Source organism: Ixodes scapularis, unplaced genomic scaffold (genome assembly GCF_016920785.2).
Source record: "Ixodes scapularis isolate PalLabHiFi unplaced genomic scaffold, ASM1692078v2 ptg000064l_1__unscaffolded, whole genome shotgun sequence".
Taxonomy (NCBI): Eukaryota; Metazoa; Arthropoda; class Arachnida; order Ixodida; family Ixodidae; genus Ixodes; species Ixodes scapularis.
In genome coordinates, this window is record NW_024609903.1 from 12061 (window position 1) to 156239 (window position 144179).

Below are 144179 nucleotides of genomic sequence, written 5' to 3' on the forward strand. Positions count from 1 at the left end.
CCGACTATAGCAATAAATGATGACCTCGTTTTCAGCTACAGCGATATAAATAAAATCAATCGTGTTTATTTTCTTTTTTTCAAGGTCACACGATTCTCCTCCACTTTGGCTCTTAGAAAATCTTAACACGCGTATGTTTCCTCTTGGAACACTGCAGGCAGTGGCAGCTTAAAAGCCGAAGACCAGACTCGAGATTCTGCAAGGCAGAAGATCCTCCTCACCATGGGGGAGAAGGAAACAGGCAACAGTGGACAGGGTAGAAGGGGGGAGAGAAAAAAGCGGGGGAAAAGTGGAAAGCGCGAACTGGTCGTCGGTCTTCGAGAAACGCAGGTTGCGGTGAAGTCCTGAGCATCTCCTTATCGCTGTACAGCCAATGAGGGTGCGGCATTCGCCAGTGAGGACGCCGTTGAGTCAATCACGAGTCGAGGGGAGTGAACGCAATAAACCACGCCCTGCGTTTGTCGAGGTGTCAGTCACTATCAGTATTTTTTTTTCCTTTTTTGGGTTACAATATGCAGCACTTCGATCTAAAGTCAAAGTAAATAAAATTATTCGTATTCTCAATCATCGTAAAAAAATTAACGTTTTAAAACACGCACCATATTCCAAAGAAGTATGAGCTGTAACAAACTAGGATTCTTCGTTAGCATCGATGTCAATTATGAAAATCAATGAAGCAGCAATTCTAATTACTTGTCGTGGCTAAAATACAAAAATAACGAAACGACAGAGATAGGATAAAGAGAATGTTAAAGCGCGTAGTGATACCATTCTGTGGATGTGCTTGCTCTGCCGTCTGGCTAAAGAGTAAACAGCTTCCATTGCGCTGCGTGTAACATCTGAGATAGAGTATTGTTATGTTCGTAACTTCATCTACGAGCACCAAACACTCTATAATTGCCAAGATTGGATTGATGAGCGTCCGATTTTCTTATTAAAGAGGGAACCGAAAATGGCGAGACGCCCGTTTATCTGCGATTCGGCGTAGAAACCAGAGGGCGCCATCGGACGTGGAACAACCGACGGCGAGTGATCGATTCTCGCTGCGTGCGGAAAGTGATCGCTCGCAATATGCGAAATGCACGGCGCGTCATCTATAGTTGGGCGCCGAGGAACATACTCCGTCTTACCAGTTGGCTTCGGCGCTGGCAAAGGCCAAGACGCGAATCCATAGTCCTGAAGAATCCTTCGCCCGCACGAGCACTCGCGCAGAAAAAGTGCTCTCAAAAACCAGCCGCCCGCGCCCGTGCCTTTGACGGCACTCAAAGCCAAATTTCGAGCTGAAGTGTACGTCCGCCATGTTGGTTGCGGCGAGAAACCAGAGAACGGCGGGGCGACAAGCACGTGCATGCGCAAAACGAGCATAAAACAATACTAATCCTTAGCTTGCAGGCGTGGGTGAGGATCCATGACGGTGAACAGTATGCCTATGCATTGTTACCGACAACACTACGAAATTGACAAAGAGCAGATGAATCCCGCCGCAATGGCCGACGGAATCGCTTCTCAGTTAAAAACTTTTTACACGTCTCAACGGAACTACCTGTCTGTCACGATGTTATTTTTAGCACCTAGAAACAGATACTTCGCAACATTTTGAAATGCCTAGCTGTGAGTTACACCTTTATTAGAAAAATATATACAAGGCCCTCTCTTCAGTTAATTAATAATAACGGCATTATAAAGTGCCTAGACTTGAGTCTTCATGGAGATAAGTAAAACCTTTCTTTAGAGTTATATAACCCAGTTTGTAAGGTACGTGCATGCTGAGGCACCACCTCAGCTCCGAAGGTATGCTTGAGACTGTTAAGAATGAGTGACGAAAAAAACCATATTAGCTACTAGCTTTAGAACCTTTATTTAAGTTTAAGCACGGAATGTGTTTTGTCGGCCGAATTGTACGAGGAAACCGTCGAAGAACAGTCACTTAAGACTGCGGCATTATGACGTCTATAACACCATGATGCTACGTGACGTCCTGATGTTACGGGATATCACGATGTCTCGTGATTCCGCAACGCCACGGTATCGCGTTTTGCTCGCGACACCGTGGCAAGCAAAACTGTATGCTCACGTAAAACCGAGACATAAAGGCGACATCATGACGGCGTGTAACGTCACACACACATAGCATTTGCCTCGCCTATTCACGACACGGCTCCGGCCTTCGTCACCATAATCAAGCTAGTGTTTATGGTTTGTTTGTTTTTTCTGTTCAGCGGCCGCTCATGATGCACCATGGTGATGATGCACTTGTTTGTTTTTTGCAGCATGGCGCTGACCTGCGGTGCCAAATGTGCCAAGGCCCTTCTGATCACCTTCAACTTCATCTTTTGGGTACGTCAATTTGGTCTACACACGAGCCTCCCCACCATGTGACAAACATTATCAATGCCAGTCACCTCAAAATATATATGGAAAATGGTCCAGTGATAAACGTTGTGCTACATTTGGCTAATGGTATGTGCACTATGTTTTGCCCTCACTGAAATTTTCATCAGCGATATTATTCATAAAGAGTGATTTTCATTCAAGGTTTGAGAATGTGCGGAGCGAAACACTTGCTCTAATAGGCAATAAGCCTGTCCAAAGACTGCCTAATTGAAGGACGGTTTCACTTGACGTTCTGCCGGCTCGAAATCTTGCCGGGCGCCATGTTGATGAACTTTCGCCCTATCTCCTTCTACCTGCGCATGCAGTGTCTTCCAGATCGCTGGAACTCTTTTGCGTCGGGATGGACAGCGCCAGTTAGAGTAGCCGCAAACATAAAGCCAGTCGTACCGATCAAACCATTATACAAAAAACAGTCTGCAAACACGGGTCACAGCAATATCCGTGGTTCGAATGCCGCGTGCCAAGTATTTTTTTTAACTCATTGTTATCCGGCATTCGAAGCACGATCTCACGGTGACTCCCGTTCGAATCTGTATGCAGACTGCCTTGTGTATGATGTATAAGCAGTGTGACCCCGGCTTGAAGGAGAAGCGGCTTGTACTCAGTTGTATGTATGCCGGCCTTTGTTCAGACTTGATGCAAGTCGGCGATCGGCAAGTCGACCCGTCAGCAGCCCAAATGGCCCCAAAAATGCCGCCAAAGCGACTCTGAAAAAAATAAATAAATAAGCGCAGAGTAGGCATGTGTTTAGGAGGCTCAAATGCGTTCACGGTCGTAAGTTACTGAGTTATGTCATCAAAAGGCAATAGCCAATCTTGTGCCTTTTACCAACACCAACAACGACGCCGATAACTAAGCGTCTGCATGCGAACTAATAGGGAGGACGCTGTTTAGGAATATGCGGCATACCGAAAGTGAAAAGGCGTTTTGTGAAACCGCTTTACAGGGCGGACAAAATTATTATACTTTGCGCAGGCGTCTAATTCTTTGCTTGCAAAGACCGTCAAGTGCAAACTGCAACATGTAAACTAACACTTCTAAGGCACTTTAGACGGTTCTCAATAAATCGGTTTCTCAATGTATCGCGCTGCTATTAATCACAGAGGTGCAAGCAGGTGGTGGAAGTTAACAGAGAAGAAATGAAGGAACGAACTTACCTCGTTCAAAAGAAAAAAAAAACACAAAAAAGCTCGAGGTAAACTTAAGCACGTCTTATGAGTTTTAAATGCGAAAGAATGCACGCCGCTCTTCCGCTTCTTTCTTTCGTCTGCGACGTACTTGCGTTGATGGTCATACATAAATATACATACATTTAGTATTTAAGCAAAACACGCACAAGACAAAAACAAAAGCACGGAATCAATAGAAAGACTAAGGACTACTTAGCATAAAACAGATAATTCGAGAATAAAATGTCCACAATAGAGCGTTTTAAAAGATGGTGGTTATATTTCAAATGCAACAGAAAAAAACGGATGTATAGATTTGAAGAAAAAAAAATATATATGAAGCATATGTAATCTACTCTAGGGGGCAAATGAGGTAACTCTTAAAAATAACCTGAGATTCTCGGAGAAAACAAGTTCACTTATACAATCGCACATTGATGCACAACGCAAGGTCTCACCACAAAATGTAGTTTAATGTTACTCATTGGTGTAATAGGGATAGGGTCGGAAAAAGAACCACAGTGTAGATTGACAGTAATCATCCCCCCCCCCCCCCCCCCGAAGTAAGGTATTCGTATCATAAACAAAACTCTGAGATGATAAAGATTGTTACCAGCAAAAATAGGTGAGATACAACAAACTATGACAAAATCAAGATATGTACATCACACAAGTACAAAAAAGTGAAAAAGAAAAAAGGCGCACAACGCAAAGCCCGTAACAAGCAAGACGAACATCATGGTTAACTGCGGTTTTTGTATGTTCAGACCACAGGCAGCTAGTGATCCCCAATTGGTGTTCGGACTCTAAGTGAAAATTGTAACAAGTATCACCGCTAGCCTGGTGTCTGCATCCCGCCGTATATATGATACACGACCGCGGGCCGGTACGACGCTTATAGAGATCGAAAGGGGCAGAGGTTAGAACTGAACCCAATATCGCCCGGGGCTCTGCAGTGCGAGCTTCAGCCCTTTCGAACTGTGCTGCGTTAGCACACTCAGCTATACCGATGTCCCGAACCAATTAATGTTCCAATTGATGATTTTCAGGAGACGCTCGTATGCGGACATTTACGCACTGCGCCATTCTTCAACGACCGCGTTAGCATACGAGTTGTCCGCTAACAATGCATTAGAGAGTTTTACTTGTGCCATAGCCTGGCAGATCGCCACGAGAAGCGGCCGCCGATATGGAAAAGATGGGGCGGCAGACGACGGATGAAAGGAGAGCTACGTGGCTGGCGCCCCGCTGCGGCGAGACGCTGAAACACACCTCTCCCGAGCAAACAAGTGTGATTCGGGTCCTCGCGGCTTCAAAAGCTATGCGCTGACGTCCAGATTCCCCGAGAAATGGCTCTTTGATGCTCTCTGTGCTACCAGATCTTCGCCCTCTAAATCTGCGACCGGGCATTATATATGGCTCCGTCGTCGAACTGCCAAGCTTTGTGAGTATAGAGGAGGCTATGTATAAACACTGCGCCATTCTTCGTCCGCTTTAGCAGACGGGTTGTCTGCTAGTGACGCATTAGAGAGTTTTAGTTGCGCGTAGAGTAGGAGCGAACGCCATAGCTGTTTAGTCTGCGTCAACGTTGCGTTCTCCACACTGCGCATGCGCGTCGTTGCCATGCACCAGTCCAAGACCGCAGTTTGGAGTTCCGCGCACGCGCAGTGTGAGACACGCAACGCTAACGCAAACGCGCAGTGCTTGCGTTCGCTCGTATTACGCAGTACTGAAACCCACTATTGGCTCGCTCCGTGGCGGACAAATTAGATCCCCCCTCTCCCCCCTTGCTGGCGCGGTGTCCACAATCGCACAAAATAAGCCTTGGATGTCTGAAGTCCGGATGCAGCCGAGAATCGGATAGTGTCAATCAAGCAATGCCAAAAGTGCATCTTGACGGCACTCGTCGTCTTCGCACATTCGCTATTTATTTATTATTATTTATTTTGAGTGACCCGCAAACAGCATGACGCCTCCTTAGTGGTGCACGTATTAGTGCCAGATAGTTGTCAAATTGTTCGGACACGATAAAAATATGGAACATTAGGACAAAACATTGGTAGCAACGCACTTTCAAAATTTACGCTCTTCATGAAAAAATATCGAGCCCAAAATTTCCAGAACTCTGTTCTAGATGATTATGCGTGAATTGAAGGCGTGTCGTGGGTGCTGAGTGATATAAATCAGAAGGATGAAACAAGTAATAAAGTTTACTAGACCCCCAAGGAACGCGCAAGTAGACGTGATTTAGTAGCGCTGGTGAATCAGTTGTGTACCCTCCACGATCTTATACAGAAATATCATTCCACGGATCGTGCTCCTGTTGTCCAGCGTGTCCGATTTCGCGAGGTCACACATTTTTTTCATAGATGTAGAAATAATTATGTTGAAAATAACGATCAAACAATACACAAATGAATTTATGTTGAACACGCTCAATTACAGTCGAATTAGTCACTCCAATATAGTTCCTTCCATACAGTTGAGGCATATTCAACACAAGCAAACGTAAACAAAATCGTTCAGCCTTTCCACTCTCGTGAAGAAGGAAGACCAGCGGAGCTGTACTCGATACACTGTGTGCTTCTTCTTTGTCGTCGTCTGTTTTTCGCGTTGTTTCCTACGATGAATTCCCACCAACGCTCCCAACATTCTTCCATTATAGCTGGAAAGGTTGCCGCCATCTACGAGCGACGGCGGAAACCATACTGGTTGTGTGCTTGCCACCGTCGCTTATAGATGGCGGTAGCTGTCCAGGCAGGTTTATGTCGACATACATGGACGCGATCCTGGGGAACCTGGTCATTAACAGCTCCGCTGTAAAAACAAAATAATTTAGAGAAACTGCGTGTTATTCGCCTAATGGCTCTCAGAACTTTGAAATAAGCATTCCTAATTGTAGTTACGTGATGATTGAAATTAATCGCAGTGCCCATAAAGATACCCAGATCACGGATGACCTCGATACGAATAATATCGGTGGAATCTAATGTACAGGGTGTCACAAAAGAAAACTTACACGGTCTTTTCTACCGCAAAAATAAACTAGGTATCGCCGAACGCTCATTCTCCGCCAAAAGGTAGAGATAGAGGTCACAACTAGATGCCAAAGTTTCAGCCCGATCCGATAACTTAATCAAAAGTTATAAGTGATTTTCTGAAAATTTCAATGGGAAAATGGAGCCCATTTTTGCTCGTTTTCGGTTTCTGGTGCCATAGAGCCCCATGTGTTTGAGAACTCCGTCGGCCGCCATTTTTCCATTGAAATTTTCAGAAAATAACTTATAACTTTTGATTAAGTTATCAGATCGGGCTGAAACTTTGGCATCTGGTTGTGACCTCTAGCGCTACCTTTGGGCGGAGAATGAGCGTTCGGCGATGCCTAGTTTATTTTTGCGGGAAAAAAGACCGTGTAAATTTTCTTTTGTGACACCCTGTATATGGAAAATTCAGACTTCCACGCTTTTTCGAAAAATGCATAACTTTCGTCTCTGACTCGTCTAATAATAGGCCATTGAGAGACACCACACCGAAATATAATTAATATCACGCGGAAGATATTCACAAATTTTAAACCACTTTGACCACCATAAAAACTTAATATTATCAGCAAATAACAACTGCGTGTGCTTAAAGGGAAGCTGAAACACTTCTTAAAAAAAGAAAAGCGAGTTAGAGGTGAATTCTGAAGTATTTTTATCCCGTGAATCTAAATATCACGTTCGTTTTTGCCGGAAATGTAACTAGACGCGACAAAGCACCAAAAACATCCGACCACCGTGACGTCATACAAGGTACTTTGGGTCGCCAAGCACGTGTCGCTCGCGTGGGCAACGCGTGTAACTGCACGCTTGCTATACTTCGTTTCACCTTATGTTGTACCGCAGCGAAGGCTAGAACCGCGAGCTCGTGGCGTTGGCAGCCGCCCTTAAGTCACGAGGGCTTGTGCCGCCGAGATGTGCCCTAGAGCAAGGAGCTCGCGCTTGTAGCCTTTCCTGCGGTACATCATAAGGTGAAACAGAGTATAGGTTGCGGGCATCTTCCAGCTCCGATTCCCACAGACCCTGTCTCCGGATGAATATGACACTGCAATACTTCGCTCTCGGCAAAAGGGTTTATTCACTCACTTATTGCCTTGGGGGGTTTCGGGATCGGGGGACGGTCATCAGCGAGGCCGGGGGAGAGTCCGCTGCCATAGCAGCTTCTCCGAGTCCCAGCGGTGGTCGTCCACACCGCGTCATGGGGACGTTGTCGTCCAGGGTCGCCGTCCGGTCCGTTCGTCGAGTCCGACACTCAACGCCTTGCCCGCACTTTCCCCGCGCCTGCGTCCGTCTCCCGCCAAATCCCGCGCCAGCGTCCAGCGTCATCCGAGCTCGCCTCCATGACCGGTCCCTTGTGAAGTCGGCAGCCCAAGCCCTCTTCCTTTGTCTCCGTTCCCCTCTTAAGACCTTCCCAAGTCCTTGACCCGCCGACCGTCCAATCGGGAACCTTGCTGCGAGCCGACCCTCCGACGTCAGCGCTGGGTGAGGGGGCGCTTGCCCCGTTCCTCCCGGAGAGCTCGGACGTTCCGCGACAGGGCGGCGACAGGAAACGGGAAGGTCACGGGGAACGAAGGAGCGCCCGACAGTACGGCGGCAGGGAGCGGCAAGGTCACGGAGGGCGGAGGAGCCACGGAGAGGGTCCCCACAAGGTATATTCCTCGCGGCACTGACGCTAGTCCTGAAGTTCGACCTTTTTGAAAATAGCGAGAGTGCGCTGAAGGTGCGTGAGAGCGCAGATTCCGAAAACTCCCAGTATGACGTCACGCCCCGGGAAGGAGGCGCTTCTGCGCTGCTTTCAGAATTAATTTCTGCAGCCACCGTGCACCAAATTAAATAAATAATCTCGATATTCGCGATCCTGGAGGCCAGATGTAGACCATTTAGGTGTGTTTTCTTAAACTCAGAACCGCTTCAGTTTCACAAAATTTAAAAAGAGTAAAGGACCGAGGCCATGGGGAACAACAGAGCTTGATAAAAAAAAAAATAAAGAGCAGATAATTCGACCTGATATTTGGACAAAGTTCATTCGATAAGATAGGTAGCTTTCAGACAGACGATAGTACTTAGTGGGCAGACCGCAACTAGAAATTTTACTCAACGGTAGTCAAAGCTTTGGTCATATCAATTAGGGCTGTGGCACGATCGTCCCGCGTGCAGAATCCCCCCGCGTCATTAACCCCACGTTTCAAAAACCCCGAGTTCAATTGTCCCGTCCTCACTGTCCCCGTCCCACAATTTTCGCACTTCACCGATCATCGTTCCATGTCTTAACCTAGTCTGTTGAGGGTCTACAAAGGCTCTTTTAAGTGAAAGGAACAACAAAATGCATAACTTTCATGGGACGTCATTCGCCGCCATGTCAGTATTTTATGCGCCGCGAGCGTTCGGTTCACCGTGATCGTTGCACACCGCAGAATTTGTAGTTCGAAGAAACCAGTAAGTTGAAATAACCGCCAGTGCTCTTGGAAGCTATGCATAAGGGAAACTTGAACCGCCGAAAAACTTAGAAGCGCGTTCTCGGGTTTTGGTTTTGTTATGGGCATGACACCACTGTTGTAAATAAAATTTTCTAAACACAGAATGACGTACAAGTGGCCAATTGCATATATCTGCATCACCAGCAATGCACTCCGCTGTCATGTATAGGAATTCACACGCAAAATTTGACATTATCTACCTATATGGACACAAATATATATATTTAAGAACGACGTAAGAAGAATGGAACTTGTGTGTGGTGCTGTGATAAGTATGGTGCCACGAGCTGCATGTTAGTAGATTTGAGTTTTGACAGAACCCAATTCGTCTTGTGAATCAGCGCGTGATTCGGAGTCGATGAAAGCTTTGGTTCAATGCTTATTCAATAAAAGCCGTCACTTCGAATGTTTTGCCATGTGACCGACATTTTCTACTTGTTTTCACTTCATTCACGTCGCAAGATGGGAATGTGTTTAGCCACAGCCTTCTCTATGCTCACAAAAGCTTGGCAGTTCGACGACGGCCATAGAGTGCCAGGTCGCAGATTTGGAGCGCGAGGATGTGGTAGCAGAGAGCATTTCTAGGGGAACCTGGTATTCAGCGCACAGCTTTTGCAGCGACGAGGACCTGAAATATGGTTTTCAAACCCGACGAGAAAAGATCGGTAGCGCGCGGAACGCCAGGAGTACGAGCGGACATTCCATGGCTCGAGAGAAGTTTGTTTCGCCGTCTCGCCGCAGTGGAGCGCCCGTCACATGACTCTCCTCTCATCCGTTGTCTGCCTTTTCACTTTCGGCGGCCGCGTCTTGCGGCGATCTACCAGGCTTTGTCAGAGATGCGGCTATGGTTTAGCGCACGCCTGAAGAACGGAAATTTCTATCCAGTTACTTCTTACTTGAATTCCGGACGCGGCATGATTACGTTACACAAGGTCGCGTGTATACTTACTTTCCCTTATTTAAGGGAAGGTCCGGGTAAAAAAAAAGGCAATATTTTGCAGAAAAAAAAAGTTGATTTTGAGTTTTATGATATTTTATTATTCTTGAATCGTTATATTTCATGTATAAAAATAAGTAGTGCCGGTTATCATCGCGAAATTGGTCAAATACGTAGTTGAAGACCTCCGGACAACCCAAAACGTCATGAATTTGAGCCATTTTTATCGGCGTGGTTCTTCAAATTGCGACTTTCCCCCGCCATCCCATTTACGCTGACAAGTATAGTCCTAGCCGTCTCTTCTCTATCGTAGTCTTTCTTCTGTAGCTTCAATTTCTTACAGAAATTAATTAACAATGTATTATTTTCCGCACCGCCAAAGAGTATAGCTACACATCTACGGGATAAGATTCAAAGGGGTTTTTCTTTGTGCAATTTTGGGACATCTTCACAGCTCGTGTACAATACTTTCCTTTAAATATTGTTTTATCGCAACCAAATTCGGCATGCATATACATTAGAATAGGTAGAATGCAACTGTCTAGGTTTCGTTAAAATACATTTTGTTTTATATTTGTAAAAAACTTTAGGAAACGTTTGTTATTAACTTGAAATTACGTTTTTTTTAATATTTTTCAAATATTTTAAACTGAAAGAAGCGTCGCACACATTATTTTTGCTGTTCATGGCGCTCAGTGGTTTAAAAGGAGCGAATTAGTTTATTTTACTAAGCTTTCTCAAGTGTGTCCACGCCATGCCTACCGTGTGCACATAGAACATGGCTTTTTCTGCATGTGCAGTGCATTGAGAACCTTAAACAACAGTCTATATAAAATATAACACCGGAGATATAAAGAGAAGATTATCCATCATAAACAGTACAATTATTATTTCAATATCGTAAATAACAAAAAAATTAAAAAAAAACTATTTAAAGCAGATTTTAGGTCTCGGTTACCTGACACGGGCATTCGTGTCATGGGCCTAAAGGCGCTTTTGAAAGCCGGACAAAAACTAAGGCTTTAGAAACTGATGCTTTTGAAAACTAGGCAAAAATGACGGGGCATTGGCCGCGGGACATTTGACACGGGGCTTTTGACATCCGGAGCTTTCGTGCACCACCCATATCAAAGTACATTACATCCGCTTGTTTCTGCAGAGCGGCCTTTCATGGAACCGCGTGTTGTTCAGGAATAATCTTCCGGAAAAAAATATGCATAGAGGGGGTGTGCAGAACAATTTCACATACTTTCGACAAACTACGGAGGTCGATACTTGTTAACCAAGGATCGATCGCCAGAATTATCTGATGGAACGACAACAGAGCACTTCCAAGCGGCAGGAAATGTTACAGATTCGAGTGATAACTTACATATATAGACCAAAGCTGGACAAAGTATTTCAGCACAACCTTTTACTATAAAACTTGGAATGCCATCCGCTCCCGTAGATAACTTTGGTTTAAATTTTTTATTTGCTTTGGAAACTTCAGATGCACTAATTAGAGTAAGAAAATTTATGCAGTTTATAATCCAGCTTGGCGATGGGCCATCATTCGTACTAAACCAGGCACTAAAATGGCTCGCAAAAATATTAGCTACGGTACCTCTACTGAGTCACTGACGTAGTCCTCGTTATCTCGCAATGTGATCTATAGGTGACATTCTCTTTGTTGCTTTCTTTGATAGGTTGCCACATACATTGCGGCTGCGTGCTCAATGAGCTTTTCGCAATGTCAACGTGATGTTGCTATCTTGCCGATACAATCGTTTCGCCAGAACACGAAATTGACTATATCTTGTGTATCAATCGGAATGTCAAGTTTTTTTGTAGAGACGATGATAACGTAGTTTGCGCCTTAAGCAATGTCTTAGTTCCTTCGAAAACCATGGGGGATAGTCACTTTTACGAGATAAATTTTTCGGTGGAACACTTCCATCCTTTACTGAAAAATAGTAGAAAGTTGATGATTGAATGCTCTGATCATCCAAGACACTGCTCCAGTCATAGTCCCGAAGATACTGGTATAAGGAATAGTAATCACCGTTTGAGTAAGAAAACCATAATTGTGAATGAAAAATGCGCTTGTCAAGTGGGAACAAAAAGAAAAATCGAGAGCCATGCATTCCACTCTGTGAATGTAAGTGACCAGAGAATCTCTTTTAGCAGACGACACAGACCCGCCCCAAGGAGCCGAAGAAAACTAGACACGAGCGACGGGACCGCCACCCGGCGGAAAGTAGACACGCGTGACGGGAGAGCGGAAGGAAAGGAAACTAGGCACGTAAGCGCTTGGAACGACGACAAATTGGGGGTGGTTCGAGCGTAGACATGGCCGACGCAGGTCGCACAGCGGCAAATGTTTGAGAAATCTTCATTATCTGCCTGAGAGAGTCTACTGATCTTGAAAATGGTGCCTATTGATAGCTAATCTACTCAATAAACCTATTGCTATACTCTGTTTCATACTTAGTGTGCAACGCTGTCAAAGCTACTGGCGCGAGCGTGTGGCTTGATCTCGTTGATCATTCGCACGCGGTCTCGCGCAAACAATATCATAAATGAAGCCACGCGCTCGCGCCAGTAGCTTTGACAGCGTTGCACGCTAAGTATGAAACAGAGTATAGATTACCCAAGCAACAAGGAGAATGCAGGGGATGGTGTTCCAAGCGCCGCACGTGCCGGCGCCTGCAGCAGTGACTGTTCCAAAGCAAAAGCCTAAAACAAATGGCATCTTCCACGCGCGTTCGTCAACACTTTATTTTGGTTATTTACTTCAAATCTTTTATACGGGGAAGGCGTGCGCTTGCGGCGCGTGTGGCGGTGCGAGCGTAGAGTTTCTAGTAACTGCACAATAAAAATGCACGGAACCCGATACTTCGTCTCACTTTAGTATGGACTATTGTTAGCCAGCTAAAAGCGCGAGCTAGTCGCTTTGAATGAAGCTGGGGCGGCTGCACGAGCGCTCGTCAGCAAGAGCTCTGGTCAAGCCAGTGAAGGCTGGCCGCTCGCGCTAGCCCAGCCTTCGCGGTTAGTCTATGCTAGGGTGAGACGAAGTATAGCAATAAACAGCATCGCTGTAATCGATAGCGGCACTTCTGCGAGACCAACCGAGGTGACCAGAGCGAGGTCGAGTATGTTGCCACAGCGATTGCGAAAATTATTACGTTCTTAAAGAAAAATTGAAATGAACGAAGTCCAACGAACAAAGTAACTTTATTATTTTGTTCCTCTTACTAACAAAGAAACTGCCCGACTCCCAATCGTATGCCCAAGGAGTTTAAAATCGCCATACGTATGCACTCGAAATTTTCAGAAGTGACGAGTCAATTCTTTTTTCCAGAAAGTTAATATTTTCATACGAAGCAATGTAATCAAACATCGGTAGAAAGTAGTAATTACCGATAAAAAGTCGCTACCGTTGGTAGGCATTACTTCAATATACAAACTCTCAGGATAATACTCAAGATCAGTCCTCCTATTAACTTTCAGACTCCCATCTGCAGAAATCAATACGCCTAGCCCCAAGCCCTTTCCGGCTTTTTCATAATCTCGATCACGTTTAAAATCATCATATTTGGGCGGAATGTAATTAGAACTAAAAATTCCCTCGGTGAGCCAAGTTTCGGTTAGGCATATTATCGTATACGTGTTTTATATTGCCTTAGAAAAAAATTCGTCTTCTCTAGTCCTTAAACTACGCACGTTTTGATAATGAAGTGCGTACACTCGTCATGATTACTGTCTTAAAAATACCTGCGCGTCTACTTACCCGCAAAACACTCGAAGAGCCAATCTCGGCGGTCTCCGAATCAGCTCAGCAAATCATGAGGCGGGACATCTGTTCAAACCTCAAAATTAAATCTGAACTGTGGCATTACGCAATGTAATCATGACCCTTTGCATTGCGCAGTGCCACAGCGCAGACTTCATTTTTAGGTCTAAACGGATGTACCGCCTCATCATTCGCTGAGCTGATTTCATAGATCGGAGAGATTGGCCCTTTTTTCAGCGTTAGAGTGTAGTTTAGTCGATGAAAACCACTGCCGGCTAAACTAAACACGCACCGAAAAAAAGTGCTCTCTTCCCTGGAAGCTGTTCCAGGGAAGTCTGGAATGATGATGCACGTTTTAGGTGGCTTAATTGCCTTCATCAGATCCTAGTGTCGGCCGCGCTCTGTCAAGGAGGATCCGGGCGTTTGGACGCAACGTGCACGGCAGAGAGAAGGCTGGACGGCGCTCTCAACACGCGAACCCCAACCAAATAAACATCGCTCGATTTCGACAGCACGCCACCCACCAACAGAGCGGCGCGAGTCAGTCGCGGCAAAGCCAACTTGCGGAAGACGCTGTTTACCGGCGCCGACCGCACGTGAGCGCTCGGCACACGCGAGCGAAAGTCGTTTCCGTCGTTTTCAGAGCGCACCGTGCATGCAGACGCCGGTGGCGGAAACGGGGTCAGCAAACCGGCGGGGGGGATTGAGAACGGTCTCCGCGATCGCCGTTTCAGAGAGCAAACCAGTTCCTTTCCGGAATGAGACCGCGCAAGTGGCTTACCTGTCTGCCTCCACGTGAGCTTTGGGGCATCTCGGCCCCAAAGCGTTCGTTCAACCTCGTTGCTTCGTTGATAGCGTCGTCCGCGCCGTGCGAACCCCTCTCGCGCAGGTTTCGTTCTTTCCGCCGATTCGACGCTCGATTCGTGCGGTGTGGACGCCACGTGGATCGCCATCCCCATGGATGAACTTCACCGCATGCTCTCTCTCGGCAGGTTAAATTGTGCCGCATCCGTTTATATATACTTGAAAAGAGGTAAACGAACGAAAATAAGTACCTCAGTCTGCTCCCGCGCAGCCTGGCCGACTGAATCGAAAATAAATGAAAAGGCTAAAAAGCGATCAAAAGATTGCTTACGAAAAACAACTTGAAAAGAAATAAGACGAAAAAAAAAATCCGGAGCGCAAGTTCGTCTGCTCCTTTTGCAGGGCTTGTGATGAAGTCAGAACGCCGAGCTCTGATTGCGTCTGATTGAAGGATAGTGGGTAGAGCTCGAAGCAAGCTGCCTCGAGGAATAGACCACTATCCTTAAAACGGAGCCAATCAGTGCTGGGCGTTTTGACGTCGAACTTGCGCTCCGCATAGGCAAAAAAGCGAGCCCGGAAATCAGCGGCTGTCGTTTAAATTAACTCGCGGTTAGTGGGGTTCTCTCCTTCCTATAGTTTTTTGTTCTTTATTGTTCTTTCTTGTTTTCTTTCTTTTTTAAATTGATGACCGTGATATATTCTTCGGTAGTTCGGAAGCTGTTCCCGGGAAGTCTGAAAAAGTAATAAGAAAGTAGTCCCTCCCCTGGTTGATCCCATAGTCAGAGACAGGTCAAGATTACACTTCTTGCTTACTTACTTCTACTTCTTACACTACGATTACACTTCTTACTTTGAGATTCGCTATTCAGCGTTCGCGTCGGTTCATGCTGCGACCTAAATGGCTGCCGAGTGATGCTCCCGTCTCGCCGCGCCCATGCGCTTCCTAAACTCAATAGATGGATGGATGGATGCTAACGGCTGTACCCTTCATAACGGGTGGTAACTTGCGCCACCTAGCCTAGAAACAAAATGTATGATTTCTTTCTACGCGCCACTTTCCTTCCCCTCTTCCTTTCTGTAACTATGACCAGGCGGTGTGGGATAGTGCCGGGTCTATTGGTCTACTGTAGGCTTTCTTTCGATTTTACCTGCACCTCCCGCACCGGTGCAGAAAAGTGGAGGGCAGTGTCGTTCCGGTATTTAGATACTGACGGAAGTACATCGCCCTACACTTTGCGGCACCGATGCAGGATGTAGACTAATCGTGGCAACTCAGTGGTTTTCCTGGTAAATGTAACTCTTTTTTTTTATTTTGGGATTTTTCTTTATTGCGGTTAGCGGGATTTATTGCGGTTTGCAAGTCACGCTAGCTTGTTTTCTGACGGTCTAAGATGTTCTCCAGTGTACATTTGTCGTTCGAAAAAGTCGTCGGGTCGTTATTTTTGCTTATTCTAGACGGCATTCTTGTCAGTGAGAATAACCTTTGCGACGAAACTGGTGTATTTTGGGACGAACCAAGTTCGTATGGGCAAATATCAAAACATAATCTTAAAATTGGTCATTCTTTGCCTCCGCCCTAAATTTAGCAGTTTCTAGTAATTTTTCCGGATTAATATAGCGTTTTCTTTTTTTCGCAACGTTGTTGCGGAAAGGGGAATGGTCGTCTATCTCAGGGGGTGTCTCATGCCCTGCTCTCGTGTCTTCGCCATAGACGAACAATTTAAAGGCAGTGAAACTTGCCTGATAACCGAAGGTCGAAAGCCAGATTGGGAGATTTGAAGTGCCCGGCCAACGAAGGGCATCTGGCACGCTCCGGCGGAGGACTGAGCTTTAGTTTCGAGCTCCTCGTTCGACGTGCAATCGAAAGCTCGATTACACGGCGCCTTCTCCGCAGTAAGCCTCCGTCAGCTCGCCGGCACCTCGACCGAGAATCGATCCCGCCGGCTACGTATAAGCCGGCGCTTTGCCCGGGAGTCACCGAGGCGGCTAACACGGTAAACACGATCGCACGCCGGCTCACGCTCATCCAGATCGAAGCGGGCGGGGATGGAACCCGGCATCCCTAGGTTCTGCAGCGTCTCTCGGTAATCTATATCGCGGGATATCAGGCGCTTCTACTTTTCCACGAGCGTCTTTCCAGTTCCAATCCCCACGCACGAGGACGCTGAAAATATGCTTAGACCTAAGAAAAACTGTTTGGGATGTGACACCGAGCATGATGTAAGCACGTGAAACGTCAGGCTGAGTGACACAGCGCAGACAGAGTTCGTCTGTCTGTTTGTTTTTCAGGCCTAAACTATGTTTAGTCTTATCGTCAGCCCAACTCGCTCCCACGGCGTCTCTGAGCTGCCCATCATCGCCCAGAACACCAAACCATGGTCTCGCTTTAATAATTTCGACCAATGAAATATCCTCTAACGCGGATGCAACCTGAGTGGCGAAAATGGGCGGGCGTCTTTTTCCCTACTAAAGCATCGGCGGTAGCTTACATGTTAAGAAACGCAAGCCGTGGCTATTCTTGTTTTCGCGAATTCTTTCCTCGGGATTTGTTCTTTGGCGTTCTTATATAGTACCGCAGTCTCCATTGTTTGCTGAGGTTTCATAAGATCCTCACCGGGCCCCGCGTCAGTGAGTACACACTTTACGAGGACTCCTGAGAGATGACGTTACGGCCGAAACATTGCCCAGATCTATTTTATTGACCCAATATTTGCTATGTCACCAATAACTAAAGCTTTGGCCTGGTGTCAATCGATTTCTTTCATTAAAAAAAGCTGACCTTGAGAGGCTTAAGAAGGGGGGGGGGGGGGGGGAGAATCGTGCCATGATTGGGACAAAACTGCATGTATTTACCCTGTTTGTCCCCAATATTGTTTTTCTACATAGAATCCGTAATAAAGGGGTCCACATTAACCAGACATGACTGTATTCGGCAAATACACCGTTGCTTTGTGAACGCTTTCACTTCTAGTGTGCACAGAAAAGCGTGAGACGAAAGTCTCGAATATGGGTAAAGTGGCAACTGCCTTTCCAGCCACAGCTCTTTCACAACTGCTTCCTCTTTAATCCTTTTTCTTTTCTCCGCTGACTCACCCATAAATAATGACAACAAAAAGAAAACATTTCACTTTACAAAATATGACACGAGATAAAACTCGGCGAAGCTCGAATACTTTTTTACTGCTGCCCGCAAATTACCCAGGCCGTTCGTCCCTAGCGTTTCGCTCGAAAGAACTCTCCGCCGTCACGATTCAGAACAGCGTCTAGCGTATACCGCGTTCACCCCTAAGCCAACAGTGCGGTGGGAGCTACGCGCTCGTTGGAGCATTCGCGCGTCTACCTTTCCCCACGTGACCGCACTCCCGCCCAATACCCACGCGCAGAGAGCGGGGCCAGCTGATCGAAAAGGTGGCTGGTGATTGTTCGGGCAAGCGCGTAGCTCTCACCGCACTGTCAGCTTAGGGGCGAACGGGCCGTAACCAAAAAACCGTGCCGACAAAAGAAACCTTGGACACTGGTTAGACGGCCACCTTTCTTTTCTCTTTTCTCCCACTCAAAACGCGACACGAGTTTGCTGCGGTCATTGAATACGTCGGGCGGCGAATATGGGTCACACTTCTTTGTCGTAATGAGATTAGCCGAGCGTATCGATAAAGGTTGGGGCGGTGTATGTGTATGCCTCCTCACCATAATCAACTTAACGCCGTTAAGATTTGCATATTATTCCCGTTAAATGAGAGGAAGATTAAGATTATTGACCGCAAGCGCTCGGTATATACGTTGTGTTCGAGCACAAATATAGTTTGGATTAAAGTTTTTCTTACTTCAGATATGAGGTCCAAAGATTAGAACGAGCAGCCAATGTTGCGGTATGAGCACCCTTCTTCCATTCCAACTCTATTCCAGGGAACTAGGTTTTTCCGATAATTCCATTCCTTTGAGCTCCCAGAAACGAAAACACTCATCCCCACTCGCGGAATGGCTGAACCGTTCCATTTCATTCCTCTAATCCCCAACCGTGAAACATGGCGCTTGAAAGCCAGATTAAATTGCCGGAAACACTGTCAGCATAAAGCTGACGTTATCAAACACATAGACAACTGCAAAAATATGCAAAACGGGTCCCGCAAGTGTTGATTCTACTAAGCCAAACGGTGGTCGCACGTTGCGCTAGTGGCAGTCGATATGGTGGTACTTCAGATATCGATCGCGCGGCGAAGCGTAACCTCGTAATAGACGGCAGAACTTCAAACCACCCATTGTACTCGCAATGCACCGTACATATCCTCCACTTCAAGGAGGTACAAGTGAGGAGTCACGCATCAAAGAAACACGGGCGGCGTGGCATTGTCCCTGCCTGGTGGTTATACGGTTGGTGCTGTAACTGCAAATGGTCTCAATAGCCGCATTGACGCGTCTCGCGTCGCCATGAACGAGACCTTGTCCGCCTACAACTCTACAGCTTCGGTCGTTTCACTTGGGGTACCGCTACCATCCTCGAAGGAACATGAGCCGGTCAGATACGTCCAAGAAGTCAGCTACCCAAAGTGCAATGATCCTGTTTCAAAAGCCCCTTTTGACCACATCGACCAGAGCTAACATATTCATTCCCATTCAATTCCTCCCAGTGCTGCCGCCATTCCATTCCCATTCCATTTCGGTTTCGCGGAAGGGCGAAATGATTCCGAAATCATCTCAACTCCGGAGTGGCAACTCTGCAACACGGATGAGTACGCTCTAAGAAACGTCTGTGAGTTACTTTTTTCCGCGGAACAGCGAAAAGGCAAAACATCTCCTTATTTCCACAACTGCACATGCCGTTTTTCTTCTCTGTCTAATTGCATACTAATTTTACCGTTTGGCTAATATACTTCTATTTTCCGATGGTATTGACTGCCTCCGTGTTCTTCTTAGTGTGTGTGTTCTCATAGCAGTGATTAATCCATCGCGTGTTCTGCGAGAAAGCAGGCACTCAGGCATGTTTTAGAGTGTACATCATCGTCCGTTGTTTAGCCTGTCTTCTCGGAACCAACGACGGATATCCACGAATTGAACTTTGGAGCTACAGAGCGCGCAGTTAACCCGGACCCTTTTTTTTTAATTTGGCCACCATCAAAAGTCAGTAAGGAAGCATAAATGTTTCCTTCCTCTTTCAAAACTTGCGCATGCCACGTGCCTCCATGACACCATTCATACATATCTGTTACGCAAGGTGTTACGATGTATACGTTAACCCGCCCAAAAGATAACTTATTCTGATTGGGACAGATATCGCGGGCATTCCGATGCCTCGCCAAGCAACGGGGATACGAAAATTTTACGCTGAAATGCGATGTAGCATTGCCCGAGTGTATAGCGATGTCCCAGCACCACTATGCGGAGGGCTGGGCAGAAATACTTCAAAAAGTATTCGGGAATATAAATACTGAGATACATGTTTTAAGGCCCAAAATACATATACTGTGATACATTTGTCTTTTATGCAACGGGATATCCCTGAGATACTTCTGAAAAAACGGCGGAAAAGTATTCCGGATTACAGATGCAGATACTTAAAGAAATACGTGTTTTCCCGAACGGTGATACGCTGGGAAGGTGATTCGTGGCGAATGCAAATGATATTTAATGCTTGAGCTCCTCGTTTTGTGCCATTCTATGCACTACCCCTTACCTCGAACTTTCTATTTATCATTAATTCCGTTAAAAAGAAAAAAAAAGCACGTCATCCCTGTTGAACTACATAGTTACAGAACGGTAAAGACTGCCTACCATGCTTGACAAAAGGCGTCTGCCCGAAATGAACCCTGTTTTGCCGTGAGGGTGCATCTCATACTGTCGTCTTATATGCGTCTGAGTCACCCATAGCGTGAGGAGATTGGACAACATACCTGTACTTTTTTTCACTCAACTACATTACAGTTGCTCTGCTAAATTGGAAAGAGCTGACTTTGTGAGAGGATCTGATTTTGTTATTCTTCAAACTAACCTTCCTTAAACCACGATTTTTTTTTTTATGTTGGTGACTGAGATGAAGCATGCTAAAAGGCAGGTTCATATTATAAATTCCGAATCAAGTTGCACCAAACAGGTGCTTATATATTTGAAGTTTATCTTAAAAAGGGCAACAGATGTAATTAAATATCTAAGTCTGGCAAAGTATCGCGATACAAGCGATACATTGTAAGTGTATTTCACTGCTGAGATACAAACATATTTTTTTCAAATGTATCGCGATACAGAGATACAGATACTCGAAAGTATCTCTAGGGTACTATAGCGATACATTTGTATCGCGATGCTGCCCAGCCCTGTTTTACTAAACAAAGTCTCCGAGTTCATTTTCCCGCAGAACACCGAGACATTAAATCACGGCGAGAAATTGAAGCATCCCGGCGAATCACCAAGCGAATACAATTAGAGGTTAAATGTGTCACCTGCGCAATGAGAATGCGCGTGTGAAAAGTCATGCACATTATTCCTGCCCACATATCTTCTTTTTTATTTTTTTTGTCTAATCATTATCTGAGCTTCGTTATTCGCTATGATCCTTCTATTGCTCGCCGTGATTGGTCGTTTGGTGGTCTGCAGGAAAGTTAACTCGCATATTTGACATAAAACTACGTTTGGAAGAGGGTACAAAGGTGGTAGGCCGATGTCACGAAAACTTGGTCACTGAAGTGACGTGAATCAGAGCGCAAGAACAATGAAGCGCCGACCGATTTGCATCGCTGCGCTCCCTGACGGCGCGCTGTGCCTGCTGCCGAGAACCCTGCAGTGCGCACGTGCGTCCTTTTAATCCGATAGCATTCTTGAGCTACCCTGGATTTCTCAAACTTTCTGGATTCTCACACTCCTTCACATTCGCACCATCTTCGAAAGACCCGACGACCTCGGCGTCGTCATAGAGGTCGTCCTTCAGGCCGTCCTAGACGTCCTCCTTGACGTCGTCCTCTAGGACTTCGTTTTCGAGGACGGCGTTCTCTGGGATGTCGTACTCGGCGGCATCTTATACTCCGTGTCACTAGTGTGCAGTGCATTAGAAGGCAACGACAGGCGAAGAGAGAAAGGGCGAGCACTACGAAGGCGGGAGGGGAGAGGAGGGCAAGGGAAAGCGAACGGATAAAGAGGGAGCACTAGGAACCTTAGAAAGGAGACGAGATTTTTCTCCACCCCCCAACCTTTCTAGTGCTTGCCCTTTCTCCCTTCGCTTGGCGTTGCCCTCGCCTGTACTGCAGGCAACTAGTGACACGGAGTATAGACGTCGTCCTTGAGGTCGTCCTAGAGGCCTTGAGGTCGTATTTGACATTGCCCTCTAGGATGTAGTCATCGACGTTATCCTAGAAGTCACCTTTAAAGGTCGTTCTTGAGGACGTCCTAAAAGTCGTCCCAGAGGTTGTCTTAGACGTGGTCTCAAACGTCGTCTTTTACGTCGTCCTCTAGGATACCATCCTCGACGTCTTTCACGACGTCCTTAAGATCGCCCTACAGGTCGTTGTAGACGTTGTCTTTGAGGTTGTCATAGAAGTCGTACTTGAGATCGCGCTTGAAGTTGTCCTAGACGTCGTATTTGATGTCGTCTTAGACGAATGCTATCGCAATTCGGAGGCCACCAACAATGGTGGTTTCTGCAGCAATTTCTTATCCCCTGGCTTGCTCGTTAGCTCGCAAGACGCCGCTCCGGTAGCCGTGAGTCCACAATCTTCGCCGGTCACTCTGCACAGCGGCCAAGCTCGCGTCCTCTGTGGTACGAGCAGTTCACGCGACTCTCAAGCGTGACTCGGCGAAGCGTTAACCCCCCCCCCCCCCCTTTCTCATTTCTTGTGCCGCTCACATGTAGTTCTACTGAAATTTATGCAGCATAGACCTATATATATGCACCGGCCAATTTTTTTGAGTGTACACTCTAAAAAAACCTGGAGCGTCTACTTTTTTGCAGGGCATTTGGGGAACCAATCGCTGCGATTTGTGAAGAGGGCTCGGCGAACGATGATGCAAAAAATGTGTCGACATAAAAATTAAAAAAAAAAAATACGAACTGTGTTGTCACATTGAGCCGGGCGTTTGACGTGTTTACTTCTTGCTCTCTGTCACAGCGCAGACCGCTTTCTGTTGGGAACGACTTTTCAACTGTGTCATTCTTCAAGCTCCCTCCGCAGAATGCAGCGATTGGCTCTTCCAGCTGCTTTGCAGGGGTGTAGATGCACTGGATTTTCTGGAGTGTAGATCACAGTGATTCGTTCTGTGCATGTTTTGCGAGGAAGTAGACGAGCCAAACTTTTTTGAGTGCACGCTGTAAAAAAAGGAAAAAAAAAAACGTTTGAGAATTCACTTTTGTGGAGTTCAAGGAGACAGGTAGTCAATCACGACGAACAGTAGAAGGGCTTCAGCGAATGCCGAAGCTCTGAATATAATTGGACCATAAAAAATGCGATGCTCGCAGGGACAATCACAGTGGCGTTTCATTCGCTCAGTGTCACTGCGCTCACATCGCATTTTGTGGACCTAATCGTATTTCGTGCATCGTCAATCGCTAAAGTCTTTCTAATGTTCGCCCTGATTGGCTTCCACCGTGTTCTGCAGAAAAGAGAACTTACAGACTTTATTTTTTTAATGTGCAGAGCAACGCAGTCACTCTGCAAGACAATAAACCCCCTGTTTTTTGTTGTTGTTGTTTTGTTTTTTTTGCGGGTAACACTATTTGTGTTTTGTTTCAGAGCGTAGCTCTTAAGGCCCGTTGACATTCTTGCGACCGAGTAAGACCGAGAGAGACCAGACCGGTTTTTAAGCCTTTGGCGACTTCATAGGACCGGATGCGCTTCAGCGGAGCTGGTCCTAAGAGATCGCAAGAGGCTTAAAAACCGGTCTGGTATCTCTCGGTCTTACTCGGTCGCAAGAATGTCAACGGGCCTTTAGGCTCCCGTTTCCGCGTTTCGCAACGTCACCGTCGGCGTAACCGCCCCGCCAAATTTAGCAGGAAATTGAATTGGTGTTGAGGTCACGTGACGTCAGTTTTCCCGCTAAATCTAGCGGAGAAATTGAATTTGTTCATAGGTTACGTGACACGAAGTCATTTGACGTCATTTTCCCCGCTAAATTCAGCGGGGAAACTGAATTGGTGTTGAGGTCACGTGACGTCAATTTTCCCGCTAAATCTAGCGGGGAATTTCCCTCGCTAAGTTTACCGGGTTAAGGAGGGGGAGGGAAGGGTACGGAACGGAGGGGCATACCCTCCCTTCCGCACCCTCCCTTCCTCCTCCTCCTCAAGAGCTGCGCTCTAATTTCGCATTAAAAGAGTTCAGTAAACGTCTTTCATTTTCTTTATGCCTGTAATGCTACTATTTCTCTCTTTTTTTTGTGTGTGTGTAACGTTTTTTTTTTTTTTTCACACCTTTTTTCTTGTGGCGAACTGACCAGGAGCTCGAGTTGCCAAGCGCGTCCCAAAAGAGCTTCCTCTCGCCGGTGCGAGAAAGCGCGGGAACTCTCGATGGATCGATAAATTGATTCCGCCGTTAGAAAGAATGCATCTCGGTGGTAGCATTCTTTCAGCCAGGTCCTCCGGGATACGCTCATGTAAGGTTGTGTTGACGCAAGTCGATGGTAACATTATGCGTTCGTAGCTCGCGCTAGCGCCGCGTGCTGACGAAATTCCAGTTCTCATCATTCTAAAAAGTAAAGAAGTACTTTAATTAAAAAAATAAAAGTTCAAAAGCTTTCTTTTGCACCTCTGTCAAGTTAGTCTACAATTTTGTGCCTTAGAAGAAATTTTAGAGTTCTGGCTACCCGCACACTTCAGAAGAGGTCCTAACTTTAAGAAGAAAAAAAAAAAAAAAAAAAGAGAAAGAAAGAAAGGTATCGAGCTGTAAACCTCGAAGCTTTCCTCTCTAAACACTTGATAAGCTATCTGCTATCTGTGGAATCTATTATGGTCACTTACATCTTAAGAAGCGCGGCAGGGTGTGGCTGTTCACATTCCTTTCCTCGTGATTGGTTATTGGGTGTTCTTCTATCGGCTAAAGCCTCACTCCCATTGGCTACGAACCGATGCCTGGGGCTTACCATACTCTTCGTTTCTCAAAGTAGCAGTGACTATGAAATCCATAAAAAAAAATAAGAAAAGACGAACTAAATCTTTCGCGCCACATTAACTGCGCTTGATTGATTTAGTCAATGAGAGGACATGCTGGGAAGAATGAGAGAAACGCCGTGACATTGCACTTTTAGCGATTGCACGTTCTGGAAATTCAACGTAGGAGATCGACTTCATATCATACAAAATCACCAGTAGGATTGTAACTTTAGGCGCGAAAGAGAAATTTTAGACCTGCAAAACTTTATTACGATGTTACTGTACTCGGCGCGTATGTTGAAGAGGCCGTTTTACGTGGGGTGGAATTTTTTACGCGGATGATTGAGTTTAAGGGTGACTTCCAAGCACGCTTCTCCGAATGTCGTCGGCTCAACCTGGCTACGTATCCCAATTTCCCATCCGACAGGATTTTATATGGAAATCTGCACCGTTTTCTGTTCTAATTTGTTCACTCTAAGTGCCCAATTTTGCACTATCTTGCTCAATGTGTTTTATTCATCTATCAAAATGGTAATTTTTTTTTCAGTAGGTACACGAGACAAGTTATGAGTGCTCAATTTGGGTGATGCACTGAAATACACACACCGTAGGTGAAATGATGAAATAATTCCGAACGAAATTAGGTTCTTGGACCCGATATGCAAACCCGACCTTGAACCCACGTGGTCTACCCGAGTGTGACCCTTTCAGAGCCCGCTTTGTGTTACTTTGGAAGGAGACATTAGACTTGCCAATGTGTTCAGTCAAACAGCCAAGCCCATCCAGATGTAATGGGAGGGGTCATCGCTCTGTGGGCGGGGTTCAGAGTGGGTGGTGAACGCCACCTAACTTGCGCCTTGCGTCGTAAATATTGCGCAAAAAAAAATTAAAGAAAAATTAAGAAAAAAACATTAATGAAGGGGATAAGACCCTTCAAAAACTATCATTCCTGACGAGTATAAGGCCCTTCAATAACATTTTTTTTTATTTGAGTGTTTCTTTAAGCCCACCTTACACAGCACCGTTGTCGGACGTTACGGAGCTTGCGTACGCTTACGTCGAGGTACGACGGCAAGTCACCGGCACATCTGTTCTTCGTAATGACGTCTTGTTGTCTTATCTCGACGCAAAAAGTACGTTACTGCTTCGCAACTTGACAAAACGGTGCCGTGTGAACCAGCCTTTAAGCTGGTTCCGCGTGCGTGTTCTGCAGAAACGTGTGCATGGAAACCGTATTTTGGAGCAATGACTAGACGCCGAAATGAGTTGCAAACAGTTCTTTCCTCATAGAACAATGAGCGAACAAAAACGTCGTGCGCATTACCCCTGCGCAGACGCGTGTTTGCCAGTTCATCTGTCAGGACGCATTCACTGGATGCGCTGCGCAGACTGCAGCGATTGACCCACGACGTGCTCCTTCGAAAAGTAAACGCGCAGAAATTTTGTTTTGCAGCCTTTAAGTAAAGTGTCTCGGTGCTTTCCTCGACAAGTAACGACAACCTACATGCATGGCGAAGCGCATTCCACGGGAACGAAATTGCGCCCCTCAGTTCATTCTGCCGCTGCGCACAATCATGCGCAACGCACTGTCGAGCAGCAGAAATTGCAGCGAGAAATGTCGGTACACTTGTAAGAAGCGCCAAGTACGCTTTTTTTTAAATTTTACTTCATCGCAGTTACAGCTTAAGAAATATACAAACGCCGAAATGGCTTATTATTTCTTGAGCATTACTTGATGATTCCTTTTTCTGTGTTACTTTCGACTAATTGTACTTAATGATTGGCTGAGGGGCGATGATAAAGACTTTTCGTGGAACGTTTGCAAACGCTTTACGTTGCTAGCGGGACCTATATCAGCCTATACAGGGTGCCTCAAATAACGGCCAGTCTCTTTAAATCGAACGCCGAAAATGGATTTAACCCATCGCTCTACGATTTTGTGAAGCGTTGCCCACGGGTGGTGCTTTTTGTTTTCTACTGCAGAAGTGTAGATGCACTGGACTTTCTGGAGTGTAGATCACAGTGGCGGGTCCAGCGCATGTTTTGCGAGAAAGTAGACGAGCCAGAATTTTTTGAGTGCACGCTCTAAAAACAAGCAGAAATTCCGGGACACGTAAGCACTTCATTTTGAGTTGTGAATGCAAAAGCATGAATGTGGTTCTTCCGCTCCCTTAGTTCGTCTGCGGCGTACTGACGTAGAAGGCCAGGTTTCGCTACTGCCGAGGAGGTATCGGCCAAAGGCCTATCGCGTGCTCTCGTGAAGTGAGCGCGCCGCGCTGAGCTCGGCCGTGCAGCCCCTCCGGAGTTTGCCGGAGGGGCTGTCTTCAAACGATAGGCTGCCCTAAGACCGGTGGTTCCGCTGCGTTTCCATGCGAGTCGAGACTTTTTCTTTTTTATTTTTTCCTCAGGTAAGCGCGCTCTTTGCAAATTTTATAAAAAAAGAATGCACCACCTGTGGGCAACGCTGCACAAAATCGTAGCACGATAGGTTAAGAAACCGAATTTTGCGGTCGATTTAAGGAACCTGGCCGCATTTTAAGTTCGACAATAGCCAGCGCTGCCATCCGATGGAGCCAATCATCGAACGGCGTCAAAAGTGCATCGTCACGACGCTTTCTGGGTATGCTATTACTGGCTAAACCAACCACGCTCCGAAAAAAGCTCAGGATAGCGGCGCAGTCATTGTCCACGACTGGTCAAGTCGCTATAATACCAAGCGCACAAATGCGGCTAGCGCCGATGCACTTTTGACATGCCACTTGATTGGGTCCGTCGGGTCGTCCGGCTGCGGTCCGACTTGGAGTGAAACGGAGTCGAGAGCTCGGTGCCGTCACGTTGAGCGCGGATTGAGCGCGGGCGCAGTCCGCAGCTTACGATATGTGCTCTTGGGCCCCGCAGCTGTCCGGGCTGGCCCTGATCGGCCTGGGCGCGTACCTGCTGATCGACGAGCACCGGTCCACGTTGTTCCGACTGTTCCGCGTGGACGACAACTACGCGCTGCCGCAGTACCTGGCCTTCGCCCTGGTGGGCACGGGCCTGCTCGTCCTGCTCATCGGCTTCTTCGGCTGCTGCGGGGCCATCAAGGAGAGCCGCTGCCTGCTGGGCACCTACTTTGCCTTCCTCTTCGTCATCCTCGCCTGCGAGCTGGCCATCGGGGTCTTCGCTGTCATCTTCCAGGACAAGGTATACACCATTTCATTCCTTTATTTTATTTCAACGCGCTATCCATCCCTTATGCGGGACTAAGACAGGAGACATTAGACAGTTTTGGTGGACCGTACGCTATAGCTTTGCGTACGCAAGGAAATTGCGGGTCGTGAGTGCGCATGCGCAGAACGCAATAGAAGGGCAAGCGTATTGCGTACGCACGCAACGCTGGGGATTTTGCGTTGCTGGCTAGCGGGCCTTGCGGGACGCTCTCGGGAGATCTCGGACCCAACGAGAGCGCCAGTTTCAAGATGGCGGTTACCTCGACTGGCGCAGCAAGGGCGACGTGGTGTTTTCGAAGTTCTGTGTTACGTGAAATTGCGTGGTGTTCAGCTCGGCGATTCTTTCTGGGACTTACCGCGGTCGAATCAGATCGCCCTGCAGCTGAAGGAGTGCACAGTGGAAATGTTCGCCGCTCGCAGTGTGCGTCGACGCTGCGATCTGCTCAACGCTAAGCCTATTCCCACAGTTCATCGCCGACGGACGAACGACTCTAAAAGAAATCGCCGAAGTTCTCGCTATGCACTGGACATCAGGGTCATGAATTTCATTCTGCGATAGCATTGATAAAAGGTGCCGTTTCCACGGGACGACTGACGGAGGCTCCGTGTTCGAATTTGGCTACGCACTCGTACTGGTAGCCTCTGTACCCCGCAGAAAAGCGCGCTTGACGAGGCAGGTGTGGCTTGGTTTAATCTGAAATAAAATGATTGGACACTTTTTCTTTTTCAATATTTCTTTCCAGGAGCATGGTTGCGCTATAAGCACGCGGAATTCTACGGCTCTAGCAAATGTAACCAAGATCACGCGCGGTGTTCACTCGAAAACGTAACGCACAACTAAATTCGGTCCGAGCAGGTCATTTTAGCGTACGCTATACTATTGCGTACTGCGTACGCAAGAGCCAGCAACGCTATACTAAAACTGTCTATTGTTAGGGTCGACACGGTATGTGGAACAGCCCAACAATCACGTCCGTGCAGCTGCCCTGCACCGAAACATGCAAAATACATAAATCAAACGGGTGCAATGCCCGCAATATTAACGCGGAAAGCACCGTCCTTGCCGGTATCAAACGTTAAGAAATAATAAATGCGAATTCCTCCCGGCTACGTGCACTTGCAACTTTTTCTGGTAATTGGTTCCAACTCCTCGCTGTCTGCAGAAAGGAGTATCTAAAGGAATCCGTACTAGACCTTCTTTCTTTCGCGTACCTTCCGTGTTTATATTCCTCGTTATTCGCGACATGTCTTCACTTATATATTGATGCTTGTCAACAAAAACCAAATTGTTAATAATGCTGTAAAAACAAATTTAACTTTTTTTTGTTTTCTGCCGAGTTGGAGCATCGGTAAATTGGCTCTGCTGTACATAGTGAAACCGATTCCCGTCTCCGATACCGAAAGTATATGAAACGCAATGCCCGTCGTTGCACGTTTCCCAATTTTAACTGAAGTTCTTTTTTTACGTACGGCCCGCGTATTTCAGTATTGGGCGCACTAACATCTTGTATGCGATCAGCTTGGTTTCCGGTGAAGCAAGCTGAAAAGTTCGTCCGATAATTCCTTTTTTTTTTTTAGCTTTGCCACTAACGTTTTCAACGTTCTTTGCCCATTTGAGATCTGAAGTTAGAGTAAGACCAATATACTTTTATTTAGTAACATTGGTTAAGGTCACTCCTTCAAGTGTGTAGCTAAACGCCAAAGGTTGATGATTGTGAGGTATGGTTATGCATACGGTTTTTGGCGTTTTTAGCAACATTCGCCATTTTGTACACCAATCGTTTATGTTAGACAAATACTCATCTCATCGTCGACACTTTGACTCCGGTATAAATAATACAATCATCTGTAAGCAATATCGCTTGAATATACGGAACAACTATAAGGTCGTTAATATATAACAAAAAAAACAATGGCCCAACTACCGTTTCGCTGGCCAACCGCAAGAGGGAGACATGGTAGCCAGTGATACAGGGGGCGCGGCTGGTGCGGCAGCAGGGGGGAACGGTGCGAACGTTATTAAGGCGACAAAGCGACGACTGGAGAATTAGAGAAAGAAATCCTGCGGGGGAGCGGGAGTTCCTCATTCCTAATGGCAATTAATGGCTAGGACACACACGAAGATAATCCGTACTGTTTCCGCCCGTTAAGAAGGGAATAGCCAGCAGATCTAGATCCAGACCGAGCCTTGTGGCACACCCGGCTCAACATGACGTATTTTAGACCAATTTTCGTCACTACTTACAAATCGCTTACGATTATTAAGAAATTCATCGATCAAACTAAAAACGTTACAATGTTCTACTAAAACAAATTTCAATTTATTAGTAGTTTTCTATGACTGAACTTATCAGGCGCGTTCTTAAAGCCCCAATATATTACATCTAATTGTTTCCTACCATCAGCCACTTCAAAGAGATAATGCGCAGCTTTTACGAGCTGGGTCACTGTCCATAGTCCCTCGTGAAACCCACGATGATAATTGCTCAGAAACTTGTTACAAGAAAGAATCTGACATGTTTGGAAACTATATTCTCTAAAACTTTGCACGTCGTTGAAGTTAAGGCAATGGGCCTATAGTTGCAGACAGATGTTGCTTCGCTGCCTTTCGGTATAGGAATTATTTTACTCATTGCCCAGTCCTCTAGAAAAGTTTTCGTTGCCAGCGATTTTTTTAACAATTACAAAGAGGTATTTGGCCATCCATTCCGTGTATCTTTTTAGCGAGGCATTGGGAATTTCGTCTGGACCTATCGACTTAGAAGTTGATAGATTCAATATAGTCAGTATTCCTTCCACTGAAAGTGCCAAGTCATCTGCGTCCGGGAAGTTTTTAGGCAACTGAAATTCTATTGATTCATTATCGTCTATTGTGAAAACACTTGAGAAGAATGTATTAAACAGGTTTGCAAGGTCTTGCTTATCATTAGTAATGCCCTCCTTTGTATTACTCAAGTAGCACAGAAACATTTAAAGAATATTCCAAGAACATTAGCATGAACATTTGCAACGTTCTCGGAAAGTTTGCGAATGTATCTGTCAACGGTCTCTAAATGTTTATAGAGCGTAGAATAGAGACTTATCCGTCACATCTGGGGAACATTCTCCACGAAATGTTTGCAGAACGTTGAAAGGACATTGAATAAACATTCACAACATTCTAAGAATGTTTCGAAAAGCAGACTAATGTTTGCAGAACATTCTCAGAACAGTAAATCAACATTCATGGAATAATGCTTACGGTGTTCCAGTTATCTATTCTGAAGAAAAGAAAAACCACAATTGGCTGAATGCAGACTATGACGTCAGCAAAGGGTGTATCATCGACAGAAGTAAGAGGAATGTCAGAACTTCAGTTTTGAGGGAAAGCGCTATGATTTCAGGCTTCCACGAAGACCATCGAACTTGTTGTTCACAAGGTAATGACGTCACAAAAAGTAACCAAACGAGGGCGCCACCGAAACATCTCGCCGCAGCACCAATGAACCATACTGTAAAGCTCCTCACAGGGCGATCAATATTTTTTAATCGAAAGATACTTTACAACATAATGTAGAAAACGCGAGACCGTGGTAAAAGCAAGGAAACGGAGAACGTCAGTTGAGACGTTCTTTTCCCCTGTTTTTCGTCTTCGACTCCGTTTCCTTGCTTTTACCACAGTCTCGGGTTTTATACATTATGATCAACATCCACCAGCTCGCCTGCGCACTCACAGTTTTTTTCATATTTTACAAGGCGCAGGAACAAGATTCCCGCTTTCCTAGCGCACTAGCCTGAGCATGTACTAACGACAATTTACTCCTATCTGACACTTGTCAACTTTTTTCATTCAGAATGTGCTGCATACATAACCGACTACTCACTCCGAGCTTAAGAACAGATACACATGGCATCCCACATTTAACTGCACGATGTAGCCGTTTTCAAAGTTTTAAACCCCTCATGATAAAAATCGGGTCTATTCAAAACTGCACCTCTACATACGCAGTGAGTGCCAAGTTCATTATCAAGTTTTGAAAACCATTGCTTTTCTCCTACACCTTATATCGCATTCCTCGGTAGACTCATATAAAACTGATCCCTTATGCTAAGTTTCCAGAAACTCCACTTAATTTGCATGTTTTTGGGACAAAGTGGCATATAGTGAATGGTGTTTCGAACCACAGGCTGCGTGAGAGCTCCGTAAAGTTGACTTCACCTGCGAAAATTCTATAAATTTTCGCGAGCGAACATTCAAAGAATGTTGCGCATATGAATGTTCGAATGCGAATGTTCCGAAAACATTGTACATACGAATGTTCGCCAACGAACGTTCCTAGAATGTTGAGCAGCTTACCTTGTAGGGAATGTTCGCATACGAACGTTTCTAGAACGTTCCGAATGGTGTTTTAACGTTCCTTCAACGTTCAGAACACCCAGGGAATGTTCGCACGACATTGGGTGCTGCGTGGGTAAACTCGGAAACGCATTTCTTTTTTTTTTTCTTTTTTTTTTTTGTTAAATACCTTTAAAACGTTTGTGTTGATTGTCTGAGAAACTAACTACTAAGGCATTAAAGTACTTATTTTTTTTTACTCTTCTATTCGACTTTTCATTGTCTTGGTCAATGCCGTAATTTCATTTCCTAAAGCTTTACGTCGTTCCCGGCAGATCCTTCCTCTACGTCGTTTCATTTTTTTTTTTTTTTAAGATGAATAACTTGCCTTGTAATACAGGAATGGCGTATTCTTTTTTTTATTGCCCACATGCGCTGTGCAGCTATCATAATTAACTCTTTCATGACTAATTTAATAAAGAGGGATAGCATTTTTAAAGCTACACATGCCTCAAAATAGCTTTTGTGATGTATAAAAAAAAGGAAGTAAAAATATATGTTAAATTATAGGCCGATTTTTCTTTTGCCGATAATATCCATAATCATTAAAAAAAGGTTAGCTTTTTAGTCAATGTCCTCATTTTGGACGAAGCATATTTGCTGTGTCATTCCCAGTACGATTTTCGTAAGGGTGGAGAAACAATCACATTGCTAGAGGATCAGACCATATTTATAAAAATATTGCTAAAAACAACTTTGTGCTATCACTATTTCTGGGTGTTTGTTTCAATTGATCACGGGTTACTTCTATATGAATTAGAGCATTTTTTGGCTTCAGATGTCCATTTTTAGAATATTTCACGAACTATTTATCCAAACAGAATCAACTTGTAAAAAATTGGTGACGTTAACTACGGCGGATATATACTAGTTGCGCTACTGTTTAATATTTATGTAAATGAAATTGGTAATTTGAACTTCTCTTCACGTCTAGGCCGAGGATACGTCTATGTTATTGACTGAAAATGACGAAATCGAAACGGTCTTTTCACTTCAGACAGATATGTACAAGCTGATATAATGATATGAAAGCCATAATATATTTGTTAACATAGACAAAACTTAATTATTGTGCTTCCACAATTTTCACGAAAGATTAAAACTTACTACTCCTCTGGTTCTCCATTGTCTGATTGTCAAAATTGTAAATGTACTCCAGTGGTGTATGCTTTATCGGTAAAATGTCCGGCTCTCTTTTTTAATCTACATCTCCCCTGGAGCACTCGTGTAGATTATTTTGCAGAACGCATACGAACTGCATCTGCTTTTTTATAGCTCTTACACAGAATAACAAATATGTATTTGAGAATGAGGGTTTTCCAAGCGTGGGGGAGTGCGTGCTTCGGTACGGTTTAGCGGTTTCCGCTAAACCGTACCGAATTACGGTACGGTTTAGCGGAAACCGTACCGCAACTCTAATTATAAAATAATTAAATTTGACAATATTTCGCATAACGAATCGAGAAGAGCTAAGATTTGAGGTAAAAGAAATTATTAATTTCTTTTATCTCAATTTTTAACAAATTTTAACGCGTTTTGTGGGGAAAGTGAGGTATTGGTGGTTTTCATAAAAAAAGGCCGACCGATAAGATGCGGGAAAAAAAGCGCGCCGAAGACATTTAAGATTGCTTACGTGTAGGAGTGCGCAAGCATTCCTACACGCAGCGCATTCCTACAAGCAGCGTGCCACATCTTACTTTTGCGCATGGCGCTCCGGCGGTGACATCAGGCTCCCCCACGTGCGCAGACGCGGTTCCCCGCCGGCCTCGCGGCTTCCGTGACGGTGCATCTGCGTTACTGTGCTTTCCCTTGTGCTTCATAGATAAGGCGAGTCCGCTTTGACCTTGAGCGGCGCGGGCTTGATGAGGTATCTTTATGGCCATCTTTCGGGCACAACGCCGACGCCGCCTTTTCGCGTAATGGGACTTATAAGGCTTTCGCCTTAATAACCGATGTTTGAGGCTCCGGGCGTTTTGCGAAAGCGTTTGGAACCCGCTTGGACAGCATAGCTAGAATTTTACGACAATTTTACCGTTAATCGTTTCGCGCTGAACGTTTAGCGTGATTCCATTTGTTACAACAGGATCCAACAGCCTGCACTGTAATAAATCTGGAGTGTATACTTTCCCGCAAAGCACTTTATCGCCACTGACTGCCTAAGAAACGCCGGGCGTGGCGAGTTACAATCATCTCATTATCCCTCCGCAGTCAATGAGAATGTGGCATCAGCAGATAAGATCGCCCGAGAACGAATCACAAAGTAAGAAACGCAAAAAGGATAAGCCCCACCCTGCTTCTTTAAGCTGCCATGAACTGCAGTGAAACACGATGTGCGCTGGCCAATGACCATCGCATCGTCAGCGTGCCTGCTGACGCGCGTCATGATGACGTCGTCTTTGACCACCGACTCCATCGCATGAATACGGGCTTTCTGTCCAGGTAGCGGGTGACTATACAAAGTACGGCACGGCTACAAAATGATGGCCCAACGAGTGAATAGGCTGAACGGTCGGTATACGCTCCACCCGAGATAACGCTTTCAGAAAGCGTTCGCGGAGTCGTTCCGGAAAAGGGCGAAACGATGCATATCAGCCACCACGGCCGCGTCGTTTCGGTCAGAGAAAGCACGAAGGATGGCAGCGCGACAGCATTATCTGCCGCGTAACGCGCCGCGTATGAACGCGCCACAAAGACGCCGAGGTTAATTGACTCGTCGAATACCAGATTGAGTAGGGCGGGCCGCCGGAGTTGCATACGACGACGTGTTCTCTCGCAGATCATGTCCGAGATGAGAGACAACCTGACCAACGCCCTGAAGAGGGACTATGGAAAGAAGACGCACGTGACCACGGCTTTCGATTGGGCGCAGGCCAAGGTAAGTGCAGCGACGTCTTATTTCTCGCATGGCTGTACAACCCTAGTGCATAAAAGAATCCCCAGCGACCTTCATCAGTACATCCTAGAAACCCAAAGCCGGCATTCCCCCCCAAAGAAAGAAAAAAACAGAACACAGAACAAAAAAACCGTTATCTCTAGTGAATCCACGCGACGCCGCATACCACGTCAGCATTGCCGCCAGAGCGTCTTGCAGCATATCACAACAAGCGCGACGTTGGCATGTATAGCGTCACCAATGCGGACGCCTCTTTAGCCGTGAGGCGGCTCTCGTCGAGCTCGTGTGTTGGCCAGCTCGTGTGTTGGCCGCTTGGCGCGGGTCAGTGATCTATTGAAGAACAAAAACACTGGCTAGATGGCGTAAGCCGCCGCCCGATTGAAAGGCATCCATCCATTCAACAATGACATCATACGAGGGCCTTGCCCTTTAACTTGGTATTTGGTGCTTCAGGACGAACTATACTATTTATTTTAAATGTGAGTGTAGTCAAAGGAAAGGAGACGCAGAGACAGACACAAAAACATAAAGTAAAAAATCACAAAACATTCACTGCGTTTTTTTTTTTTTTTTTTCAGTGTTATATCATACATAGGGTTCCGTGTTTTTGGGTAAACCCGATAAAATCCGAACAACACTCGCCGGTAAAATTTTCTTCAATTCGGATATATCCGGAAAAACTCCGAATTAGGAGGTCACGATCGCCAAAAAGAAGCAAACAAAGGGCGTTTTCTACAAATAGGTTTCCTCAGAACGCAGGTTCAAGGGTCATCTGGAAAGGCCTCCCCAGATTCCTTAAAAATCTCGTGGTATATTGACCAGAGAAGATTCACCAACTATCCCGCAGGGTTCGTTCGGGAGAACCGCATATATTATAATTCTGCGTCACGACTCGAAGCACTGCTTTGGTTCCCAGATAGAACTTCTTAGGAAAAGGTAGGGTTGCGATTTCATAGCCGTGAAAGCCTTGAGCTCTTAAATTTCATGGGAGGAACAGCTGAGGCTTCTGTCTCACCGGTCCACCCGCGCAGCCGCACAGGGAAGAGCGGAAGAATAGCATGAAAGGGGAAATTGCTTTCCATTGACTACGCCTAGGAGTTGAATTATTTAATGAGTTTTTCCAAGTTTTGTCGTGGCACAGTTAGTATTATACTAATGGCAAAGGCGCCAATGTCATGTGGTGCGTTCTTATAAAGCTAGGGCAGGGTTATACCCGCCGGTTCATATATGTTTTTTTATATTCAATCTTGACAATTTGGAAACATAGCAGAAATAAACTCCCTACTTCGGAGAATCGGGAATATAACAAAAATAAACTCCGAATACTCGGCAAATAATAAACTCCGAAAAACACCCTTTGATTCTCGCGAGAAATTCTCGCGAAATTCGGAGAAATTCGAAAACACAGGTCGAATAACGGTTAAGAGTTGAGCTTGTACATACTTGTAAATGTCCTTTCTTTCTTTGTGTTCTAGTTATTTCTATGGTTCAAGCTGATATATTTACAAACGCGGAGTCCTATTTCATACAAAACATATAACACAGAAGCACGATTATCGCCGTGACACTGTGACACTGCGCTCTTAGTGTTGCTTGATTGGAGCCATGAGCTCGTAGCGTTGGCTATGCTCTGACCTATGGTTTCATTTCATTTCATTTTACTTTAGTTATCTCACCCTTAAATGCCCGCACGGAGAGTTTATGCTTTCGTCCTCTAAGAAAAGTAAATCAGTTCTTTTGTGACCTGGTAACCGCCTGTTCAACTTCATTCATGGAGTAAGGGAGGGGGGGGGGGGGAAAGGGAGAGAGAATTGGTGAAAGCATTGAAGCACACCCAAACTGGATTTGTATTCTCAAATGCCTTAAGGTGGAATCCGATGGAAAAACAAATGTGTGGAGGTTCTTTTTTCTGCTCGGCCGGCATGCAATTTGGAGGTCTCGAACGCATCATCACAAAATGGTTGCTGAAAAGGGAAAATCCGCATGGATCCGCTTCGTTGATAGCTTTGCATACACTAAACTCCGTTCACCCTCAAGTTGAGGCTACGGTGGGAGCTACGTGCCCGCCGGACCAATCAGCCGCCTCCCTCTTACCACCTGATCCGGCTCTCCCCGCGTGCGTCTGACTTGGAGCGTGAGGACGTGCGAAAGAGAGGCATGTGACTGATCCAACAAGGACGTAGCTTCTACCGCAGTCTCGGCTTGAACACATTGAAATGTCGGGCTCCGAGCAATGGACCGCGATGCAGTCCTGTTTAAATCGCTGCGTGGTGAAAAGAAATAAGTATATCAATATGTACTGTGTGTAATTCGTAAATGAGATACAATACCAAGGTCATGATACGGTTTTGAAACGCATTGTGAAAATGTGTTTGCCTTCTGTCGCGGCCAAGACGGCGGCGTTCTAACCAAATAATTGTTCTAATCTTGTAATAATAAGTGCATTATCAAAAATGAAAAGGGGAAAGGGGGGGGGGGGCAGGGGAGTCGGTGGCCGACTGGGCTTGCGCACACTAGCTCGGAGCACGTGGAGGGAAAGGTCGCGCTGCAGAACCCAGGGATCCTTTGTTAACTCTCTTCCCTCTCTCTTCCCTCTGCCCGTTCCTCCGATCTGCATGTGTATCGTACTAGTGTGCGGTCGTGTATCACTACTGTGTGGTGCACGTTAAAACCCCAGGCCAGCGGTTGTGCTGTTCTGGCTAAGTTTATAATCTACAGCTGGAAGACAAGTCGCCCATTGAGTCTGACTAACTTGCCGCTGTTCAAACATACATGTAAATCTTTTTTTTTTTACCAACATGTTATTTTGTGGTTATGCAGTTGGTGAAAACCCATGCCGTGCATTCTACCATAGCCCCCTATATGGGAGACTATATGGTTCGATATGTTCATGGAGCAATGTTTGGTATTCGCTGTTTTAGTGTGACAAGCACAGACATACATTATTTGTAAGAAAACGAAACTGCAATGAGAAGTTGTGGCATTTTCATGTAGCAGACGCCACTCATCTTTAAATAGTCGCGAGCTTCGTTGGCCGCAATTTTCTCATTGAAGATGCCCGAAATGTAGCAGACGCCACTCATCTTTAAATAGTCGCGAGCTTCGTTGGCCGCAATTTTCTCATTGAAGACGCCCGAAATGTAGCAGACGCCACTCATCTTTAAATAGTCGCGAGCTTCGTTGGCCGCAATTTTCTCATTGAAGATGCCCGAAATGTAGCAGACACCACTCATCTTTAAATAGTCGCGAACTTCGTTGGCCCCAATTTTCTCATTGAAGATGTCCGAAATGTAGCAGACGCCACTCATCTTTAAATAGTCGCGAGCTTCGTTGGCCGCAATTTTCTCATTGAAGATGTCCGAAATGTAGCAGACGCCACTCATCTTTAAATGGTCGCGAGCTTCGTTGGCCGCAATTTTCTCATTGAAGATGTCCGAAATGTAGCAGACGCCACTCATCTTTAAATGGTCGCGAGCTTCATTGGCCGCAATTTTCTCATTGAAGACGCCCGAAATGTAGCAGACGCCACTCATCTTTAAATAGTCGCGAGCTTCGTTGGCCGCAATTTTCTCATTGAAGATGTCCGAAATGTAGCAGACGCCACTCATCTTTAAATAGTCGCGAGCTTCATTGGCCGCAATTTTCTCATTGAAGATGTCCGAAATGTAGCAGACGCCACTCATCTTTAAATAGTCGCGAGCTTCGTTGGCCGCAATTTTCTCATTGAAGATGCCCGAAATGTAGCAGACGCCACTCATCTTTAAATAGTCGCGAGCTTCGTTGGCCGCAATTTTCTCATTGAAGATGTCCGAAATGTAGCAGACGCCACTCATCTTTAAATAGTCGCGAGCTTCGTTGGCCGCAATTTTCTCATTGAAGATGTCCGAAATGTAGCAGACGCCACTCATCTTTAAATAGTCGCGAGCTTCGTTGGCCGCAATTTTCTCATTGAAGATGCCCGAAATGTAGCAGACGCCACTCATCTTTAAATAGTCGCGAGCTTCGTTGGCCGCAATTTTCTCATTGAAGATGTCCGAAATGTAGCAGACGCCACTCATCTTTAAATAGTCGCGAGCTTCGTTGGCCGCAATTTTCTCATTGAAGATGTCCGAAATGTAGCAGACGCCACTCATCTTTAAATAGTCGCGAGCTTCATTGGCCGCAATTTTCTCATTGAAGATGTCCGAAATGTAGCAGACGCCACTCATCTTTAAATAGTCGCGAGCTTCGTTGGCCGCAATTTTCTCATTGAAGATGCCCGAAATGTAGCAGACGCCACTCATCTTTAAATAGTCGCGAGCTTCGTTGGCCGCAATTTTCTCATTGAAGATGTCCGAAATGTAGCAGACGCCACTCATCTTTAAATGGTCGCGAGCTTCGTTGGCCGCAATTTTCTCATTGAAGATGTCCGAAATGTAGCAGACGCCACTCATCTTTAAATGGTCGCGAGCTTCATTGGCCGCAATTTTCTCATTGAAGACGCCCGAAATGTAGCAGACGCCACTCATCTTTAAATAGTCGCGAGCTTCGTTGGCCGCAATTTTCTCATTGAAGATGTCCGAAATGTAGCAGACGCCACTCATCTTTAAATAGTCGCGAGCTTCATTGGCCGCAATTTTCTCATTGAAGATGTCCGAAATGTAGCAGACGCCACTCATCTTTAAATAGTCGCGAGCTTCGTTGGCCGCAATTTTCTCATTGAAGATGCCCGAAATGTAGCAGACGCCACTCATCTTTAAATAGTCGCGAGCTTCGTTGGCCGCAATTTTCTCATTGAAGATGTCCGAAATGTAGCAGACGCCACTCATCTTTAAATAGTCGCGAGCTTCGTTGGCCGCAATTTTCTCATTGAAGATGTCCGAAATGTAGCAGACGCCACTCATCTTTAAATAGTCGCGAGCTTCGTTGGCCGCAATTTTCTCATTGAAGATGCCCGAAATGTAGCAGACGCCACTCATCTTTAAATAGTCGCGAGCTTCGTTGGCCGCAATTTTCTCATTGAAGATGTCCGAAATGTAGCAGACGCCACTCATCTTTAAATAGTCGCGAGCTTCGTTGGCCGCAATTTTCTCATTGAAGATGTCCGAAATGTAGCAGACGCCACTCATCTTTAAATAGTCGCGAGCTTCATTGGCCGCAATTTTCTCATTGAAGATGTCCGAAATGTAGCAGACGCCACTCATCTTTAAATAGTCGCGAGCTTCGTTGGCCGCAATTTTCTCATTGAAGATGCCCGAAATGTAGCAGACGCCACTCATCTTTAAATAGTCGCGAGCTTCGTTGGCCGCAATTTTCTCATTGAAGATGTCCGAAATGTAGCAGACGCCACTCATCTTTAAATAGTCGCGAGCTTCGTTGGCCGCCATTTTCTCATTGAAGATGCCCGAAATGTAGCAGACGCCACTCATCTTTAAATAGTCGCGAGCTTCGTTGGCCGCAATTTTCTCATTGAAGATGTCCGAAATGTAGCAGACGCCACTCATCTTTAAATAGTCGCGAGCTTCGTTGGCCGCAATTTTCTCATTGAAGATGTCCGAAATGTAGCAGACGCCACTCATCTTTAAATAGTCGCGAGCTTCGTTGGCCGCAATTTTCTCATTGAAGATGCCCGAAGATCGTTTATAACATTAAAATCGGATAGCGATAAGTTCTGTCACTTGGCATATGTGTCACCCTACTATGCTCTACGTTTGGCCGAAGACTGAGCGCTCGGCGATGCGTGGTTTATTTTTGTGCATAAAGAAGCACGTCTTACCTTTCTCCCGAAAACCGCATATGTATAATCACGCTACAACAAGAATACAGATACGTGTAAATGATTATATGGAATGGCGAACTTTGATATTTTATTACTACTTCAATCTTAAAAAGACAATTGCTCGAGGGACTTAAAATTTTAGTTATTGAGCACTTGCCTTTTGTATGTTTTTGTAGCATTTTTACTAGTACATACAAGCGTGCATTATTATGTTTTTTTTTATTCCTCAATATGTGCCACATCCTGGAGCCATTTACGGACATGAAAATAAAAATATTATGAGGATGATAGTATAGTCGTCGCTACAGCCTAAAAAAGTCAAATTTGGGCGTTTTACGTACCAAACCAACGATGGGCATCTGGCACGCCTCAGCAGAGGACTGAGGATTAATTTTAACCACCTGGGGATCTTTTGGCGTGTAACCGAAAGCTCGGTTACACGGCGCCTCCTCCGCAATAAGCCTCCGTCAGATTGCGGACACCTCGGCCGGGATTCGAACCCGCCACATGGGGATCCGTAGGCCAGCGCTCTCGCCCCGGAGCCATCGAGGCTTTTTTTTTTTTTTTTTTCTTTATTTCCTGAATTTTACAACAGAGAAAATGACATCAATGAATGGCTAAAAGAGCCACCCTGGCCGATAATAGAAAAGAAAATTAAAAATCCTTAATGGTCGCCAGCTCTTCAAGAACGGGCAACCACTCAGGTAACGGTTGTTGCATTTTCATCACTTCCTGCAGGTGACACACCGTTTCAACAAAGTACTTGTGCACTGGGCGGACGTTGATATCGGCATGACGCACCGCAAGACGACACTGCCAAATACTGTGCAGGCCTAAAAGCATTATAAGATCATAAGGCACCGTGCCCTTTCCATCTACAGACAGGTATCGGATGCCGTGAGGCGATAGGGGTAAGTCCTTTTTTAGCGTTCTCTGCAGAACATCCCAAAAGAACACCGCGTCCCAGCAGTCGATAAACACGTGTTCTATTGTCTCGGGCTGCTTACAGAGGACGCAGTGCTCTGACCATGCTGTTGGTACGCCTTTAGCGATAAGCCATGTTTTGACGGGCAGGGTTTCACTGTGCAACTTAAAGAAGAAAGTTTTCACGTTCGCGGGAACTACCATCTTTTTAACTCTTTTTAAAACGTCTAGTCCCGGGCCTGCACTGTATCTGGACCGGTACAACGGGACAGGAAATAACAAATCAATCAAATCTCTTGACAAACGTTTACGCGAAACCTCAGCGAGATACTCCAAAGAGAAACGCGTCGCTAAAAAGCGGTACGCACCGATGACTTCCTTAAAATAGCCGTATGCACCAGAAAAACAATCATCACACGACGCAACTACAAACTCTGGTAAAACATTGTATAGCCTTAACTGAATAACAGTCCTAAGAAAAGGGTCTTTCTGGTCACGAAGAAAAAGAAATCTGTTGACCAGTTGTCTTATGAACATGTGTGTGAGGCCTAGCCCTCCGTCTTTCACCCGACGAAAAATATTGGTTCGACACATTCTTTCCCAGGAGGAACTCCAGACAAAAACAGCAAAAACCCGATGCATACGCTGTATGTTAATTCGCGAACAATGTATCACCTGTAGTACGTACCACAGCTTTGCTGCTAAAAAGGTGTTACAGATAGTTGCGCGAGCAAAAATAGACATGGCACTTCCTCTCCACTTCTCAGTCCTTGCACGCAAAGTTTCCGTTTCCTCGCGCCAAAACTGATCGCTGGAGCGGTAGTACTCTAACGGTACGCCGAGATAGCGCACCGGCGTGACAGACCATTCAATGCGCTCAAAAACCGGAGGCGTGGAGGGCCAGTCGCCGTGCCAGAAACCCAGACACTTCTGCCAGTTGACAGAGCTACACGTGTTTTCACAAAACGTCACAGTTAACTCTACGGCTTTTTTAACACTCTCTTTATCCGAACAAAAAACGGCCACGTCGTCCGCGTAAGACAAGATCCGAACTTCACTGGCCTGTAATTTGAAGCCACATATTTGGTTACTACGTATGACGCTTAAACAAAAGGGTTCTAGATAAATACAAAAAAGCTGTGGTGAAAGTGGACAGCCTTGCCGCACTGAAGAAAAAAGGGGAACGCGGTCACTGACCCGCTTGTTAACAATAAGTCTGGTGGCGCAGTTCTGGTACGCCATACGCAGACCTTCAATCAAAATAGAGCCTACGTTTACATGCTCTAAAATAGAAAAAAGTATTTCATGGGACACTCTATCAAATGCTTTTTCGAAATCAATTTGCAGTACCGCCACTCTGCGCTCCATAGCATCGCAACACTCTAAAATGCTGCGTGCCACATGGACGTTGGTTACAATGCTTCTCCCCTTAATGCCGCATGTTTGATGCGGGCCAACAATCTTAGCTATTACAGACTGTAAACGTTCCGCCAAGACTTTCATTAAAATTTTATAGTCAACATTAGTCAACGTTATAGGTCGATAAGAACTGACTTGACGAAGTTTCGCGGGGTCATCACTTTTCGGAATGAACACGGCATGTGTGCTTAAAAAAGATGGTGGCAAAAAGCCGAGGTGATAAGCCTCGCGGATGACACCGAGCAAAAAAGGAGCAACGTCTTCTTTAAACGCTTTATAAAAGTCCCCTCCCAAACCATCCGGGCCGGGCGATTTACCTTGTTGCAAATTATCAATAGCTCTTTCGATTTCACTTAACTCTATCTGTCGTTCTAATCGTTCCTTAAGTTCATTCTCAAGTGTTGGCATAAGTGGCAAAAAAATACTATTAAACTCCGTTTTCTGCGGGGTGCGATACTTGAAAAGTTGGGTATAATAATCGACAAAAGCGCTTTCTATTACGTCTCTATCACCAGACACTCTTCCTTGATAAAAGATTTCACTTATTTCATTTTGCTTGCATATTTCTTTTCTATGGCCAAGGCCTTTTTTGTTGGCAACTCTCCAAGCGATAACCGCTTTAAACGCGCCCGCACCATGGCTCCCAGAAACCGTTCGGTATCGAGAGCTTCCAGCCGCTTTTTAAGATTGCTGATGTCATCCGAAAAAATACCCGGCGATAAGCACTCTTCGCGGACTAGCTGGTCTAACAGGCCTTTTAACTCTTTTATTTCTTTCCTTTCGACGTGCTTTATCAAACTAGAACGCTCGATTGCACTCATCTTAATCTCTTGTTTGAACAATTCCCATCGTGTGCCGAAACCTTCGTCGAGGCCGCCCAGTTCACTGAGCTTTTTTCGAACTCCCTTTACGAAAAAATCGTCCCCTAACAGCTGCGAATTTAGTTTCCAAAGGTGCCATGTAAACTTATTGGGAGCTTCCTTAGCGGCACACAACATAAACGAAACGAGGCAGTGGTCGCTAAACGACACGGGCTCTACTGTGTACTTCTTACACGCCCTGACGAGATCAAGTGAAACGTAGGCCCTATCCAAGCGGGCATGACTGGCCCCTTGGAAGTGGGTAAAACGCACACCTGACGCTCCTGACACGGAGTGACCAACGTCTTCCATCCCGTACTGCTCGATCATGTCGCTTAAAAACATTGTGCTCGCGTCTCTATACCGGATATTGTTAGAACGGTCCTGCGGTGCACACACGCAGTTAAAGTCGCCGAGAAAAATAACTAGTCTGTCGGTTTGTACATACTGTTCCAGATGCTCAAAAAATATTAAGCGCTCATTCATTCTGGTGGGTGCATAAACGCACAGGACTCGAAACTTATAGCTAGAACTAAGAAAATCACACATTACAAATCGGCCAGACTCACATTTAACTACTTGTTCAACGGTCCCTAAAGACTTCCTTAATAACAAAAGACACCCGCCCGAATTCCCAACGGCGTAGCTTACGCAAACGTTGTATCGCGCCTCAAAAATTCGCACCATGCTTTCCGTCTGGGCCTCACTTTCCATCTTCGTCTCTTGCACCGCAACAATATCCATATCTTTCTCGATAAGCAAGCGGTTTACTTGATATTGGCGGCGTCGGGCACATAAGCCCCGCACGTTTAACGTGCCCACACGCAGGGACCTTGCGAGTTGCATTAGAGGGCGAGAGGAGGCAAGACGGAAAACACGGTGCTTACAAGAACCGGCATGTGTTGCCTCGACGAGACAGCGTTCGATTGTAATTTAACTGCGTAGTGACGACACATACCCGGAGCACTTGTGGTAATGTCTATCTTCTCCGACACCGTTCCATCCCTCCCACGAGCAGCCGCGCCCGCAGTCCCCGTCCACCAAGCCATTTGATCCTGCCCCCCATCCTTCGTCGTCCTGACTTCGATTCCCTCCGTCTTTGGTCGTCGGAAAGAACTAGTGATTTCGCTACACGACTCTTTTTGCTGTCAGGGGTGTTCCAAGACCTTGTACTGGTGTCTTGCTCTGTGACAACTTCTTGCGAGGTGACAGTGAGTCTCGGAGTCGCTTGGGGGGCTGTCCATCGGTCGTGTCTTCATCCAAGTCTTTGGTCGCCGTGCCGTCAGAACCGCTGTCACCTGCGCCTTTCGGTTCGCGTGCTGCGGGGTGGGTGACATCTGTTTTTGGGGTAGTTGGGTTCATGCTGTCCGCGGCCATCGCTCCTGGTTCACTTGGCGTACCTTCCGTCGCGTATCGTGGATCCGCGGTAGCAGGAGGGCTGGTGCTCGCAGGGGCAGGGGACCCACAGTTGTCAGGAGGTGAAGGCAAGTGCGGCGAAGAGCCTCCTACCGCTTCCTCTGCCTCCGCGACGTCCATGAGGAAGTCGGAGTAGTCGTCCTCGCTTCGGTCACGCGCCATGGTTGCGTACGTCTTGACGCAGTCCTCTGCGTCGTGGCCGTAGCGGTGGCAGTCGGAGCAGCGAGGGATGCGGCAATCTCGGCGAATATGACCCTTACGCCGGCAGCGGAGACAGAGCGGAGCTCGTCCTGGCACCACGACCAACACCTTACATCCTTCCAGACGGAGCTCATGGGGGAGGCTGTCGACAGTGTTGCCTTCCTGGAGGGTCAGGCGCACGATCCGGGTGTTCGACACGACCGCCTCAAACCCCTTCTCCCGGAATCGCTCTCTGGCGACGTCGGCGACTTTGCCGTAGCGCTCCAGCTCTTTCTTCACAAGGACGTTGGGAACGTCGTATGGGACCCAGTGCAGCTTAAGTGTCACCGCCAAGCTCGCTGGGTCAATGACGAGGCAGCGGCCCCCCTTCACAGTCAGTTCTTTCGCATCAACCAGCCTTTGCTTTGCTGCCAGCGAGTGCAGCCTCAGCAACCACACGTGGTTCATTTGATGGGGCCCGGCAGCCGCCAGGTCTTTCATCACATCCAGCCGTTGCAACTCTTGACGGAAATCTTGTATCTTGTACGGACGTCCTTTCACATCACAGTGCAGGAAGACTGCGTTGGTCACAACGTATCCGTTTGGCAGCGGAGGCAAGATAACCTGGTAATCGTCGGGGGATCCAGAAACAGAAATACCGCGGCCTGACGCGGCCGTTTTCACCGCTCCTACGGAGCACATGATAACACGTCCGTCGCGCTCGGCAGCCGGAAGTGTAATGGCCGGAGCCATCGAGGCGGCTGTCGCTAAAGCCTAACTAGATAAGTCAGTAAATGTATCCTACGGTGAAGCATTCACTCATGGGACTAAAAGGTCATCCAAAAGCCGCGCGCACCAACCTTAAGAAAAGAATTAAAACGTAGCACGTATTCTACATAGTCTTCTCTCCAGTTCCTTATATAAAACTATATTTAAACAATGGAAGACGTATGAAACATTGTACGTTGTACCGTCTTTGAAATGGCGGCACTAGGGAGTTTTAGAGAACCGTTTTTGCAGATCCGATACGGTACAATGGTTCTTCCGGTACGAACTGCGCATGTGCGAGTCTTCTGTGGAAGCGCATGCGCAGTGCGTACCGGAGGACCCATCGTGTCGTATCGGGTGTGCAAAAACGGTTCTCTAAAACTCCTTACTATACTAGACTTGTATACGGTACGGTACTTGCTACAAGTAATGCAATTACATGTAATCGGTTACTTTTTAGAGTAATTTTGTAATCATTTGAACACATTTATTAGGAAGTAATCACAAGAGCAATATGGTTACTTTTGGCAGGACTAGAATGACTTCAACAGTTGCTACTTGCCCTCCCCCCTTTTTTAATGGCACCCTTTGTTTCTACGAGTTTTTTTTTTTATTATTATTATTAAAGAATTTTTGAATCAATAAGTCTCCGACCGGAGGGGCATTTACCAAAATTGGTGGACTAAAAAGATAAGTGGCTCATGATTCGGTGATTCTAATCCAATAATAGACGGTACGAAAGGCCGGCCGTTTTCAAACCGGCGAGGGAATCTGTTGTTTTGAAAATTTGAAGTAATTGGAAAAGTAAAGGTTACTTTCTTCTAATAACGGCCACTTATTTTTCTTCTCGAGTTATCGAGTAATAGAATTAAATAAGATTCGGTTAAGAGTAATTGTAAACGTTCACTTTTTTCCGAGTACCGTGTACAAGACACTATACCCATCAGTGACTCTGTGGGGCATTGTAAATAGCTTTTCCTGTAGAATATATTACGTCCACATCAGTCCCTTTTTTTGTGAAACAGTATGGAAACTCATTTGAATAAGCCTTTTGCAGTGTATAAAACGAAATTAATCGTATCGCATAAAAAAAATTCACCAGAGACACTTAATACTGCTAATATATAGGAATACAAAAGCATTCCTACACCCAGTGCATTTCTTTTCCGCGCGTTTAATGCGCAGGCGCTCCCTCAATGGGCAGACGCTGCAAACCCCGTCGGCCTCACTACCGCTTCCGTGACGAAGCATCCATCTTCCTGCGCTTTTCATTTTTGCGTTTTATTTGATAGGCGCGTCCGCTTTGACCCTCAGCCCCCAATACGCAGGCTTCCGTGACGAAGCACCCGCGTTGCTGCGCTTTTCTTTGCGTTTTATTTATGAGGCGCGTGCTTTATGACGTATTAATCTGACCATCCTTCAGGCACAATTCAACCGCTTTTTCACGTAATGGCACGAGTAAGGCTTTTCCCTTAAAAAACACATGCAAAGGAATTTTTTTAGACAGCTTAGATGGAAAAAGGATGTCATAAAACAATTTTACAACGAAGAAACAAAATTTTTAGAGCTATATTTACGGCGCTATACGAATTTGTAGTTGGCGCTCGCGGGAGCCGCCGCTGGTCACGTGGTAGGCCCGCGTGCCGCCGCGCTGCGTCGCCGCCGCACGCTGAGCGTTGTGCGAACGCCGCTTCAACGCGTTTCTCCACGCCGCCGTCGCCGCCGCCGCACAAGTTCGTCTGCTTCGGGGCGCCGCCGCCGTCGTCTGACCGGCGCACAGGTCTATCACGTCTGCTTGCGCTTTTTCAGGAGTTTCCTTTGGGCTCTAAAAGTTACTTATTCGTCTTGTTTTTCTGTTATACTTCAAACAAAGATGAATAAGTTACTTTTAGAGGCCATAGGAAGCTTCCAAAAGAGCGCAAGCACCACGTGATAAATAAAGACCAGTCACGTGATAAATACAGACCACTTTTCCGCGGTGCCCGCGGGCGCCAACTACAATTTCGTTTTGCGCCGTAAATATAGCTCTAAACATTTTTTTTCTTCGTTGTAAAATCGTTTTATGGCGTCCCTTTTCCATCTAAGCCGTTTAAAAAAAAATGTTTGTTTCCTTTGCATGTGTCCTTTAAAAAGAAAAACCATAATGAGAACACGCCGTCTGGGCATCCCCAGAACCAAGGCTCGTAAAATTCGAGAATGAAAAGTGTCGTCAATGGATGTGTCCGAGCTGCCTTTAACTTGGCTCGATATCGCACGTCCGCGCAGATGCAGTGCTGCGGCGTGTTCGGACCGGGGGACTACTTGGAGAGCGCCTGGAAGGCCGAGAGCCTGGCCAGAGGCGACAACGTAAGCAAGACCTGCTGCCGCCTGCGGGACGAGACCGAAGCCGACGCCCACAAGAACCCCCGGCCCGTCAACGAGACCCTCTGCCAGAACATGGACTCCAAGCAGAGCATCTACAGGCACAGCCAGGTACACGCATACAGCCTTTTCGTGTTCATACACCTAGTCTACCCCCTCTACACACTGCGCGGTCGCAGACGCGTCATCTCACGCAGTGCGCACACCTCGTGTGTGTAGACATCAGCGCGTATAAACACATGTAATCTCTTGCCTCCTGAGGGACTTCCGCTGGCTCCATTTCGGTAGATCTTCCAGTCATGTTTATCCTACTATAGACCCATCTCACTGAGCGAACTGCGCACGCGCGCGCATTCCGGAGATGGTGCCGCTGCCGTGCCACTTGTAGTCACTGCTTTCCGGCTTGCCGGTTGGACAGGGCTGCTCTGCGCGTACATCATCGTTTGGGACGCCCCGGTATCGGCGGAAAGTATCCTGATGTGTATTTCGTAAGATTATGTGGTTTGTGATGCCTTGGCTTGGCTTGCTCTGTCTTGGGTTGTCTGCGCGCGCAGAGAAGCGCTTTCAATTGTCTTATTGCTTTAGGATTCCTTCGTCGTCTGCTGCCACGTTCAGGTCGTTCACGCGATGGTCCCATTACGGCCGCGGGAAAAACGACGGCGCCACTACTCGAGCACTCCGGCTGCTCGAACGACTCAATGAACTTGAAAACAAGTCAACATCTAGTTCAGTGGCAAAGAACACAACAATTCGAGGGACCATCGGCTCGGTGTAGCACCGCGGAACAGCATCGAGTGTGTCGGTGGGAAACAGAGCTCGGTTGTGCACAGGCGTGGGCATAACGTTTAAGCGGCAATAAAGTAAAAAAAGCTAAATAAAATTTCTGGGGCAGCGATAGTTTTCTAAAAGTCGTTTCATTCTGGCTGACAGCCTGTGTGACGGGGAGAAGCCTGCATACAATCAAGGAACGATCCACAGAAAGACCATGCTTGACGCGCCCTAACAACCTTGGGTAGAGATGAGTTTTTGCGTAAAATTTTTAATCAATTTTTATTTGTTTGAGTAAGCTCGGAACACTAGCTAACTGTCGCCCGACGGTGGAAGCTCTTCATTTTTGTTTCTGTGGTCTTGATTGTTGTTAGTGCAAAACGGTTCAGTAACGCCAGCCAAGATCAAGTTATTGAATAATAGGCCACCACAAGGTGGGTGAGGCCTTTTGCTGCCTTTCTGGAAGTAAGTGTTGCACTTGTTAATTACCATATGCGTTGCTTTTAAGTTTCGTCTTTGAAAAAAAAAAAATGATTTGAAAAAGTTTAATATAAATAATGAAAAGAACATAAAACACGCGGACGAACTTTCCAGCCGTTTCGTTTAAAGCGATGCTTACCGAGAATCACTGCATATTTAGTGATTGCCATGATCTCTTGAAGCACAGTTGCGATTGTAACATGTCGTCGCGATGACAGTTATAAGTTATAACCACCAAAATACATCGAGCAGAAAGTGTTATTAAAACGACCGCCGCAAAGCAGCGCGGAGGTCCCGAATGAGATAGGCCGCTACGGAGCGAGTACTCAGGGAGATTCCAACGTACGGAACACTTCGGCACGCCCGAATATTTCGTGCCCTGTAAGCTTGCACTCTTTAGCTCACCTGTACAGGCGTTATAAAGCAAATCGCGAAGCAAATCTAATATATTCTGGTTGGCGCTCTGTCCGGCTCTGTTTACCTTCCTTCGCCTTTCTGTCGGAGGCTGCTTTCTCCCTCGGAAAGACATTCAATTCGATGCCTTTATGCCTGGTGCTGGTATCGTAGCACCCTGGCACAGGACGGGTGAAGCCACCCATTGAAGACCGTGAGGAAAGCACCCAATTAGAAGCCTCGTGCTAAACCGAAAATTTCCGAAGGACGGGCATACAACGCGCAGTTGCGCGGCCGGAAAACTGGGGAGAACGTATGCATGCAGCCGAACGTGCCGCGGCAGCGATGGCGTCGCGGAACTCCTGGTGAGATCGGTCTATTGCTATAGAATGCTCAAGCGCTAGATACACGAACCAGTTGGAAATTTTTGAAGGTCCTTATGCTGCGCTATTTAACATATAAAATGGGTCCGGCCATCCAATTAGTATTCAAAGTTTTCCAGCAAATATCTCGCTAACCGATTTTTTAGCTAAGCACAGCTGATGATTAATTATTTTATGTAGATTTCGTGGAGCGGGACTCTGGTGGGAGTTGTTTGTCCCCTCATTTGGCCGAAGGTCCGCGGGGACGCGAACTGCAAGTGTCTCCTTGCGGCACTTCTTTGTGACAAGGGACCATAGCAACGCCCGGAATGTGCCATAACAACCCGGAATGTGCCATCTACACGGGATTGATGGAATAGGATAAGGTTTATTTCACAATAGAAATACAAACAAACTCGCTAGCCCGATTAACCGTAGGACGCCTGCATGCGGGACCTGACAGTAGTCTCAGGATTTTAACATACATAAAGTGTAACAATCGATATAATAGACAACTGACAACATCAATACAAGTATGTGTAAGCCAGAAGAAAATGCGATAATATACACTACGCAAAACCTCGGCCACTCGACAACACATAAAAAGTTTTAAAAATGAAACGCAATTAAGTATTAAAAATATAAAACCGCAGACATGCATTCACGAGCGAGAACACCCCAAAATATAATTGGTGCGTTCAACCTAACAAACAGACAATTAGATTTCTTTTTGTCTCGTTCGACACGAGGGAAAGGGAAACTGTTTCATATTTTTCGTGATTTATATTTTAGACGACAGGTTAAGAAGGTTTTCGGGTAGATTGTTGAACGTGGCAGAAACGTAATGCCGTCTGTGAACAGCTTTCTTATACCTCCACGTATACGGCACCACGCTAATATGACGCCAACCCAGCAATTGCGACTGATCCCAACACCCAGCGTCCCAGGAGCATTAGGGAGTTTTCGTAGATCGTTTTCGCCGTCCCGCAAGGCCCTCCGCAACCCGCTACGATAGCAAGAACTCCACAGTCAAGGCTATCGGCGCGCAGGCGCAGTAGCAACTTCTTCGTTGCGGAACGCTTAGCGGAGGGGGCAACGCGGTCTACGAAAACTCTCTATTGTCCAATCTTGCCCAATCTGTGCCTGCGCTGGATTTTACTGTGATAACGTCGAAACGCTGGTGCACGGGCTTCGATGATTCTAGGTGGTGTTGTGGAAATACCAAGCCGGCCTTTTTTTTTTTTTTTTCCCCCTTGAACAATAGTTTATATGCTAACTCCTCCTCTTCCGCTTTTATTGCGTCGGTCGCTGTCCAAAAGCGCGGCCTTTGAGACCGTATTCGCTATATGTATCAGGTGGTGCTGACGTAATATTTTGAAGTGTCGCAGGGCAGTGGCTACGTTTAGGCTTACCATTGTCCGTCTCTTGGTGTGTCTGTGTCTCTCCAGGGATGTCTGGATGCCTTGGAGGATTTCATCAGGCAGGAGAGCACTTTGTTAATTGCCGTTGGCTGCGGAGTTGCCGGGCTTGAGGCAAGTTTCTTTTCGTCCCTATCAATGGTAGCGGAATGAATTTTGGTCGGCTCTGGAATTGAGGGTCAGAAGACGCGCGCATGTAATGCGATAGGTGGCGACACTGGGTTTTTTTCTCCTATATCTCTCAATTTAATAATAATAATAAATATTTATTTTCTTTCATCACTGAAACGGGGGACCAATACACAAAGATGCTGCACATCTTAACGGAGGTCCTGGCCCTCTTTACATCAGGCGATTCCCAAACAATTTCAGAAAACGAGCAAAATACGTACATTGACAGAAAGGACACTATTTTAAATGTGAAAGAAAAAGAAAAATTAATCAATTCATTGTAATATACAATGTTACGGTGATCCGTATGCCTTAGCCGTCGTACGTAAGAGAACAACCCTAAAACAATGCTCGTACCTCTGCCAGCGTCATTGCACGAATATCAACCACACCGTTTAAAAATAAATCATCTAATAAAGTAGTTAATTGGTAATTTAGCGTGTGGTTATAATATGATGTATGTGATTGTGAAACAAGCCACTTTTCTTTACGGCGAAATTGATACCAGGAAGTGAAAAGGACAAGGTTACATAATTCTTCAAAAACTTTATTTTTAAAACAATATATTTGTACGCCACAGGAAGTGGGGACTTCTAACTTTTTTTTAAAATTGGTTTTATATTAAACAATGAGAATAAGTGTTCAGTATGGTAATGGCATGAAACATTGGCAATAACGCGCACAGCTTTTGTATAATACGTAGTTTGCTCGTATTTGTTTTTGTTGTTTATCCCCAAACTAGATGACAATAATTAAGTTGCAAATACCCCGAAGCAATCTACTTCGTAACGTATGAAAGACGCTGGTTTCCAATACTGAATATATGTCAGATGACTTAGCCGAGCTGCGATGATTGGCTGAAATGAAAGTAACAGCTGGATGTAACTTGTTACGCAAGATCAGCGAACGAAGCTCTGCCTCCAGAACATGCTCGTTGTCTTCTGTCATCGTTTAGCTTCGCCGAAATGTTGTCGGAGGTAGAAAGCTCGCACTGGAGGCAAAGCTTCTATACTGCAGATATTATGGTGCAACAGACTACAGCTACGTTGTAACTAAGGTGCCGGGTTTTGGGGTTCATTTTTCTTAGAATTCGGGGTGCTTTCTCGGGGTCTATTTTTTTGCACATAGATTCGGTGTTTTTCGGCGTAAATTTTCGGTGCCAGTCGAAAAGGTCTGCGTTCATTGTGGCACGCGTTGAAGAAAACGAGACCCGAAAATGGAATTACACAGCCTCCAGGGAATATGTGTACGACCCGAATATACTCGACAAACGTTCCGGTGCCGAAAAAATAAAGAATCGGGACGGTGGGCGTGGTACCCGAAGAAAAAAGCAGCCACACCGGGGTGCGGACCAACGCACAATAAAGGTACAGATAATGAATTCCTTCCATGAAGCTTGGGTTTATTTTTATTCAAGGACAGCTCCAATGGAAATTTTCCCAGTGAACATTTCTGCATGCGGTCACCCTCCCCCTGGCCTTTCTTTCCGCTCTCGCCATTGTCAGCCGGCACCAACATTGTCAGCACCTATCGTTTTGGCGTCTTTCGTCTTTTTTCACAATCCTTTTTTTTTAATCGATAGTATGGGGCATAAAAAGCAATGAAACCGATAAAACGGAACGATCCAAGAGTACTTCTTTTTTTTTAATTTAACTTTCCCTCAACCAGACACATTTCTGCCGAAAATGTTCTCGTCCAAGATTTCAGTGTGTTCCACCGAAACAGGCGGAAATATGTTGGATTGCCCTTCGCTTGTAGTTTGCAGAAAACTCCCAGATGGCGCTCGTTACTCAGAAAATGTCTATTCGGGGGTTTTCAGTTTTCCTCGATTTTGATTAAACGGGCTCGGAGGTTACTCTTCGGGGTTTATCGGTATTTACCGAAAACACGGAACCTTAGTTATGATAGGGTTTCGTGTTTTCGGTACTTATTTTTCTTTACATTCGAGGGTTATTTTTCGATGTTAATTTTTTGCCCGAATTCGGTGTTTTTTGGTGTCTATTTGTGATATCACAAATATACACCACAAATCGGGGGTTTTGATCATATGAGGCCCGATAAACCCATAAATCGGGGTTTATCGGGGCTCGCATAATAAAAGCAAAGGTATATCTTGCGCGTTCTGGAAAACACGACGTTATAACCGTTATCTATTACTAAATAAAGCACATACAAACAATTTCTGAAGAAACAAGCAGCGTCGCGGACAGTTCAGTGCGGTCGGTGCTTGGGTTGAACACAAAGAAAGTTATTTATAAAAGTTTCCTGCCGTGAAACTGCGGTTTTTCTTCTTCAAAGCAAGCTTCAATTCGGTTTTTTCGGTTTCAGCGATTTTGGGAAAAAACCTTTGGGAGTTATTTTTCGGTGATTATCGGTACATACCGAAAACACGGAACAATAGTTATAACATCATTCTGTCTGGTACGTTTTGTTCCAGATCATCGGTATGATCTTCTCCATCTGCCTCTGCAAGGAGGTCTAAAGTCCAGGAGGCCTTCCCCACCGTTCCCTCCCGCCATCGTGGACGCCATGCTGGCGAGGGCCCAGCGTTGACCGCCGCTGCTGGCCAGCTTCCGCGTCTCTTGCCCCCAAACTTTCCACAAGCCTCGCGCCCGACGTCATCAGGAGAGCCACGTGACACGAAAGATCCAAGAACGACGTCGTCTTCGTCGTAGCTGCGGTCGTGCTAGTCGAAACCCCTGGAATGAAAGAATCTTCGTGAGGCATCCGAGCCCCGCACACTGAATGCGTTCGATTGAGAGAAGATGAAAGTGTGGCGCTAGTTTGAGTTTGGGCACTTGGTGAAGTGTTTCTGAGCAGCCAGTGCGACCGCACCGATCGTGACCAATACAGTCAAGTCCGCTCATAACGAACTAGAGAATAGCGAAATATTGGATATAGCGTATCGTTTCATGCTTCCTAAAACTTGCGCGCGCACGTCGGGTACTGTGTAAAGGCGAATACGGCGTTATTGTAGCTATTTTAACCAGCATATGCTATACGTTAAGTGACTTTGCCGGGCCATAAGCATCAAAATCATAAAGATTTCCCGTAAAATTTAGATATAACGAATTCCGTATATAACGAACATAACCGGGTTCGACTGTGCATGGCCTGCATGTGGCGCCATCGTATCATGCTGGTACTCATTCCCACCTTCCGAATTCGGTGGTGCAAAATGTATGCTGGGGAAGTTACTCGCTCAGCAGCAAGGCCTCCGCAATGGCCGCTGACATGACGTCAATGCAAGGCACAGCCGAAGCCTTCGCGTCAACGGAGACTTGCGTGGCTTATTATAACTGAAAGTGATTGGGGATTTCATGACCTCTATGCCGCATCATGTTTTGTTACATTTCTTACCTGGTGCATTGCACAATTTATTGGGATTCACACAGTAGAAAAAAAGAAGACGCGGTGCTGGGGTGTAGCTGCCAGAAGGCATAAGTGGGACCTACTGATCGCGAATGCTGAAGGGAGACGAACTCACTCACTACGGGATCCTGAGCATTCCTACCGTCATTGTAGCCTTTTTCATGTAAAGTATCTATAGGAGGAAAGGAATTACTTGTTTTAAATGCTGCACAAAAACAATCCACCAGCGCTTTGAAGTGCTGACCATGGTTTGTTGCCTATATAATATAAAAGTTTTACAGCAGCTTTGCATGCGCGCCACCATCTTCGTGTCAGGTGACCCAGCCGCCATAGCTGGCATCCAGTTTATCGTCAGTGGAGTGCGTTTTCTGCTGTGCCAGCAACAACCAAAGCCTTATTTTCGTGTTTTTTTTTTCCCTGTCTGCGTTGAAATTACCCATGGTTGCTATATTTTGTGCCACCAAATAATTATTTTAATTCAACTTTAAACCATTCTAGTGTTTGTTTGTTTTTGTTTTCCTTATTTATCGAATAGCATGAGACCGCGAGTGCGCAGACTACACAAAATTATGGCCCGAATATTACGTCATTCTAAGCAATAATCGAAGCTTGTTAAAGTTTCCATCAGCTTACCATTACGATCCGGCCGTGTAACAATGCCTGAGACGCTATTCATTTCTATATTGGTAAAGTGGAACTAAATGAGCTTAACGATGCCGCAAATTCTTCACATTTTCTTGAAATTCAGTAGGATGAATCAGAATTAAGAAAGTTTGCGCGAATTCCGCAACGATCACGTCACTGTAATCTTTGCAAATCATACATGAAAGCGAGCGGTCCTCGAGCGTTCTTGCTATAAGGCAGACAAGCAGTCTGTTATGCGCTGCGACAGTGTTTACAAACCTGCAAAATCTTCGGTTTGTCGCCATTGCTCGCACAGCCTAACCTTATATACGTGAAAACTATTCGAGTGACTGACAGGATTGGAACGGCGGGGAGATATTTTCTGGGTTCCGCCTCCAGTTCCCTACCTTCACTTGGCTGTCTCCTGAGATTCGAGCGTGCAGGCGCAGCCTGTCCTTCTCACCCTGCCGGGGACTAGAGGTCATTAAATGAATCGCATGTAACCCTAAAACCTTGCGTTACATTTTCCTGCGTCGAAGACTTATTGCGTTTGTAAAGAGACACCCAGCGTAAAGTGCGTAAATTTAACGTACTATCCGACGATTAACTGACGGCGTTGTACCATAGACGTAGCGGTACTTCGATGGTCACTGAAGTGCCGAAGCAACCATTGTCAACACCGTTCTTCGACCTTCTTTAATAGGGGAATCGGTGCATTGAAGCTGGCCCTAAACGTGGACAGTGCGTGGGCGCTTCGCGCTACTAAGTCATGTTTAGTGCACACAGCGTGGTTCCTGCTGTCAGCTTTCTCTGAAAGCTTCCACCGAGCAGGTTTTGCCCGATCGACGCGGTTTACGCGTCCCATTGCGGTCGCAATCGATGACTCCTAGACCCGGAGGCTGCAAGAGCAAGCGCGATTGAATTTGGAGGTCAGCAATGGCGGTTCGGAGGGCCCGCCGACTGCTGGCGGCTCGGGTAACCGAAGCGCGAAATGCGTCTACAGTGGGCAGAAAGAAAGGTACAATGCAACGGGGGTCATCAAAGGCGCCACCTTTTCAAAACGTGAATGACTCAGTGTAATATACTTTTTCGCGAGAACCACTCTCTCAGTGCTACTGCGTAGAACGAACAATCGAATGCACTCGTGTGCGTTCGTGTGCCTAGTAGTGTTGTTTTCAGTGTCACGTGTGCTTTGTGATGTCAGGATTCCTACATTGTTATAACATGATATATCTATATGCCAGCAACCATCTGTTCGCGATGATGATCAAGAGTAGCCAGTCAACAACAAAAGGAAGTCAAGCTCTGATAAAGATTCTTAATAGAAATATATTGTGGCATGCGTCAACATAAACGATGAAGGGGGTGCTTTTTAGTGTCCGTTTACGAGAGGTTCGACTGCCTCCAGTGACAGGTTTTGTCTGGTAAATATTACAGGTTACTCTTTAGCAGCCGGATACAAATGATACACAATTAACAAATAGCATTCTCTCTTTGCCAGCAGATCAACTTAATGATTTGGTTAAATATGATTCCAAGTTCGCACAATTCAACAATGGCTTTGACTTTGCAGCGAGACAGATGATAGCAGCACGTGGGCAGGTATTAATTATACTCCATCTACAACTAAGCTCAGAAACGACAGGTGATACATACTCACACTCACACACACATTGTTATCGTTTCTATTTGACACTATCAGTTCATTTCATTTCGATTCATTTTCGGTCAAAGCTAAGCTGCAAACTGAAATCCAAGCACATTTGAAATAGTCATAATAAATAACGTTACCAAACTAAATACGTTTGAAATATCAAAATTTTAGGTAGACATTCCTTGCGTAAAAGTGTTATTTCGGCAGGTATAGTAAATCCACCTGTTGGCTTTCAACGAACCTGCACAAATATGATAAAGTGCTACAGTTCTTAAACAAACAAACAAAAACACGCACACACGCATGCACGCGCTCACAAATAAAATGGGGTTTTAATGTTTGAAATTGGCATTACCTTTTTTGCATCAACTGCAGAAACGCTTTGGCGGATCTCTTGCTTTACAGTAAATTTAGAGCTCATTTTGTATCGGATAGACTCTCCGAGCACTGCCATACATGTTATACTTTTTACATCACCCTTCTTTGACACAAAAAGCTTACTTATATCTCTATTCGAAAGATAATTTTGAAGAACTGTCGCTGAAGTTGAAACTAAGCTGTTTTGATAGCGCAATTTAATTAAGCACGTCACGCGAAAAAAAAAACGCATGAGTGACAGTAGAAGTATGAAGTTTCCAGAAAACTCGCCAATAATCATGCTGCAGTTTCTAAGGGTAATAAGGAACGTCAGTTGGAAGGAAACAAAACAAGAAAGTGTACAAAGGACTGGGCAAAATAGAAGGATCAGAAATAGTCCGTTTATAGCCCCATGTTTGTTGTTTGGAAGGATTTCACCATTTTAGCTCTGCATTCGCCTGTCACTGTATTGTAGTAATTGAGACCGTTATTAAAAGGTACCAGTTGAACTCCACAATATGCTACAGTAGTCTTTTCCCACCACATTACAAGCTATTCATGTGCTACGCAAGACATTCACTGCCTCATACAAGCTTCCTGTGGTAGTATAGTACGAAATCTTAAAGGATTGAGTTACCGAGTGTCGCCGAAATCACATAAAACCATTGCGTCCCACTCCACCGCCATCATTCAATATGGCGTCCTCATCTAAGCGTAAAAGGTGCAGGCACCTGATGAAGTCCCATTCCGCCATCAAACCATGCCCACACTCATAAACCATGTAAAGACTCGTCTCAAACAGACACGCAAGCAACAAATACAACTCATTTCTCTACCCGACTGCTGTGCTTGCAGCAGTCAGAAATAGAGATAAAGAGAGACTGGAGACTGGGCATATAGAGATATAGAGAGATAGAGACTGGGCAGTTAAATCTCAATGTTTCGGGGCTATAATCCCTCCTGTTATCAGCCCATAGCTTGGTATCGTCACCGTTAGAGCACCTTGGGACGCCCAAGTGTAGTGCTATCTTTGCCAGCCAATGTACATAAGGTATAACGACCAACCTGTCCCTTTATAGTATACGTTTAAGCTGTTGAATCTCTACAAGTTGTGTGTATTACGCTCGAACGAAACTGCCGAATTGTAAAGTGTTTCGTACCGACATATCCCCAGCAAGCGGCCACGCACAAAATGCTGCAAGGCTTATTATGGCTTCAACATACAACGTAGGACTGAACCAAGTATTGGCGAATTGAAACACCTATAACATTTACTTAATACAAGATGGGATTATGATCTTCGTATTAAAAAGAACAAATTATAGGTTTAAATGTATGTATCTTTAGGATGCTCTTTCTTAAGCTTAAGGTTAAGTCCTAGTTTCACGTTACATTGACGTGCGTTCCAACATATCAGTCCCTTACTTTTGTTAAAGCCACGTTCTAAAATAAAATTCACAAAAAAGTTTAGCTGTCTGCACTGTCGAGAATCCCAACTTTCTGGTGCGCAGCGGAAAAAAATAATAAAACAACTAAGAACGAAGTATCGTTCGAACTGCAGTAAAGCAGTGTCCCTTCCGTATTTAATTCAGATATAGACGCATGGTTAAGTTTTAAAAAAATACTAACGTGCGGCACGACAGACAGCAGAATACGGTAGACAACTCTATATATTTTAAGATGGCACTCCGTGTACCACCACGCGATAGTGTGATACAGCAAAAAACTGCAAGAAGTGGCTCAGTATGAACTCACTACTTTTCTGCGTGTCAAGGAAAGGAAAATGCCGACTCATTGGACACTCAGCGGAGCGCTATTCTTCTATGGGTATTCTGCAGCTCTTGTTTTACAACGATCTCTAGACTGTCCTGTTGACACTCACTGCCACCACTGACTTGTAGTCCGTAGTGGTACCTTGCTGGGGATTCCAAACGGAAGCGCAACGTAGCCGTTATGTTGTACGCCGTTATTTATTGCTTCAAAGATTATTACGTGTTGAGCGACTTCTATTATAGTGTTTAGAGATGTTACATCCCCAAATGAAGTATCCTCGTTCGGCTCGGCAAGGCTTTGGTGGGTTCTTTATCAATGCCGAAAGTCTTTCGATATGCACCGTCAAATATATGGCCCAGCGTAGAAAACGAAGTCCGGGTGTTTCTGTCGAAGGTGACTATCAAATGTGTATCATAGTGTAAAATAAAGGATACTGCACTGTCGCCGTTTCCTGAGGCCTCTTTTCATAAATACACCCCGAACTCATTTGTACACATTGCAGCGGCATCGGCTGCACAGTTTCCTCACTACATAAGCTACAACACAAATCTAGTTAAAAAAAAAAAAAAACTAAATCTTCAATTCCAAAGCATGCAATTCCAAAACACACTTTTACTTTCAGAAGTCGACACCGAAAGAGGAGCATATCTCTCGAAATCGTTACAGTGAGTCTCGTGACGCAAATATTGCGCTAATTTTTAATTTTCAGGAAAAGTGCTTTTTCTTCGGTATACGCACGTCCCATCTAGACACTTAAAAAAAAAAAAAAGTGTTTTGTAGCGGTTTAGTGTCCCTCTCGCAGAGCTGGCAGTAATGTAATTACTGTAATGAAATTACAGTAATTTAATTACTTGTTCCAGTAATTAGTAATGTAATTCATTACTTTTTGTAGCAGGTAATTTAGTAATGTAATGAATTACTCCAGCGACGGTAATTGTAATTAAATTACCTAATTACTTTTTCGCACCAGGCATATTTCTTGTGTCCACAATACACAAGAACGCTTTTCCTTTTATTTTACTTTTTCTTTTTCCTCTACACCTTTCCAAAAAACGCTCTTTGGCCGCCGCTATGTTGCTGATGCTAATGCGGCTGGTGCGACACTCGCGCCCGCTATCAGCTAGACATTTTCTGCCACTCTCTTGAACTGTAAAAACCCGCTCAGCGCGATTCTCTACCTATGTTTTGCGGTTTTGCATTCGACGTTTTCTGGCCTCTCTTAAAAGTGTCCGCTTACTTTTTCTGAATCACGCTGCGTACCCTCTCTGTGTTATCTTCCACTGTAAGAAATAGGGCTGGTAAGTTTCTGTCATTCGAGCTTTTCTGCTCGACATTCTCGGGAAACGAAGGAGGGGAAGTAGGTCGAACTAAGGCCCCTGGTGGAACGGCCCTCGACGCGATTTTGCGAACAATGACAATAGTTCTCCCCCCTCCCAGAGTTAATCCGCGTAGGGTCCTCAAACATCTCCAAAAATAGTTGTCCGGGTTGGGGTGGGAAACGGATCAGTCGCGTGCGTCCCTCTGTATATCGGTAAACATGTTATTTGTGAACGTGAAAAATGCATGCCCTTCGGCTATCTTCTGTTGTTAATTAATTTCGACAGCTAAACGCTTTGTCGTTTCACACGCGGCTAATCGAACGGCACCGTAAAAATTTACCGTAAGAAAAAACAAAAAAAAAAAAACGTTCCAGTCGCATTCGTTCTGTCACGCGCGTACCCAACAAAAATAGTTTACTGCTTTTTTTTTCAAATGTAGTACAATGCTTCCCAATGTCCTCGGGAAAATACATGCACCATGAAACATAAAATGCAGTGGGAAAACACGAGAATTTAGCCGCCAGCAGTGTTTGAAACTGCGCCTACGCAGGCTGCGCCTGTGTAGGCGCAGCCTGTAAAAGTATACAAAAGTAATGCGAAAGTAATGTCATTACTTTTAAAAGTAATTTGTAATGGTAATTAATTACTTTCTGGCTGTGGTAATTTGTAATGTAATTTAATTACATTTCAGCAATTTTCAGCAAAGTAATTAGTAATGTAATTTAATTACAAAATATGAGTAATTTGGCCAGCTCTGCCCTCTAGGATCAGACATCATGTGTGTTCAAGAACACGAAGTCTAGGAATGCTTTTTTTTTTTTTTAAGATGTCTTACATTGCCGGATTTAACTGAATTATATTGCCAATGCAGGCCTCAAAATTATGTTCGCACTACAAGCACAAATTTCAAGCAGAAAATTAAAAAAAAAAAAGCTATTGCAAGTACGGCAAAATAAAAACAACTTCGAAACGCCGGTTAAATTGCTTCTTCGAAAAGTACGCATCGCACAGAAAAAAAGAAAAGTTCATGTCGTACTAGTCTTTAGCGTAGGGCCAATATAGGAAAGTTAATAACGTTCAGTATAATTTAATAATTACTTTCGAGTGTTCAACCTTTTAATTAGTAAATTGAAAGGCAACTAGAAAAATGTTTGACATGGTCGAACACCCGCTACATTATTACTTATAAGATATAAGGCACGTACAACATTTCACGGTGCTCGAAAAAAAAAAAACCCGCTAAATTTGCAAACGTTTCTGGGTTTCGGTTTCCTATCGGAGCGCATCTCGCATGTTTGCGCCAGAGTTCCACATTTTTTTTTTTTTTTTTGCATTATTTTCAATGGCGCCAGCTATTCGGTAGTTTTGGCACACTTCCGGTTCGGGAATATTTTCTAAATTTTTACGCATCCTTCTTTCACCATAAGAGTCAATTATGGGTAAGAGTGGCGAGAGCGACCATTTTTCGAAAATGGCGCGTAGATTGAATCTCGCAAATACTGCTAAACCGGCCCGTCTAGTTGAGAACCGGAGGTATTTGAGAGCTATTTGCACAAAGGCGCCACCACGTTTCAACTCGCGCGATCTACCGCCTCGCCTTCCTTGTAGGAGGGAATGAAACGTGGCGCACGTGTGTTGCATGCCTCGGCCACGTGGGAGCGGGACCGCTGGCGCAAAGATGCGCTCTAAGGAAAAGCCAAAACCCAGAAAACCTTCCAAAGTTAGCGGGTTTATTTTTTTTTTCTGATTATTGTGAAATGTTGTACGTACCTTACATTTGTGTGAATTGTGTTGTTTGAGTGGTTCTTGAACAATGTCCAGCAAGTTTCTAACTTAAATCATACCTTTCAATTCACTATTTAAACGTTAATTACTCGAAATTATTGAATAATGATACTGAACGCTCTAAATATTATCATGTCGACCCTTCAATAAAAAAAAATACATCAATTTTTTTTTTTTTTTTTTGAGTGCGGTGCGTAATATTTGCAGGAATGATTTCTAGGAACACCGTATTGGGAGCGTGAGTCACCTATGCGCCGCGAAAATGGGGAAGAAGAGGAGAAGAAAGAGCGCGGAAAGGTTAGACCGCCGAGCTCTGGCTCGAATTATTAGTTTATCGACCTAAAGTTAACTGGATTGGGGGAAAGTAGCTCCATTGCCTTCCCTATATCTGCTAGCCGGACACAAATGGATACTAATGTACAGGCGACCAAAACCTCGCAAGGCGATTGGCTAATCGGTTTCCGTTGCTATGGCATTTTGTCCCCTTCAAATCTTCGAAGCTTCGAGAGGGTCGTTCTAGTTCAGTCACACCGAGATCGCCATGGTGCATCATCGTGCTGAAGGCGTGCCTCGCCAAAGTATGCGTCTTTTGCACTGTGTATGCAATCAACTCATCAATCACGGACAGGCACGTAGCCAGGGGGGCTGCTGGGAGCCCCCCTCCACCTCATACAGCATTTTGTCATGGGCGCCCCCCCTCCCCCCCCCCCCCCCCCCCCCCCCCGAAACAACAAAATCCTGGCTACGTGCCTGATCACGGATCTCTTCCAATTGTATTGTTCTTTTTGCATATTTCAAAACAGGGAAATTATTTTTCAATGCCTCCAAGCACCGACACCGCATGGGGTGGTGGTACGATGATGTACGCCAGTTTCCCCGGTGTGCGGATAGCAAAATCTCGGTGTGCATGAAACGTCTCTATAAAGCTACCCGTGACCAGGCAATTGACATCGGCTCACCAAAATATGAAGATCGGTCAAGGAGAAATTGCTCATTTCATGAGCGAAAAGAGCGACCATGCGGGGAGCTTGGCGCTACTTTCCCACGATCCAGTTACTTTAGCTAGACATAAAGAGCTGCCTTTGTCTCCACTGCGCTCATCGAACGCGTCAGAGTGCAAGAGCCAAACGCCGGACGCCGGCGTTCCGTCGGAAAGTAACGCCAAGCTTCCCGTATGTCGCCATTTTGGCTCATGAAATGAGCAATTTCACCTTGGCCTCTCCATTCACCTCGACCTCTCGCCGAACCAATCAACTGCCTCCCTTTCATGACCTGACTCAGCTCTCCGCCCGAGGATGTGAGCGAGCGTGTGATCCCTAAGCAAAAGATCGACGTCCAACGCGCTCGTAACTTCCACCGCAAAAAAAAAAAAAAAAAAAAAAAAAAAAATTTAATATAAATAAATAAATAAATAAAGACGGGATAGTGTTATTGGCGGACACGTTTATAAATCCGGATGATGATCGGTTCCCCCCGGAATTGGGCAGCCCTTGGGGGTCAGGGTCCAAAGTTCTGCTATGAACCTCGTTTAAGCCCACCTGAGCTGGTGTCCTTGAGGAGAAAACTTGCGGACAAAGCCTTGCACTCGGGGCGCCCACGGTCTGTTGCAGAGCGCGAGGATGCTCTCCAGTGCTCGAAGTGAAGGGGGCAGGAGGATCCTATTCCCCGGTTAATTTCGCAGTAGATAATAAACAGAGAGTTCTGCAGTCGAACGATGAGGGGTCCTACGAGGTGTAGCCGGAGAGCGCGTAGTTTCCCAGCGACTACCTCCAGGAGTTTATTTATTTTAAGGTATCGACATTTATCGAAGTAACACTTGTGTGCAACCTGCGTCGTGGGACAAATTAGTATTTCCAGCGGCAATGGCACCAACGTCAAATCCAGCTGAATATATTTATTTAGCATGGATATTATATATATATATATATATATATATATATATATATATATATATATATATATATATATATATATATATATATATATATATATATATATATATATATATATTTATTTATTTTAATTCGAAACACTGCGAAATTAATCTTGGAATTTCAGAGAATTTTGTTTGATTGGGAATCAAACAAAAATAAACTCAGATAAAGTCCGAATCTTCAGAAAATAATACTGATAGTGATAATAATAATAATCTCCAAAAAACATTTTCCGAATTTGACGAAAAATAAACTCCGAAAACACGACATCCTACTTATAAGAAAACGTATTCCAAAGATCGTCGAGATCCAAAGACAAAACAACTTCCTCAAAATCTTGAAGAAAAGAAAACATCTCATCCGTCAGGCTCTACAATCTGAGGGGACCAATCAGGCAGCGTAAAAAGCGGCAGTCACTGGGGCTTTTCTGCTTATGATTGGCTCAGCGATGATAAAATAGGTACATAAACATGGCGAACACCATGATAGTGCGCTTTTAATGCCGTCTGATTGGTTCCATCCGCTCGTAGCGTCGGCTTCGTCTGGACTTCAACCAAGTCTAGAGTAATCGCCCTGGTCATAGAAATAAACCCTCCTAGGGACACATTTCTAAGTGTTAGCTTGAGGGCACATCAAATTTCCAAAACTTTCAGTCTATCCACCGTGGTGAAGAAGGAGCAGCGAAGCTGTACTATGTGCCGCCGTCCAGAGCGTTGTGTCGAGATTTATTTGTCCACGGACACGAAACTGGGGATACTAGCCCTGGACAGTTCCGCTGTAATAATGACGTCGTGGTCGATGATTCCCGGTCCGTCGATACAGGAGACATGAGAGAATTTTGATTTGTAAAGAGAAGATATAAAATAACACACTGGCCGGTTGAGCACCAGTTCTCGTTGGTGATGATACGTTTTGGTAAACACTGCAACTTGAAATAAAATTGATGAATGAAGAATAGAGGGAAGACGAGCTAGGTCGTTCGAGGAAAACCGCATTGTTATTGCACGTCGGGAAAGTAGCCTCCGCCTAGTATCAAATATTCAGAGCAAACAGATAGCAGCGTGTCTGACACTTCCAGCAGTGGCTGAACACTAGAACCCGGCGGTCCGTGAAATTAACCAACCGTCAAAAAAGCGCCGTTCTAATTATGGGGGCAGATACCAGAGTTCTATAAACTGTTATGAACCGAGATAAAAGCTCCTCCGCCATATGCGTGTTCCTGCTGTTGGGACAGACAAAGAATTCCGAGGAAAAACCCTTGGTGTTAGCAGCAGAAGCATCCAGCCAAGATTCCGTGCCAGGCTAGGTTTTATTGATTCAATAAAAGAGGCAGAGTGGTCTACCTTCTTTTTTATGCTGCGACAGTTTAAAAGCAGAACCACTACCATTGTTAAGATTTAACTTTAACGGGCTGTTAGCGTGGTCATATAAAAACGTAGTGTCTCCGATAATAAGCCTGTTAAACCGTGGTTTGAACTTTTCTCCTTGCTATTACCCAAACTGCAAAAGCTGTTTACGTTCGTAATGCATATTTTTCCGAAAAATCCTCGCTAATCGCAATTCTGATGTCCTGTAGCTTGAATCCCGGAGATAGGGAGGGGGGGGGGGGGGGGTCTTTAATTTTGTTTTAAAATTAAGGGAAAAAATATAGAGCCCATCCACTTCACGTGAAGATGGAGGACCAGCGAAGCTGTTATCTTGACGACAACTTCACGACAGTTGCTTAATTGTTTTTATTAAATTCTTAGTGACTAAAGTGATCATTGCCTAATGCTCACTTAGAGGCAAGTTCTAAACCCAATTTTCCAAGACACACCTCAAGAACATTTTTTTTTTCAGCATTGCGGAACCGAAAGAAAAGAAGGATAGATCGGCACGTTTTGCCCCCAGCCTCCTCACAACGCACTCTCAGCTGAGATAAGTCGGTGACTGTAGGTGATAACAAGGAATCAGGACCTCACCATCTAATAATGCCAGGAAATGCTGACTCACACGGGTCGCCCCCTCTTTTTATTTATACTTGCCACGACCAACCAGAACGAAGGAGCGCCGTTTAAACGGGAGTTTTTTTGTTAACATCCATGGACCGCATTGCTTTCCAGATTCTAGCACATAACAGCTTCCCTGTAAGAATTACAATGATGGGCCTTGGCTTGTCAAATCTAAAACGCCCAAGCCTATGGGCGTGCTCTATATCTAATGCGGAAAGTTTTGTTTCAATTTGAGTTCCACACGTTTCCAACTTTGGATTGCTTCCAGGATCACGTCTCATTTTGGTCGTCCCTAATTCCGTAAAAGATAAGATTACAGCTTCACCACCTATTTTCCACGTCCTCCTGAAAAGTTGACAGGCGACCGACTTACCTAAAAGGCAACTCCGCTTCATTTTTGCTATTTAGAAAACTATGCAGCCCTCTTTAGTATTATATAGGTAAACCCCATGTCAAATATGACGATCTAATTCCGTCTATATATTTAATAAACTGGCCAGCAAACTTTCAAATGACCCAAGTTGCCGAAATCTGCCAACTCTAGCTAGCGACGTGAGGCGCAATCGTCAGCGCAGTCAATGCGACGGAGTTGGAGCGGCCAACGTTGAGCCACTACGTCAGAGGCATGACTACGTCATTCTCACGTTTTGTTTGTTTTTACTTCTCAGAGCGAAATTGAACGATGACGTCATGAGTTCCTCCTCCCGGTGTTGGCTCAGCGGCGTCCACGTGATCACCGTAACGCGGATGCGCTAGTTTGCGCGCTTATCCGTTTTGTTTCTCCGCTCCCCCTCTCCTCTTTCGTCTTCTCCCCTTCCCCTCTCCCCCGGACCATCACCGTCCACGCCATGCGAAGCGACCTGACCGCGTCGCGTGTCCTGTACCTCGCTCCCACGAAAGTCACAAGACCAAATGGTTTGACGCGACGTGGCCATGACTCTGACGACACGAGACCAATGTTGCTTGACGCAACCAAAGTTTCGGTTTCGGTATCAGCTGATGTTTAAATTAAGATTACACAAATAATATTCCACCTTTCGCGAATCCGAAGACGTAGAGCTGTTTAGTAGTGCATTGTGAAATGGACTCACATGTAAGACTAAATTTTTCGGAATTGAGCGGAGTTGCCCTTTAACAAGCTCAGGGGGGACATCCTTTATTGTTTGCATTTCTAATTTCACGGTACTCTCAGTCAGTGTTACCAACTGTAAGGATACGTCCCTAAACGTAGGGACTTTTGGCGATTTTTTGGTCCAGTAGGGAGGTACTACGTAGGGACGCCCTGCCACTTTTACAGGAAAACGTGGGGATTTCCACAATCGCTGCCATTTTTTTTTTATTTCTGGAAATTTTTTAATGTTCATGTAAAAACTTAATTGTGTTGTCTGGACTTTAGGCATTTCTGTATATTTCTTGCTTCAACAAAGTTACTTCTGGAAACACCAGGTGGCGCCACAGATCGACACAGACATTATGTTAAACGCGTTAAACACGCCTCAGCGCGCTTTTTGATAAAGATGTAACATCGTTTCTCTTGTGCACCTCGATTCTGAAGCGTGGAGCAATTGTGGGTTTCTGATTGGCCGCACCGAAGCACATGACCACGTAGCAGACGACACGCACGACCGCGGTCTTTTTCCTCGTGGTTTCGCTTGTTTAGTCCTCCCTTCAATAGTCCTCCCTCCCTTCGCCCTTTCTCCTTTCATTTCAAAAACCATTCCGATTCCGACCGGTGACTAGTATGCAGTTTGATCAGTCCCGTATAGAACAAAACGATGGCAGACCAACACGCTGGACCGTCGTCAGTGACGACTCCGAAAAAGAAACGAAAAATCCGAGAGGAAATGGCAAAGGATAAAGCCGAACCTTCGAGGAAGCAGCGCTTCCGCGAGGCATGGTTGGAGCTTCCGGAGTTCAAGGGATGGCTCGCACCGGACCCAAGAAACCCATTTCGTGCATCATGTAAAGCCTGCAACGCAAGCCGGGTCGCCGGACACAGTGAGTTGACCAAACATTCAAAAAGAGATGCCCACATAAAGGCAACCGCGTGGCTGAGAAATCAGAACTTGATAACAGCCTTCGTACAGAAGTCAAACCCGCACGAACAGAATGTGAAGACTGCTGAGACCAAAATGTCGGCTTTTGTGGCTGAGCACGCCTTATCCTTCAAGGCAATGGATCATCTGGGCGAGCTCGCTAAGGTGGTATTTCATGACTCAGCCATTGCCAAAGGTGTGAGTCTTCACAGAACGAAGTTTGAATCTATCGTAAAAAACGTGTTGGCAAAAGCGGAGACTAAGTTCTCGCGCACAGGCAGGGAGCTTCGAAGTTTTCGATATTTGTAGATGAGGGCACGGACATAACGAACACCAAACTCCTCTGCTGTGTCGTCCGCTATTTTTCAGAAGAGCAAGACCAAGTAATCACACAGCTGTTGGAAGTTATCCCACTTGACGCCAGTTCGTGCTCATCGGAGCCTCTTGCCTCAGCTGTGGAGAAATGCCTCTCTGAGAAGAAATTAAGTCCCGCTAACCAACATAATCGCGCTCGCATGTGACAACGCTAGTGTGATGGTGGGGGAGCGCAACTCCCTGATGGCAAGGCTGCGAGAAAAGGCGGATGACAGTTTTATAACCATCCGCTGCATCTGTCGCTGCATATAGCAGCAAGCAAGGCAGCACTAAAGCTTCACAGGAACGTTGAGGACCTCTTGAGAAACGTCGCCAACTACTTCAGCCATAGCTGTAAGCGTCAGGCTCAGCTCGCTGAACTCCAAGAGTACCTCCACAAAGACAAGAACAAGATACTGAGACCAAGTGAGACGCGATGGCTTGTGCTGCACCAGTGTGTAGAGCGCGTCCTCCAGGACAGGGAGACCTTGAAATTGCTCTTCTTACAGGCGGCTACAGAGGACCGCATTGTGGCCGCTGAGCTGATCTTGAAGGACATGAACCCCATCACGGAGGCGTATCTCAAGTTCATGCAATATGTGCTTGGCTTCTTCAACAAGCTTAACGCAATGTTTCAGAGCAAGGACAGCCTAATCGCAGTCATTCAAGAAGAAAGCCAAAGACTACTGAGGTGCCTATGCCAGAATTTCATGAAGCCGTCTTCTATTAAGGACCCTGCTAAACTCAATCCACTCGACCCCAGAAGTCTGCTGGCCTTGGAGGAGCTGTACGTTGGAGCAGGCTGCCAGGGAATCCTGGATAAGATCACCATGGAAGGAGGATCATCCGAAGTTCGTGACTTCAAGCTGCGCTGCATGTCTTTTTATCAAACCGTAGTGCTCGAAGTCCAGAAAAGGCTTCCGATCTCCGGACCTTTCTTCCACTAAGTGCGGTTATTGCAGCCCTCAACAGCATTGAGCTACGAGGCCCGGAAACGTCTGCCATCGTTGTCCGTGCTTCAAGATCGCTACAGGCACCTCCTACCCAGTGTCGGCGATGTTGAGTAAGAGTGGCGAATGCTTCCCCCGTTCTTCACAGAGAGTGAAAAGATTGGGCTGCAAACCAAGTCGCCAGATGCGTTCTGGGGTCAGGTGAGCAAGGCGAAGACGTTTGATGACAAATTAGTACTTCCTAACATCGCTACCCTGGCAAAGCTGGTCCTCACTCTTCCTCACTCCAATGCAGAAACAGAGCGCATCTTTTCAATGTTGAGTGACATGAAGACCCATAAAAGAAACAGGCTTGGGCCGGAGAGTGTCAACGCCCTGCTCTTGGTCAAGTCAGCCATGGCTACCCGGGGAGAGACGTGTGTCAACTTGACTGTGAAAGAAGGACATATGAAGCTCTTTAACAAGGAAATGTACAACTAAGAAGTTTTTTTCCTTCTAACATCTGTACATACATGTTTTTTAATCGTTACTTTTGGCCACTGGAACGTTATTGTGGGTCGCCAGAACGTTTTAATAGACATAAGCAGGGGACGAGAGCAATCATTGCAATACATGGCAATTTTTCTGTTTTCCGTTCTAACTTTTGACTGAGGCAAGTATTATTTTTTAATAAATTTACAAATTAAATTCACCACCTAGCCGAACTTATGTGGTAGGCAGAGTCGTAGCTTACGCATCCGAATTTTTAGATTTATTTCGGTCTCGGCACGACATCTGTACCTCTAGACAATCGTCATCATGACGTTACTGAACGCTCGCGTAATGACATTGACAGGGGCTCCATTCGGATCAGAATTTAGTTTCATACACTATCCCACCACGGTACACACTAAACATTGTAACACCCATAATTGTGTAAAAAGGGTGTAAGAAGGGTGTAGGTTAGGAAAAACACCCTTTTTACACGCTTTTTACACGATTTTTTAATATCGGTGGGTGTAAAGAGGGTGTGCTGACGTTTTACACCCTTTACACGCCCTCTTTACGCCCCACTTGCAGCGATGGTGTCTGAAATCGAGTAAAAAGGGTGTATGGGCGAATTTTACGCCCTTCATCCACACGGTGTGAAAGGGGCGTAATGGTGATGCGGTCAAATACACCCATGATTTCATAGCCGTTCATATTTATTGCTTTGGTGAAACTGTTGCTGATGTACGGCGGCACAAACATCGAGTATAATGAATCGCCACACGGAGTCGCGTATGATTAGGAAGTGCTAGAGAATAGTTTTTGCAACTCCTATTGAACCCTTCGTCCGACACGAGCCTAAAATTACGTTTCGCGCGTGCATCAGTTTTATCGGTTCAACCTTGATTTTAAAAAAATCATCTCCGCTCGCAAAAAAAAAATAAAAAAATAAAAAATGAACGAAGGCGTGTAAATATACAACCTAGGCAGCACACAGTATTGCACTGTTATGGAATTAAATCGGAAAGATTGTGCCGGTAATATTTTGGTCTAGCCAATATCTGTGAAAAATGTGATGGGTCGCGCCGACGCTATCCTGACATACCGTACGTGGCGCCGTTTTTGGTTGACTGTCAAGAGTGTCCTGCGTGAATCGGCTATGCCGGCGAAGTATTTATATTTCTTGACAGCCTAAAATCCGACGTTAAAAAACAAGACAAAGCAAGATTAAGGGAAATAGAATCTGCTTACTTTTAACCCGAGAAAGACCTTTTAAGCTGATGACTTGAACAAACTGTGGCGCTCTCATTTCGGATATTACAAACTCACCTGACTGGGTTTCGCACTACTTATAGCACATTCACTGAGACTTTATTTTGGAGTGTAGCAATGAAGAAACAATGTCGCAAGAGAATCAAAAGTGCCGGATAAATGACACCCACAGGGACGCGACTCTTATCTCTGCGTAATGACACCAAAATATTTAGCTTCCCGACTCTTTTTTTTTTCCCCGGTTTTTGTTTGGTACACGTGAAATCGCGTCTTCGACGGCGTTCAAAATTGTTTTTCTTAGTTATTTTGTGATCTCGCGGTCCGCACCAAGGCAGGCACGCTTCTACATGAGCGGCAGTTTCAGACACTCAAATTTGTACTACGCAAAGCAAGTCCAGACGAGTCCGATTTCGCGACCTTCCCTGGGCAGGGCAGCAGAGGGAGATTAGCGGCTTTGTCCAACCCCCTTTGACCTCGTCCTCTGATAAGCCTCGAAACCTTCTTTTGTGTCTTCGTGTTGCTGTGAGCGAGTGCGAAGGCCGCTTCTAGTAAATCTGAGGGGTGGCGCGAAACACGTGACCGCTCTCCGTAGGACAAGGACCTTGGACGAAAATTTGTCACGTAACTCACTGTGACGCGCTGATGGGCTGCTGGGGCCGTAGTCTTTTCCGTATGCCAAGTTATGGTGAGTTGTAGGGGCCACGTAGGTCCGGTTTACAAAAGGGGGGGGGCGCCCGTCAGTGTATTCCTGTTTTTCGTGCGTTTCAGTCGCGGCCGTGATTTTTCTTCGTGAACGGCCGGAATACATGAATCCCGGACAAAAGCTCACCGGACAAAAGCTCACCGGGCAGAAGCTCACCGGACAAAAGCTCACCAGGAGGAAATTTCATGTTGGTCTTAACACGTATGCAGACAACTTAGGTGCATGCGTACGACACTAAAATACAACGATAAATTAAAGTAAACCTATGCATTCGTAATGAAGAGACATTGTGCCTAATCTTTATGTGCGCGTTTAGCGTGACATAAGCGCAATGAAAAAGCGAGGTCAAGAAAGGGTGACTTCGTTTCTTCGGTCACTCTTCGGGTTCAAAAACTTCGGTTCACGAAGTTTCTTGGGCGTGGCACACGGGTGCTCCGACATACCTTGAGTCAAGCAAGCTTGATCTTATCAGCTCCATTCAGTTTCAGTGACCTAAATGTTGGTCCCAAATCGTTGCTTCTCTGCCTGTAATGGCTTATCTGCCAACACCTTTGCATGAGATGGGATGCCAGTTCTCATAAAAATGGTGGAATGTTTATCCCAGCCCGTGTTTTACCCGGGGTAGCAAAAAAATGAGGTGAGCTTTTGTCCGGGTCAGTGAAAAAACGGGTGAGCTTTTGTCCGGTTACCGGAATACATCCATGACAACTTTTCGCAAATGGTCGTTTATTTCGTCGGAGTCCATGAAATTATTGTGCTGTATTAGTTGGACGCGTTTCGACAAAGAGTTGCTCATCGGCGGCCGCGAGACTTCCGTTGAATGTGAGCGACCGCCTTCATCCTCGACATTGTGTTTGTGGATAGTTCTGTGCTGCCCGAATCGGATTATGCATCTATCACGGATTACATGAGATCGCTGTTTTATTTGTAGGTACTCTGCAAGCATGCTTCTGATAGTAGTCCAAGGGGGCTATGTTCGACAAATGTTTCGTTTCTCCTAAAAAGAAACGGAAGTGACGGAAGCGACGATATCGCGTTTAATTGGTTTGGAAGGTCAAATGGCGAAAGTAGGTAACTTTCGTCATTTGAACCTCTAACCAATCAAACGCGATATCGTCACTTCCGTTTAGTTTTAGGAGCAACGAAACATTTGTCGAACAGCCTCCCTGCTTCCATTTCAATAGACCATTTTACGGCTTACAAACATGAACTGCCGCTTACGTCTATAGCAACTCCCGGTCGTACCGTCTTTGCAAGCCTGCCAGTTTTGTCCACGTGACCAGTGCAAGAAAGCGTAACCGTCACAAGAAAAGTACAGTTGGAGATTCAACTAGGGCTTTCGGCTGTACAATTTGAAGGGTCTATGAAACAGTATCCGATTGAAATATTCCTGACCTTACACGCACAGACCGCCACTGCTTTAGAAGCGTCTTGGTCGTGGTGGAATTGCGAGGATAAAAGAGAACTATTTCTTTCAGTCTTGCCTTCGCCAAGTTTTATGACGTGCGCGGGAACGTAGCTTTGCCCTTTGGCACGCTTGTAATTGCACGCACTTGCCCGCATAAGCAGAGACATGGCTGCGGCCAGATGAGCTGCTTGCAATCGTCTATAAAGAATTTTGTAGAACCTGTTAGAAACTTGATTAAAAATAAAAAGTGAACCAGGCAGTCGCAGTCATTTTTTCGTGCACCCTTTTGGGTTATTACTCGCTACTTTATGGGTGTTGGTAATCGCGCCTTTTTTTATTTCCCTTTCTGGTGGTGATACACCCAATTTAGAGGGCGTACTGCGCAGTCACAACACCCTAATAAGAAGGTGTACAGTGGAATCACACCCTAATTTAAGGGTGTTCTGAATACTGCCGTCCTTTAAGGGTGTTAGGGTAAACACCCTATTTTAGGGGTGTTACGATTAACGCCTCTTTTTAGGGCGTTTTGCTACACCCAAATGGGTGTTAGTATCGGACAAGCCATTTACGCCCACAAGGGTGTTACGATGTTTAGTGTGTAGATCCCCTATAGCATTGTTAACAAATGCACAGCCCGTGCGGAATACTCTTTGGAGCTGCCCGCTATCACAAACAAGCACGAAGGTGCTTACGTGAGGCGGATTTGAATGTTTGCTGCTTGAAGTGATAATAAATCATTATTATTATTAAGCGAGCAACGGACCGTCAGGATTGGCACGAGAGTGTCCTCTCTTCTGCGCTAAACCATTTACACCAGTGGCCTACACACAACTCTCGCATAGGAAAATCATTATTTGAAGCCCCGCGAAAGCAGCCATTCGTCCATCACTGCACAAAGCGCCGCTTGAAACTTCGAGAATGCAGGCATGATCGAGACGAAGTCAGGAAAAGGAAACGGGAGCAATGGATATCCTAAAATGCAAACTGAAAGGCACGGGGCGTGCAGTTCACGTAAGATATGTCTGTTTTCGTTACATTTACCGCCACAAAACGAATTTGGAAGAGGATGAAAGGACTACGTGAACGAAGCTTAATTTACTCACTAAAAGAGGAAGAAAATAATATTCCCCATTTCTAAATAATTAAATTTCAAGGAAGACTACAGCGTGAAGGGCCCTGTGCATATGCCGTGTATGCAGCTGTTTTTTTTTTTTTTTTTTTTTTTGCGTGGGGACGGGCGTAGAGACTTTCGGTGCTGATGTAGGGCCATGTAGGGTTTTTCAGAGACGTTTGTAGGGACTTCCGCAAAAAATAGTTGGGAACACGTGCACTGCTCTCAGTGACGCCATTTCTGTTTCCAACACAGTCATTTTGCCTGATGCGGAATCAAGTCTTGCCTTAACAGTGAGCTGGTTTTGTTTTATACTTGTCAATTGGCTTAAAAGAGGATCTTGACTTTTTTCTCGTTTTGGCAAAATCGCAATTGCTTTAGGTAGCTGTTCCGCTTGTTCCGGTGTGAATGGGGGGGGGGGGGTAGGACTCTGCATCTCCGGATAGAATTGCAGCTTAACTACATACATTGGAACAGCACATTGAAATAGCGACGTTTCACAAGTACTACTCCCTTTAGGGACATGTAGGGTTTTTCAGAGACGTTTGTAGGGACTTCCGCAAAAAATAGTTGGGAACACGTGCACTGCTCTCAGTGACGCCACGTATGTTTCCAACACAGTCATTTTGCCTGATGGGGAATCAAGTCTTGCCTTAACAGTGAGCTGGTTTTGTTTTATACCTGTCAATTGGCTTAAAAGAGAATCTTGACTTTTTTCTCGTTTTGGCAAAATCGCAATTGCTTTAGGTAGCTGTTCCGCTTGTTCCGGTGTGAATGGGGGGGGGGGGTAGGACTCTGCATCTCCGGATAGAATTGCAGCTTAACTACATACATTGGAACAGTACATTGAAATAGCGACGTTTCACAAGTACTACTCCCTTTAGGGACATGTAGGGTCTTTCAGAGACGTTTGTAGGGACTTCCGCAAAAAATAGTTGGGAACACGTGCACTGCTCTCAGTGGCGCCACGTATGTTTCCAACACAGTCATTTTGCCTGATGGGGAATCAAGTCTTGCCTTAACAGTGAGCTGGTTTTGTTTTATACCTGTCAATTGGCTTAAAAGAGAATCTTGACTTTTTTCTCGTTTTGGCAAAATCGCTGCTTTAGGTAGCTGTTCCGCTTGTTCCGGTGTGAATAGGGGGGGGGGTAGGACTCTGCATCTCCGGATAGAATTGCAGCTTAACTACATACATTGGAACAGCACATTGAAATAGCAACGTTTCACAAGTACTACTCCCTTTAGGGACATGTAGGGTTTTTCAGAGACTTTTGTAGGGACTTCCGCAAAAAATAGTTGGGAACACGTGCACTGCTCTCAGTGACGCCACGTATGTTTCCAACACAGTCATTTTGCCTGATGGGGAATCAAGTCTTGCCTTAACAGTGAGCTGGTTTTGTTTTATACCTGTCAATTGGCTTAAAAGAGAATCTTGACTTTTTTCTCGTTTTGGCAAAATCGCAATTACTTTAGGTAGCTGTTCCGCTTGTTCCGGTGTGAATGGGGGGGGGGGGTAGGACTCTGCATCTCCGGATAGAATTGCAGCTTAACTACATACATTGGAACAGCACATTGAAATAGCGACGTTTCACAAGTACTACTCCCTTTAGGGACATGTAGGGTTTTTCAGAGACGTTTGTAGGGACTTCTGCAAAAAATAGTTGGGAACACGTGCACTGCTCTCAGTGACGCCATTTATGTTTCCAACGCAGTCATTTTGCCTGATGGGGAATCAAGTCTTGCCTTAACAGTGAGCTGGTTTTGTTTTATACCTGTCAATTGGCTTAAAAGAGAATCTTGACTTTTTTCTCGTTTTGGCAAAATCGCAATTGCTTTAGGTAGCTGTTCCGCTTGTTCCGGTGTGAATGGGGGGGGTAGGACTCTGCATCTCCGGATAGAATTGCAGCTTAACTACATACATTGGAACAGCACATTGAAATAGCGACGTTTCACAAGTACTACTCCCTTTAGGGACATGTAGGGTTTTTCAGAGACGTTTGTAGGGACTTCCGCAAAAAATAGTTGGGAACACGTGCACTGCTCTCAGTGACGCCATTTATGTTTCCAACACAGTCATTTTGCCTGATGGGGAATCAAGTCTTGCCTTAACAGTGAGCTGGTTTTGTTTTATACCTGTCAATTGGCTTAAAAGAGAATCTTGACTTTTTTCTCGTTTTGGCAAAATCGCAATTGCTTTAGGTAGCTGTTCCGCTTGTTCCGGTGTGAATGGGGGGGGGGGGCGGGGTAGGACTCTGCATCTCCGGATAGAATAGCAGCTTAACTACATACATTGGAACAGCACATTGAAATAGCGACGTTTCACAAGTACTACTCCCTTTAGGGACATGTAGGGTTTTTCAGAGACGTTTGTAGGGACTTCCGCAAAAAATAGTTGGGAACACGTGCACTGCTCTCAGTGACGCCATTTATGTTTCCAACACAGTCATTTTGCCTGATGGGGAATCAAGTCATGCCTTAACAGTGAGCTGGTTTTGTTTTATACCTGTCAATTGGCTTAAAAGAGAATCTTGACTTTTTCTCGTTTTGGCAAAATCGCAATTGCTTTAGGTAGCTGTTCCGCTTGTTCCGGTGTGAATGGGGGGGGGGGGGTAGGACTCTGCATCTCCGGATAGAATTGCAGCTTAACTACATACATTGGAACAGCACATTGAAATAGCGACGTTTCACAAGTACTACACCCTTTAGGGACATGTAGGGTTTTTCAGAGACGTTTGTAGGGACTTCCGCAAAAAATAGTTGGGAACATGTGCACTGCTCTCAGTGACGCCATTTATGTTTCCAACACAGTCATTTTGCCTGATGGGGAATCAAGTCTTGCCTTAACAGTGAGCTGGTTTTGTTTTATACCTGTCAATTGGCTTAAAAGAGAATCTTGACTTTTTTCTCGTTTTGGCAAAATGGCAATTGCTTTAGGTAGCTGTTCCGCTTGTTCCGGTGTGAATGTGGGGGGGGGGGGTAGGACTCTGCATCTCCGGATAGAATTGCAGCTTAACTACATACATTGGAACAGCACATTGAAATAGCCACGTTTCACAAGTACTACTCCCTTTAGGGACATGTAGGGTTTTTCAGAGACGTTTGTAGGGACTTCCGCAAAAAATAGTTGGAACACGTGCACTGCTCTCAGTGACGCCATTTATGTTTCCAACACAGTCATTTTGCCTGATGGGGAATCAAGTCTTGCCGTAACAGTGAGCTGGTTTTGTTTTATACCTGTCAATTGGCTTAAAAAAGAATCTTGACTTTTTTCTCGTTTTGGCAAAATCGCAATTGCTTTAGGTAGCTGTTCCGCTTGTTCCGGTGTGAATGTGGGGGGGGGGTAGGACTCTGCATCTCCGGATAGAATTGCAGCTTAACTACATACATTGGAACAGCACATTGAAATAGCCACGTTTCACAAGTACTACTCCCTTTAGGGACATGTAGGGTTTTTCAGAGACGTTTGTAGGGACTTCCGCAAAAAATAGTTGGAACACGTGCACTGCTCTCAGTGACGCCATTTATGTTTCCAACACAGTCATTTTGCCTGATGGGGAATCAAGTCTTGCCTTAACAGTGAGCTGGTTTTGTTTTATACCTGTAAATTGACCTAAAAGAGAATCTTGACTTTTTTCTCGTTTTGGCAAAATCGCAATTGCTTTAGGTAGCTGTTCCGCTTGTTCCGGTGTGAAGGGGGGGGGGGGTAGGACTCTGCATTCCCGGATAGAATTGCAGCTTAACTACATGAATTGGAACAGCACATTGAAATAGCGACGTTTCACAAGTACTACTCCCTTTAGGGACAGGTAGGGTTTTTCAGAGACGTTTTTAGGGACTTCCGCAAAAAATAGTTGGGAACACGTGCACTGCTCTCAGTGACGCCACGTATGTTTCCAACACAGTCATTTTGCCTGATGGGGAATCAAGTCTTGCCTTAACAGTGAGCTGGTTTTGTTTTATACCTGTCAATTGGCTTAAAAGAGAATCTTGACTTTTTTCTCGTTTTGGCAAAATCGCAATTGCTTTAGGTAGCTGTTCCGCTTGTTCCGGTGTGAATGGGGGGGGGGTAGGACTCTGCATCTCCGGATAGAATTGCAGCTTAACTACATACATTGGAACAGCACATTGAAATAGCGACGTTTCACAAGTACTACTCCCTTTAGGGACATGTAGGGTTTTTCAGAGACGTTTGTAGGGACTTCCGCAAAAAATAGTTGGGAACACGTGCACTGCTCTCAGTGACGCCATTTATGTTTCCAACACAGTCATTTTGCCTGATGGGGAATCAAGTCTTGCCTTAACAGTGAGCTGGTTTTGTTTTATACCTGTCAATTGGCTTAAAAGAGAATCTTGACTTTTTTCTCGTTTTGGCAAAATCGCAATTGCTTTAGGTAGCTGTTCCGCTTGTTCCGGTGTGAATGGGGGGGGGGGGTAGGACTCTGCATCTCCGGATAGAATTGCAGCTTAACTACATACATTGGAACAGCACATTGAAATAGCGACGTTTCACAAGTACTACTCCCTTTAGGGACATGTAGGGTTTTTCAGAGACGTTTGTAGGGACTTCCGCAAAAAATAGTTGGGAACACGTGCACTGCTCTCAGTGACGCCACGTATGTTTCCAACACAGTCATTTTGCCTGATGGGGAATCAAGTCTTGCCTTAACAGTGAGCTGGTTTTGCTTTATACCTGTCAATTGGCTTAAAAGAGAATCTTGACTTTTTTCTCGTTTTGGCAAAATCGCAATTGCTTTAGGTAGCTGTTCCGCTTGTTCCGGTGTGAATGGGGGGGGGGGGGGGTAGGACTCTGCATCTCCGGATAGAATTGCAGCTTAACTACATACATTGGAACAGCACATTGAAATAGCGACGTTTCACAAGTACTACTCCCTTTAGGGACATGTAGGGTTTTTCAGAGACGTTTGTAGGGACTTCCGCAAAAAATAGTTGGGAACACGTGCACTGCTCTCAGTGACGCCACGTATGTTTCCAACACAGTCATTTTGCCTGATGGGGAATCAAGTCTTGCCTTAACAGTGAGCTGGTTTTGTTTTATACCTGTCAATTGGCTTAAAAGAGAATCTTGACTTTTTTCCCGTTTTGGCAAAATCGCAATTGCTTGAGGTAGCTGTTCCGCTTGTTCCGGTGTGAATAGAGGGGGGGGGGTAGGACTCTGCATCTCCGGATAGAATTGCAGCTTAACTACATACATTGGAACAGCACATTGAAATAGCGACGTTTCACAAGTACTACTCCCTTTAGGGACATGTAGGGTTTTTCAGAGACGTTTGTAGGGACTTCCGCAAAAAATAGTTGGGAACACGTGCACTGCTCTCAGTGACGCCATTTATGTTTCCAACACAGTCATTTTGCCTGATGGGGAATCAAGTCTTGCCTTAATAGTGAGCTGGTTTTGTTTTATACCTGTCAATTGGCTTAAAAGAGAATCTTGACTTTTTTCTCGTTTTGGCAAAATCGCAATTGCTTTAGGTAGCTGTTCCGCTTGTTCCGGTGTGAATGGGGGGGGGGGGGTAGGACTCTGCATCTCCGGATAGAATTGCAGCTTAACTACATACATTGGAACAGCACAATGAAATAGCGACGTTTCACAAGTACTACTCCCTTTAGGGACATGTAGGGTTTTTCAGAGACGTTTCTAGGGACTTCCGCAAAAAATAGTTGGGAACACGTGCACTGCTCTCAGTGACGCCATTTATGTTTCCAACACAGTCATTTTGCCTGATGGGGAATCAAGTCTTGCCTTAACAGTGAGCTGGTTTTGTTTTATACCTGTCAATTGGCTTAAAAGAGAATCTTGACTTTTTTCTCGTTTTGGCAAAATCGCAATTGCTTTAGGTAGCTGTTCCGCTTGTTCCGGTGTGAATGGGGGGGGGGGGGGTAGGACTCTGCATCTCCGGATAGAATAGCAGCTTAACTACATACATTGGAACAGCACATTGAAATAGCGACGTTTCACAAGTACTACTCCCTTTAGGGACATGTAGGGTTTTTCAGAGACGTTTGTAGGGACTTCCGCAAAAAATAGTTGGGAACACGTGCACTGCTCTCAGTGACGCCATTTATGTTTCCAACACAGTCATTTTGCCTGATGGGGAATCAAGTCTTGCCTTAACAGTGAGCTGGTTTTGTTTTATACCTGTCAATTGGCTTAAAAGAGAATCGACTTTTTTCTCGTTTTGGCAAAATCGCAATTGCTTTAGGTAGCTGTTCCGCTTGTTCCGGTGTGAATGGGGGGGGGGGGGTAGGACTCTGCATCTCCGGATAGAATTGCAGCTTAACTACATACATTGGAACAGCACATTGAAATAGCCATGTTTCACAAGTACTACTCCCTTTAGGGACATGTAGGGTTTTTCAGAGACGTTTGTAGGGACTTCCGCAAAAAATAGTTGGAACACGTGCACTGCTCTCAGTGACGCCATTTATGTTTCCAACACAGTCATTTTGCCTGATGGGGAATCAAGTCTTGCCTTAACAGTGAGCTGGTTTTGTTTTATACCTGTAAATTGACCTAAAAGAGAATCTTGACTTTTTTCTCGTTTTGGCAAAATCGCAATTGCTTTAGGTAGCTGTTCCGCTTGTTCCGGTGTGAAGGGGGGGGGGGGGTAGGACTCTGCATTCCCGGATAGAATTGCAGCTTAACTACATGCATTGGAACAGCACATTGAAATAGCGACGTTTCACAAGTACTACTCCCTTTAGGGACAGGTAGGGTTTTTCAGAGACGTTTTTAGGGACTTCCGCAAAAAATAGTTGGGAACACGTGCACTGCTCTCAGTGACGCCACGTATGTTTCCAACACAGTCATTTTGCCTGATGGGGAATCAAGTCTTGCCTTTACAGTGAGCTGGTTTTGTTTTATACCTGTCAATTGGCTTAAAAGAGAATCTTGACTTTTTTCTCGTTTTGGCAAAATCGCAATTGCTTTAGGTAGCTGTTCCGCTTGTTCCGGTGTGAATGGGGGGGGGGGGGGGGTAGGACTCTCCATCTCCGGATAGAATTGCAGCTTAACTACATACATTGGAACAGCACATTGAAATAGCGACGTTTCACAAGTACTACTCCCTTTAGGGACATGTAGGGTTTTTCAGAGACGTTTGTAGGGACTTCCGCAAAAAATAGTTGGGAACACGTGCACTGCTCTCAGTGACGCCACGAATGTTTCCAACACAGTCATTTTGCCTGATGGGGAATCAAGTCTTGCCTTAACAGTGAGCTGGTTTTGTTTTATACCTGTCAATTGGCTTAAAAGAGAATCTTGACTTTTTTCTCGTTTTGGCAAAATCGCAATTGCTTTAGGTAGCTGTTCCGCTTGTTCCGGTGTGAAGGGGGGGGGGGAGTAGGACTCTGCATCTCCGGATAGAATTGCAGCTTAACTACATACATTGGAACAGCACATTGAAATAGCGACGTTTCACAAGTACTACTCCCTTTAGGGACATGTAGGGTTTTTCAGAGACGTTTGTTGGGACTTCCGCAAAAAATAGTTGGGAACACGTGCACTGCTCTCAGTGACGCCATTTATGTTTCCAACACAGTCATTTTGCCTGATGGGGAATCAAGTCTTGCCTTAACAGTGAGCTGGTTTTGTTTTATACCTGTCAATTGGCTTAAAAGAGAATCTTTACTTTTTTCTCGTTTTGGCAAAATCGCAATTGCTTTAGGTAGCTGTTCCGCTTGTTCCGGTGTGAATGGGGGGGGGGGGGTAGGACTCTGCATCTCCGGATAGAATTGCAGCTTAACTACATACATTGGAACAGCACATTGAAATAGCGACGTTTCACAAGTACTACTCCCTTTAGGGACATGTAGGGTTTTTCAGAGACGTTTGTAGGGACTTCCGCAAAAAATAGTTGGGAACACGTGCGCTGCTCTCAGTGACGCCACGTATGTTTCCAACACAGTCATTTTGCCTGATGGGGAATCAAGTCTTGCCTTAACAGTGAGCTGGTTTTGCTTTATACCTGTCAATTGGCTTAAAAGAGAATCTTGACTTTTTTCTCGTTTTGGCAAAATCGCAATTGCTTTAGGTAGCTGTTCCGCTTGTTCCGGTGTGAATGGGGGGGGGGGGGGTAGGACTCTGCATCTCCGGATAGAATTGCAGCTTAACTACATACATTGGAACAGCACATTGAAATAGCGACGTTTCACAAGTACTACTCCCTTTAGGGACATGTAGGGTCTTTCAGAGACGTTTGTAGGGACTTTCGCAAAAAATAGTTGGGAACACGTGCACTGCTCTCAGTGGCGCCACGTATGTTTCCAACACAGTCATTTTGCCTGATGGGGAATCAAGTCTTGCCTTAACAGTGAGCTGGTTTTGTTTTATACCTGTCAATTGGCTTAAAAGAGAATCTTGACTTTCTTCTCGTTTTGGCAAAATCGCTGCTTTAGGTAGCTGTTCCGCTTGTTCCGGTGTGAATAGGGGGGGGGGGGTAGGACTCTGCATCTCCGGATAGAATTGCAGCTTAACTACATACATTGGAACAGCACATTGAAATAGCGACGTTTCACAAGTACTACTCCCTTTAGGGACATGTAGGGTTTTTCAGAGACGTTTGTAGGGACTTCCGCAAAAAATAGTTGGGAACACGTGCACTGCTCTCAGTGACGCCACGTATGTTTCCAACACAGTCATTTTGCCTGATGGGGAATCAAGTCTTGCCTTAACAGTGAGCTGGTTTTGTTTTATACCTGTCAATTGGCTTAAAAGAGAATCTTGACTTTTTTCCCGTTTTGGCAAAATCGCAATTGCTTTAGGTAGCTGTTCCGCTTGTTCCGGTGTGAATAGAGGGGGGGGGGGGGTAGGACTCTGCATCTCCGGATAGAATTGCAGCTTAACTACATACATTGGAACAGCACATTGAAATAGCGACGTTTCACAAGTACTACTCCCTTTAGGGACATGTAGGGTTTTTCAGAGACGTTTGTAGGGACTTCCGCAAAAAATAGTTGGGAACACGTGCACTGCTCTCAGTGACGCCATTTATGTTTCCAACACAGTCATTTTGCCTGATGGGGAATCAAGTCTTGCCTTAACAGTGAGCTGGTTTTGTTTTATACCTGTCAATTGGCTTAAAAGAGAATCTTGACTTTTTTCTCGTTTTGGCAAAATCGCAATTGCTTTAGGTAGCTGTTCCGCTTGTTCCGGTGTGAATGGGGGGGGTAGGACTCTGCATCTCCGGATAGAATTGCAGCTTAACTACATACATTGGAACAGCACAATGAAATAGCGACGTTTCACAAGTACTACTCCCTTTAGGGACATGTAGGGTTTTTCAGAGACGTTTGTAGGGACTTCCGCAAAAAATAGTTGGGAACACGTGCACTGCTCTCAGTGACGCCATTTATGTTTCCAACACAGTCATTTTGCCTGATGGGGAATCAAGTCTTGCCTTAACAGTGAGCTGGTTTTGTTTTATACCTGTCAATTGGCTTAAAAGAGAATCTTGACTTTTTTCTCGTTTTGGCAAAATCGCAATTGCTTTAGGTAGCTGTTCCGCTTGTTCCGGTGTGAATGGGGGGGGGGGGGGTAGGACTCTGCATCTCCGGATAGAATAGCAGCTTAACTACATACATTGGAACAGCACATTGAAATAGCGACGTTTCACAAGTACTACTCCCTTTAGGGACATGTAGGGTTTTTCAGAGACGTTTGTAGGGACTTCCGCAAAAAATAGTTGGGAACACGTGCACTGCTCTCAGTGACGCCATTTATGTTTCCAACACAGTCATTTTGCCTGATGGGGAATCAAGTCTTGCCTTAACAGTGAGCTGGTTTTGTTTTATACCTGTCAATTGGCTTAGAAGAAAATCTTGACTTTTTTCTCGTTTTGGCAAAATCGCAATTGCTTTAGGTAGCTGTTCCGCTTGTTCCGGTGTGAATGGGGGGGGGGGTAGGACTCTGCATCTCCGGATAGAATTGCAGCTTAACTACATACATTGGAACAGCACATTGAAATAGCGACGTTTCACAAGTACTACACCCTTTAGGGACATGTAGGGTTTTTCAGAGACGTTTGTAGGGACTTCCGCAAAAAATAGTTGGGAACATGTGCACTGCTCTCAGTGACGTCATTTATGTTTCCAACACAGTCATTTTGCCTGATGGGGAATCAAGTCTTGCCTTAACAGTGAGCTGGTTTTGTTTTATACCTGTCAATTGGCTTAAAAGAGAATCTTGACTTTTTTCTCGTTTTGGCAAAATCGCAATTGCTTTAGGTAGCTGTTCCGCTTGTTCCGGTGTGAATGGGGGGGGGGGGGTAGGACTCTCCATCTCCGGATAGAATTGCAGCTTAACTACATACATTGGAACAGCACATCGAAATAGCGACGTTTCACAAGTACTACTCCCTTTAGGGACATGTAGGGTTTTTCAGAGACGTTTGTAGGGACTTCCGCAAAAAATAGTTGGGAACACGTGCACTGCTCTCAGTGACGCCACGAATGTTTCCAACACAGTCATTTTGCCTGATAGGGAATCAAGTCTTGCCTTAACAGTGAGCTGGTTTTGTTTTATACCTGTCAATTGGCTTAAAAGAGAATCTTGACTTTTTTCTCGTTTTGGCAAAATCGCAATTGCTTTAGGTAGCTGTTCCGCTTGTTCCGGTGTGAAGGGGGGGGGGGGGTAGGACTCTGCATCTCCGGATAGAATTGCAGCTTAACTACATACATTGGAACAGCACATTGAAATAGCGACGTTTCACAAGTACTACTCCCTTTAGGGACATGTAGGGTTTTTCAGAGACGTTTGTTGGGACTTCCGCAAAAAATAGTTGGGAACACGTGCACTGCTCTCAGTGACGCCATTTATGTTTCCAACACAGTCATTTTGCCTGATGGGGAATCAAGTCTTGCCTTAACAGTGAGCTGGTTTTGTTTTATACCTGTCAATTGGCTTAAAAGAGAATCTTGACTTTTTTCTCGTTTTGGCAAAATCGCAATTGCTTTAGGTAGCTGTTCCGCTTGTTCCGGTGTGAATGGGGGGGGGGGGGGTAGGACTCTGCATCTCCGGATAGAATTGCAGCTTAACTACATACATTGGAACAGCACATTGAAATAGCGACGTTTCACAAGTACTACTCCCTTTAGGGACATGTAGGGTTTTTCAGAGACGTTTGTAGGGACTTCCGCAAAAAATAGTTGGGAACACGTGCGCTGCTCTCAGTGACGCCACGTATGTTTCCAACACAGTCATTTTGCCTGATGGGGAATCAAGTCTTGCCTTAACAGTGAGCTGGTTTTGCTTTATACCTGTCAATTGGCTTAAAAGAGAATCTTGACTTTTTTCTCGTTTTGGCAAAATCGCAATTGCTTTAGGTAGCTGTTCCGCTTGTTCCGGTGTGAATGGGGGGGGGGGTAGGACTCTGCATCTCCGGATAGAATTGCAGCTTAACTACATACATTGGAACAGCACATTGAAATAGCGACGTTTCACAAGTACTACTCCCTTTAGGGACATGTAGGGTCTTTCAGAGACGTTTGTAGGGACTTTCGCAAAAAATAGTTGGGAACACGTGCACTGCTCTCAGTGGCGCCACGTATGTTTCCAACACAGTCATTTTGCCTGATGGGGAATCAAGTCTTGCCTTAACAGTGAGCTGGTTTTGTTTTATACCTGTCAATTGGCTTAAAAGAGAATCTTGACTTTCTTCTCGTTTTGGCAAAATCGCTGCTTTAGGTAGCTGTTCCGCTTGTTCCGGTGTGAATAGGGGGGGGGGGTAGGACTCTGCATCTCCGGATAGAATTGCAGCTTAACTACATACATTGGAACAGCACATTGAAATAGCGACGTTTCACAAGTACTACTCCCTTTAGGGACATGTAGGGTTTTTCAGAGACGTTTGTAGGGACTTCCGCAAAAAATAGTTGGGAACACGTGCACTGCTCTCAGTGACGCCACGTATGTTTCCAACACAGTCATTTTGCCTGATGGGGAATCAAGTCTTGCCTTAACAGTGAGCTGGTTTTGTTTTATACCTGTCAATTGGCTTAAAAGAGAATCTTGACTTTTTTCCCGTTTTGGCAAAATCGCAATTGCTTTAGGTAGCTGTTCCGCTTGTTCCGGTGTGAATAGAGGGGGGGGGGGTAGGACTCTGCATCTCCGGATAGAATTGCAGCTTAACTACATACATTGGAACAGCACATTGAAATAGCGACGTTTCACAAGTACTACTCCCTTTAGGGACATGTAGGGTTTTTCAGAGACGTTTGTAGGGACTTCCGCAAAAAATAGTTGGGAACACGTGCACTGCTCTCAGTGACGCCATTTATGTTTCCAACACAGTCATTTTGCCTGATGGGGAATCAAGTCTTGCCTTAACAGTGAGCTGGTTTTGTTTTATACCTGTCAATTGGCTTAAAAGAGAATCTTGACTTTTTTCTCGTTTTGGCAAAATCGCAATTGCTTTAGGTAGCTGTTCCGCTTGTTCCGGTGTGAATGGGGGGGGGGGGGGGGGTAGGACTCTGCATCTCCGGATAGAATAGCAGCTTAACTACATACATTGGAACAGCACATTGAAATAGCGACGTTTCACAAGCACTACTCCCTTTAGGGACATGTAGGGTCTTTCAGAGACGTTAGTAGGGACTTTCGCAAAAAATAGTTGGGAACACGTGCACTGCTCTCAGTGGCGCCACGTATGTTTCCAACACAGTCATTTTGCCTGATGGGGAATCAAGTCTTGCCTTAACAGTGAGCTGGTTTTGTTTTATACCTGTCAATTGGCTTAAAAGAGAATCTTGACTTTTTTCTCGTTTTGGCAAAATCGCAATTGCTTTAGGTAGCTGTTCCGCTTGTTCCGGTGTGAATGGGGGGGGGGGGGTAGGACTCTGCATCTCCGGATAGAATTGCAGCTTAACTACATACATTGGAACAGCACAATGAAATAGCGACGTTTCACAAGTACTACTCCCTTTAGGGACATGTAGGGTTTTTCAGAGACGTTTGTAGGGACTTCCGCAAAAAATAGTTGGGAACACGTGCACTGCTCTCAGTGACGCCATTTATGTTTCCAACACAGTCATTTTGCCTGATGGGGAATCAAGTCTTGCCTTAACAGTGAGCTGGTTTTGTTTTATACCTGTCAATTGGCTTAAAAGAGAATCTTGACTTTTTTCTCGTTTTGGCAAAATCGCAATTGCTTTAGGTAGCTGTTCCGCTTGTTCCGGTGTGAATGGGGGGGGGGGGGGTAGGACTCTGCATCTCCGGATAGAATAGCAGCTTAACTACATACATTGGAACAGCACATTGAAATAGCGACGTTTCACAAGTACTACTCCCTTTAGGGACATGTAGGGTTTTTCAGAGACGTTTGTAGGGACTTCCGCAAAAAATAGTTGGGAACACGTGCACTGCTCTCAGTGACGCCATTTATGTTTCCAACACAGTCATTTTGCCTGATGGGGAATCAAGTCTTGCCTTAACAGTGAGCTGGTTTTGTTTTATACCTGTCAATTGGCTTAGAAGAGAATCTTGACTTTTTTCTCGTTTTGGCAAAATCGCAATTGCTTTAGGTAGCTGTTCCGCTTGTTCCGGTGTGAATGGGGGGGGGGGGTAGGACTCTGCATCTCCGGATAGAATTGCAGCTTAACTACATACATTGGAACAGCACATTGAAATAGCGACGTTTCACAAGTACTACACCCTTTAGGGACATGTAGGGTTTTTCAGAGACGTTTGTAGGGACTTCCGCAAAAAATAGTTGGGAACATGTGCACTGCTCTCAGTGACGTCATTTATGTTTCCAACACAGTCATTTTGCCTGATGGGGAATCAAGTCTTGCCTTAACAGTGAGCTGGTTTTGTTTTATACCTGTCAATTGGCTTAAAAGAGAATCTTGACTTTTTTCTCGTTTTGGCAAAATGGTAATTGCTTTAGGTAGCTGTTCCGCTTGTTCCGGTGTGAATGTGGGGGGGGGGGGGTAGGACTCTGCATCTCCGGATAGAATTGCAGCTTAACTACATACATTGGAACAGCACATTGAAATAGCCACGTTTCACAAGTACTACTCCCTTTAGGGACATGTAGGGTTTTTCAGAGACGTTTGTAGGGACTTCCGCAAAAAATAGTTGGATCACGTGCACTGCTCTCAGTGACGCCATTTATGTTTCCAACACAGTCATTTTGCCTGATGGGGAATCAAGTCTTGCCTTAACAGTGAGCTGGTTTTGTTTTATACCTGTCAATTGGCTTAAAAAAGAATCTTGACTTTTTTCTCGTTTTGGCAAAATCGCAATTGCTTTAGGTAGCTGTTCCGCTTGTTCCGGTGTGAATGTGGGGGGGGGGGGGTAGGACTCTGCATCTCCGGATAGAATTGCAGCTTAACTACATACATTGAAACAGCACATTGAAATAGCCACGTTTCACAAGTACTACTCCCTTTAGGGACATGTAGGGTGTTTCAGAGACGTTTGTAGGGACTTCCGCAAAAAATAGTTGGAACACGTGCACTGCTCTCAGTGACGCCATTTATGTTTCCAACACAGTCATTTTGCCTGATGGGGAATCAAGTCTTGCCTTAACAGTGAGCTGGTTTTGTTTTATACCTGTAAATTGACCTAAAAGAGAATCTTTTTTTTTATTTTTTTTGTTTTGGCAAAATCGCAATTGCTTTAGGTAGCTGTTCCGCTTGTTCCGGTGTGAAGGGGGGGGGGGTAGGACTCTGCATTCCCGGATAGAATTGCAGCTTAACTACATGCATTGGAACAGCACATTGAAATAGCGACGTTTCACAAGTACTACTCCCTTTAGGGACAGGTAGGGTTTTTCAGAGACGTTTTTAGGGACTTCCGCAAAAAATAGTTGGGAACACGTGCACTGCTCTCAGTGACGCCACGTATGTTTCCAACACAGTCATTTTGCCTGATGGGGAATCAAGTCTTGCCTTAACAGTGAGCTGGTTTTGTTTTATACCTGTCAATTGGCTTAGAAGAAAATCTTGACTTTTTTCTCGTTTTGGCAAAATCGCAATTGCTTTAGGTAGCTGTTCCGCTTGTTCCGGTGTGAATGGGGGGGGGGGGTAGGACTCTGCATCTCCGGATAGAATTGCAGCTTAACTACATACATTGGAACAGCACATTGAAATAGCGACGTTTCACAAGTACTACACCCTTTAGGGACATGTAGGGTTTTTCAGAGACGTTTGTAGGGACTTCCGCAAAAAATAGTTGGGAACATGTGCACTGCTCTCAGTGACGTCATTTATGTTTCCAACACAGTCATTTTGCCTGATGGGGAATCAAGTCTTGCCTTAACAGTGAGCTGGTTTTGTTTTATACCTGTCAATTGGCTTAAAAGAGAATCTTGACTTTTTTCTCGTTTTGGCAAAATCGCAATTGCTTTAGGTAGCTGTTCCGCTTGTTCCGGTGTGAATGGGGGGGGGGGTAGGACTCTCCATCTCCGGATAGAATTGCAGCTTAACTACATACATTGGAACAGCACATTGAAATAGCGACGTTTCACAAGTACTACTCCCTTTAGGGACATGTAGGGTTTTTCAGAGACGTTTGTAGGGACTTCCGCAAAAAATAGTTGGGAACACGTGCACTGCTCTCAGTGACGCCACGAATGTTTCCAACACAGTCATTTTGCCTGATAGGGAATCAAGTCTTGCCTTAACAGTGAGCTGGTTTTGTTTTATACCTGTCAATTGGCTTAAAAGAGAATCTTGACTTTTTTCTCGTTTTGGCAAAATCGCAATTGCTTTAGGTAGCTGTTCCGCTTGTTCCGGTGTGAAGGGGGGGGGGGGGGGGTAGGACTCTGCATCTCCGGATAGAATTGCAGCTTAACTACATACATTGGAACAGCACATTGAAATAGCGACGTTTCACAAGTACTACTCCCTTTAGGGACATGTAGGGTTTTTCAGAGACGTTTGTTGGGACTTCCGCAAAAAATAGTTGGGAACACGTGCACTGCTCTAACTGACGCCATTTATGTTTCCAACACAGTCATTTTGCCTGATGGGGAATCAAGTCTTGCCTTAACAGTGAGCTGGTTTTGTTTTATACCTGTCAATTGGCTTAAAAGAGAATCTTGACTTTTTTCTCGTTTTGGCAAAATCGCAATTGCTTTAGGTAGCTGTTCCGCTTGTTCCGGTGTGAATGGGGGGGGGGGGGGTAGGACTCTGCATCTCCGGATAGAATTGCAGCTTAACTACATACATTGGAACAGCACATTGAAATAGCGACGTTTCACAAGTACTACTCCCTTTAGGGACATGTAGGGTTTTTCAGAGACGTTTGTAGGGACTTCCGCAAAAAATAGTTGGGAACACGTGCGCTGCTCTCAGTGACGCCACGTATGTTTCCAACACAGTCATTTTGCCTGATGGGGAATCAAGTCTTGCCTTAACAGTGAGCTGGTTTTGCTTTATACCTGTCAATTGGCTTAAAAGAGAATCTTGACTTTTTTCTCGTTTTGGCAAAATCGCAATTGCTTTAGGTAGCTGTTCCGCTTGTTCCGGTGTGAATGGGGGGGGGGGGTAGGACTCTGCATCTCCGGATAGAATTGCAGCTTAACTACATACATTGGAACAGCACATTGAAATAGCGACGTTTCACAAGTACTACTCCCTTTAGGGACATGTAGGGTCTTTCAGAGACGTTTGTAGGGACTTTCGCAAAAAATAGTTGGGAACACGTGCACTGCTCTCAGTGGCGCCACGTATGTTTCCAACACAGTCATTTTGCCTGATGGGGAATCAAGTCTTGCCTTAACAGTGAGCTGGTTTTGTTTTATACCTGTCAATTGGCTTAAAAGAGAATCTTGACTTTCTTCTCGTTTTGGCAAAATCGCTGCTTTAGGTAGCTGTTCCGCTTGTTCCGGTGTGAATAGGGGGGGGGGGTAGGACTCTGCATCTCCGGATAGAATTGCAGCTTAACTACATACATTGGAACAGCACATTGAAATAGCGACGTTTCACAAGTACTACTCCCTTTAGGGACATGTAGGGTTTTTCAGAGACGTTTGTAGGGACTTCCGCAAAAAATAGTTGGGAACACGTGCACTGCTCTCAGTGACGCCACGTATGTTTCCAACACAGTCATTTTGCCTGATGGGGAATCAAGTCTTGCCTTAACAGTGAGCTGGTTTTGTTTTATACCTGTCAATTGGCTTAAAAGAGAATCTTGACTTTTTTCCCGTTTTGGCAAAATCGCAATTGCTTTAGGTAGCTGTTCCGCTTGTTCCGGTGTGAATAGAGGGGGGGGGGGTAGGACTCTGCATCTCCGGATAGAATTGCAGCTTAACTACATACATTGGAACAGCACATTGAAATAGCGACGTTTCACAAGTACTACTCCCTTTAGGGACATGTAGGGTTTTTCAGAGACGTTTGTAGGGACTTCCGCAAAAAATAGTTGGGAACACGTGCACTGCTCTCAGTGACGCCATTTATGTTTCCAACACAGTCATTTTGCCTGATGGGCAATCAAGTCTTGCCTTAACAGTGAGCTGGTTTTGTTTTATACCTGTCAATTGGCTTAAAAGAGAATCTTGACTTTTTTCTCGTTTTGGCAAAATCGCAATTGCTTTAGGTAGCTGTTCCGCTTGTTCCGGTGTGAATGGGGGGGGGGGGGGGTAGGACTCTGCATCTCCGGATAGAATAGCAGCTTAACTACATACATTGGAACAGCACATTGAAATAGCGACGTTTCACAAGCACTACTCCCTTTAGGGACATGTAGGGTCTTTCAGAGACGTTAGTAGGGACTTTCGCAAAAAATAGTTGGGAACACGTGCACTGCTCTCAGTGGCGCCACGTATGTTTCCAACACAGTCATTTTGCCTGATGGGGAATCAAGTCTTGCCTTAACAGTGAGCTGGTTTTGTTTTATACCTGTCAATTGGCTTAAAAGAGAATCTTGACTTTTTTCTCGTTTTGGCAAAATCGCAATTGCTTTAGGTAGCTGTTCCGCTTGTTCCGGTGTGAATGGGGGGGGGGGGGGTAGGACTCTGCATCTCCGGATAGAATTGCAGCTTAACTACATACATTGGAACAGCACAATGAAATAGCGACGTTTCACAAGTACTACTCCCTTTAGGGACATGTAGGGTTTTTCAGAGACGTTTGTAGGGACTTCCGCAAAAAATAGTTGGGAACACGTGCACTGCTCTCAGTGACGCCATTTATGTTTCCAACACAGTCATTTTGCCTGATGGGGAATCAAGTCTTGCCTTAACAGTGAGCTGGTTTTGTTTTATACCTGTCAATTGGCTTAAAAGAGAATCTTGACTTTTTTCTCGTTTTGGCAAAATCGCAATTGCTTTAGGTAGCTGTTCCGCTTGTTCCGGTGTGAATGGGGGGGGGGGGGTAGGACTCTGCATCTCCGGATAGAATAGCAGCTTAACTACATACATTGGAACAGCACATTGAAATAGCGACGTTTCACAAGTACTACTCCCTTTAGGGACATGTAGGGTTTTTCAGAGACGTTTGTAGGGACTTCCGCAAAAAATAGTTGGGAACACGTGCACTGCTCTCAGTGACGCCATTTATGTTTCCAACACAGTCATTTTGCCTGATGGGGAATCAAGTCTTGCCTTAACAGTGAGCTGGTTTTGTTTTATACCTGTCAATTGGCTTAGAAGAGAATCTTGACTTTTTTCTCGTTTTGGCAAAATCGCAATTGCTTTAGGTAGCTGTTCCGCTTGTTCCGGTGTGAATGGGGGGGGGGGTAGGACTCTGCATCTCCGGATAGAATTGCAGCTTAACTACATACATTGGAACAGCACATTGAAATAGCGACGTTTCACAAGTACTACACCCTTTAGGGACATGTAGGGTTTTTCAGAGACGTTTGTAGGGACTTCCGCAAAAAATAGTTGGGAACATGTGCACTGCTCTCAGTGACGTCATTTATGTTTCCAACACAGTCATTTTGCCTGATGGGGAATCAAGTCTTGCCTTAACAGTGAGCTGGTTTTGTTTTATACCTGTCAATTGGCTTAAAAGAGAATCTTGACTTTTTTCTCGTTTTGGCAAAATGGTAATTGCTTTAGGTAGCTGTTCCGCTTGTTCCGGTGTGAATGTGGGGGGGGGGGGTAGGACTCTGCATCTCCGGATAGAATTGCAGCTTAACTACATACATTGGAACAGCACATTGAAATAGCCACGTTTCACAAGTACTACTCCCTTTAGGGACATGTAGGGTTTTTCAGAGACGTTTGTAGGGACTTCCGCAAAAAATAGTTGGAACACGTGCACTGCTCTCAGTGACGCCATTTATGTTTCCAACACAGTCATTTTGCCTGATGGGGAATCAAGTCTTGCCTTAACAGTGAGCTGGTTTTGTTTTATACCTGTCAATTGGCTTAAAAAAGAATCTTGACTTTTTTCTCGTTTTGGCAAAATCGCAATTGCTTTAGGTAGCTGTTCCGCTTGTTCCGGTGTGAATGTGGGGGGGGGGGGGTAGGACTCTGCATCTCCGGATAGAATTGCAGCTTAACTACATACATTGAAACAGCACATTGAAATAGCCACGTTTCACAAGTACTACTCCCTTTAGGGACATGTAGGGTGTTTCAGAGACGTTTGTAGGGACTTCCGCAAAAAATAGTTGGAACACGTGCACTGCTCTCAGTGACGCCATTTATGTTTCCAACACAGTCATTTTGCCTGATGGGGAATCAAGTCTTGCCTTAACAGTGAGCTGGTTTTGTTTTATACCTGTAAATTGACCTAAAAGAGAATCTTTTTTTTTATTTTTTTTGTTTTGGCAAAATCGCAATTGCTTTAGGTAGCTGTTCCGCTTGTTCCGGTGTGAAGGGGGGGGGGGTAGGACTCTGCATTCCCGGATAGAATTGCAGCTTAACTACATGCATTGGAACAGCACATTGAAATAGCGACGTTTCACAAGTACTACTCCCTTTAGGGACAGGTAGGGTTTTTCAGAGACGTTTTTAGGGACTTCCGCAAAAAATAGTTGGGAACACGTGCACTGCTCTCAGTGACGCCACGTATGTTTCCAACACAGTCATTTTGCCTGATGGGGAATCAAGTCTTGCCTTAACAGTGAGCTGGTTTTGTTTTATACCTGTCAATTGGCTTAAAAGAGAATCTTGACTTTTTTCTCGTTTTGGCAAAATCGCAATTGCTTTAGGTAGCTGTTCCGCTTGTTCCGGTGTGAATGGGGGGGGGGGTAGGACTCTGCATCTCCGGATAGAATTGCAGCTTAACTACATACATTGGAACAGCACATTGAAATAGCGACGTTTCACAAGTACTACTCCCTTTAGGGACATGTAGGGTCTTTCAGAGACGTTTGTAGGGACTTCCGCAAAAAATAGTTGGGAACACGTGCACTGCTCTCAGTGGCGCCACGTATGTTTCCAACACAGTCATTTTGCCTGATGGGGAATCAAGTCTTGCCTTAACAGTGAGCTGGTTTTGTTTTATACCTGTCAATTGGCTTAAAAGAGAATCTTGACTTTCTTCTCGTTTTGGCAAAATCGCTGCTTTAGGTAGCTGTTCCGCTTGTTCCGGTGTGAATAGGGGGGGGGGGGTAGGACTCTGCATCTCCGGATAGAATTGCAGCTTAACTACATACATTGGAACAGCACATTGAAATAGCGACGTTTCACAAGTACTACTCCCTTTAGGGACATGTAGGGTTTTTCAGAGACGTTTGTAGGGACTTCCGCAAAAAATAGTTGGGAACACGTGCACTGCTCTCAGTGACGCCACGTATGTTTCCAACACAGTCATTTTGCCTGATGGGGAATCAAGTCTTGCCTTAACAGTGAGCTGGTTTTGTTTTATACCTGTCAATTGGCTTAAAAGAGAATCTTGACTTTTTTCCCGTTTTGGCAAAATCGCAATTGCTTTAGGTAGCTGTTCCGCTTGTTCCGGTGTGAATAGAGGGGGGGGGGGGGGTAGGACTCTGCATCTCCGGATAGAATTGCAGCTTAACTACATACATTGGAACAGCACATTGAAATAGCGACGTTTCACAAGTACTACTCCCTTTAGGGACATGTAGGGTTTTTCAGAGACGTTTGTAGGGACTTCCGCAAAAAATAGTTGGGAACACGTGCACTGCTCTCAGTGACGCCATTTATGTTTCCAACACAGTCATTTTGCCTGATGGGGAATCAAGTCTTGCCTTAACAGTGAGCTGGTTTTGTTTTATACCTGTCAATTGGCTTAAAAGAGAATCTTGACTTTTTTCTCGTTTTGGCAAAATCGCAATTGCTTTAGGTAGCTGTTCCGCTTGTTCCGGTGTGAATGGGGGGGGGGGGGTAGGACTCTGCATCTCCGGATAGAATAGCAGCTTAACTACATACATTGGAACAGCACATTGAAATAGCGACGTTTCACAAGCACTACTCCCTTTAGGGACATGTAGGGTCTTTCAGAGACGTTAGTAGGGACTTTCGCAAAAAATAGTTGGGAACACGTGCACTGCTCTCAGTGGCGCCACGTATGTTTCCAACACAGTCATTTTGCCTGATGGGGAATCAAGTCTTGCCTTAACAGTGAGCTGGTTTTGTTTTATACCTGTCAATTGGCTTAAAAGAGAATCTTGACTTTTTTCTCGTTTTGGCAAAATCGCAATTGCTTTAGGTAGCTGTTCCGCTTGTTCCGGTGTGAATGGGGGGGGGGGTAGGACTCTGCATCTCCGGATAGAATTGCAGCTTAACTACATACATTGGAACAGCACAATGAAATAGCGACGTTTCACAAGTACTACTCCCTTTAGGGACATGTAGGGTTTTTCAGAGACGTTTGTAGGGACTTCCGCAAAAAATAGTTGGGAACACGTGCACTGCTCTCAGTGACGCCATTTATGTTTCCAACACAGTCATTTTGCCTGATGGGGAATCAAGTCTTGCCTTAACAGTGAGCTGGTTTTGTTTTATACCTGTCAATTGGCTTAAAAGAGAATCTTGACTTTTTTCTCGTTTTGGCAAAATCGCAATTGCTTTAGGTAGCTGTTCCGCTTGTTCCGGTGTGAATGGGGGGGGGGGGGGTAGGACTCTGCATCTCCGGATAGAATAGCAGCTTAACTACATACATTGGAACAGCACATTGAAATAGCGACGTTTCACAAGTACTACTCCCTTTAGGGACATGTAGGGTTTTTCAGAGACGTTTGTAGGGACTTCCGCAAAAAATAGTTGGGAACACGTGCACTGCTCTCAGTGACGCCATTTATGTTTCCAACACAGTCATTTTGCCTGATGGGGAATCAAGTCTTGCCTTAACAGTGAGCTGGTTTTGTTTTATACCTGTCAATTGGCTTAGAAGAGAATCTTGACTTTTTTCTCGTTTTGGCAAAATCGCAATTGCTTTAGGTAGCTGTTCCGCTTGTTCCGGTGTGAATGGGGGGGGGGGTAGGACTCTGCATCTCCGGATAGAATTGCAGCTTAACTACATACATTGGAACAGCACATTGAAATAGCGACGTTTCACAAGTACTACACCCTTTAGGGACATGTAGGGTTTTTCAGAGACGTTTGTAGGGACTTCCGCAAAAAATAGTTGGGAACATGTGCACTGCTCTCAGTGACGTCATTTATGTTTCCAACACAGTCATTTTGCCTGATGGGGAATCAAGTCTTGCCTTAACAGTGAGCTGGTTTTGTTTTATACCTGTCAATTGGCTTAAAAGAGAATCTTGACTTTTTTCTCGTTTTGGCAAAATGGTAATTGCTTTAGGTAGCTGTTCCGCTTGTTCCGGTGTGAATGTGGGGGGGGGGGGGTAGGACTCTGCATCTCCGGATAGAATTGCAGCTTAACTACATACATTGGAACAGCACATTGAAATAGCCACGTTTCACAAGTACTACTCCCTTTAGGGACATGTAGGGTTTTTCAGAGACGTTTGTAGGGACTTCCGCAAAAAATAGTTGGAACACGTGCACTGCTCTCAGTGACGCCATTTATGTTTCCAACACAGTCATTTTGCCTGATGGGGAATCAAGTCTTGCCTTAACAGTGAGCTGGTTTTGTTTTATACCTGTCAATTGGCTTAAAAAAGAATCTTGACTTTTTTCTCGTTTTGGCAAAATCGCAATTGCTTTAGGTAGCTGTTCCGCTTGTTCCGGTGTGAATGTGGGGGGGGGGGGGTAGGACTCTGCATCTCCGGATAGAATTGCAGCTTAACTACATACATTGAAACAGCACATTGAAATAGCCACGTTTCACAAGTACTACTCCCTTTAGGGACATGTAGGGTGTTTCAGAGACGTTTGTAGGGACTTCCGCAAAAAATAGTTGGAACACGTGCACTGCTCTCAGTGACGCCATTTATGTTTCCAACACAGTCATTTTGCCTGATGGGGAATCAAGTCTTGCCTTAACAGTGAGCTGGTTTTGTTTTATACCTGTAAATTGACCTAAAAGAGAATCTTTTTTTTTATTTTTTTTGTTTTGGCAAAATCGCAATTGCTTTAGGTAGCTGTTCCGCTTGTTCCGGTGTGAAGGGGGGGGGGGGGTAGGACTCTGCATTCCCGGATAGAATTGCAGCTTAACTACATGCATTGGAACAGCACATTGAAATAGCGACGTTTCACAAGTACTACTCCCTTTAGGGACAGGTAGGGTTTTTCAGAGACGTTTTTAGGGACTTCCGCAAAAAATAGTTGGGAACACGTGCACTGCTCTCAGTGACGCCACGTATGTTTCCAACACAGTCATTTTGCCTGATGGGGAATCAAGTCTTGCCTTAACAGTGAGCTGGTTTTGTTTTATACCTGTCAATTGGCTTAAAAGAGAATCTTGACTTTTTTCTCGTTTTGGCAAAATCGCAATTGCTTTAGGTAGCTGTTCCGCTTGTTCCGGTGTGAATGGGGGGGGGTAGGACTCTGCATCTCCGGATAGAATTGCAGCTTAACTACATACATTGGAACAGCACATTGAAATAGCGACGTTTCACAAGTACTACTCCCTTTAGGGACATGTAGGGTCTTTCAGAGACGTTTGTAGGGACTTCCGCAAAAAATAGTTGGGAACACGTGCACTGCTCTCAGTGGCGCCACGTATGTTTCCAACACAGTCATTTTGCCTGATGGGGAATCAAGTCTTGCCTTAACAGTGAGCTGGTTTTGTTTTATACCTGTCAATTGGCTTAAAAGAAAATCTTGACTTTCTTCTCGTTTTGGCAAAATCGCTGCTTTAGGTAGCTGTTCCGCTTGTTCCGGTGTGAATAGGGGGGGGGGGGGGGGGTAGGACTCTGCATCTCCGGATAGAATTGCAGCTTAACTACATACATTGGAACAGCACATTGAAATAGCGACGTTTCACAAGTACTACTCCCTTTAGGGACATGTAGGGTTTTTCAGAGACGTTTGTAGGGACTTCCGCAAAAAATAGTTGGGAACACGTGCACTGCTCTCAGTGACGCCATTTATGTTTCCAACGCAGTCATTTTGCCTGATGGGGAATCAAGTCTTGCATTAACAGTGAGCTGGTTTTGTTTTATACCTGTCAATCGGCTTAAAAGAGAATCTTGACTTTTTTCTCGTTTTGGCAAAATCGCAATTGCTTTAGGTAGCTGTTCCGCTTGTTCCGGTGTGAATGGGGGGGGGGGGGGTAGGACTCTGCATCTCCGGATAGAATTGCAGCTTAACTACATACATTGGAACAGCACATTGAAATAGCGACGTTTCACAAGTACTACTCCCTTTAGGGACATGTAGGGTTTTTCAGAGACGTTTGTAGGGACTTCCGCAAAAAATAGTTGGGAACACGTGCACTGCTCTCAGTGACGCCATTTATGTTTCCAACACAGTCATTTTGCCTGATGGGGAATCAAGTCTTGCCTTAACAGTGAGCTGGTTTTGTTTTATACCTGTCAATTGGCTTAAAAGAGAATCTTGACTTTTTTCTCGTTTTGGCAAAATCGCAATTGCTTTAGGTAGCTGTTCCGCTTGTTCCGGTGTGAATGGGGGGGGGTAGGACTCTGCATCTCCGGATAGAATTGCAGCTTAACTACATACATTGGAACAGCACATTGAAATAGCGACGTTTCACAAGTACTACTCCCTTTAGGGACATGTAGGGTTTTTCAGAGACGTTTGTAGGGACTTCCGCAAAAAATAGTTGGGAACACGTGCACTGCTCTCAGTGACGCCATTTATGTTTCCAACACAGTCATTTTGCCTGATGGGGAATCAAGTCTTGCCTTAACAGTGAGCTGGTTTTGTTTTATACCTGTCAATTGGCTTAAAAGAGAATCTTGACTTTTTTCTCGTTTTGGCAAAATCGCAATTGCTTTAGGTAGCTGTTCCGCTTGTTCCGGTGTGAATGGGGGGGGGGGGGTAGGACTCTGCATCTCCGGATAGAATTGCAGCTTAATACATACATTGGAACAGCACATTGAAATAGCGACGTTTCACAAGTACTACACCCTTTAGGGACATGTAGGGTTTTTCAGAGACGTTTGTAGGGACTTCCGCAAAAAATAGTTGGGAACATGTGCACTGCTCTCAGTGACGCCATTTATGTTTCCAACACAGTCATTTTGCCTGATGGGGAATCAAGTCTTGCCTTAACAGTGAGCTGGTTTTGTTTTATACCTGTCAATTGGCTTAAAAGAGAATCTTGACTTTTTTCTCGTTTTGGCAAAATCGCAATTGCTTTAGGTAGCTGTTCCGCTTGTTCCGGTGTGAATGTGGGGGGGGGGGGGTAGGACTCTGCATCTCCGGATAGAATTGCAGCTTAACTACATACATTGGAACAGCACATTGAAATAGCCACGTTTCATAAGTACTACTCCCTTTAGGGACATGTAGGGTTTTTCAGAGACGTTTGTAGGGACTTCCGCAAAAAATAGTTGGAACACGTGCACTGCTCTCAGTGACGCCATTTATGTTTCCAACACAGTCATTTTGCCTGATGGGGAACCAAGTCTTGCCTTAACAGTGAGCTGGTTTTGTTTTATACCTGTAAATTGACCTAAAAGAGAATCTTGACTTTTTTCTCGTTTTGGCAAAATCGCAATTGCTTTAGGTAGCTGTTCCGCTTGTTCCGGTGTGAAGGGGGGGGGGGGGTAGGACTCTGCATTCCCGGATAGAATTGCAGCTTAACTACATGCATTGGAACAGCACATTGAAATAGCGACGTTTCACAAGTACTACTCCCTTTAGGGACAGGTAGGGTTTTTCAGAGACGTTTGTAGGGACTTCCGCAAAAAATAGTTGGGAACACGTGCACTGCTCTCAGTGACGCCACGTATGTTTCCAACACAGTCATTTTGCCTGATGGGGAATCAAGTCGTGCCTTAGCAGTGAGCTGGTTTTGTTTTATACCTGTCAATTGGCTTAAAAGAGAATCTTGACTTTTTTCTCGTTTTGGCAAAATCGCAATTGCTTTAGGTAGCTGTTCCGCTTGTTCCGGTGTGAATGGGGGGGGGGGTAGGACTCTCCATCTCCGGATAGAATTGCAGCTTAACTACATACATTGGAACAGCACATTGAAATAGCGACGTTTCACAAGTACTACTCCCTTTAGGGACATGTAGGGTTTTTCAGAGACGTTTGTAGGGACTTCCGCAAAAAATAGTTGGGAACACGTGCACTGCTCTCAGTGACGCCACGTATGTTTCCAACACAGTCATTTTGCCTGATGGGGAATCAAGTCTTGCCTTAACAGTGAGCTGGTTTTGTTTTATACCTGTCAATTGGCTTAAAAGAGAATCTTGACTTTTTTCTCGTTTTGGCAAAATCGCAATTGCTTTAGGTAGCTGTTCCGCTTGTTCCGGTGTGAATGGGGGGGGGGGGGTAGGACTCTCCATCTCCGGATAGAATTGCAGCTTAACTACATACATTGGAACAGCACATTGAAATAGCGACGTTTCACAAGTACTACTCCCTTTAGGGACATGTAGGGTTTTTCAGAGACGTTTGTAGGGACTTCCGCAAAAAATAGTTGGGAACACGTGCACTGCTCTCAGTGACGCCACGTATGTTTCCAACACAGTCATTTTGCCTGATGGGGAATCAAGTCTTGCCTTAACAGTGAGCTGGTTTTGTTTTATACCTGTCAATTGGCTTAAAAGAGAATCTTGACTTTTTTCTCGTTTTGGCAAAATCGCAATTGCTTTAGGTAGCTGTTCCGCTTGTTCCGGTGTGAATGGGGGGGGGGTAGGACTCTGCATCTCCGGATAGAATTGCAGCTTAACTACATACATTGGAACAGCACATTGAAATAGCGACGTTTCACAAGTACTACTCCCTTTAGGGACATGTAGGGTTTTTCAGAGACGTTTGTAGGGACTTCCGCAAAAAATAGTTGGGAACACGTGCACTGCTCTCAGTGACGCCATTTATGTTTCCAACACAGTCACTTTGCCTGATGGGGAATCAAGTCTTGCCTTAACAGTGAGCTGGTTTTGTTTTATACCTGTCAATTGGCTTAAAAGAGAATCTTGACTTTTTTCTCGTTTTGGCAAAATCGCAATTGCTTTAGGTAGCTGTTCCGCTTGTTCCGGTGTGAATGGGGGGGGGGGGGGTAGGACTCTGCATCTCCGGATAGAATTGCAGCTTAACTACATACATTGGAACAGCACATTGAAATAGCGACGTTTCACAAGTACTACTCCCTTTAGGGACATGTAGGGTTTTTCAGAGACGTTTGTAGGGACTTCCGCAAAAAATAGTTGGGAACACGTGCACTGCTCTCAGTGACGCCACGTATGTTTCCAACACAGTCATTTTGCCTGATGGGGAATCAAGTCTTGCCTTAACAGTGAGCTGGTTTTGTTTTATACCTGTCAATTGGCTTAAAAGAGAATCTTGACTTTTTTCTCGTTTTGGCAAAATCGCAATTGCTTTAGGTAGCTGTTCCGCTTGTTCCGGTGTGAATGGGGGGGGGGTAGGACTCTGCATCTCCGGATAGAATTGCAGCTTAACTACATACATTGGAACAGCACATTGAAATAGCGACGTTTCACAAGTACTACTCCCTTTAGGGACATGTAGGGTCTTTCAGAGACGTTTGTAGGGACTTCCGCAAAAAATAGTTGGGAACACGTGCACTGCTCTCAGTGGCGCCACGTATGTTTCCAACACAGTCATTTTGCCTGGTGGGGAATCAAGTCTTGCCTTAACAGTGAGCTGGTTTTGTTTTATACCTGTCAATTGGCTTAAAAGAGAATCTTGACTTTCTTCTCGTTTTGGCAAAATCGCTGCTTTAGGTAGCTGTTCCGCTTGTTCCGGTGTGAATAGGGGGGGGGGGGGGGTAGGACTCTGCATCTCCGGATAGAATTGCAGCTTAACTACATACATTGGAACAGCACATTGAAATAGCGACGTTTCACAAGTACTACTCCCTTTAGGGACATGTAGGGTTTTTCAGAGACGTTTGTAGGGACTTCCGCAAAAAATAGTTCGGAACACGTGCACTGCTCTCAGTGACGCCATTTATGTTTCCAACACAGTCATTTTGCCTGATGGGGAATCAAGTCTTGCCTTAACAGTGAGCTGGTTTTGTTTTATACCTGTCAATTGGCTTAAAAGAGAATCTTGACTTTTTTCTCGTTTTGGCAAAATCGCAATTGCTTTAGGTAGCTGTTCCGCTTGTTCCGGTGTGAATGGGGGGGGGGGGTAGGACTCTGCATCTCCGGATAGAATTGCAGCTTAACTACATACATTGGAACAGCACACTGAAATAGCGACGTTTCACAAGTACTACTCCCTTTAGGGACATGTAGGGTTTTTCAGAGACGTTTGTAGGGACTTCCGCAAAAAATAGTTGGGAACACGTGCACTGCTCTCAGTGACGCCATTTATGTTTCCAACGCAGTCATTTTGCCTGATGGGGAATCAAGTCTTGCATTAACAGTGAGCTGGTTTTGTTTTATACCTGTCAATTGGCTTAAAAGAGAATCTTGACTTTTTTCTCGTTTTGGCAAAATCGCAATTGCTTTAGGTAGCTGTTCCGCTTGTTCCGGTGTGAATGGGGGGGGGGGGTAGGACTCTGCATCTCCGGATAGAATTGCAGCTTAACTACATACATTGGAACAGCACATTGAAATAGCGACGTTTCACAAGTACTACTCCCTTTAGGGACATGTAGGGTTTTTCAGAGACGTTTGTAGGGACTTCCGCAAAAAATAGTTGGGAACACGTGCACTGCTCTCAGTGACGCCATTTATGTTTCCAACACAGTCATTTTGCCTGATGGGGAATCAAGTCTTGCCTTAACAGTGAGCTGGTTTTGTTTTATACCTGTCAATTGGCTTAAAAGAGAATCTTGACTTTTTTCTCGTTTTGGCAAAATCGCAATTGCTTTAGGTAGAGGTTCCGCTTGTTCCGGTGTGAATGGGGGGGGGGTAGGACTCTGCATCTCCGGATAGAATTGCAGCTTAACTACATACATTGGAACAGCACATTGAAATAGCGACGTTTCACAAGTACTACTCCCTTTAGGGACATGTAGGGTTTTTCAGAGACGTTTGTAGGGACTTCCGCAAAAAATAGTTGGGAACACGTGCACTGCTCTCAGTGACGCCATTTATGTTTCCAACACAGTCATTTTGCCTGATGGGGAATCAAGTCTTGCCTTAACAGTGAGCTGGTTTTGTTTTATACCTGTCAATTGGCTTAAAAGAGAATCTTGACTTTTTTCTCGTTTTGGCAAAATCGCAATTGCTTTAGGTAGCTGTTCCGCTTGTTCCGGTGTGAATGGGGGGGGGGGTAGGACTCTGCATCTCCGGATAGAATTGCAGCTTAACTACATACATTGGAACAGCACATTGAAATAGCGACGTTTCACAAGTACTACACCCTTTAGGGACATGTAGGGTTTTTCAGAGACGTTTGTAGGGACTTCCGCAAAAAATAGTTGGGAACATGTGCACTGCTCTCAGTGACGCCATTTATGTTTCCAACACAGTCATTTTGCCTGATGGGGAATCAAGTCTTGCCTTAACAGTGAGCTGGTTTTGTTTTATACCTGTCAATTGGCTTAAAAGAGAATCTTGACTTTTTTCTCGTTTTGGCAAAATCGCAATTGCTTTAGGTAGCTGTTCCGCTTGTTCCGGTGTGAATGTGGGGGGGGGGGTAGGACTCTGCATCTCCGGATAGAATTGCAGCTTAACTACATACATTGGAACAGCACATTGAAATAGCCACGTTTCATAAGTACTACTCCCTTTAGGGACATGTAGGGTTTTTCAGAGACGTTTGTAGGGACTTCCGCAAAAAATAGTTGGAACACGTGCACTGCTCTCAGTGACGCCATTTATGTTTCCAACACAGTCATTTTGCCTGATGGGGAATCAAGTCTTGCCTTAACAGTGAGCTGGTTTTGTTTTATACCTGTCAATTGGCTTAAAAAAGAATCTTGACTTTTTTCTCGTTTTGGCAAAATCGCAATTGCTTTAGGTAGCTGTTCCGCTTGTTCCGGTGTGAATGTGGGGGGGGGGGGGGTAGGACTCTGCATCTCCGGATAGAATTGCAGCTTAACTACATACATTGGAACAGCACATTGAAATAGCCACGTTTCACAAGTACTACTCCCTTTAGGGACATGTAGGGTTTTTCAGAGACGTTTGTAGGGACTTCCGCAAAAATTAGTTGGAACACGTGCACTGCTCTCAGTGACGCCATTTATGTTTCCAACACAGTCATTTTGCCTGGTGGGGAATCAAGTCTTGCCTTAACAGTGAGCTGGTTTTGTTTTATACCTGTAAATTGACCTAAAAGAGAATCTTGACTTTTTTCTCGTTTTGGCAAAATCGCAATTGCTTTAGGTAGCTGTTCCGCTTGTTCCGGTGTGAAGGGGGGGGGGTAGGACTCTGCATTCCCGGATAGAATTGCAGCTTAACTACATGCATTGGAACAGCACATTGAAATAGCGACGTTTCACAAGTACTACTCCCTTTAGGGACAGGTAGGGTTTTTCAGAGACGTTTGTAGGGACTTCCGCAAAAAATAGTTGGGAACACGTGCACTGCTCTCAGTGACGCCACGTATGTTTCCAACACAGTCATTTTGCCTGATGGGGAATCAAGTCGTGCCTTAGCAGTGAGCTGGTTTTGTTTTATACCTGTCAATTGGCTTAAAAGAGAATCTTGACTTTTTTCTCGTTTTGGCAAAATCGCAATTGCTTTAGGTAGCTGTTCCGCTTGTTCCGTTGTGAATAGAGGGGGGGGGGGTAGGACTCTGCATCTCCGGATAGAATTGCAGCTTAACTACATACATTGGAACAGCACATTGAAATAGCGACGTTTCACAAGTACTACTCCCTTTAGGGACATGTAGGGTTTTTCAGAGACGTTTGTAGGGACTTCCGCAAAAAATAGTTGGGAACACGTGCACTGCTCTCAGTGACGCCACGTATGTTTCCAACACAGTCATTTTGCCTGATGGGGAATCAAGTCTTGCCTTAACAGTGAGCTGGTTTTGTTTTATACCTGTCAATTGGCTTAAAAGAGAATCTTGACTTTCTTCGCGTTTTGGCAAAATCGCAATTGCTTTAGGTAGCTGTTCCGCTTGTTCCGGTGTGAATAGGGGGGGGTAGGACTCTGCATCTCCGGATAGAATTGCAGCTTAACTACATACATTGGAACAGCACATTGAAATAGCGACGTTTCACAAGTACTACTCCCTTTAGGGACATGTAGGGTTTTTCAGAGACGTGTGTAGGGACTTCCGCAAAAAATAGTTGGGAACACGTGCACTGCTCTCAGTGACGCCACGTATGTTTCCAACACAGTCATTTTGCCTGATGGGGAATCAAGTCTTGCCTTAACAGTGAGCTGGTTTTGTTTTATACCTGTCAATTGGCTTAAAAGAGAATCTTGACTTTTTTCTCGTTTTGGCAAAATCGCAATTGCTTTAGGTAGCTGTTCCGCTTGTTCCGGTGTGAATAGGGGGGGGGGTAGGACTCTGCATCTCCGGATAGAATTGCAGCTTAACTACATACATTGGAACAGCACATTGAAATAGCGACGTTTCACAAGTACTACTCCCTTTAGGGACATGTAGGGTTTTTCAGAGACGTTTGTAGGGACTTCCGCAAAAAATAGTTGGGAACACGTGCACTGCTCTCAGTGACGCCATTTATGTTGCCAACACAGTCATTTTGCCTGATGGGGAATCAAGTCTTGCCTTAACAGTGAGCTGGTTTTGCTTTATACCTGTCAATTGGTTTAAAAGAGAATCTTGACTTTTTTCTCGTTTTGGCAAAATCGCAATTGCTTTAGCTAGCTGTTCCGCTTGTTCCGGTGTGAAGGGGGGGGTAGGACCCTTCATCTCTGGATAGAATTGCAGCTTAACTACATACATTGGAACAGCACATTGAAATAGCGACGTTTCAAAAGTACTACTCCCTTTAGGGACATGTAGGGTTTTTCGGAGACGTTTGTAGGGACTTCCGCAAAAAATAGTTGGGAACACGTGCACTGCTCTCAGTGACGCCACGTATGTTTCCAACACAGTCATTTTGCCTGATGGGGAATCAAGTCTTGCCTTAAGAGTGAGCTGGTTTTGTTTTATACCTGTCAATTGGCTTAAAAGAGAATTTTGACTTTTTTCTCGTTTTGGCAAAATCGCAATTGCTTTAGGTAGCTGTTCCGCTTGTTCCGGTGTGAATGGGGGGGGGGGGTAGGACTCTGCATCTCCGGATAGAATTGCAGCTTAACTACATACATTGGAACAGCACATTGAAATAGCGACGTTTCACAAGTACTACTCCCTTTAGGGACATGTAGGGTTTTTCAGAGACGTTTGTAGGGACTTCCGCAAAAAATAGTTGGGAACACGTGCACTGCTCTCAGTGACGCCATTTATGTTTCCAACACAGTCATTTTGCCTGATGAGGAATCAAGCCTTGCCTTAACAGTGAGCTCGTTTTGTTTTATACCTGTCAATTGGCTTAAAAGAGAATCTTGACTTTTTTCTTGTTTTGGCAAAATCGCAATTGCTTTAGGTAGCTGTTCCGCTTGTTCCGGTGTGAATGGGGGGGGGGGGGGTAGGACTCTGCATCTCCGGATAGAATTGCAGCTTAACTACATACATTGGAACAGCACATTGAAATAGCGACGTTTCACAAGTACTACTCCCTTTAGGGACATGTAGGGTTTTTCAGAGACGTTTGTAGGGACTTCCGCAAAAAATAGTTGGGAACACGTGCACTGCTCTCAGTGACGCCATTTATGTTTCCAACACAGTCATTTTGCCTGATGGGGAATCAAGTCTTGCCTTAACAGTGAGCTGGTTTTGTTTTATACCTGTCAATTGGCTTAAAAGAGAATCTTGACTTTTTTCTCGTTTTGGCAAAATCGCAATTGCTTTAGGTAGCTGTTCCGCTTGTTCCGGTGTGAATGGGGGGGGGTAGGACTCTCCATCTCCGGATAGAATTGCAGCTTAACTACATACATTGGAACAGCACATTGAAATAGCGACGTTTCACAAGTACTACTCCCTTTAGGGACATGTAGGGTTTTTCAGAGACGTTTGTAGGGACTTCCGCAAAAAATAGTTGGGAACACGTGCACTGCTCTCAGTGACGCCACGTATGTTTCCAACACAGTCATTTTGCCTGATGGGGAATCAAGTCTTGCCTTAACAGTGAGCTGGTTTTGTTTTATACCTGTCAATTGGCTTAAAAGAGAATCTTGACTTTTTTCTCGTTTTGGCAAAATCGCAATTGCTTTAGGTAGCTGTTCCGCTTGTTCCGGTGTGAAAGGGGGGGGGGGGTAGGACTCTGCATCTCCGGATAGAATTGCAGCTTAACTACATACATTGGAACAGCACATTGAAATAGCGACGTTTCACAAGTACTACTCCCTTTAGGGACATGCAGGTCTTTCAGAGACGTTTGTAGGGACTTCCGCAAAAAATAGTTGGGAACACGTGCACTGCTCTCAGTGGCGCCACGTATGTTTCCAACACAGTCATTTTGCCTGATGGGGAATCAAGTCTTGCCTTAACAGTGAGCTGGTTTTGTTTTATACCTGTCAATTGGCTTAAAAGAGAATCTTGACTTTTTTCTCGTTTTGGCAAAATCGCTGCTTTAGGTAGCTGTTCCGCTTGTTCCGGTGTGAATAGGGGGGGGGTAGGACTCTGCATCTCCGGATAGAATTGCAGCTTAACTACATACATTGGAACAGCACATTGAAATAGCGACGTTTCACAAGTACTACTCCCTTTAGGGACATGTAGGGTTTTTCAGAGACGTTTGTAGGGACTTCCGCAAAAAATAGTTGGGAACACGTGCACTGCTCTCAGTGACGCCACGTATGTTTCCAACACAGTCATTTTGCCTGATGGGGAATCAAGTCTTGCCTTAACAGTGAGCTGGTTTTGTTTTATACCTGTCAATTGGCTTAAAAGAGAATCTTGACTTTTTTCTCGTTTTGGCAAAATCGCAATTGCTTTAGGTAGCTGTTCCGCTTGTTCCGGTGTGAATAGAGGGGGGGGGGGTAGGACTCTGCATCTCCGGATAGAATTGCAGCTTAACTACATACATTGGAACAGCACATTGAAATAGCGACGTTTCACAAGTACTACTCCCTTTAGGGACATGTAGGGTTTTTCAGAGACGTTTGTAGGGACTTCCGCCAAAAATAGTTGGGAACACGTGCACTGCTCTCAGTGACGCCACGTATGTTTCCAACACAGTCATTTTGCCTGATGGGGAATCAAGTCTTGCCTTAACAGTGAGCTGGTTTTGTTTTATACCTGTCAATTGGCTTAAAAGAGAATCTTGACTTTTTTCTCGTTTTGGCGAAATCGCAATTGCTTTAGGTAGCTGTTCCGCTTGTTCCGGTGTGAATAGGGGGGGGTAGGACTCTGCATCTCCGGATAGAATTGCAGCTTAACTACATACATTGGAACAGCACATTGAAATAGCGACGTTTCACAAGTACTACTCCCTTTAGGGACATGTAGGGTTTTTCAGAGACGTTTGTAGGGACTTCCGCAAAAAATAGTTGGGAACACGTGCACTGCTCTCAGTGACGCCACGTATGTTTCCAACACAGTCATTTTGCCTGATGGGGAATCAAGTCTTGCCTTAACAGTGAGCTGGTTTTGTTTTATACCTGTCAATTGGCTTAAAAGAGAATCTTGACTTTTTTCTCGTTTTGGCAAAATCGCAATTGCTTTAGGTAGCTGTTCCGCTTGTTCCGGTGTGAATAGGGGGGGGGTAGGACTCTGCATCTCCGGATAGAATTGCAGCTTAACTACATACATTGGAACAGCACATTGAAATAGTGACGTTTCACAAGTACTACTCCCTTTAGGGACATGTAGGGTTTTTCAGAGACGTTTGTAGGGACTTCCGCAAAAAATAGTTGGGAACGCGTGCACTGCTCTCAGTGACGCCATTTATGTTTCCAACACAGTCATTTTGCCTGATGGGGAATCAAGTCTTGCCTTAACAGTGAGCTGGTTTTGTTTTATACCTGTCAATTGGCTTAAAAGAGAATCTTGACTTTTTTCTCGTTTTGGCAAAATCGCAATTGCTTTAGGTAGCTGTTCCGCTTGTTCCGGTGTGAATGGGGGGGGGGTAGGACTCTGCATCTCCGGATAGAATTGCAGCTTAACTACATACATTGGAACAGCACATTGAAATAGCGACGTTTCACAAGTACTACTCCCTTTAGGGACATGTAGGGTTTTTCAGAGACGTTTGTAGGGACTTCCGCAAAAAATAGTTGGGAACACGTGCACTGCTCTCAGTGACGCCATTTATGTTTCCAACACAGTCATTTTGCCTGATGGGGAATCAAGTCTTGCCTTAACAGTGAGGTGGTTTTGTTTTATACCTGTCAATTGGCTTAAAAGAGAATCTTGACTTTTTTCTCGTTTTGGCAAAATCGCAATTGCTTTAGGTAGCTGTTCCGCTTGTTCCGGTGTGAATGGGGGGGGGGGGTAGGACTCTGCATCTCCGGATAGAATTGCAGCTTAACTACATACATTGGAACAGCACATTGAAATAGCGACGTTTCACAAGTACTACTCCCTTTAGGGACATGTAGGGTTTTTCAGAGACGTTTGTAGGGACTTCCGCAAAAAATAGTTGGGAACACGTGCACTGCTCTCAGTGACGCCATTTATGTTTCCAACACAGTCATTTTGCCTGATGGGGAATCAAGTCTTGCCTTAACAGTGAGCTGGTTTTGTTTTATACCTGTCAATTGGCTTAAAAGAGAATCTTGACTTTTTTCTCGTTTTGGCAAAATCGCAATTGCTTTAGGTAGCTGTTCCGCTTGTTCCGGTGTGAATGGGGGGGGGGGGTAGGACTCTGCATCTCCGGATAGAATTGCAGCTTAACTACATACATTGGAACAGCACATTGAAATAGCGACGTTTCACAAGTACTACTCCCTTTAGGGACATGTAGGGTTTTTCAGAGACGTTTGTAGGGACTTCCGCAAAAAATAGTTGGGAACACGTGCACTGCTCTCAGTGACGCCATTTATGTTTCCAACACAGTCATTTTGCCTGATGGGGAATCAAGTCTTGCCTTAACAGTGAGCTGGTTTTGTTTTATACCTGTCAATTGGCTTAAAAGAGAATCTTGACTTTTTTCTCGTTTTGGCAAAATCGCAATTGCTTTAGGTAGCTGTTCCGCTTGTTCCGGTGTGAATGGGGGGGGAGGTAGGACTCTGCATCTCCGGATAGAATTGCAGCTTAACTACATATATTGGAACAGCACATTGAAATAGCGACGTTTCACAAGTACTACACCCTTTAGGGACATGTAGGGTTTTTCAGAGACGTTTGTAGGGACTTCCGCAAAAAATAGTTGGGAACATGTGCACTGCTCTCAGTGACGCCATTTATGTTTCCAACACAGTCATTTTGCCTGATGGGGAATCAAGTCTTGCCTTAACAGTGAGCTGGTTTTGTTTTATACCTGTCAATTGGCTTAAAAGAGAATCTTGACTTTTTTCTCGTTTTGGCAAAATCGCAATTGCTTTAGGTAGCTGTTCCGCTTGTTCCGGTGTGAATGTGGGGGGGGGGGTAGGACTCTGCATCTCCGGATAGAATTGCAGCTTAACTACATACATTGGAACAGCACATTGAAATAGCCACGTTTCATAAGTACTACTCCCTTTAGGGACATGTAGGGTTTTTCAGAGACGTTTGTAGGGACTTCCGCAAAAAATAGTTGGAACACGTGCACTGCTCTCAGTGACGCCATTTATGTTTCCAACACAGTCATTTTGCCTGATGGGGAATCAAGTCTTGCCTTAACAGTGAGCTGGTTTTGTTTTATACCTGTCAATTGGCTTAAAAAAGAATCTTGACTTTTTTCTCGTTTTGGCAAAATCGCAATTGCTTTAGGTAGCTGTTCCGCTTGTTCCGGTGTGAATGTGGGGGGGGGGGGGGTAGGACTCTGCATCTCCGGATAGAATTGCAGCTTAACTACATACATTGGAACAGCACATTGAAATAGCCACGTTTCACAAGTACTACTCCCTTTAGGGACATGTAGGGTTTTTCAGAGACGTTTGTAGGGACTTCCGCAAAAAATAGTTGGAACACGTGCACTGCTCTCAGTGACGCCATTTATGTTTCCAACACAGTCATTTTGCCTGATGGGGAATCAAGTCTTGCCTTAACAGTGAGCTGGTTTTGTTTTATACCTGTAAATTGACCTAAAAGAGAATCTTGACTTTTTTCTCGTTTTGGCAAAATCGCAATTGCTTTAGGTAGCTGTTCCGCTTGTTCCGGTGTGAAGGGGGGGGGGGTAGGACTCTGCATTCCCGGATAGAATTGCAGCTTAACTACACGCATTGGAACAGCACATTGAAATAGCGACGTTTCACAAGTACTACTCCCTTTAGGGACATGTAGGGTTTTTCAGAGACGTTTGTAGGGACTTCCGCAAAAAATAGTTGGAACACGTGCACTGCTCTCAGTGACGCCATTTATGTTTCCAACACAGTCATTTTGCCTGATGGGGAATCAAGTCTTGCCTTAACAGTGAGCTGGTTTTGTTTTATACCTGTCAATTGGCTTAAAAGAGAATCTTGACTTTTTTCTCGTTTTGGCAAAATTGCAATTGCTTTAGGTAGCTGTTCCGCTTGTTCTGGTGTGAATGTGGGGGGGGGGGGTAGGACTCTGCATCTCCGGATAGAATTGCAGCTTTACTACATACATTGGAACAGCACATTGAAGTAGCGACGTTTCACAAGTACTACTCCCTTTAGGGACATGTAGGGTTTTTCAGAGACGTTTGTAGGGACTTCCGCAAAAAATAGTTGGGAACACGTGCACTGCTCTCAGTGACGCCACGTATGTTTCCAACACAGTCATTTTGCCTGATGGGGAATCAAGTCTTGCCTTAACAGTGAGCTGGTTTTGTTTTATACCTGTCAATTGGCTTTAAAGAGAATCTTGACTTTTTTCTCGTTTTGGCAAAATCGCAATTGCTTTAGGTAGCTGTTCCGCTTGTTCCGGTGTGAATAGAGGGGGGGGGGGGGTAGGACTCTGCATCTCCGGATAGAATTGCAGCTTAACTACATACATTGGAACAGCACATTGAAATAGCGACGTTTCACAAGTACTACTCCCTTTAGGGACATGTAGGGTTTTTCAGAGACGTTTGTAGGGACTTCCGCAAAAAATAGTTGGGAACACGTGCACTGCTCTCAGTGACGCCACGTATGTTTCCAACACAGTCATTTTGCCTGATGGGGAATCAAGTCTTGCCTTAACAGTGAGCTGGTTTTGTTTTATACCTGTCAATTGGCTTAAAAGAGAATCTTGACTTTTTTCTCGTTTTGGCAAAATCGCAATTGCTTTAGGTAGCTGTTCCGCTTGTTCCGGTGTGAATAGAGGGGGGGGGGGGGGGGTAGGACTCTGCATCTCCGGATAGAATTGCAGCTTAACTACATACATTGGAACAGCACATTGAAATAGCGACGTTTCACAAGTACTACTCCCTTTAGGGACATGTAGGGTTTTTCAGAGACGTTTGTAGGGACTTCCGCAAAAAATAGTTGGGAACACGTGCACTGCTCTCAGTGACGCCACGTATGTTTCCAACACAGTCATTTTGCCTGATGGGGAATCAAGTCTTGCCTTAACAGTGAGCTGGTTTTGTTTTATACCTGTCAATTGGCTTAAAAGAGAATCTTGACTTTTTTCTCGTTTTGGCAAAATCGCAATTGCTTTAGGTAGCTGTTCCGCTTGTTCCGGTGTGAATAGAGGGGGGGGGGGGGTAGGACTCTGCATCTCCGGATAGAATTGCAGCTTTACTACATACATTGGAACAGCACATTGAAATAGCGACGTTTCACAAGTACTACTCCCTTTAGGGACATGTAGGGTTTTTCAGAGACGTCTGTAGGGACTTCCGCAAAAAAATAGTTGGGAACACGTGCACTGCTCTCAGTGACGCCACGTATGTTTCCAACACAGTCATTTTGCCTGATGGGGAATCAAGTCTTGCCTTAACAGTGAGCTGGTTTTGTTTTATACCTGTCAATTGGCTTAAAGGAGAATCTTGACTTTTTTCTCGTTTTGGCAAAATCGCAATTGCTTTAGGTAGCTGTTCCGCTTGTTCCGGTGTGAATAGGGGGGGGTAGGACTCTGCATCTCCGGATAGAATTGCAGCTTAACTACATACATTGGAACAGCACATTGAAATAGCCACGTTTCACAAGTACTACTCCCTTTAGGGACAGGTAGGGTTTTTCAGAGACGTTTGTAGGGACTTCCGCAAAAAATAGTTGGGAACACGTGCACTGCTCTCAGTGACGCCACGTATGTTTCCAACACAGTCATTTTGCCTGATGGGGAATCAAGTCTTGCCTTAACAGTGAGCTGGTTTTGTTTTATACCTGTCAATTGGCTTAAAAGAGAATCTTGACTTTTTTCTCGTTTTGGCAAAATCGCAATTGCTTTAGGTAGCTGTTCCGCTTGTTCCGGTGTGAATGGGGGGGGGTAGGACTCTCCACCTCCGGATAGAATTGCAGCTTAACTACATACATTGGAACAGCACATTGAAATAGCAACGTTTCACAAGTACTACTCCCTTTAGGGACATGTAGGGTTTTTCAGAGACGTTCGTAGGGACTTCCGCAAAAAATAGTTGGGAACACGTGCACTGCTCTCAGTGACGCCACGTATGTTTCCAACACAGTCATTTTGCCTGATGGGGAATCAAGTCTTGCCTTAACAGTGAGCTGGTTTTGTTTTATACCTGTCAATTGGCTTAAAAGAGAATCTTGACTTTTTTCTCGTTTTGGCAAAATCGCAATTGCGTTAGGTAGCTGTTCCGCTTGTTCCGGTGTGAATAGAGGGGGGGGGGGGTAGGACTCTGCATCTCCGGATAGAATTGCAGCTTTACTACATACATTGGAACAGCAAATTGAAATAGCGACGTTTCACAAGTACTACTCCCTTTAGGGACATGTAGGGTTTTTCAGAGACGTTTGTAGGGACTTCCGCAAAAAATAGTTGGGAACACGTGCACTGCTCTCAGTGACGCCACGTATGTTTCCAACACAGTCATTTTGCCTGATGGGGAATCAAGTCTTGCCTTAACAGTGAGCTGGTTTTGTTTTATACCTGTCAATTGGCTTAAAATAGAATCTTGACTTTTTTCTCGTTTTGGCAAAATCGCAATTGCTTTAGGTAGCTGTTCCGCTTGTTCCGGTGTGAATAGGGGGGGGGGTAGGACTCTGCATCTCCGGATAGAATTGCAGCTTAACTACATACATTGGAACAGCACATTGAAATAGCGACGTTTCACAAGTACTACTCCCTTTAGGGACATGTAGGGTTTTTCAGAGACGTTTGTAGGGACTTCCGCAAAAAATAGTTGGGAACACGTGCACTGCTCTCAGTGACGCCATTTATGTTTCCAACACAGTCATTTTGCCTGATGGGGAATCAAGTCTTGCCTTAACAGTGAGCTGGTTTTGCTTTATACCTGTCAATTGGCTTAAAAGAGAATCTTGACTTTTTTCTCGTTTTGGCAAAATCGCAATTGCTTTAGGTAGCTGTTCCGCTTGTTCCGGTGTGAAGGGGGGGGGGGTAGGACCCTTCATCTCCGGATAGAATTGCAGCTTAACTACATACATTCGAACAGCACATTCAAATAGCGACGTTTCAAAAGTACTACTCCCTTTAGGGACATGTAGGGTTTTTCGGAGACGTTTGTAGGGACTTCCGCAAAAAATAGTTGGGAACACGTGCACTGCTCTCAGTGACGCCGCGTATGTTTCCAACACAGTCATTTTGCCTGATGGGGAATCAAGTCTTGCCTTAAGAGTGAGCTGGTTTTGTTTTATACCTGTCAATTAGCTTAAAAGAGAATTGTGACTTTTTTCTCGTTTTGGCAAAATCGCAATTGCTTTAGGTAGCTGTTCCGCTTGTTCCGGTGTGAATGGGGGGGGTACGACTCTGCATCTCCGGATAGAATTGCAGCTTAACTACATACATTGGAACAGCACATTAAAATAGCGACGTTTCACAAGTACTACTCCCTTTAGGGACATGTAGGGTTTTTCAGAGACGTTTGTAGGGACTTCCGCAAAAAATAGTTGGGAACACGTGCACTGCTCTCAGTGACGCTACGTATGTTTCCAACACAGTCATTTTGCCTGATGGGGAATCAAGTCTTGCCTTAACAGTGAGCTGGTTTTGTTTTATACCTGTCAATTGGCTTAAAAGAGAATCTTGACTTTTTTCTCGTTTTGGCAAAATCGCAATTGCTTTAGGTAGCTGTTCCGCTTGTTCCGGTGTGAATAGGGGGGGGGGGTAGGACTCTGCATCTCCGGATAGAATTGCAGCTTAACTACATACATTGGAACAGCACATTGAAATAGCGACGTTTCACAAGTACTACTCCCTTTAGGGACATGTAGGGTTTTTCAGAGACGTTTGTAGGGACTTCCGCAAAAAATAGTTGGGAACACGTGCACTGCTCTCAGTGACGCCATTTATGTTGCCAACACAGTCATTTTGCCTGATGGGGAATCAAGTCTTGCCTTAACAGTGAGCTGGTTTTGCTTTATACCTGTCAATTGGTTTAAAAGAGAATCTTGACTTTTTTCTCGTTTTGGCAAAATCGCAATTGCTTTAGCTAGCTGTTCCGCTTGTTCCGGTGTGAAGGGGGGGGTAGGACCCTTCATCTCTGGATAGAATTGCAGCTTAACTACATACATTGGAACAGCACATTGAAATAGCGACGTTTCAAAAGTACTACTCCCTTTAGGGACATGTAGGGTTTTTCGGAGACGTTTGTAGGGACTTCCGCAAAAAATAGTTGGGAACACGTGCACTGCTCTCAGTGACGCCACGTATGTTTCCAACACAGTCATTTTGCCTGATGGGGAATCAAGTCTTGCCTTAAGAGTGAGCTGGTTTTGTTTTATACCTGTCAATTGGTTTAAAAGAGAATTTTGACTTTTTTCTCGTTTTGGCAAAATCGCAATTGCTTTAGGTAGGTGTTCCGCTTGTTCCGGTGTGAATGGGGGGGGGGGGGGGGTAGGACTCTGCATCTCCGGATAGAATTGCAGCTTAACTACATACATTGGAACAGCACATTGAAATAGCGACGTTTCACAAGTACTACTCCCTTTAGGGACATGTAGGGTTTTTCAGAGACGTTTGTAGGGACTTCCGCAAAAAATAGTTGGGAACACGTGCACTGCTCTCAGTGACGCCATTTATGTTTCCAACACAGTCATTTTGCCTGATGGGGAATCAAGCCTTGCCTTAACAGTGAGCTCGTTTTGTTTTATACCTGTCAATTGGCTTAAAAGAGAATCTTGACTTTTTTCTTGTTTTGGCAAAATCGCAATTGCTTTAGGTAGCTGTTCCGCTTGTTCCGGTGTGAATGGGGGGGGGTAGGACTCTGCATCTCCGGATAGAATTGCAGCTTAACTACATACATTGGAACAGCACATTGAAATAGCGACGTTTCACAAGTACTACTCCCTTTAGGGACATGTAGGGTTTTTCAGAGACGTTTGTAGGGACTTCCGCAAAAAATAGTTGGGAACACGTGCACTGCTCTCAGTGACGCCATTTATGTTTCCAACACAGTCATTTTGCCTGATGGGGAATCAAGTCTTGCCTTAACAGTGAGCTGGTTTTGTTTTATACCTGTCAATTGGCTTAAAAGAGAATCTTGACTTTTTTCTCGTTTTGGCAAAATCGCAATTGCTTTAGGTAGCTGTTCCGCTTGTTCCGGTGTGAATGGGGGGGGTAGGACTCTCCATCTCCGGATAGAATTGCAGCTTAACTACATACATTGGAACAGCACATTGAAATAGCGACGTTTCACAAGTACTACTCCCTTTAGGGACATGTAGGGTTTTTCAGAGACGTTTGTAGGGACTTCCGCAAAAAATAGTTGGGAACACGTGCACTGCTCTCAGTGACGCCACGTATGTTTCCAACACAGTCATTTTGCCTGATGGGGAATCAAGTCTTGCCTTAACAGTGAGCTGGTTTTGTTTTATACCTGTCAATTGGCTTAAAAGAGAATCTTGACTTTTTTCTCGTTTTGGCAAAATCGCAATTGCTTTAGGTAGCTGTTCCGCTTGTTCCGGTGTGAATGGGGGGGGGGGGGTAGGACTCTGCATCTCCGGATAGAATTGCAGCTTAACTACATACATTGGAACAGCACATTGAAATAGCGACGTTTCACAAGTACTACTCCCTTTAGGGACATGTAGGGTTTTTCAGAGACGTTTGTAGGGACTTCCGCAAAAAATAGTTGGGAACACGTGCACTGCTCTCAGTGACGCCACGTATGTTTCCAACACAGTCATTTTGCCTGATGGGGAATCAAGTCTTGCCTTAACAGTGAGCTGGTTTTGTTTTATACCTGTCAATTGGCTTAAAAGAGAATCTTGACTTTTTTCTCGTTTTGGCAAAATCGCACTGGCTTTAGGTAGCTGTTCCGCTTGTTCCGGTGTGAATAGGGGGGGGTAGGACTCTGCATCTCCGGATAGAATTGCAGCTTAACTACATACATTGGAACAGCACATTGAAATAGCGACGTTTCACAAGTACTACTCCCTTTAGGGACATGTAGGGTTTTTCAGAGACGTTTGTAGGGACTTCCGCAAAAAATAGTTGGGAAAACGTGCACTGCTCTCAGTGACGCCATTTATGTTTCCAACACAGTCATTTTGCCTGATGGGGAATCAAGTCTTGCCTTAAGAGTGAGCTGGTTTTGTTTTATACCTGTCAATTGGCTTAAAAGAGAATCTTGACTTTTTTCTCGTTTTGGCAAAATCGCACTGGCTTTAGGTAGCTGTTCCGCTTGTTCCGGTGTGAATAGGGGGGGGGGTACGACTCTGCATCTCCGGATAGAATTGCAGCTTAACTACATACATTGGAACAGCACATTGAAATAGCGACGTTTCACAAGTACTACTCCCTTTAGGGACATGTAGGGTTTTTCAGAGACGTTTGTAGGGACTTCCGCAAAAAATAGTTGGGAAAACGTGCACTGCTCTCAGTGACGCCATTTATGTTTCCAACACAGTCATTTTGCCTGATGGGGAATCAAGTCTTGCCTTAAGAGTGAGCTGGTTTTGTTTTATACCTGTCAATTGGCTTAAAAGAGAATCTTGACTTTTTTCTCGTTTTGGCAAGATCGCACTTGCTTTAGGTAGCTGTTCCGCTTGTTCCGGTGTGAATAGGGGGGGGGTAGGACTCTGCATCTCCGGATAGAATTGCAGCTTAACTACATGCATTGGAACAGCACATTGAAATAGCGACGTTTCACAAGTACTACTCCCTTTAGGGACAGGTAGGGTTTTTCAGAGACGTTTGTAGGGACTTCCGCAAAAAATAGTTAGGAACACGTGCACTGCTCTCAGTGACGCCACGTATGTTTCCAAAACAGTCATTTTGCCTGATGGGGAATCAAGTCTTGCCTTAACAGTGAGCTGGCTTTGTTTTATACCTGTCAATTGGCTTAAAAGAGAATCTTGACTTTTTTCTCGTTTTGGCAAAATCGCAATTGCTTTAGGTAGCTGTTCCGCTTGTTCCGGTGTGAATGGGGGGGGGGGTAGGACTCTCCATCTCCGGATAGAATTGCAGCTTAACTACATACATTGGAACAGCACATTGAAATAGCGACGTTTCACAAGTACTAATCCCTTTAGGGACATGTAGGGTTTTTCAGAGACGTTTGTAGGGACTTCCGCAAAAAATAGTTGGGAACACGTGCACTGCTCTCAGTGACGCCACGTATGTTTCCAACACAGTCATTTTGCCTGATGGGGAATCAAGTCTTGCCTTAACAGTGAGCTGGTTTTGTTTTATACCTGTCAATTGGCTTAAAAGAGAATCTTGACTTTTTTCTCGTTTTGGCAAAATCGCAATTGCTTTAGGTAGCTGTTCCGCTTGTTCCGGTGTGAATAGGGGGGGGGGGGTAGGACTCTGCATCTCCGGATAGAATTGCAGCTTAACTACATAAAATGGAACAGCACATTGAAATAGCGACGTTTCACAAGTACTACTCCCTTTAGGAACGTGTAGGGTTTTTTAGAGACGTTTGTAGGGACTTCCGCAAAAAATAGTTGGGAACACGTGCACTGCTCTCAGTGACGCCATTTATGTTTCCAACACAGTCATTTTGCCTGATGGGGAATCAAGTCTTGCCTTAACAGTGAGCTGGTTTTGTTTTATACCTGTCAATTGGCTTAAAAGAGAATCTTGACTTTTTTCTCGTTTTGGCAAAATCGCAATTGCTTTAGGTAGCTGTTCCGCTTGTTCCGGTGTGAATAGGGGGGGGGGGGGTAGGACTCTGCATCTCCGGATAGAATTGCAGCTTAACTACATACAATGGAACAGCACATTGAAATAGCGACGTTTCACAAGTACTACTCCCTTTAGGAACGTGTAGGGTTTTTCAGAGACGTTTGTAGGGACTTCCGCAAAAAATAGTTGGGAACACGTGCACTGCTCTCAGTGACGCCACGTATGTTTCCAACACAGTCATTTTGCCTGATGGGGAATCAAGTCTTGCCTTAACAGTGAGCTGGTTTTGTTTTATACCTGTCAATTGGCTTAAAAGAGAATCTTGACTTTTTTCTCGTTTTGGCAAAATTGCAATTGCTTTAGGTAGCTGTTCCGCTTGTTCCGGTGTGTATAGGGGGGGGGTAGGACTCTGCATCTCCGGATAGAATTGCAGCTTAACTACATACATTGGATCAACACATTGAAATAGTGACGTTTCACAAGTACTACTCCCTTTAGGGACATGTAGGGTTTTTCAGAGACGTTTGTAGGGACTTCCGCAAAAAATAGTTGGGAACACGTGCACTGCTCTCAGTGACGCCATTTATGTTTCCAACACAGTCATTTTGCCTGATGGGGAATCAAGTCTTGCCTTAACAGTGAGCTGGTTTTGTTTTATACCTGTCAATTGGCTTAAAAGAGAATCTTGACTTTTTTCTCGTTTTGGCAAAATCGCAATTGCTTTAGGTAGCTGTTCCGCTTGTTCCGGTGTGAATAGGGGGGGGGGTAGGACTCTGCATCTCCGGATAGAATTGCAGCTTAACTACATACAATGGAACAGCACATTGAAATAGCGACGTTTCACAAGTACTACTCCCTTTAGGAACGTGTAGGGTTTTTTAGAGACGTTTGTAGGGACTTCCGCAAAAAATAGTTGGGAACACGTGCACTGCTCTCAGTGACGCCATTTATGTTTCCAACACAGTCATTTTGCCTGATGGGGAATCAAGTCTTGCCTTAACAGTGAGCTGGTTTTGTTTTATACCTGTCAATTGGCTTAAAAGAGAATCTTGACTTTTTTCTCGTTTTGGCAAAATCGCAATTGCTTTAGGTAGCTGTTCCGCTTGTTCCGGTGTGAATAGGGGGGGGTAGGACTCTGCATCTCCGGATAGAATTGCAGCTTAACTACATACAATGGAACAGCACATTGAAATAGCGACGTTTCACAAGTACTACTCCCTTTAGGAACGTGTAGGGTTTTTCAGAGACGTTTGTAGGGACTTCCGCAAAAAATAGTTGGGAACACGTGCACTGCTCTCAGTGACGCCACGTATGTTTCCAACACAGTCATTTTGCCTGATGGGGAATCAAGTCTTGCCTTAACAGTGAGCTGGTTTTGTTTTATACCTGTCAATTGGCTTAAAAGAGAATCTTGACTTTTTTCTCGTTTTGGCAAAATTGCAATTGCTTTAGGTAGCTGTTCCGCTTGTTCCGGTGTGTATAGGGGGGGGTAGGACTCTGCATCTCCGGATAGAATTGCAGCTTAACTACATACATTGGATCAACACATTGAAATAGTGACGTTTCACAAGTACTACTCCCTTTAGGGACATGTAGGGTTTTTCAGAGACGTTTGTAGGGACTTCCGCAAAAAATAGTTGGGAACACGTGCACTGCTCTCAGTGACGCCATTTATGTTTCCAACACAGTCATTTTGCCTGATGGGGAATCAAGTCTTGCCTTAACAGTGAGCTGGTTTTGTTTTATACCTGTCAATTGGCTTAAAAGAGAATCTTGACTTTTTTCTCGTTTTGGCAAAATCGCACTGGCTTTAGGTAGCTGTTCCGCTTGTTCGGGTGTGAATAGGGGGGGGGGGGGGTAGGACTCTGCATCTCCGGATAGAATTGCAGCTTAACTACATACATTGGAACAGCACATTGAAATAGCGACGTTTCACAAGTACTACTCCCTTTAGGGACATGTAGGGTTTTTCAGAGACGTTTGTAGGGACTTCCGCAAAAAATAGTTGGGAAAACGTGCACTGCTCTCAGTGACGCCATTTATGTTTCCAACACAGTCATTTTGCCTGATGGGGAATCACGTCTTGCCTTAACAGTGAGCTGGTTTTGTTTTATACCTGTCAATTGGCTTAAAAGAGAATCTTGACTTTTTTCTCGTTTTGGCAAAATCGCAATTGCTTTAGGTAGCTGTTCCGCTCGTTCCGGTGTGATGGGGGGGTAGGACCCTGCATCTCCGGATAGAATTGCAGCTTAACTACATACATTGGAACAGCACATTGAAATAGCGACGTTTCACAAGTACTACTCCCTTTAGGGACATGTAGGGTTTTTCAGAGACGTTTGTAGGGACTTCCGCAAAAAATAGTTGGGAACACGTGCACTGCTCTCAGTGACGCCACGTATGTTTCCAACACAGTCATTTTGCCTGATGGGGAATCAAGTCTTGCCTTAACAGTGAGCTGGTTTTGTTTTATACCTGTCAATTGGCTTAAAAGAGAATCTTGACTTTTTTCTCGTTTTGGCAAAATCGCAATTGCTTTAGGTAGCTGTTCCGCTTGTTCCGGTGTGAATGGGGGGGGGGGGTAGGACTCTGCATCTCCGGATAGAATTGCAGCTTAACTACGTACATTGGAACAGCACATTGAAATAGCGACGTTTCACAAGTACTACTCCCTTTAGGGACATGTAGGGTTTTTCAGAGACGTTTGTAGGGACTTTCGCAAAAAATAGTTGGGAACACGTGCACTGCTCTCAGTGACGCCACGTATGTTTCCAACACAGTCATTTTGCCTGATGGGGAATCAAGTCTTGCCTTAACAGTGAGCTGGTTTTGTTTTATACCTGTCCATTGGCTTAAAAGAGAATCTTGACTTTTTTCTCGTTTTGGCAAAATCGCAATTGCTTTAGGTAGCTGTTCCGCTTGTTCCGGTGTCAATGGGGGGGTAGGACTCTGCATCTCCGGATAGAATTGCAGCTTAACTACATACATTGGAACAGAACATTGAAATAGCGACGTTTCACAAGTACTACTCCCTTTACGGACATGAAGGGTTTTTCAGAGACGTTTGTAGGGACTTCCGCAAAAAATAGTTGGGAACACGTGCACAGCTCTCAGTGACGCCACGTATGTTTCCAACACAGTCATTTTGCCTGATGGGGAATCAAGTCTTGCCTTAACAGTGAGCTGGTTTTGTTTTATACCTGTCAATTGGCTTTAAAGAGAATCTTGACTTTTTTCTCGTTTTGGCAAAATCGCAATTGCTTTAGGTAGCTGTTCCGCTTGTTCCGGTGTGAATGGGGGGGGTAGGACTCTGCATCTCCGGATAGAATTGCAGCTTAACTACATACATTGGAACAGCACATTGAAATAGCGAAGTTTCACAAGTACTACTCCCTTTAGGGACATGTAGGGTTTTTCAGAGACGTTTGTAGGGACTTCCGCAAAAAATAGTTGGGAACACGTGCACTGCTCTCAATGACGCCACGTATGTTTCCAACACAGTCATTTTGCCTGATGGGGAATCAAGTCTTGCCTTAACAGTGAGCTGGTCTTGTTTTATACCTGTCAATTGGCTTAAAAGAGAATCTTGACTTTTTTCTCGTTTTGGCAAAATCGCAATTGCTTTAGGTAGCTGTTCCGCTTGTTCTGGTGTGAATGGGGGGGGGGGGGTAGGACTCTGCATCTCCGGATAGAATTGCAGCTTAACTACATACATTGGAACAGCACATTGAAATAGCGACGTTTCACAAGTACTACTCCCTTTAGGGACATGTAGGGTTTTTCAGAGACGTTTGTAGGGACTTCCGCAAAAAATAGTTGGGAACACGTGCACTGCTCTCAGTGACGCCACGTATGTTTCCAACAGTCATTTTGCCTGATGGGGAATCAAGTCTTGCCTTAACAGTGAGCTGGTTTTGTTTTATACCTGTCAATTGGCTTAAAAGAGAATCTTGACTTTTTTCTCGTTTTGGCAAAATCGCAATTGCTTTAGGTAGCTGTTCCGCTTGTTCCGGTGTGAATGGGGGGGGGGGGTAGGACTCTGCATCTCCGGATAGAATTGCAGCTTAACTACATACATTGGAACAGCACATTGAAATAGCGACGTTTCACAAGTACTACTCCCTTTAGGGACATGTAGGGTTTTTCAGAGACGTTTGTAGGGACTTCCGCAAAAAATAGTTGGGAACATGTGCACTGCTCTCAGTGACGCCACGTATGTTTCCAACACAGTCATTTTGCCTGATGGGGAATCAAGTGTTGCCTTAACAGTGAGCTGGTTTTGTTTTATACTTGTCAATTGGCTTAAAAGAGAATCTTGACTTTTTTCTCGTTTTGGCAAAATCGCAATTGCTTTAGGTAGCTGTTCCGCTTGTTCCGGTGTGAATGGGGGGGGGGGGGTAGGACTCTGCATCTCCGGATAGAATTGCAGCTTAACTACATACATTGGAACAGCACATTGAAATAGCGACGTTTCACAAGTACTACTCCCTTTAGGGACATGTAAGGTTTTTCAGAGACGTTTGTAGGGACTTCCGCAAAAAATAGTTGGGAACATGTGCACTGCTCTCAGTGACGCCACGTATGTTTCCAACACAGTCATTTTGCCTGATGGGGAATCAAGTGTTGCCTTAACAGTGAGCTGGTTTTGTTTTATACTTGTCAATTGGCTTAAAAGAGAATCTTGACTTTTTTCTCGTTTTGGCAAAATCGCAATTGCTTTAGGTAGCTGTTCCGCTTGTTCCGGTGTGAATGGGGGGCGGGGTAGGACTCTGCATCTCCGGATAGAATTGCAGCTTAACTACATACATTGGAACAGCACATTGAAATAGCGAAGTTTCACAAGTACTACTCCCTTTAGGGACATGTAGGGTTTTTCAGAGACGTTTGTAGGGACTTCCGCAAAAAATAGTTGGGAACACGTGCACTGCTCTCAGTGACGCTACGTATGTTTCCAACACAGTCATTTTGCCTGATGGGGAATCAAGTCTTGCCTTAACAGTGAGCTGGTTTTGTTTTATACCTGTCAATTGGCTTAAAAGAGAATCTTGACTTTTTTCTCGTTTTGGCGAAATCGCAATTGCTTTAGGTAGCTGTTCCGCTTGTTCCGGTGTGAATGGGGGGGGGGGTAGGACTCTGCATCTCCGGATAGAATTGCAGCTTAACTACATACATTGGAACAGCACATTGAAATAGCGACGTTTCACAAGTACTACTCCCTTTAGGGACATGTAGGGTTTTTCAGAGACGTTTGTAGGGACTTCCGCAAAAAATAGTTGGGAACACGTGCACTGCTCTCAGTGACGCCACGTATGTTTCCAACACAGTCATTTTGCCTGATGGGGAATCAAGTGTTGCCTTAACAGTGAGCTGGTTTTGTTTTATACTTGTCAATTGGCTTAAAAGAGAATCTTGACTTTTTTCTCGTTTTGGCAAAATCGCAATTGCTTTAGGTAGCTGTTCCGCTTGTTCCGGTGTGAATGGGGGGGGGGGGGGGTAGGACTCTGCATCTCCGGATAGAATTGCAGCTTAACTACATACGTTGGAACAGCACATTGAAATAGCGAAGTTTCACAAGTACTACTCCCTTTAGGGACATGTAGGGTTTTTCAGAGACGTTTGTAGGCACTTCCGCAAAAAATAGTTGGGAACACGTGCACTGCTCTCAGTGACGCTACGTATGTTTCCAACACAGTCATTTTGCCTGATGGGGAATCAAGTCTTGCCTTAACAGTGAGCTGGTTTTGTTTTATACCTGTCAATTGGCTTAAAAGAGAATCTTGACTTTTTTCTCGTTTTGGCAAAATCGCAATTGCTTTAGGTAGCTGTTCCGCTTGTTCCGGTGTGAATAGGGGGGGGGGTAGGTCTCTGCATCTCCGGATAGAATTGCAGCTTAACTACATACATTGGAACAGCACATTGAAATAGCGACGTTTCACAAGTACTACTCCCTTTAGGGACATGTAGGGTTTTTCAGAGACGTTTGTAGGGACTTCCGCAACAAATAGTTGGGAACACGTGCACTGCTCTCAGTGACGCCACGTATGTTTCCAACACAGTCATTTTGCCTGATGGGGAATCAAGTCTTGCCTTTACAGTGAGCTGGTTTTGTTTTATACCTGTCGATTGGCTTAAAAGAGAATCATGACTTTTTTCTCGTTTTGGCAAATTCGCACTGGCTTTAGGTACCTGTTCCGCTTGTTCGGGTGTGAATAGGGGGGGGGTAGGACTCTGCATCTCCGGATAGAATTGCAGCTTAACTACATACATTGGAACAGCACATTGAAATAGCGACGTTTCACAAGTACTACTCCCTTTAGGGACATGTAGGGTTTTTCAGAGACGTTTGTAGGGACTTCCGCAAAAAATAGTTGGGAAAACGTGCACTGCTCTCAGTGACGCCATTTATGTTTCCAACACAGTCATTTTGCCTGATGGGGAATCAAGTCTTGCCTTAACAGTGAGCTGGTTTTGTTTTATACCTGTCAATTGGCTTAAAAGAGAATCTTGACTTTTTTCTCGTTTTGGCAAAATCGCACTTGTTTTAGGTAGCTGTTCCGCTTGTTCCGGTGTGAATAGGGGGGGGGGTAGGACTCTGCATCTCCGGATAGAATTGCAGCTTAACTACATGCATTGGAACAGCACATTGAAATAGCGACGTTTCACAAGTACTACTCCCTTTAGGGACAGGTAGGGTTTTTCAGAGACGTTTGTAGGGACTTCCGCAAAAAATAGTTGGGAACACGTGCACTGCTCTCAGTGACGCCACGTATGTTTCCAACACAGTCATTTTGCCTGACAAGTCTTGCCTTAACAGTGAGCTGGTTTTGTTTTATACCTGTCCATTGGCTTAAAAGAGAATCTTGACTTTTTTCTCGTTTTGGCAAAATCGCAATTGCTTTAGGTAGCTGTTCCGCTTGTTCCGGTGTGAATATGGGGGGGGGGGGTAGGACTCTGCATCTCCGGATAGAATTGCAGCTTAACTACATACAATGGAACAGCACATTGAAATAGCGACGTTTCACAAGTACTACTCCCTTTAGGGACATGTATGGTTTTTTAGAGACGTTTGTAGGGACTTCCGCAAAAAATAGTTGGGAACACGTGCACGGCTCTCAGTGACGCCATTTATGTTTCCAACACAGTCATTTTGCCTGATGGGGAATCAAGTCTTGCCTTAACAGTGAGCTGGTTTTGTTTTATACCTGTCAATTGGCTTAAAAGAGAATCTTGACTTTTTTATCGTTTTGGCAAAATCGCAATTGCTTTAGGTAGCTGTTCCGCTTGTTCCGGTGTGAATAGGGGGGGGGGGGTAGGACTCTGCATCTCCGGATAGAATTGCAGCTTAACTACATACAATGGAACAGCACATTGAAATAGCGACGTTTCACAAGTACTACTCCCTTTAGGGACGTGTAGCGTTTTTCAGAGACGTTTGTAGGGACTTCCGCAAAAAATAGTTGGGAACACGTGCACTGCTCTCAGTGACGCCACGTATGTTTCCAACACAGTCATTTTGCCTGATGGGGAATCAAGTCTTGCCTTAACAGTGAGCTGGTTTTGTTTTATACCTGTCAATTGGCTTAAAAGAGAATCTTGACTTTTTTCTCGTTTTGGCAAAATCGCAATTGCTTTAGGTAGCTGTTCCGCTTGTTCCGGTGTGAATAGGGGGGGGGGGTAGGACTCTGCATCTCCGGATAGAATTGCAGCTTAACTACATACATTGGAACAGCACATTGAAATAGCGACGTTTCACAAGTACTACTCCCTTTAGGGACATGTAGGGTTTTTCAGAGACGTTTGTAGGGACTTCCGCAAAAAATAGTTGGGAACACGTGCACTGCTCTCAGTGACGCCACGTATGTTTCCGACACAGTCATTTTGCCTGATGGGGAATCAAGTCTTGTCTTAACAGTGAGCTGGTTTTGTTTTATACCTGTCAATTGGCTTAAAAGAGAATCTTGACTTTTTTCTCGTTTTGGCAAAATCGCAATTGCTTTAGGTAGCTGTTCCGCTTGTTCCGGTGTGAATAGGGGGGGGGGGGGTAGGACTCTGCATCTCCGGATAGAATTGCAGCTTAACTACATACATTGGAACAGCACATTGAAATAGCGACGTTTCACAAGTACTACTCCCTTTAGGGACATGTAGGGTTTTTCAGAGACGTTTGTAGGGACTTCCGCAAAAAATAGTTGGGAACACGTGCACTGCTCTCAGTGACGCCATTTATGTTTCCAACACAGTCATTTTGCCTGATGGGGAATCAAGTCTTGCCTTAAGAGTGAGCTGGTTTTGTTTTATACCTGTCAATTGGCTTAAAAGAGAATCTTGACTTTTTTCTCGTTTTGGCAAGATCGCACTTGCTTTAGGTAGCTGTTCCGCTTGTTCCGGTGTGAATAGGGGGGGGGGTAGGACTCTGCATCTCCGGATAGAATTGCAGCTTAACTACATGCATTGGAACAGCACATTGAAATAGCGACGTTTCACAAGTACTACTCCCTTTAGGGACAGGTAGGGTTTTTCAGAGACGTTTGTAGGGACTTCCGCAAAAAATAGTTGGGAACACGTGCACTGCTCTCAGTGACGCCACGTATGTTTCCAACACAGTCATTTTGCCTGATGGGGAATCAAGTCTTGCCTTAACAGTGAGCTGGTTTTGTTTTATACCTGTCAATTGGCTTAAAAGAGAATCTTGACTTTTTTCTCGTTTTGGCAAAATCGCAATTGCTTTAGGTAGCTGTTCCGCTTGTTCCGGTGTGAATAGGGGGGGGGGGTAGGACTCTGCATCTCCGGATAGAATTGCAGCTTAACTACATACATTGGAACAGCACATTGAAATAGCCACGTTTCACAAGTACTACTCCCTTTAGGGACAGGTACGGTTTTTCAGAGACGTTTGTAGGGACTTCCGCAAAAAATAGTTGGGAACACGTGCACTGCTCTCAGTGACGCCACGTATGTTTCCAACACAGTCATTTTGCCTGATGGGGAATCAAGTCTTGCCTTAACAGTGAGCTGGTTTTGTTTTATACCTGTCAATTGGCTTAAAAGAGAATCTTGACTTTTTTCTCGTTTTGGCAAAATCGCAATTTCTTTAGGTAGCTGTTCCGCTTGTTCCGGTGTGAATGGGGGGGGGGGGTAGGACTCTCCATCTCCGGATAGAATTGCAGCTTAACTACATACATTGGAACAGCACATTGAAATAGCGACGTTTCACAAGTACTACTCCCTTTAGGGACATGTAGGGTTTTTCAGAGACGTTTGTAGGGACTTCCGCAAAAAATAGTTGGGAACACGTGCACTGCTCTCAGTGACGCCACGTATGTTTCCAACACAGTCATTTTGCCTGATGGGGAATCAAGTCTTGCCTTAACAGTGAGCTGGTTTTGTTTTATACCTGTCAATTGGCTTAAAAGAGAATCTTGACTTTTTTCTCGTTTTGGCAAAATCGCAATTGCTTTAGGTAGCTGTTCCGCTTGTTCCGGTGTGAATAGAGGGGGGGGTAGGACTCTGCATCTCCGGATAGAATTGCAGCTTTACTACATACATTGGAACAGCACATTGAAATAGCGACGTTTCACAAGTACTACTCCCTTTAGGGACATGTAGGGTTTTTCAGAGACGTTTGTAGGGACTTCCGCAAAAAATAGTTGGGAACACGTGCACTGCTCTCAGTGACGCCACGTATGTTTCCAACACAGTCATTTTGCCTGATGGGGAATCAAGTCTTGCCTTAACAGTGAGCTGGTTTTGTTTTATACCTGTCAATTGGCTTAAAAGAGAATCTTGACTTTTTTCTCGTTTTGGCAAGATCGCACTTGCTTTAGGTAGCTGTTCCGCTTGTTCCGGTGTGAATAGGGGGGGGGGGGTAGGACTCTGCATCTCCGGATAGAATTGCAGCTTAACTACATGCATTGGAACAGCACATTGAAATAGCGACGTTTCACAAGTACTACTCCCTTTAGGGACAGGTAGGGTTTTTCAGAGACGTTTGTAGGGACTTCCGCAAAAAATAGTTGGGAACACGTGCACTGCTCTCAGTGACGCCACGTATGTTTCCAACACAGTCATTTTGCCTGATGGGGAATCAAGTCTTGCCTTAACAGTGAGCTGGTTTTGTTTTATACCTGTCAATTGGCTTAAAAGAGAATCTTGACTTTTTTCTCGTTTTGGAAAAATCGCAATTGCTTTAGGTAGCTGTTCCGCTTGTTCCGGTGTGAATAGGGGGGGGGGGGGTAGGACTCTGCATCTCCGGATAGAATTGCAGCTTAACTACATACATTGGAACAGCACATTGAAATAGCCACGTTTCACAAGTACTACTCCCTTTAGGGACAGGTAGGGTTTTTCAGAGACGTTTGTAGGGACTTCCGCAAAAAATAGTTGGGAACACGTGCACTGCTCTCAGTGACGCCACGTATGTTTCCAACACAGTCATTTTGCCTGATGGGGAATCAAGTCTTGCCTTAACAGTGAGCTGGTTTTGTTTTATACCTGTCAATTGGCTTAAAAGAGAATCTTGACTTTTTTCTCGTTTTGGCAAAATCGCAATTGCTTTAGGTAGCTGTTCCGCTTGTTCCGGTGTGAATGGGGGGGGTAGGACTCTCCATCTCCGGATAGAATTGCAGCTTAACTACATACATTGGAACAGCACATTGAAATAGCGACGTTTCACAAGTACTACTCCCTTTAGGGACATGTAGGGTTTTTCAGAGACGTTTGTAGGGACTTCCGCAAAAAATAGTTGGGAACACGTGCACTGCTCTCAGTGACGCCACGTATGTTTCCAACACAGTCATTTTGCCTGATGGGGAATCAAGTCTTGCCTTAACAGTGAGCTGGTTTTGTTTTATACCTGTCAATTGGCTTAAAAGAGAATCTTGACTTTTTTCTCGTTTTGGCAAAATCGCAATTGCTTTAGGTAGCTGTTCCGCTTGTGCCGGTGTGAATAGGGGGGGGGGGTAGGACTCTGCATCTCCGGATAGAATTGCAGCTTAACTACATACATTGGAACAGCACATTGAAATAGCGACGTTTCACAAGTACTACTCCCTTTAGGGACATGTAGGGTTTTTCAGAGACGTTTGTAGGGACTTCCGCAAAAAATAGTTGGGAACACGTGCACTGCTCTCAGTGACGCCATTTATGTTTCCAACACAGTCATTTTGCCTGATGGGGAATCAAGTCTTGCCTTAACAGTGAGCTGGTTTTGCTTTATACCTGTCAATTGGCTTAAAAGAGAATCTTGACTTTTTTCTCGTTTTGGCAAAATCGCAATTGCTTTAGGTAGCTGTTCCGCTTGTTCCGGTGTGAAGGGGGGGGGGTAGGACCCTTCATCTCCGGATAGAATTGCAGCTTAACTACATACATTCGAACAGCACATTGAAATAGCGACGTTTCAAAAGTACTACTCCCTTTAGGGACATGTAGGGTTTTTCGGAGACGTTTTTGGGACTTCCGCAAAAAATAGTTGGGAACACGTGCACTGCTCTCAGTGACGCCACGTATGTTTCCAACACAGTCATTTTGCCTGATGGGGAATCAAGTCTTGCCTTAAGAGTGAGCTGGTTTTGTTTTATACCTGTCAATTAGCTTAAAAGAGAATTTTGACTTTTTTCTCGTTTTGGCAAAATCGCAATTGCTTTAGGTAGCTGTTCCGCTTGTTCCGGTGTGAATGGGGGGGGGTAGGACTCTGCATCTCCGGATAGAATTGCAGCTTAACTACATACATTGGAACAGCACATTAAAATAGCGACGTTTCACAAGTACTACTCCCTTTAGGGACATGTAGGGTTTTTCAGAGACGTTTGTAGGGACTTCCGCAAAAAATAGTTGGGAACACGTGCACTGCTCTCAGTGACGCTACGTATGTTTCCAACACAGTCATTTTGCCTGATGGGGAATCAAGTCTTGCCTTAACAGTGAGCTGGTTTTGTTTTATACCTGTCAATTGGCTTAAAAGAGAATCTTGACTTTTTTCTCGTTTTGGCAAAATTGCAATTGCTTTAGGTAGCTGTTCCGCTTGTTCCGGTGTGAATAGGGGGGGGTAGGACTGTGCATCTCCGGATAGAATTGCAGCTTAACTACATACATTGGAACAGCACATTGAAATAGCGACGTTTCACAAGTACTACTCCCTTTAGGGACATTTAGGGTTTTTCAGAGACGTTTGTAGGGACTTCCGCAAAAAATAGTTGGGAACACGTGCACTGCTCTCAGTGACGCCACGTATGTTTCCAACACAGTCATTTTGCCTGATGGGGAATCAAGTCTTGCCTTAACAGTGAGCTGGTTTTGTTTTATACCTGTCAATTGGCTTAAAAGAGAATCTTGACTTTTTTCTCGTTTTGGCAAAATCGCAATTGCTTTAGGTAGCTGTTCCGCTTGTTCCGGTGTGAATGGGGGGGAGGGGTAGGACTCTGCATCTCCGGATAGAATTGCAGCTTAACTACATACATTGGAACAGCACATTGAAATAGCGACGTTTCACAAGTACTACTCCCTTTAGGGACATGTAGGGTTTTTCAGAGACGTTTGTAGGGACTTCCGCAAAAAATAGTTGTGAAAACGTGCACTGCTCTAAGTGACGCCATTTATGTTTCCAACACAGTCATTTTGCCTGATGGGGAATCAAGTCTTGCCTTAAGAGTGAGCTGGTTTTGTTTTATACCTGTCAATTGGCTTAAAAGAGAATCTTGACTTTTTTCTCGTTTTGGCAAGATCGCACTTGCTTTAGGTAGCTGTTCCGCTTGTTCCGGTGTGAATAGGGGGGGGGGGGGGTAGGACTCTGCATCTCCGGATAGAATTGCAGCTTAACTACATGCATTGGAACAGCACATTGAAATAGCGACGTTTCACAAGTACTACTCCCTTTAGGGACAGGTAGGGTTTTTCAGAGACGTTTGTAGGGACTTCCGCAAAAAATAGTTGGGAACACGTGCACTGCTCTCAGTGACGCCACGTATGTTTCCAACACAGTCATTTTGCCTGATGGGGAATCAAGTCTTGCCTTAACAGTGAGCTGGCTTTGTTTTATACCTGTCAATTGGCTTAAAAGAGAATCTTGACTTTTTTCTCGTTTTGGCAAAATCGCAATTGCTTTAGGTAGCTGTTCCGCTTGTTCCGGTGTGAATGGGGGGGGGGTAGGACTCTCCATCTCCGGATAGAATTGCAGCTTAACTACATACATTGGAACAGCACATTGAAATAGCGACGTTTCACAAGTACTACTCCCTTTAGGGACATGTAGGGTTTTTCAGAGACGTTTGTAGGGACTTCCGCAAAAAATAGTTGGGAACACGTGCACTGCTCTCAGTGACGCCACGTATGTTTCCAACACAGTCATTTTGCCTGATGGGGAATCAAGTCTTGCCTTAACAGTGAGCTGGTTTTGTTTTATACCTGTCAATTGGCTTAAAAGAGAATCTTGACTTTTTTCTCGTTTTGGCAAAATCGCAATTGCTTTAGGTAGCTGTTCCGCTTGTTCCGGTGTGAATAGGGGGGGGGGTAGGACTCTGCATCTCCGGATAGAATTGCAGCTTAACTACATACAATGGAACAGCACATTGAAATAGCGACGTTTCACAAGTACTACTCCCTTTAGGAACGTGTAGGGTTTTTTAGAGACGTTTGTAGGGACTTCCGCAAAAAATAGTTGGGAACACGTGCACTGCTCTCAGTGACGCCATTTATGTTTCCAACACAGTCATTTTGCCTGATGGGGAATCAAGTCTTGCCTTAACAGTGAGCTGGTTTTGTTTTATACCTGTCAATTGGCTTAAAAGAGAATCTTGACTTTTTTCTCGTTTTGGCAAAATCGCAATTGCTTTAGGTAGCTGTTCCGCTTGTTCCGGTGTGAATAGGGGGGGGGTAGGACTCTGCATCTCCGGATAGAATTGCAGCTTAACTACATACAATGGAACAGCACATTCAAAAATAGCGACGTTTCACAAGTACTACTCCCTTTAGGAACGTGTAGGGTTTTTCTGAGACGTTTGTAGGGACTTCCGCAAAAAATAGTTGGGAACACGTGCACTGCTCTCAGTGACGCCACGTATGTTTCCAACACAGTCATTTTGCCTGATGGGGAATCAAGTCTTGCCTTAACAGTGAGCTGGTTTTGTTTTATACCTGTCAATTGGCTTAAAAGAGAATCTTGACTTTTTTCTCGTTTTGGCAAAATTGCAATTGCTTTAGGTAGCTGTTCCGCTTGTTCCGGTGTGAATAGGGGGGGGTAGGACTCTGCATCTCCGGATAGAATTGCAGCTTAACTACATACATTGGAACAACACATTGAAATAGTGACGTTTCACAAGTACTACTCCCTTTAGGGACATGTAGGGTTTTTCAGAGACGTTTGTAGGGACTTCCGCAAAAAATAGTTGGGAACACGTGCACTGCTCTCAGTGACGCCATTTATGTTTCCAACACAGTCATTTTGCCTGATGGGGAATCAAGTCTTGCCTTAACAGTGAGCTGGTTTTGTTTTATACCTGTCAATTGGCTTAAAAGAGAATCTTGACTTTTTTCTCGTTTTGGCAAAATCGCAATTGCTTTAGGTAGCTGTTCCGCTTGTTCCGGTGTGAATAGGGGGGGTAGGACTCTGCGTCTCCGGATAGAATTGCAGCTTAAGTACATACAATGGAACAGCACATTGAAATAGCGACGTTTCACAAGTACTACTCCCTTTAGGGACATGTAGGGTTTTTCAGAGACGTTTGTAGGGACTTCCGCAAAAAATAGTTGGGAACACGTGCACTGCTCTCAGTGACGCCACGTATGTTTCCAACACAGTCATTTTGCCTGATGGGGAATCAAGTCTTGCCTTAACAGTGAGCTGGTTTTGTTTTATACCTGTCAATTGGCTTAAAAGAGAATCTTGACTTTTTTCTCGTTTTGGCAAAATCGCACTGGCTTTAGGTAGCTGTTCCGCTTGTTCGGGTGTGAATAGGGGGGGGGGGGTAGGACTCTGCATCTCCGGATAGAATTGCAGCTTAACTACATACATTGGAACAGCACATTGAAATAGCGACGTTTCACAAGTACTACTCCCTTTAGGGACATGTAGGGTTTTTCAGAGACGTTTGTAGGGACTTCCGCAAAAAATAGTTGGGAAAACGTGCACTGCTCTCAGTGACGCCATTTATGTTTCCAACACAGTCATTTTGCCTGATGGGGAATCACGTCTTGCCTTAACAGTGAGCTGGTTTTGTTTTATACCTATCAATTGGCTTAAAAGAGAATCTTGACTTTTTTCTCGTTTTGGCAAAATCGCAATTGCTTTAGGTAGCTGTTCCGCTTGTTCCGGTGTGATGGGGGGGTAGGACTCTGCATCTCCGGATAGAATTGCAGCTTAACTACATACATTGGAACAGCACATTGAAATAGCGACGTTTCACAAGTACTACTCCCTTTAGGGACATGTAGGGTTTTTCAGAGACGTTTGTAGGGACTTCCGCAAAAAATAGTTGGGAACACGTGCACTGCTCTCAGTGACGCCACGTATGTTTCCAACACAGTCATTTTGCCTGATGGGGAATCAAGTCTTGCCTTAACAGTGAGCTGGTTTTGTTTTATACCTGTCAATTGGCTTAAAAGAGAATCTTGACTTTTTTCTCGTTTTGGCAAAATCGCAATTGCTTTAGGTAGCTGTTCCGCTTGTTCCGGTGTGAATGGGGGGGGGGGTAGGACTCTGCATCTCCGGATAGAATTGCAGCTTAACTACGTACATTGGAACAGCACATTGAAATAGCGACGTTTCACAAGTACTACTCCCTTTAGGGACATGTAGGGTTTTTCAGAGACGTTTGTAGGGACTTTCGCAAAAAATAGTTGTGAACACGGGCACTGCTCTCAGTGACGCCACGTATGTTTCCAACACAGTCATTTTGCCTGATGGGGAATCAAGTCTTGCCTTAACAGTGAGCTGGTTTTGTTTTATACCTGTCCATTGGCTTAAAAGAGAATCTTGACTTTTTTCTCGTTTTGGCAAAATCGCAATTGCTTTAGGTAGCTGTTCCGCTTGTTCCGGTGTCAATGGGGGGGTAGGACTCTGCATCTCCGGATAGAATTGCAGCTTAACTACATACATTGGAACAGAACATTGAAATAGCGACGTTTCACAAGTACTACTCCCTTTAGGGACATGTAGGGTTTTTCAGAGACGTTTGTAGGGACTTCCGCAAAAAATAGTTGGGAACACGTGCACTGCTCTCAGTGACGCCACGTATGTTTCCAACACAGTCATTTTGCCTGATGGGGAATCAAGTCTTGCCTTAACAGTGAGCTGGTTTTGTTTTATACCTGTCAATTGGCTTTAAAGAGAATCTTGACTTTTTTCTCGTTTTGGCAAAATCGCAATTGCTTTAGGTAGCTGTTCCGCTTGTTCCGGTGTGAATGGGGGGGGTAGGACTCTGCATCTCCGGATAGAATTGCAGCTTAACTACATACATTGGAACAGCACATTGAAATAGCGACGTTTCACAAGTACTACTCCCTTTAGGGACATGTAGGGTTTTTCAGAGACGTTTGTAGGGACTTCCGCAAAAAATAGTTGGGAACACGTGCACTGCTCTCAGTGACGCCACGTATGTTTCCAACACAGTCATTTTGCCTGATGGGGAATCAAGTCTTGCCTTAACAGTGAGCTGGTTTTGTTTTATACCTGTCAATTGGCTTAAAAGAGAATCTTGACTTTTTTCTCGTTTTGGCAAAATCGCAATTGCTTTAGGTAGCTGTTCCGCTTGTTCCGGTGTGAATGGGGGGGGTAGGACTCTGCATCTCCGGATAGAATTGCAGCTTAACTACATACATTGGAACAGCACATTGAAATAGCGACGTTTCACAAGTACTACTCCCTTTAGGGACATGTAGGGTTTTTCAGAGACGTTTGTAGGGACTTCCGCAAAAATAGTTGGGAACACGTGCACTGCTCTCAATGACGCCACGTATGTTTCCAACACAGTCATTTTGCCTGATGGGGAATCAAGTCTTGCCTTAACAGTGAGCTGGTCTTGTTTTATACCTGTCAATTGGCTTAAAATAGAATCTTGACTTTTTTCTCGTTTTGGCAAAATCGCAATTGCTTTAGGTAGCTGTTCCGCTTGTTCCGGTGTGAATAGGGGGGGGGGTAGGTCTCTGCATCTCCGGATAGAATTGCAGCTTAACTACATACATTGGAACAGCACATTGAAATAGCGGCGTTTCACTAGTACTACTCCCTTTAGGGACATGTAGGGTTTTTCAGAGACGTTTGTAGGGACTTCCGCAAAAAATAGTTGGGAACACGTGCACTGCTCTCAGTGACGCCACGTATGTTTCCAACACAGTCATTTTGCCTGATGGGGAATCAAGTCTTGCCTTTACAGTGAGCTGGTTTTGTTTTATACCTGTCAATTGGCTTAAAAGAGAATCATGACTTTTTTCTCGTTTTGGCAAATTCGCACTGGCTTTAGGTAGCTGTTCCGCTTGTTCGGGTGTGAATAGGGGGGGGGGGGTAGGACTCTGCATCTCCGGATAGAATTGCAGCTTAACTACATACATTGGAACAGCACATTGAAATAGCGACGTTTCACAAGTACTACTCCCTTTAGGGACATGTAGGGTTTTTCAGAGACGTTTGTAGGGACTTCCGCAAAAAATAGTTGGGAAAACGTGCACTGCTCTCAGTGACGCCATTTATGTTTCCAACACAGTCATTTTGCCTGATGGGGAATCAAGTCTTGCCTTAACAGTGAGCTGGTTTTGTTTTATACCTGTCAATTGGCTTAAAAGAGAATCTTGACTTTTTTCTCGTTTTGGCAAAATCGCACTTGCTTTAGGTAGCTGTTCCGCTTGTTCCGGTGTGAATAGGGGGGGGGGGGGTAGGACTCTGCATCTCCGGATAGAATTGCAGCTTAACTACATGCATTGGAACAGCACATTGAAATAGCGACGTTTCACAAGTACTACTCCCTTTAGGGACAGGTAGGGTTTTTCAGAGACGTTTGTAGGGACTTCCGCAAAAAATAGTTGGGAACACGTGCACTGCTCTCAGTGACGCCATTTATGTTTCCAACACAGTCATTTTGCCTGATGGGGAATCAAGTCTTGCCTTAACAGTGAGCTGGTTTTGCTTTATACCTGTCAATTGGCTTAAAAGAGAATCTTGACTTTTTTCTCGTTTTGGCAAAATCGCAATTGCTTTAGGTAGCTGTTCCGCTTGTTCCGGTGTGAAGGGGGGGGGGGGGTAGGACCCTTCATCTCCGGATAGAATTGCAGCTTAACTACATACATTCGAACAGCACATTGAAATAGCGACGTTTCAAAAGTACTACTCCCTTTAGGGACATGTAGGGTTTTTCGGAGACGTTTGTAGGGACTTCCGCAAAAAATAGTTGGGAACACGTGCACTGCTCTCAGTGACGCCACGTATGTTTCCAACACAGTCATTTTGCCTGATGGGGAATCAAGTCTTGCCTTAAGAGTGAGCTGGTTTTGTTTTATACCTGTCAATTAGCTTAAAAGAGAATTTTGACTTTTTTCTCGTTTTGGCAAAATCGCAATTGCTTTAGGTAGCTGTTCCGCTTGTTCCGGTGTGAATGGGGGGGGGGTAGGACTCTGCATCTCCGGATAGAATTGCAGCTTAACTACATACATTGGAACAGCACATTAAAATAGCGACGTTTCACAAGTACTACTCCCTTTAGGGACATGTAGGGTTTTTCAGAGACGTTTGTAGGGACTTCCGCAAAAAATAGTTGGGAACACGTGCACTGCTCTCAGTGACGCTACGTATGTTTCCAACACAGTCATTTTGCCTGATGGGGAATCAAGTCTTGCCTTAACAGTGAGCTGGTTTTGTTTTATACCTGTCAATTGGCTTAAAAGAGAATCTTGACTTTTTTCTCGTTTTGGCAAAATTGCAATTGCTTTAGGTAGCTGTTCCGCTTGTTCCGGTGTGAATAGGGGGGGGTAGGACTGTGCATCTCCGGATAGAATTGCAGCTTAACTACATACATTGGAACAGCACATTGAAATAGCGACGTTTCACAAGTACTACTCCCTTTAGGGACATGTAGGGTTTTTCAGAGACGTTTGTAGGGACTTCCGCAAAAAATAGTTGGGAACACGTGCACTGCTCTCAGTGACGCCACGTATGTTTCCAACACAGTCATTTTGCCTGATGGGGAATCAAGTCTTGCCTTAACAGTGAGCTGGTTTTGTTTTATACCTGTCAATTGGCATAAAAGAGAATCTTGACTTTTTTCTCGTTTTGGCAAAATCGCAATTGCATAAGGTAGCTGTTCCGCTTGTTCCGGTGTGAATGGGGGGGGGGGGTAGGACTCTGCATCTCCGGATAGAATTGCAGCTTAACTACATACATTGGAACAGCACATTGAAATAGCGACGTTTCACAAGTACTACTCCCTTTAGGGACATGTAGGGTTTTTCAGAGACGTTTGTAGGGACTTCCGCAAAAAATAGTTGGGAAAACGTGCACTGCTCTCAGTGACGCCATTTATGTTTCCAACACAGTCATTTTGCCTGATGGGGAATCACGTCTTGCCTTAACAGTGAGCTGGTTTTGTTTTATACCTATCAATTGGCTTAAAAGAGAATCTTGACTTTTTTCTCGTTTTGGCAAAATCGCAATTGCTTTAGGTAGCTGTTCCGCTTGTTCCGGTGTGATGGGGGGGTAGGACTCTGCATCTCCGGATAGAATTGCAGCTTAACTACATACATTGGAACAGCACATTGAAATAGCGACGTTTCACAAGTACTACTCCCTTTAGGGACATGTAGGGTTTTTCAGAGACGTTTGTAGGGACTTCCGCAAAAAATAGTTGGGAACACGTGCACTGCTCTCAGTGACGCCACGTATGTTTCCAACACAGTCATTTTGCCTGATGGGGAATCAAGTCTTGCCTTAACAGTGAGCTGGTTTTGTTTTATACCTGTCAATTGGCTTAAAAGAGAATCTTGACTTTTTTCTCGTTTTGGCAAAATCGCAATTGCTTTAGGTAGCTGTTCCGCTTGTTCCGGTGTGAATGGGGGGGGGGGTAGGACTCTGCATCTCCGGATAGAATTGCAGCTTAACTACGTACATTGGAACAGCACATTGAAATAGCGACGTTTCACAAGTACTACTCCCTTTAGGGACATGTAGGGTTTTTCAGAGACGTTTGTAGGGACTTTCGCAAAAAATAGTTGTGAACACGGGCACTGCTCTCAGTGACGCCACGTATGTTTCCAACACAGTCATTTTGCCTGATGGGGAATCAAGTCTTGCCTTAACAGTGAGCTGGTTTTGTTTTATACCTGTCCATTGGCTTAAAAGAGAATCTTGACTTTTTTCTCGTTTTGGCAAAATCGCAATTGCTTTAGGTAGCTGTTCCGCTTGTTCCGGTGTCAATGGGGGGGTAGGACTCTGCATCTCCGGATAGAATTGCAGCTTAACTACATACATTGGAACAGAACATTGAAATAGCGACGTTTCACAAGTACTACTCCCTTTAGGGACATGTAGGGTTTTTCAGAGACGTTTGTAGGGACTTCCGCAAAAAATAGTTGGGAACACGTGCACTGCTCTCAGTGACGCCACGTATGTTTCCAACACAGTCATTTTGCCTGATGGGGAATCAAGTCTTGCCTTAACAGTGAGCTGGTTTTGTTTTATACCTGTCAATTGGCTTTAAAGAGAATCTTGACTTTTTTCTCGTTTTGGCAAAATCGCAATTGCTTTAGGTAGCTGTTCCGCTTGTTCCGGTGTGAATGGGGGGGGTAGGACTCTGCATCTCCGGATAGAATTGCAGCTTAACTACATACATTGGAACAGCACATTGAAATAGCGACGTTTCACAAGTACTACTCCCTTTAGGGACATGTAGGGTTTTTCAGAGACGTTTGTAGGGACTTCCGCAAAAAATAGTTGGGAACACGTGCACTGCTCTCAGTGACGCCACGTATGTTTCCAACACAGTCATTTTGCCTGATGGGGAATCAAGTCTTGCCTTAACAGTGAGCTGGTTTTGTTTTATACCTGTCAATTGGCTTAAAAGAGAATCTTGACTTTTTTCTCGTTTTGGCAAAATCGCAATTGCTTTAGGTAGCTGTTCCGCTTGTTCCGGTGTGAATGGGGGGGGTAGGACTCTGCATCTCCGGATAGAATTGCAGCTTAACTACATACATTGGAACAGCACATTGAAATAGCGACGTTTCACAAGTACTACTCCCTTTAGGGACATGTAGGGTTTTTCAGAGACGTTTGTAGGGACTTCCGCAAAAATAGTTGGGAACACGTGCACTGCTCTCAATGACGCCACGTATGTTTCCAACACAGTCATTTTGCCTGATGGGGAATCAAGTCTTGCCTTAACAGTGAGCTGGTCTTGTTTTATACCTGTCAATTGGCTTAAAATAGAATCTTGACTTTTTTCTCGTTTTGGCAAAATCGCAATTGCTTTAGGTAGCTGTTCCGCTTGTTCCGGTGTGAATAGGGGGGGGGGGTAGGTCTCTGCATCTCCGGATAGAATTGCAGCTTAACTACATACATTGGAACAGCACATTGAAATAGCGGCGTTTCACTAGTACTACTCCCTTTAGGGACATGTAGGGTTTTTCAGAGACGTTTGTAGGGACTTCCGCAAAAAATAGTTGGGAACACGTGCACTGCTCTCAGTGACGCCACGTATGTTTCCAACACAGTCATTTTGCCTGATGGGGAATCAAGTCTTGCCTTTACAGTGAGCTGGTTTTGTTTTATACCTGTCAATTGGCTTAAAAGAGAATCATGACTTTTTTCTCGTTTTGGCAAATTCGCACTGGCTTTAGGTAGCTGTTCCGCTTGTTCGGGTGTGAATAGGGGGGGGGGGGTAGGACTCTGCATCTCCGGATAGAATTGCAGCTTAACTACATACATTGGAACAGCACATTGAAATAGCGACGTTTCACAAGTACTACTCCCTTTAGGGACATGTAGGGTTTTTCAGAGACGTTTGTAGGGACTTCCGCAAAAAATAGTTGGGAAAACGTGCACTGCTCTCAGTGACGCCATTTATGTTTCCAACACAGTCATTTTGCCTGATGGGGAATCAAGTCTTGCCTTAACAGTGAGCTGGTTTTGTTTTATACCTGTCAATTGGCTTAAAAGAGAATCTTGACTTTTTTCTCGTTTTGGCAAAATCGCACTTGCTTTAGGTAGCTGTTCCGCTTGTTCCGGTGTGAATAGGGGGGGGGGGGGGTAGGACTCTGCATCTCCGGATAGAATTGCAGCTTAACTACATGCATTGGAACAGCACATTGAAATAGCGACGTTTCACAAGTACTACTCCCTTTAGGGACAGGTAGGGTTTTTCAGAGACGTTTGTAGGGACTTCCGCAAAAAATAGTTGGGAACACGTGCACTGCTCTCAGTGACGCCATTTATGTTTCCAACACAGTCATTTTGCCTGATGGGGAATCAAGTCTTGCCTTAACAGTGAGCTGGTTTTGCTTTATACCTGTCAATTGGCTTAAAAGAGAATCTTGACTTTTTTCTCGTTTTGGCAAAATCGCAATTGCTTTAGGTAGCTGTTCCGCTTGTTCCGGTGTGAAGGGGGGGGGGGGGTAGGACCCTTCATCTCCGGATAGAATTGCAGCTTAACTACATACATTCGAACAGCACATTGAAATAGCGACGTTTCAAAAGTACTACTCCCTTTAGGGACATGTAGGGTTTTTCGGAGACGTTTGTAGGGACTTCCGCAAAAAATAGTTGGGAACACGTGCACTGCTCTCAGTGACGCCACGTATGTTTCCAACACAGTCATTTTGCCTGATGGGGAATCAAGTCTTGCCTTAAGAGTGAGCTGGTTTTGTTTTATACCTGTCAATTAGCTTAAAAGAGAATTTTGACTTTTTTCTCGTTTTGGCAAAATCGCAATTGCTTTAGGTAGCTGTTCCGCTTGTTCCGGTGTGAATGGGGGGGGGTAGGACTCTGCATCTCCGGATAGAATTGCAGCTTAACTACATAC

The 144179-nt window shown here is 45.0% G+C and overlaps 1 protein-coding gene and 2 pseudogenes across 1 annotated transcript; all 3 read left to right on the forward strand.

Annotated features, from left to right (window-relative positions):
• Positions 1-2271: 2271 nt before the first annotated feature.
• On the forward strand, positions 2272-60641 carry LOC120841385 (CD151 antigen). The gene is made up of 6 exons (XM_040212280.2): positions 2272-2337; positions 27562-27846; positions 35024-35122; positions 48731-48937; positions 52278-52361; positions 54856-60641. The coding sequence occupies exons 1-6, from the start codon at positions 2272-2274 to the stop codon at positions 54898-54900; spliced, it is 786 nt and encodes a 261-aa protein (XP_040068214.1). The 3' UTR covers positions 54901-60641.
• Positions 60642-69002: 8361 nt separating this feature from the next.
• Positions 69003-70174, forward strand: LOC115320240 (annotated as a pseudogene).
• LOC8029733 lies at positions 70175-71047 on the forward strand (annotated as a pseudogene).
• The last annotated feature ends 73132 nt before the right edge of the window (positions 71048-144179 follow it).

Bases quoted from the DNA above. Each gene is read 5' to 3' on its own strand.
- LOC120841385 (XM_040212280.2), top strand. From the start codon at position 2,272: ATGGCGCTGACCTGCGGTGCCAAATGTGCCAAGGCCCTTCTGATCACC. The intron at 2,338-27,561 runs GTACGTCAATTT...TGGGCCCCGCAG, and splicing joins CCTTCAACTTCATCTTTTGG to CTGTCCGGGCTGGCCCTGAT. The intron at 52,362-54,855 runs GCAAGTTTCTTT...GTTTTGTTCCAG, and splicing joins GCGGAGTTGCCGGGCTTGAG to ATCATCGGTATGATCTTCTC.